This window comes from Rhinopithecus roxellana, chromosome 14 (genome assembly GCF_007565055.1).
Source record: "Rhinopithecus roxellana isolate Shanxi Qingling chromosome 14, ASM756505v1, whole genome shotgun sequence".
In the NCBI taxonomy this organism is placed as follows: domain Eukaryota; kingdom Metazoa; phylum Chordata; class Mammalia; order Primates; family Cercopithecidae; genus Rhinopithecus; species Rhinopithecus roxellana.
The window spans coordinates 33,779,621-33,923,799 of record NC_044562.1 but is presented as its reverse complement, the minus strand read 5'-3'; the positions used below and the strand labels follow the sequence as shown (position 1 = coordinate 33,923,799).

Below are 144,179 nucleotides of genomic sequence, written 5' to 3'. Positions count from 1 at the left end.
CCATCCCCTCTTAAATTCCATCCATCTGCTGCCTGGATGGTGCTGACAAACCCCTATATTTCACTTTTCACTTCATTGATTCGCTCATTCAACAGTTTCCTCGCTGATTCATCCATCTCAAAGTCAACTTGTTAACATTTTGCCTTACCAATTCAGGAACGCCAGTGGGTGGAAAAAGAAGGCAAGTACTGGTTACACCACAGCAGGAGATGACAAGATGATTCATTCCTTACCATTCCTCTGCTTTCAATGACATTTGTAAGAATACCATGTAGCAAAAGCTGAGGCACCCTGCTTGCAGTCAAAAACGTATTTTTCCGCTTTTTTGATTCATGGATCCATAGGATTCTATTAGACAGGTCCTCTCCCATTTAGGATTGTCTGTTCTCAATATCATGTACTAAATACAAACAACTGTGAAAGGCAGCTGTTCACAGTGAAGCAGCCACAAAGCTAAGCACAAAGGTATTTTGCAATGGTTTTTGAGCTTCAACTATCCAACTTGATTCATTCCCTGTAAGTCCAGTTTTCCCTAGCCTGCAAACATAAATAAGGAAGGTCATTTTCCTATTATTTACAACAACTTCAAGACTCCATTTATCAAATTAGCTGGGCCACAGTCCCCTTCCCCAGGAATCCTCAAAGGTGGTGGTATTTCATGTGCTTTCCTGAGTCAGTTAATCTCTGCTTCCACGGGCTCAGGCCATCAATCTCCACTCTGTCCACTGGCCACTTAGGCCAAATGCCAGTTGCCATTTACTCTTCTAGAACTGCAACCTGTCTGTGGCTAATGCTGCTATTTCCATGCCACTCTTGGTTGAGGAGGGAAGGGAAAAGTGGAATGAGTGCACTCTCTCCCTTTTCCTTGCGTGTCCAGTGTATAAGAGATATTTCCTTGACACAGATGAAGCCAGGCTGTAACTTTTGGGACAATGCTTCATTTAAGGTCCTGAGATAACAGGAGGGAACAGTAACCTTCCAGCTCCAAATGTGGTTCATGCAGCAGCAGCCTCAGCATCACCTGGGAGTTGGAGAGCAATTCGAAATCTCAGGTCCCATCCCAGTCTTCCTAAACAGTCTGCATTTTAACAAAACATTCAAGTAATTTTTATGCATGTTAAAGTTCGGGAAACATGAATTTCTTTTTCAAAAATATTTTTATTATACTTTAAGTTCTGGGGTATACGTGCAGAACATGCAGGTTTGTTACATAGGTATACATGTGCCACGGTGGTTTGCTGTACCCATCAACCCTGTCATCTATGAGAAACGTGAATTTTGACACAGACGAACTTTCATCTGCCTGCATCATTGGCCTCTCCACATTCACTCTCCACCCTTGCCCAATTATAATCCATTCTTCAATCAGGAACCAGGGTCCTCTTCCTAAATTGCAAATCAAATGTCACCCTTCTGCATAAAGCTTTATTCGGATTCAGTTTGTACATAAAACATAAACCATGGTGTTGCAGTTCAGTTTTTCCAAGAAACAGATCCTTAGACGAAGGTCAGAATATAGGAGATTAATCAGGGAGTGCTCTCAGGGTCAACTCCTGTGGAGGACATGAAGGAGGCAGGATTGGACAGAGAAGGAAACAGTTGCAGCAAAAGCCACCACCAGTCCCACAGAGCTTGGGAACCTGCATGACTATGCAGCGTCATCCTTAATTGAATCAAAAGGAGCCCAGTCTTTGTATCTTAGCATTGCCAGTCATTCCTGGGCTGCCCTCTGGAAAACAAGTGTGACCTTGGACCACCACCAGGATCTCTTCAGCCAAGGGCAATTCCCAGTAGTACTTCAGCTTCAAACTGGCATTGCCCACACTCTCGGCAGCTGGGAAAAGGAGTGCTCCATTCCAAAAAGTGGTGCGCTGGGAGTTAGACCGGATAGCAAAACACGGTCTACTACTCATGATCTGTAAAATTCTCCAGGATCTGGCCCAGTGTACCTATGTAACATGGTCTTACCCACTCACGACCCACTGGACTGGAGTATCTTTGGCCTCCATCTGGATTCCTCGGGGACTTTGTACTTACTGTCCTCTTACCCAGACCACACCCTCCCTGCATCTTTGTGTGGCTGGTGCCTTCTCCTTCAGGTCTTACGTCAGAGATCACTGGCACAAAGACACCTTCTTTGACCACCTATTTAATGTAACTCTCACACTTCATCTGCTTGTGGCTGTTAATGTCACATTGTTTATTTCTTTCATAGACCTTATCACAAAATGGCATTATGTATTTTCGTCCTTGTTTAACTGCTGCTCAAAATCTTCTTAAGGGCAGAGACTTTTTGTTGCTCTTCTTTATTCCTTTCCCCCAGTGCCTAGGGTAGTGATTAAAATATAGTAATGCTATAAACGAATGAATGAATGAACAGTGCATTCTGAATTGGAGTTGTTTTTATACTTTCATGCTTTTACAGGCATGGCTTCCTCTAAGTGGAGTGCATTGTCTTTCCTCCCAACAAATTCGCACTTGGCTCAAATGTCAGCTTGTCTGTAAAACACTGTCATCTGCTCATATGACCCCCTTCCCTTTCTCATCTTGCCACCCTCAGCTCTCTGTGGCTAGAGCAACGCCTAGCACAGAGGAAGCAGCAATAACAGCACATTTATTGAATGCCCACTGTGTGCCCAGTATTGCTATGTGAACAAAACAGACAAAATCCTTGCCCTTGTGAAATTTATATTCTAGTTGGGGAAGATAGACATAAACAAAATAAATAATTTAACTATAACTTTTGCAGAAAACAGGGATAGAGAATACTAGGTGCTATTGCAAAAATTAAAAAGAGTAGCCAGAGAAGGCTTCACTGGGTCCTGAGCTTCTTCAAGGAGCAGCAAGGGAACCAGTAGGACATGAGCAGTCAGTGAGGGAGAGAATAGCAAAAGAGATCAAAGATGTAACAGGGCCATGAGGAGTCTTGTAAGTCATAGTCAGTGAGAAGGGAACCATTGGAGGCTCTTTCTGAGTAGAGGAGTAACACAACCTGACTTGGATGTTGAGAGTGGGTGTATGTAGCCGGGCGCCTATAATCTCAGCTACTTGGGAGGCTCCTTGCTTGAGCCCAGGAGGCAGAGGTTGCAGTGAGCCAAGATCATGCCACTGCAGTCCAGCCTGGGCAACAGAGCGAGACTCTTATCTCAGAAAAAAAAAAAAAAGAAAGAGAGAGAGAAAGAGAGAGCAGGTGGGATGAAGGCAAGTGTGGAAATCAGGAGACCTCCTGCGGCCACTGCAGTGGCCCAGGTAAATTTGGATTTGGCTGGTGTCACTGGTATGGTAAAAAGTGGACAGGTTCTGGATATATTTCTAAGATAGAACAATCAAGATAGATTGGATGTGAAATAAGCCAGAGGACTCAAGGACTACCCAGCATTTTCATCTAAGCGTGGAGTTGCCATTCACTGGATAGGTAAGATGTCAGGACAAGCAGGTTGCTGAGGGGGAGAGTAGAAATAAGGAATCAGGTATAATAAGTTTGAGATGCCTAAATAGATACCCAAAATGGAGATATTAAGTTACTCACTAAACAGGAAGGAAACCTGCGATTCAAATGCAGAAAAGACTTCTCTGAGAACGAGTAACTGCAGCAAACTATGTGATCGATCAAGAAGAAGCATTAAGAGAAGAATTCAGTTGCAATACCCAAAACATGGATTTCTTAACAATATATTTTTGTACAATACTTTAAAATTCTAAACTATGCCTGGACTTCATTATATTACATGACTGCTGCATTGGAAATATCTTTGTGTGAGGGAAGATAAAAGAAGCCAACACTTAATGATCTTTATTTTCTGTTCCTTTTCTTTGTCTTTCTTTTGCCCCTTTCCCTTCATTCTCCCTCTCCTTCTCCCTCTTCGTCTCCACTTTCATATTTTCATGTCCCCTGCCAATGGCCACCCAAGGCATTCTGGGCATTTGATTCTCTCCCCCAAAACCAAAATTCTTCCTTTAAGAGTTTTGTGAAAATAATTAGAGGAAAATACTTAGCACCACTTTGCATTTCTTCTGGGGAATACCAGTGATATGGTTAGGATATCTGTCCCCTCCAAACCACATGTTGAAATGTGATCTTCAGCACTGGAGGTAGAGCCTAGTTGGAGGTATTTAGGTCATGGGAGTGGATCATAAGTGGCATGGTGACTTCCTATAGTAATAAGTGAGTTCTCATTCAGTTCACATGAGAGCTGGTTGTTTAAAGGAGTCTGGCACCTCCTCCTCTCTCTTGCTCCTTCCCTCACCATGTGACATGCTGGCTCCCCTTCACCTTCTGCCATGATTGAAAGTTCCCTAAGGCCCCCACCAGGAGCAGCTGCCAGCACCATGCTTCCTGTACAGCCTGCAGTACCCTGAGCCAAAATAAACCTCTTTTCTGCATAAATTACCCAGTGTTAGCTATTTCTTTATAACAATGCAAATGAATTAATGCAACCAGGAAGCAGAAGAGAACACTTCACAATATACAATTAAAGTACAAAATTAGATTGGATCTCAGAAATACAAAAGGTCAAGGTTTTCATCATGAAATAAGAAAATGACTATATTTGAAATGACAACTATATTGTTCTTGTATATTCATGAAGAAGGCAAAAAATGCATTAGAACTTTTTAAAAACTCATTGTAGGAAAAATTATTTTCTTATATATTTTAATTAGTAATGGATACACAACAAGGTTTAAAATTATTTGGGCTTAAATTTTTTAAATTACCTCATTGCTTACCAGTATCTGTATTTGGTTTTAATCTTCAGTTGGAGCATTTCCTAATGTCACTGAAAAAAAACCAAATTCAATAAATTTTAAAATGAGTTATTACTTACCTGAGGTTATTTTTATAAAAATAAAGAAACATTGGGTCACACTGTAATTGGTAGGACTGTTTTCTCTTAATGGTAGATAAGATAATAGTGTGTTACATAATTAATGCTATCTTACATTTGATGAGTTACAGTACTAACCTAGGTATATACACAAACACACACAAGCCTAAGTTTGTGCATATGTATAAAAATGTAGACATAATGCCATTTAGATTAGTACCATAAATGGGTTAATAATTTAGTATCAAGAATCATAGATATATTTGTAAATGGAGAATATTTATTTATTTCTTCAACAAGTATTTTTCCAGAACATATTTGTTGAAGGCATACGACATGGTTTGGATATTTTGTTCCTGCCAAATCTCATGTTAAAATTTGACCTCCAGTGTTGGAAGTGGGCCTAGTGAGAGGTGTTTGGATCATGGTAACCAGGTGGTGGATCATTCATGAATGACTTGGTGCTGACTTTGAGGTAATGAGTTAGTTCTCACTCTATGAGTTCACACAAGATTCCGTTGTTTAAAAGAATCTGGGATCTCCCCCATCTCTTTCTCTTGCTCCCTGTCAACATGTGACATGCCTGCTCCCCTTCACCTTCCACCATGAATAAAAGCTCCATGAGGCCTCACCAGAAGCTCTGCAGATGGCGGTGCCATGCTTCTTGTACAGCCTGAAGAACTGTGAGCCAATTAAACATCTTTTCTTTATAAATTACCCAGTCTCAGGTGTTCCTTTATAGCAACGAAAACAGACTAATAAAGCATAGATCAGTTGTGCCAGGTGCTAAGAATACTACAGTAAACAAAACACACATAGTGCCTACTCTTAGAAATTTCAGTTCAGTTAGGAATATAGGCCATAAAAGAAATAATTAAAGTGTCATAAATGTTTTAATAGGAAAAATTAGGTATGCAATATGAAAATAGAGCAAAGAGACTTGAACCTATAAATTCTTGTTGAAGGAAGTGATATTTGGGACTTAATCTAAGAAAAAACTGAAGTGAGGCAGTAAATGTGAGATATGTGCCTATATGTCAGGTGTGATGGTGCTGAGATATTTTTAATATCATATTTACTTGTGATTTACCAAGTCCCCTTTAAAAAACATATACTGCCATTCTTTTTTGGAAGGAGAAGCAGGAGAAATAAATGTAAGCATTAATACTACCAACACCAAGTTCTGTTGTCTGAGATATCTACACATTTTCCTACCAATGAAAAGTCGTAGTCTATTCTGAGAAGCCAACATCTCTCATAGAAAGGTTAACCAAAATGGCAAAACCAACAGGTACTAAGTAGGATAAGTCAAATATTAGGTGCTGTCTCCATCCTTAGTAGGAACAATATTCTGAGATGCAAATTTGTTTTTATTCTGCAGCTTGACAATAACTTTTATGGCCATGGCCAGTTTCATCTGAAATGATTGGTTCCAACTGATCTAAGTGAAAGGAAATACTTTAGAGTTTTACACAATGAACACTACCTCTCAGACAATGAGTTGGCCCATTCATGTGATCTGCTGGCCAAGTCCACCTCCTTTTAGCCACATAATCACACAAAGGATCTCTAGAGGCCCCACTCAAATGAGCCTAGAGAAAACTGAAGAAGAGAGAGCCAGTCCTTAGTGGGCACAGGCTGGGACCATTGGCTCAGACAGGCCTCTCAGGACTTCACATCTCTGCACCATCGCCTGTGCCTTTAGATTTCATCACTCTACACTAATTTTCTCAGCTGTACTGTAAAATCCATAGGAAACTCTCAGAAGCTACTGAAAAGGTAAGAAAAAATGAATCACAGTAGATATGGTTGGTGTAGTTAGAACTAGATTCAATTTTTTAGCATTTATTATGAATTATCTCCTCCAAATCAAAGGAAATTGGTAAACCTAAGCACTAATGTAGACATAGGGACAAAAAGTCCAGCAATAATGAAAGTAAAATCATTTATGAATATTCTAGATGTATATCTCATAAGGCACATAATTTAAAAAAATGAGTTTTAACTAAACAATTTCATGAGAATAAAACTAATAATCCAATCTGTTGCTGACAAGTGAACTTATGGTTTAAAGGCCAAAAAGCTAATTAAAACTACAGTAAAAGAGAACTTGCTAGTGATTATCGGCAGGATACATGTGACTGGATTTTTTTTTAAGTATACATATACAGGTATGGAAAGAAGAGGCAGAGAGAAGGAATGGGACAGAATACCACAATTTCTCTAGAATACAATCCCTTGGGTTTAATTACAGGGAACAAAGAGAAGATAATGGAAGATGTGAGCCCTGTACAAGATTTGGACTGTCATCTAATTTAGAAGAATGTTTACAGAAGATGTTACATTGAGTGATGCCAAAACAGAGGAGAGAAATATGAGCCACAGCACAAGGTAGAATATGAGAAATAGAGAGAAACAAAGCAGAAAGAGATGGGACAATGTTTAATCCTTGTGGACCAGGTGGAAGTGAGGAGGGATGGACAGTCCACAGAGGGAAGTCTGCAGAAAGCATGGAGAATGGCAACTATGGGACATGTTGAAAGAATATTAATCAATAATTATCATCAAGCGACAGGATCCCAAGCTGGAAAATAAAAAGGAAGAGCTCTGCTCAGAGATAAACTTCAAATGTAAACCAGTGTGGTTTTCTCATTGTTTGTACATGTGGATTTGCACTGAGCCACTCCATTTATATGGACAGTTGCAAACAGTGTATGGTTAGCCCGATGTGGCCAGCCAGGAGGTATTATTTGTCCTGCATAGTGATTTGTATTTGTTTATGTTCTTATGCCAACATTTAAATATTGGCATCATTTGCTTTCTAAAAAATAACAAATTTCTAGCTTCTCTTTAAAAATTAGAAAATCTGGCAATACAGGGATCATTTGCCCAGTTTGCTCCAATCGACATCAGCCCATTTCATTTGTTATTGTTACCTGACCCTGCAGACATTTCAGTCTGTGACCTCCTCTTCTGCACTTGTCACCAGCATCTGACATTTTCAAGACACCTAATCAGAGACAGAGGGGGCCTAAGAATGCACAAAATAACTAACTGAACCCATGACTTATTCCTTACTAGCAGTACTTTATTATAGCAATTTTAAAATTCTGTTAAAGTTAGTTATTTTTCTGTCTTCCTACTAAATTCAGAAGTCAACTGGGGTGGCGAAAGGGAGCTATTAAAAAAAAAAAAAAGTTCAGCTAGAATTTTATCCATTATTTCCTTCCTTCCCAGAACCTACTATAACCAGTAAGTGATTAAGCAAATCTTGTCAGCCATGAAGACTCCCACAGTAACCAAGCACTGGACCAGAGGCTCAAAACACAAGCTGGGCCAACACCCATGGAAACCGATGAATCACTGGTATATAGTCCATCTGCTTTGTGGAAACTACCTGAGTCTGTTCCAGCCCACCTGATATATATAATTTGACAACTGGAAAGGAAAATGTGGGTCTGTTGATATGGGCAAGATACTTCTGAAACAAAAAAGAGAACTCCAGGAGAAATGTAAGGGAACATTCAAATAAGCTATATATAGTAGATTCCAATTTTAGTCACTGCAACACAAATGTTTGGGGGGTAGTGTTGGCAGCAGGGGTGGAGAAAAGGCAGCGCTCTTTCATTTCTATAGTAATCTACTATTCTCAAGCTCCCAGTCTTGATGATTCAGAGGTACAAATTTGTTGATTAAAAAATGTTTTTAAGAATTTTTTTAAAACCACAGTCTCCTCTAATTTAAAGCACATAAGTTTGCAGTCCCTTCAAAGTTCAAACACTTTAGTGAAGCTATTTCTGCCTTTACAAGCAGACTTCCTTCCCCCTCTTCCCTCTCAATATGGCATCTGGACGTGAGAGAGGTTAAGAGGGGCCTCGGGTCACAGGGCCTTCCTCTGAATCACCTGGGGATGATATTGATGACTTCTTACAAGGTGGCTGGTCTGATCTGGTCCTAGCTATACTGTATTACGTTGCATCCTACAGTGTGGCTAATCCCACAAGTCCTTTTGGTTGTGGGATGGTTCTGCACTACAATTCATTCTGATGCTAATCACTGCAGTTAGTGCCAGATTTCTCAGATTTTAGGGCACAATCTGAAGCAAAACTGCCCCCACTTCAGATGCCAGTCACAAGTTTGGGGATCCTCAGGCCACTAGCACTTCAACTGGCTACAAATCCAGAAGGTCTCCATGACCTCCCTTAGGTTTGATAATTCACTAGAATGACTTACAGAACAACTTGCAGAACTCAGGGAAAGTGTTCTACTTACAATTACAATTTGATTATAAAGGATACAAATCAGGGCCTGTCAAATGAAGAGACTCATAAGGAGAGGTCGAGGGAAAGGAGGTGGTCCCAAACATAGAACTTCTGTGCACTCTCCCCATAGAATTACATGTCACCCTTCTAGAAAATCAATGTGCTCACCAATCAGGAAGCTCCACTGAGTTTTTGTGTCTAGAGTTCTTATTGGAATTTTTTTTCTTGAGGCAGGGTCTTGCTCTGTTGTTCAGGCTTGAATGCAGTGGTGTGATCATAGCTCACTGCAGCCTCAACCTCTCAAGGTCAAACAATCCTCTTGCTTCAGCCTCCTGAGTAGTTGGGACTACAGGTGTGCACCACCACACCTGGCTAATTTAAAATATATATGTATATATTTTGTAGAGACAGGGTCTTGCTATGTTGCCCAGGCTGGTCTCTAACTCCCGGGCTCAAGTGATCCTCCTGTCTCAGCCTCCCAAAGTGCTGGGATTACAGGCGTGAGCTACCAAGACTGGCCTGGAATTTTATTATGTAGACAAGATTAATTGAATCATGGTCACATGATTGAACTCAACCTCTAGCCTCCTTCCCTGTGCAGAGGTTGGGAAGGTAGGCTGATATCCTGTGGCTCAACCTTCTAACCACATGGTTGGTCTTTCTGGCCTGCCCCTATCCCAAGTCACCTCATTAGCATAAACTATCAGGGGCCATCATGAATGAAAAAAGATACTCTTCTCACTCAGGAAATTCCAAGGGTTTAGAAGTTCTCCCTGGGAACCAGAGAAAAAGACTAGACAAATTCTTTATTATATAATAAATAGACACACACTACTAAAGCTCAGGTCACAGCTATAATCTCCTATTTCAATGTCTCTGCATTCTATGGCTTTCCAATCTAGACTCCAGGCCTCTTCCAGTCCATCTTCTCTCAGCATTTCTGCACCAGCTCCCACCCAAGGATATGAAACTTCTGGTTGCTTTTCTGCAAACATCCCCCTATGCATGCATGAGACCCACCAAGGCTTCAGGCACCTCCCTCAATTTGAAATGGAAACTGGAATCAACAAAAAAGAATGAAGATGGCTGGAAATGGAAAAAAATATAAAACATGTATTAATTTTTTAGTGTCTTCAAATGATTAGCTTTTTAGGTTATTCAAAAGATGGGTATGTAAAGCAAATATATATCGTGGGTTTTTTACAGTGGGTTTTATAATATATGTAGAAGTATATTAAAATAGCAAAACATTTAGAAAGAGAAAATGAAAGTATGTTATTGCAAATTTCTTAGCTAAAGTAGTATAATATTATTTTAAATGGGCTACAATAAGTTAAAGATGCATGCTGTAAACCATAATGGGTTTAGTTAATGTAGGCTTTGAAATAAGAAACAATGATTTTCAAAGCAAAGGGTATCTTTGTCAGTTCAAGCTGCTATAACAAAGTATCATGGTCTAGTCTTGGTGGCTTAGAAAAAACAAAATTTATTTCTCACAGTTCTAAAGGTTGGAGGTCTGAGATCAGCATGCAGGCATGGTTCGGTTCTGGTGAGGTCCTGCTTCCAGTATTCAGGTTGCTGTCTTCTTCTTGTATCCTTCCACAGTGCAAAGACAATGAGAGAGTTCTCTGGGGTCCTTTCTTTTTTTGAGATGGAGTTCTACTCTTGTTGCCCAGGCTGGAGTGCAGTGGTGCGATCTCAGCTCACTGCAACCTCCACCTCCCAGGTTCAAGCAATTCTCCTGCCTTAGCCTCCTGAGTAGCTGGGATTACAGGCATGCACCACCACACCTGGCTAATTTTGTATTTTTAGTAGAGATGGGGTTTCTCCATGTTGGTCAGGCTGGTCTCAAACTCCCAACCTCAGTTGATCCACCCGCCTCAGCCTCCCAAAGTGCTGGGATTACAGGCGTGAGCCACTGTACCCAGTCAAAAGAAAGAGATCCACATGGCTGGGGAGGCCTCACATCATGGCACAAGGTGAAGGAAGAGCAAAGGGACATCTTACATGATGGCAGGCAAGACACCTTGTGCAGGGGAACTCCCATTTATAAAATCATCAGATCTTGTGAGACTTATTCACTACCACAAGAACAGTATGGGGGAAACCACGTTCATGATTCAATTTTCTCCACTTGGTCCTGCCCTTGACATGTGGGGTTAGTACAATTCAACGTGAGATGTGGGTGGGGACACAGCTAAACCATACCAACACCTCACTTAAGGGAATGCGATAGGAGGGAGTGGAGGGGACAGAAAGACTTTCCCATTTACACTTTTTACAAAACATTTTTGTATTTTCTTGTATTCTTATGTTTAAAACCTTTTAAACAAATATTTAAAATACTCTTGATTAAAATACGTACATACTACTCTCTTGTTTTCAAGCAAGAATGAAGTGTCGAGAGGGATATATATCGGGTAAAGAGGGAACCCAAAGGTGATCCCCAGACCAGCTGCCCTTAGACACAAGACCCAGGTCACCCTCATCTCATGAGATAGTATCTGGGGAACCCAAGACAGATTTTGCTGCCATCAAGATGGATTGACAGTATCAGGCTCTCTAACCCTTCCCCAGACTCAGAGCGCTCCTATGGAACTCTCCTTTCTCTGAATGGTCTCAGCCCTTCCAAATCCTACTGCACAACTTAGCAGTCAATTGTGCTCATACAACTCCAATTGATGTTTAGAGAGTTTGTCTGTTGGTTTGAGTGTTTAGTTTCTCAGCACACATTTTCTCACATATGCTGTATTATAAATTATGGTTAAATCCTCAAAACTTCCCACAAAAGGCACTTTAAAGTTAATGTATTTGAAATATATACTACCAATAGTACCATATTAGCTATGCTTAGCCAGCATTTATAACTCTGTTTATATGGGGAAATGCATTCCATTTTGCAACTAGAGCTGGCAGGATTGCCTGGGAAAGAGAAGAGTTGACAGTAAGAGGGAGGGCTTTGGATAGTAGGGATTCCTGGCATTTCTTAACTCCATGGATGTCAGAAGATGCACCTGAGTTGGACATCTGTAGCCCATCATTCATTCACCCTTCATCTGCAAATGACACTTTGATTTTACTTCAGGGAACTGCTCCCACTGTAACCCAATGTATGTGTTAGGCTAGGCTTATCCCACATACACACACCCATGACTCAGGCAGTACTGGCCACAGTGATTGATTCAGAGATGGCCATGCTCTGCCTTCCCAGTTAGATTATACACAACATGAGGACAGGACGCATGTCCTAAGCTCACTTGTATCCTCAAGATAATTCAGCACAGTGCTCAGCAGTAATGACATAGTCATGTCCAGGCAAGGAGGAGGATGGACATGTATTGAGCAACAACCATGTGTTAGACTTTTTACGTAGCTTTAGCGCTAAATACCTTTCTCCTACTCTATGTGATGCCAACTAGGGTAGTGTTTTCCAGAGACCGTTATGTTCTGGGAATAAAATCCTACTGAGTTTATTAATTTTAAAAGGTTTCACCTTGAGTTTTTAATATGGCTATAAGAAGAAAAATATTTATTTCCTTTAACTATGTTATAGTGGTTCTTCGCTCATTTATCAAAGAAATAGCAATAATGATGCTTGTCTTGACTCACAGGTCAAAAACTCCCTCTTAAGAGCTTTAGAGTTTAAAAGAGATAAATTTTGTGAGTGAAGTTTGCAAAGCACTAAACGAATATTATTATTGCTATTATCATTTCCATTATTTTTATTGTTATTATTTTCATCTTTTCTTCTCTTATTCATTCAAATGAATAAGGCATCTGAAAAACAGATGAAGACTGATTGAAACCACATTCCACCTAAGCTATAGACTTTTCCATAACTTGAGATAAATAAATAGATTAAACCACATGACACACGCATGCACCACCTGCAAAATAATCTTAAATATGATTTTTTTAATATAAATAAAACAAATGCTAAGTTTCCCTCTAGGGAAGTCACGGATTTTCTGTAGCTTGGCAATATATGTCTATAATAAAAATTTATATTTGTGTTATTGGTTAATAGTTTTGGGTTAATCAATGAAATCATCTACCTCTATTCTAAACATTGCTTTTTTGCTAAAATAATATTTCCATTTTTTTACATTGTTACCTGAATATAACTTTTAAAAACTCGTTACGATTAGCTCAGCCCTGAGTTTTTTTGGCAGAAGCCTCAGAGGCCAGCTACAAAAAGCTTCATTTCTCATATAGAAGTCTGTTCCTCATTATCTCAAATACATCTCCACTCAGAAACTACAGCCTGCAGTCTTTCAAACATCATTCAGTCTGACATGGGTAATGAACTTTCCCCATCTGAAGGCCCAGTGGGAGCTAGGGGCAGAAGAGGGGGGATAATCCAATGCCCCCCTGTCCTTGTCTAGTGTCCTGGGGCATCCTGCCTCATTATCTGAGAGAGAGGACAAGAGACTGTCCTCCTTCCAACAGAGAACACACCAGCAGGTGAAAAACGGGTGGCCTGAACCTGCTTTGAGTGAAGCTGTGTGCTCAAGAAAACATATGTGTGGCATGTGGGCACCTGCAGAACCAGCATGGTCAAGCCATGAATGCTTTCAAACCAAGCACCTTGCTTCTGTTTTCCCTTAGCTTAAAAAGTAAAGCAAGAAATGAATAGCAAAAAGCTCCAGGTCGAGCACTCTATCACAGGAATTTTCTAAAGGAGCTGAAAAAATCTGGATATGATCTATTATACTGGAAAAGCCTATTATAATGCAGGACTGGGGAAAAGCTCAGCAAAACACAAAAATAAAGAAGGGAAAGTCAGCAAGAAATAAATTTCACTGGTCAACTCAGCAGCAACTCTGTCTGCAACAAGTCCTCAGCTCAGTTCTCACTTTTGGGACAAGTACTCGTTCATCAATCTGGAGCCAACACACTAATTATAATTCCAGATCTGCTCTAATAAAGCAAGAGATCTTGAGCAGATCACTCTAGCAAGTGCTGAGGAGAGTATCTGGCACACAGTGAATATTTGATAAATATTGGCTAAATTTACATCTACCTCTTTGTTTCCAGGATTTCTCATTTGGAAAGTTGTCTAACTAATGGAGTAAATAACATTTCCACATTTGCAATGCATACCATTACATCACACATCATGGTTCAATAATTATTTTCATATGCATTCTCTCATGAACTCTTCACAATAGCTGTTAGTCAGATGTGAAACAAGTGTTATTATTCTCATGTTACACACAAGGTAAGTATGGCTCAGGCACACTAACTAGACAGTCACACAGCTAGTAAGTTATATAGCTCTTTAAATCTCGTAGATTGTTAGATATCTTATAAGAAAATGTATCTAAAATTGCCTGGTACATAGTAAGTAGCCCATAAATAGTAGTTCTATGGGGAGCCAGTAGAGCACAATAATTAAATCATAGGCTTTGAATTTTGTATCCAGACTCCATCACTTATTGTGAGGATTGATTTTGTGTGTTATCTCAATTGGATCAGAGTGCCTCTCTGCCTGTCTTTGAGCTGGGACATAGGTGTTCTCCTGTCTTTGGACTCAGACTCAAGCTGGAACCATACCACTGGCTCTTTTGAGTTACCTGTTTTCCAGCTGCAGATCATGAAGTTCTCTGACCCCTAATCACATGAGCCAATTCTTTATTTTATATACATGCACATAAAAGAACCAATGGAGGAGATATCTATAGATATCTGTTTTTCTGGAAAACTCAGACTAATACAGATTTGGTACCAAAAAGTGGGGTACCACTGTAACAAATACCTAAAAATGTGGAAGTGATTTTGTAATTAAGTAATGGGTAGAGGAGGTTGGAAGAGTTTTGAGATACACACTAGAAGCAAGACTGCTATGAAGGGACTGTTAAAGGCAATTCTGGTGATGGCACAAGAAATAAAAGATAAAAGCTGTAGAGAAAGCTTCCATCTTGGAGAATATATAAGTAATCATGAATAGAATGTTAATAGAAATATGGAAGGTAAAGGCCATTCTGGTGAGGTCTCAGACAGAAATAAGGAGCAAATTATTGGACAATGCATAAAAGAATATCCTTGTTACAAAGTGGCAATGAATTTGGCTGAATTGTTTTTTAGTGTTTTATGGAAAGCAAAACTTGCCAATGATGCAATTGGACATCTAGCTGAGGAGATTGCTAAGCAAAGTGTTGAAAGTGCAACTTTCTTCCGATTGCTTATAGTAAAATGTGAGAAGAGCAAGATAAATTGAAGATGGAATTATAAGCAAAAAGGAAGAAGAACTTCTCAGCCTATCTGTATTGCAAAAAATAAGAAAGCTTGCTCTGAAAAGAACACTAAGGATGTGACCAAGCAACCATTTGTTAAGGAGATTAAGCTGGGTGTGAACCATGAACCTAATCAGCCACCCCAGCAGAAACACTGCCAGTTTGAACTGAAAGGGATCAAGATGAGATGAAATGAAGGAAGGCTGTTGGAATTCTTGGATCCTAAAGGACTGGACCTTTACGAACTACAGAGCAATTTGGCTGTGAACATACACTACTCTTCAAGACAAAGGTAGAATGACCCTGAAGGCAATCCCAGAGCTCATCTCTGGATGTAGCAATTCAGATCCACAGCCCAATGCCTCACTCCTAGAGACCAATATGGCAACCAGTGTCTTTCCACTCTGTGTCCTGAGAGCCAGTCCCCATAGCCTCCTCCTTATCTCCTTGAATGCAGACCCCTCATGGAATCCTGATGTGTGTTTTCACCCCCTGGAAATATGCCCAAGAGTGCTTACCTCTTCCATCTTTTTATCAGCATGCAGACTTTCTATCACATATAAGCACAGAATCTCAGCAACGCCTCCCACCTCACCTCTCTTTCTCTCTCTTTTGCTCTCTCTCTCTCTCTGTTTTTCTCTCTCTTGCTCTCTCTCTCTGCTATATGAGGACACAGCAAGAAGGCAGCTGTCTGCAAGGCAGGAAGGGAGCCCTCACAGAACTTCATCATGCTGCCTTCATGTTCTCAGACTTCCAGCCTCCAGAACTGCAACAAAATAAATGTATGTTGTTTAAGGACCTACTCTCTGGTATTTTGTTATGGCAGCCTAAGCTGACTAAGACACTTCTCGAACTGTGTGCAATTGGAAAAGGTACTAAACCTTCTCGGGCTCAGTTTCCTCATCTGAGGAACTGAGGAACAAGAATACCTACCTCATACAGTTATTGGGAAAACTAAATGAGAGCAAGTATAAAAAGCACATAACTCGAATTCTCTACCACACCTTTCTACTTCCCTAAACGATGTGTGTGAAAATAAAACAAGACAGTTTATACAATAGTAGACTGAGATAACAACTAGAAATACTTTGAAAAAGAAAAATTACAAAACAAAGAGACAGGATGAGGATTAGGAGCAGAACTAATTGAGAGTGTAAGTCATTACTTCATTGTACTAACTTACTAAATTATTTGTGTTACGCTAAACCCACAGTGTCACAAATACAGGCCACTTCAAGTAAAAATAACACAATTTAGGAACAATTGCATTGGATGTGAAGGAGAAAAAAGAACTGAAGACACACACACACACACGAAAAGAATATGTTGATTCCTAATATGCCTTAGTCTTAGAATTATTTCAAAGCAATTAAAACACTTATATTAGGAAATATAGCAGGAGGCAAAGACAATACGAAAGAAATTAAAAATACAAGATAATTAAAGAAGGGAGCAATTTGAGAGGAGCAGCAGGGAGCAGTGGGGAAATGTTGACAAGAAATTAAGATGTTAAAGGAACAAAGTTCACAATAGCTAATACTGAAGGGTCAAAAGCATGGAATTGTGTCTGCCACCTCTCTTATTTTCCTTGTCACTATCGTATATTAAAAGTAACCTCTCCTTAGCCACAAAGTCCCATGGACTATCTTCTACCACAAGATTCTCTTTAGTAAAAGGCTCTTCTCACTCTCTTTTCCCAATAAAAGCTCAGATCTGTTCCATAAATTTCTGTCCGAGAGAGCTTGCACAGTCTCAGCCTCCCTGTCAAGCTTCACCATAGCAGTGGATGATTTTTACGAACTCTCCCTAGTTCGGGGCAAGATGACTTTGAGGGTCTTGATCATTTTTAAGAACTTACAGTTCTCCCAGTAGTATTATGCTCATGTTCCTCCAAGGCCCTTCCAACAACTTCATCTTAGTTTAATAATGATCCCATCATTTGTTGCTACCTTTAGGAGATCTTTGAAGAAGGCAAGACAGGCAGATTTATTCTATTAGAATATCAGTAAAGTCAATCCTTTCATATAATAAATCCTGACAATCATATAGAAATGGCATTGATACATGTTTGCATTGTGTTTGCATATGCATTTCTGACAAAAAGGACTCTAAAAAACAAATATGAAAAGTAAGACAGAATTAATTAGTGAACGCTTCCTGACCCAAATGTGTGCAGTATAAGGTAGATCTTTGGGGTACAACACATCTTCCACAATGGATACTGCCTGAGCAGGGAGCCAGTGCCACAATCTCAGGCACTGTTAAAGGGGTCCCTGCCACAGTCCCCCAAGGAAGGAAGTAGCCTTAAGAGTTGCAGACATCCAAATTTCTTTCTTTCTTTCTTTCTTTCTTTTTTGAGATGGAGTCTTGCTCTGCTCTGTCACCCAAGCTGGAGTGCAGTGGCATGATCTCAGCTCACTGCAAATCCCACCTCCTGGGTTCAAGCGATTCTCCTGCCCCAGCCTCCTGAGTAGCTGGGATTACAGGTGTACACCACCACGCCCGGCTAATTTTTGTATTTTTAGTAGAGATGAGGTTTCACCATGTTGGTCAGGCTGGTCTCAAACTCCTGACCTCGTAATCTGCCCGCCTCGGGCTCCCAAAGTGCTGGGATTACAGGCATGGAGCCACTGCACCACAGACATCCACATTTCTATGCCTTACTCTGTGAATCTGTCCACTTGTCCACAACTGACTAGGCCAGAATGGGCTCCTCACCAAGACCAGCCAATCTCTAAAAAGTGAGCTGCAGATGGAAATGAGCATTCACAACAAGGCTGAGTCACGTTAATGATCGGCCCTAGAAGAATCACCCATGAGCCACTGCTGCTGGCAGACCATAGACAACTGTCCTTTGAGGTTCCTGATTACCATGCGACGTGGCTGTTCCATGGCTTCCAGTCCACGCATGAAGCCTGCTTGTTTTATTTCTCCTGTGCACAAAAAGCCTCACCACAGGACCAAGATTTCTTATCTCCACTTGTATCCTCTAACCACCTAGGCTAATCCTCACAGAGAGAATATAGTTAGCACACGAACCCTCTCTAACCACTTCTGTTCATAGGATGTTTTCATCAGAAAAGCTTCCTTGACTATTTCAACACTCAAGTACCTTTTCAGCAGCTGGTACGTCTGTCACTCCCGTAAGTGTTTACCTTGGATTGCCATGTATTGACAGTCAACTACTTAATCTGTCTATGTCTGGTCTCCCAAATCAATGATGAGTTTTTGGAGGAGAAAGAACTCTGTATCTGACATAAAGTTGACCAGCCATCTTTAATTGAGTTTAGGCTGAAAACTGCAGCTCATTGGCCCTTTTTTCCATGGATGAACAAATAGCCTCTTCCTCCTGAGGCAAAAATGACCCAAGCCTGGTACTGTTTCTTTTTATTTACTTATCTCTTTCAGAAAACCTACATTCATAAACCATTTGTACATGTGTTCAACATATTTAGAAGTCAGAAAGCTTTCTAGGCCACCTGAAAGTGTATTGAACCAGGCCTGTTACTCATGCCTCTTATCTTATTTATCTTATTATCTGCTCTCTCTGCAAATCTACATCATCATGTGGGTCTTAAAAAAAATCATCAGATTTACTATATTTGAGAATATTGGCCCAATCAATTTTCCGCCCTGGTGCTCTGTACAACCCCAAGGGCTCTGTGAAATCTTTCAAGGTTTCCCAGGAAAGTAGAAGAAATGAAAAGAGGCCGGGCGCGGTGGCTCAAGCCTGTAATCCCAGCACTTTGGGAGGCCAAGACAGGCGGATCACGAGGTCAGGAGATCGAGACCCTGGCTAACACGGTGAAACCCCGTCTCTACTAAAAAATACAAAAAAAAAAAAAAAAAAAAAAAAAAGAAATGAAAAGAGCAGAGTGGGTAAGACTCTAAGCCACAGCACTCCCCTTTAACATTTTGTTCTGTTTTCCATATTGGGCACAATAAGATTTATTCTACAGCCCTAATCAAAAATGAAAACTTGCCTGTACAGTGAGACTTGAGGAATCTAACTTAAACCCCTGGCCAAAACCAGTCTTTCTACCTTTAGATTTTTCCTCTTTTGAATTGAGGTTTTGTGCCTAAGGTTTTAAAAAGCCAGTACACTGGTGTCAGTATTGGATGCTCCATTATACCACATTGCCTGTTAGAACTTGCATATCACACTCTGTTTAACTTGCTGCACAAATGAGACATATCCAAAAGGAAAGTTCCAATGGTTGGCCTGGGAGAGGAACTAGATAAAGACCCTGGAAGTTCTATCTTAAGAAATTCTTACCAGCATTTCCCAGGGGGGCAGGCAGGAAACAGCCCAAGGATTAAACCAACATGGGAGGGAGGTGGGTGCAGGGAGAGGGGGTTTATATAATTGTCCCTTGCATGGGAAACAGAGGCCAATAAAGGCAAACCTCACAATGACTCTGCAGGAATCCAGGGCTTCCCAGTGTTCCAAATTCACAAGCTTGCTGAGTATATCTTATCTTGACTTTTACAAGGAAAACGGTTAACTATTAGAAGTTAACTATTTGTTCAGAACGCTCATTCCTCCATTCCACAACCAGTACATGTCAGGTTCTTTCCAACAATAATATTCCTCCTTGAGTAATATTCAGCGGAAATAGGCCAATCAAAACCAGTAAACCCTAGGTTTATTTAAAAATATATATAAGCTGCGGAAAGGTACATACCAGAAATGGGGCTATATCTTCTTTTTAGAAACCGCTCTCACATTAAGCAAGATATCTGTTTACAGGCAATACTAAAACCTGATTGAGGGTTAACAAAAACTAAGCCCACATGAAAGGAAATGTGGATATATGTGGATCGATGCTTTGTTAGGTTGATTTTTGTGTAAGATTGTGTGTGTGTGTGTGTGTATATATATATACATATATATATATATATATATATATATCAGCTATGAATTGGATATAGAGGTACGACAATTTGTCACAAACCTATAAAATATTTTTCTACCCAATGTCACCCAATTTCTTACTTCTGGTAGACCAGGCATTTGATTAGAGTCTTCACTGAACTTGGAGGCGTGCTGTGGAAAGGACACAGCACCTCTAATCATGCTTACCTCCTGCTATAGCCACTAGCATTGCCCAAGAACACACTGACCTTTTGCGGTGCTAAATTCCTTGGCAATTATCCTCACTCTTCTCTTACTTTCATATTTTCACTTTCTTTTCTATCCTCAGACTCCCACCTCCATCTCCATCTTCCACTCAGTGAAAATAATTCTACTTGCATCTTTTCCCATAAGGATCTATGTTTTTCTTGTATTTTCATTCTCCTAATGTTTAGCAGGTCAAATGCAGTTGGTCTCATCAACAAATATAAGCCACATGTCAAAATGGTTTAACACAGTGTTAAATCCTGATCTGAGTTTAGCTCTGACTCTGTAAACTTACCCTCAATGCCAAATGTCACATTTGATGTAGAAGCAATTGCTGTGCTGTTTAGATGTTCCTGACACCGTTTGAATCCATTACTTCATTGAGGTATTTTGCTCAACATCTTTTTCCTTCTATGGATGAATTAATTGTGCCCAACACTGACCATCCTCACTCCAGAGCCCAGGCCAGCTATGACAACCCAGTCAACAACTCCAAGGCTAGCCCTCCTCCCTCCCGATTTATAGTTGGAGAGTCAGGCAATCTGCATCAGCAGGATAATAAAGATTCATTAAAGGGAAAGGAGACTGGGCAGATTTTTCTCTTCACTTCCCCTAGAGTGAACCATATGAAATTGCTATTTTTATAAGTGGAAAGTGGTCAAACATCAGCAATGTGTGCCTCAGCCCAATACATGAAAAAATATATTCACAATTCAATAAAATAAATGACAAACGTCATCATCCACAATGAATATGAAAATGAAAAGTGTCTTGAAAGATTCGTGCACATCTAAGAGCACAAGAATGGCAATGTTCTTTAGGGCTTGATATGCTTGAGGACTTACCCTCTCAATGCCTTCTGTATTTAAATATGGAACAAGAGCTATAGATCCTTTGCCCCACAGCTGAGGAAATAAAAGCATCACATGCAGGCAAGCAGGGCTGATGCAAAAACATGTGAGAGAAGGACACATTTTTTTATTTTGCTCCATAATTCAGAAGCCTAATTCAAGAGGCTGCTTCACTGTGGTTAGTAATTCAGCCAAACATGAACCTCACAAAGGGCACCACCCTCCCACGGGGCATGAGATGAGGTGCTGGCCCACAGACGCATGACTAATGCAAGGTCGTCTCAGGGTCCACAGGCTGAACAAGTCGTGAACCTCAACCCTACCAATGTCAGGCCATTGCTTCATAGGAGCTGCACTTCCTCTTTAAAAGGCAAGACCAAGAATATAAAACCAAAGACCTCCATGGCCCCAACCAACCCATCTTAGGAACACGGAGGCTCCTTTCAACAGATCCAACTTCCTTTAGAAATTCTGGCATTTGGTGGGTAATGTTATGTCTCTTCTTCAAAGGTTATCTTCTGCTTTTTACCCTCTCTGAGTTTTAAATGGAAGAGCCCTCCCTATAACGTGAGATATGCATACAAGCACACATATGGCATTTGGGCTAGATCTCAAGTATAAGAATTAAGCAAAATATAAGGCCTAAATGTGCAGTGAATTAAGAGTATGGTTTTAAAAAATCATTTCAATAAATCAAGCTTTATTTCACATGCCCAGAGGAAACACCACCATAAGGTTGTAACTTCATGGCATTATATTGTTATGGTCCCTTTATTCCTAGACTTTTCCCCCAAAATATAACTTTTAAATCAAAATAATGTTTAAGTTCCTTTTAAAAGCAATACAGCTTAAAAATGTGTGTGGCCTATAAAACTAGACACTATACATGCATATCTGAAAGAGGTATACCCAATCTTACTCTCAGAGCTGTGCTTTTATCCTCACAAACTTTTGAAACCATTCAAAAAGCTTATTCCAAGTCTATTTATAAAGGAAAACAAATGGGAACATACAGGTATAATTTAACAAAATCTCTTGCCTTTAAGCAAATGGAACAAAAGAATGGCGTATTTAATTGAAACCCACAAGCTCCCAAACCTCATTTCAGGCACCAGTTTGCACAACCGTTTTTACCTTACTTTGACTAGAGTCCCTGCTGATAAGAGTTCCATGTTAAAATTCCTCTGACTTTCCACACTACAAACTTTATTTCTCTTAACAAGTATTTGTTGAGCACCTAGAAGATGCATAGCTAAAAGTTCAATGTTGCTGTAAAAATAAAAATATGAGACAGCAACTTCCAGGAAACATCCTATAGAGAGAAAAATCACAAGGCAATAAGTCAGTTTCCCACAGCATGCTCCTAAGAACACACACTACTTGATTTAATAGCTTTTATATGAAAAAACAATTCAACCACTAAATAGTTTTGAGAACTGCAAGCTTGAACAAAGTTAAATAATTTTCTTTTTTGTCAGCTCTCTCAGAACCTTGAGTGGGCTAATGTAAATTGCAAATCTCTAAGACAGGGATACATGATGCAGTCCTTCCTGTACTACTTGATTGTGAACACCTTTTTATGTGCATCATCTTCCACCGATCAGACTTGGAGAAATACTAAGTTAAGTGATATCATCTGTTCTATTCACTTAAGAAGTTTCGAGGACAGAAACAGAGTGGAATGTTTGAGAAAGACTTCCAGAGAAGATGAAATTTAAACTGAATTCTGGGCTGGATTCTCAGATAAAAATAAAATTTGGATAGGCCCGGGGTGGGAGGGAAAGAGAGAGAGAAGTTTCTTATGAGAGAAGACATGAATGCACCAAAATTTAGAGTTAGGAATGAGCATGGCACATTTAGAAGTCAGTCAGCAAAGAGAACAGTCTTATTAGAAAGAAGAGTTCATGTGGGGGAGTGGCAGCATTAAATTATAAAGGCTGAAAGTACTGTGTCAGATATTTTTTCTAATTCTCCTAACAACTCTGAAAGATAGGCATTGCGGCGATCATTTTACAGATAAAGAAACTGAGAATTGCAGAGACGAAGAAATTTGCCAACTTCTTGTAACCAGTAAATAGCCAAGCAGGCATGTGAACCCAATTTATTATCTTCAAAATGGAAACTGAGTGAATTTTGAGACTCAGCACATAATAAGCTTATCCAATTACAAAGCCTATGCTATTCATATCAAGGGATCTCACAAGATCAAATGAAAAAGAAATTCATATAAATATAAATGCACACCAAATAAGAGTAAAATAGTGTGATTCCTACAAAAGGGTAGATATTGATTGTGCAGGACTTTAAAAGCTAATATGGATTTTCTGGGGGGTTTTATATATTAGGGACAGTAGAGTTTTCTGAGTGTTGGAGATTTCTCGGGAGGAGATTGATATGAAACTTGTGGTTTAGGAAGATAAGTTCAACCATGGTGCTCAGGGCAGATTAAAGGAGGAAGGAAACAGAATCTGAGATGCCACTGGAGGTTGTTTCAGTAATTCCGACATGAAGGGATGGCAAGCAGGAAGAGGATGCTGGCAGTAAAAGTGAGATGGGAGGAGCCAATGGTGGAGAATGACGTCCAGTCATTCAAAAGAGGGATTAGAGGCACTTGGTGAGGCTTAATGATGGAAGGTAGGTGACAAAGGAGAGGCAAGAGTCCAAAGTGGCTTTTCTGCCCTTTTCTTGCCTCTCTTTACCCAGGAGTGGAGGTGCAAACAATGAGCAGTTGACATGGCCACTATACAGAGAAGGAAAGGGTAAACTGATACTGGCATTGGACAGGGTTCCATGATGGACGGGGGGCTGAGTTACCAAGAATTCACATAAACAGGTGCATATATGTGTTTCCTCAAGCAGTGACTGTTCAAAACCACAACTGCTATCCTGCAGACATTCCAAAACTTTTCTTCTATGTTAAAGAAGGGGTCCTTATTCTGAGAGAGGGTTGAGCATCATTTGTATAAAGGTCAAGGTGACAGTGTCTAGCGTGGTAGTTCTAAGCTGAATGACCTTGAGCAAATTCCTTCAACTCTTTAAGCTTCAGTTTTTCATCTTCGAAAATGGAAGAGATGATTTAAGAAGTTCATTTGAGGCAGTAAATTCTGTAATTCTCATAACTGGCACCAAATGACAGATCTTTGGCTAAAGTTAAATGACTTTGGAATAAGCTATTTTCTGGCCCATCCCACCTTTCTTTTCAAGCAGAACAGAGTTATGCATATGTGAAAACTCTCATACTCCTCAGGCACAAATCCGATCTTTATTTCAAGTCTCCAGGCTACTAAGCCAAGTCTCCACAGCCAGGCCATGTGGAGTGACTGGTGATAATTAGGTTGTGACCAACAGCAACATTTCCTTCTAAAACAAAGGGAGCTTTGCAAAGTACACCAGACATTTACTAGATGAACCAGTCTTTGCAGAGAAGTCATAGCATTTTGCTTTCACATAGATACGTGAGTGGATTGAGACTCCAACACTTAATAAATGCCTACATCTCAATTATCACTTTTGTTTATTAGTAGAAATCTGTCCATGAGTGTGTAATGATGCACAATAAGAATATAAATTTTCCTGGCAATGGTCAAACAAGCATTGAGAAGCTCTGGTCAGATCACTTTGATTTGTTTGTAGAATTCATCCTTTTTCTCCCCACAGGACCCACATAACCATGCTTACTGGCTGGCACAAACAGAACTCTTTGAGAGCCCCAGGATGGAGTTCATTTATATATCCAAAATCCTGCACACTCACAAAATTTGTGCTTTTGAAAGCCCATCCAAAAAAAGGCAAAACGTGGGTGATCAAGACAGCTATAAACTGACTACAAAAGGGCAGAGACCTTGGCTGGAAAGCCACAAGATGTGCATGGAATGATTATTGCCAGAATACAGAGCTGGACATATCACTCTTGTTGTTTCCTCACACGAGCCCAGCAAGGTGCTGCTTTCTGTCAACTGCATGAGCCAACCCCCACGGGAATCTCCTCAAATGGAAAACATAGATAGTGCATGGGCCACAGTCAGCCCCCCTTCACACTGTGCTCTCCCTGGAAATGAGAATGGGACTGCAGCCAGGGTAGGGGTGGGGTGAGGATGAAGGAGACCCAACTGACTCTGAAACAGTTAGTAAGACTAGGCCACTCCATGTGTTAAAAAGGAATTTGTCACTAACACTAAATGATTCATTACCACCAAATGATGACATTTGCTTTTTTCTCTTTGTTAGAGTGAAGTAAGAATAGGGCAGGAAAGATCCTGGGTCTCAGATTGGTTTCACTCAGAAAAAGATCTTAAGACAGTGATTTGCTTTGGGAGGTTGAGGTGGGCAGATCACAAGGTGAACAGATCGAGACCATTCTGGCCAACATGGTGAAACCCTGTCTCTAATAAAAATACAAAAATTAGCTGGGTGTGGCGGTGCATGCCTATAGTCCCAGCTACTTGGGAGGCTGAGGAAGGAGAATCACTTGAACCCGGGAGACAGAGGTTGCAGTGAGCCAACATCACGCCACTGCACTCCAGCCTAGCGACAGAGTGAGACTCCATAAAAAAAAAAAAAAAAAAAAAATGCAAGTAGTTAACAGAAAGAGGGTCCTAGGAAGTACCAGGAGGACAGGAGGAAAGCGTGAATGCGAGCCAGGGGGAAAAGCCAGTATAGGGTATACTGTTAGTACATAAACCGGATGCTGTGGGTACCTGAGTCTTAATCCCTCTGAGTACATCTAGGATGCAGGGTGGATCACATCCCAGAATTTCCGAGTTGTCCCACTGAAGAGTGAGGAAATAGGAGTATTCATTCTCCAACTCCAGTTTATCATGGATGATGGCTCCTCCAGGTGCACTGACTGCCTGGCAATTTCCACTGCCCACGGGCAGTCCATGAGGAAACCCTCAGGCAGGTTCCCAGTGTTTGCAGTGGGACGCTGCCACCCACTTGCACTGTGATGATGAGTGCCAAGCAGATATGATCAAGGCTCTGACAACATCTGCTAAAATCTGCTGGAGAAGTTGTGGGCAACATTAAAAACCAATGATATTGAGAGGTTTGTCATTCCTTCAAATACCATCCAGCTCCAGCTGATACTATCTAAAGAATGGAGTGGCAGTCTCTTTAAAACCTGATAATAGGAGACAGGGCTCAATCCAGCTTTTACTGTGCGTGGTTATGTTCCACTCCCACCACAACTGCACTTGCATCACCCAAGTTGTTTAAAGGAGCTCCTACTTCCAGGCCTGCCTGCCTCCCACCTGTCTCCTCCACACATACACCTGCCAGGCTAAACTTATGGACATTATAAACACCACAGACACATTCAGTTTAATGCTTAATTAAATGCAATACAATCATTGTACTTTTATAAGTCTTTTTATAAAAATGAATCTACAAATCAGAAAGAATCCTTCGTCACACTCCACATTCCAATTTTGATGGAACAAACTGTGGTCACAATATGAACAATTTCCAGAATATTTGTTTAAGTTAGGGAAAAAAAAAAAAACCTACATACAGACCAGCATGTAATGTCTGCTGCTATTTGTGTAAAATGAAAGGGGTTAGAGATCAAGAGATGGATGGAGAGACAGATGGACAAATAGGCAGGTAGAAATATAGAAATATATAACGATATGTAAATATACAGACCTAAATACAATATCTCTGGAAAGATACACTGGAAACAATGATTACCCTTGGAGAAGAAAAATGGAAAATGAAGGTAGAAGAGAAACTTTTCACCATTTACCAACATATATTATTTGGTTTCTTATCATGTCTATGCATTAATATTTTAATTCATTAATAGTTAAAATGGAAAGCAATGGGCAAATAAATATGGTCCCAGTTTCTAGCCTGTCCCTTCTACTCCAGCCAGACTTTCTCCTACCTACCCTCAAATGAACAATATTTATTCTCAAAATGTTTAGGTTGCTCCTCTGGGAAATGCTTTTCCTCATTGCTGATGCTGCTTCAAATCCTGCTCAACTCAAGTCCCAGTTGCTCCAAGAAATTTCTCGCTAGTAATTCCAGGCCAATTTGACCACTGACCACCATCACCAAAACCTACAACCTTTCTTTACTTCACAGCAAGCACATGGGACCTGAACAATATAATCAAGGCCACTATTTGTGTTCTCTACATCACATGCCTTGGGCAGGGATGCCCATTAGAACCTGAGACTCACTCTCTGTAAGGAGGTCCACCAGGGTCCACTGGGGACAGAGAGCCACCTCTGCGGCACAGAAATTGTCTTACCAAGAGCAGCACAGGCCAATCCCAGCAACCTTCAGCTAAACCAGGGTCTTAACAGAGCAGCAAGCACCCTCTTGGTGTCTTCAAGGTGACAAAAGCTAGCTTTGGAGAGCATATGCTGCAAAGAGAGGATTGGAGAAGGAACAGAGAGAAGTCAAAGAAAGAAAGACCCCTGGGCTCTGTAGGAAAAAATGCCAGTGACTCACCGAAGTGGCCCAGAAGCCCCACCACATTAGATTACAGAAAAGGAAAGTGTTGAGGGAGTGTTTTATGATAGCAGAAGGGTCTTCTGTCTTTTGTGAACAGTAAACGATGTCAAAATGTCCATTTGGAGGGTGAAATGGGATGACACTCAATGGCTCTGGAAGAAATGGAGGAAGGCAATTCAGGGCTTGGGCAGGGGGGAGCTCCAGGTAGAAAGAGAAAGATGCCATCAAAGCAGGGGCCAGGACAAAGTCCCCCTTTAATAGCATGACAGGAAAAAGCTGACTTTGGAAAACAGGTGAGAAAGATAAGGTTTTGGAATCAATTTTCTCAGCAGTATATAAGCTGGTATCATCTTCAGGGAAATCTACGTTACTAATCAGTACCTCCCAATTCCTGCCCTTGGTGATCCTTGCTGTTTAGTCTTTTTCCTCAGCCTTTCCATATTTCAAGTACTGTGAGATCTTATTCTATTAAAATTCAGGTTCTTGAAGATCCTAAGTCCTTTGCCCTTAATTTCTTTATTAGTGAAATTATTTACTTCTTTATATACAAGGAAATTTCTAGGTCAGAATTTCTTCTTGAAGATATATAATTATTTTCCCTCTTCAATTAGAAAATACTGTTTTCCCAGCTGTTTTTAAAGACTAAAACTATAACAGACTTGAAAGGGCTTCTAAGTCACAAATCAAAATTTATTTCCATCCAGCTTAATGCTAAACATGTCTAGTTTTTGTCTCTCTTCATATATAAAGTTTTCATTTTATCCAAATGAAGTAGTTGGTGGTTCTGAAGCAGTTTTGTGCAGTTTACTTTTGTTCACGTCTTTTCTTTTCTGGCCTTGGTACTAGGTTTTCCAGTTCACTTGTAAAGAAAGCTATCCAATGATTTTTGGAAGAACAATGCATTTTGGTAATCTACCAGGATGATTTGATGTTGAAGTTTTTGCAGCTTTTCAGATATCCAAATCCTTGTACATGATCAATTAGAGCTGAAAATGAAGTCAAAATGTTCCTGGCATGCCAAGTACACTATCACTGTTGTAGAAATAAGATGTTTGTTGTTACTTTGTTGAACACATATTGCCAGTCAATTTGGTAGTACTAAATTCTGTATGATTTTTCAGTCATTGTCTATCATTTTAGAGCAATCTATTGTTTTCAGAATTAAAGCTCAAGGCACGTTAGATTAAAGGAAGTGACTTTGGAATCTGAACAAGAAAATTTTCTAGGGCAAAATAAAACATACAAAATCACTTCTTAGTAATTTCTTCAGTCTGTCAGTGACATTCTATATGATGTCTTCTTTTGCTCTGTTAATTGAAGAACTGGCAATCTGGGGCACTTTCCCAAGTAATAAAAATGAGAGAATTACAGCCTAGGGAAGTGAGGAGGAGAAAGAGAGGTAATTGTACTTGAAAGCACAGCATTTGGCCCACAGTAAACCATCAGTAGTGTCTATTGAATCTAGAATAATAACAAGAAGGTTGAAAAGAACAATATGAGAAATTGAGTCAAAAAATAAGAAATAACCACTTCTGAGTAAGAACCTAAATGAACATAAAAAAAATTTCCTTCCTGTCACTATGGCTTTGAAAGTCTCTAAGCAGGAGGAAGGTCTTAATCTTATTCTGATGATATCTGAATCCCTGTCCCTCAGACTAGTACACCATTTCTTCTGGTCAGTATTGGGAGCTGGATGTGAAACAGAGATAAACAGCATGGCCAAGGAGGGACAATAATACAGTTAGTTGCAGAAGCTGGTCCCAAATTGGGCATAGAAAAACAGGGGAAGACAAAGACCTTTTGTTTCCATTTAAAATATACTCCAGAATTCGTAGTCCTGATAGATAGAGATACCTATTCCTCACAGAAGAAAGAAAAGAATGAAATAAACAGAATTGTATTTATTACATACATTTTTATATAAATTCAAATTTTTATTTTTGTAGAAATTCTCCCTTTTCCACCATTGTTTGATCCCAGGTCAATCCTAAAGTGGAACCCAGAGAAGAGTAAGTTCCCCAAATAAAGGCTGCGATGGGCAGACGAGTAGAAGCCAAATCTTTTCTTTGGATTCAGGAAAGTTCTAGATAATTCTAAAATGTCCCTCGAGTCTTTCTTGCCCATCATAATAAAAACAAAGACAACAATAATACAATAGCAACACATACTATATGCCAGGCACTATGACAACTGTTTCCCATGTCAAAGCTTATCGAATCCTCCCAACCACTAAGTATAATAGATACTAGGACCTCACTTTACAGATGAGAGAATTGAAGTTCACAGAGCCTAACCAACTTGCCCAGGATTAAGGTTACACAGCTAGGAAGTGATGAAGGCAAGATTCAAATGCAAGCTGTGGGAATTCAGAATATGCTTTCATTGTAGTGGGTGTGCCCTCTTCCCACTGTCCTAGTTAGAGGTCACTTGGATTATTCCCCTTGGCTCCAAAATATCTGTATAGAAGCTCCTCCCCAGGAGTCTCCAGGGGTCATCGTAGGTTACAGAACATTCTGTACATTGCAGGGAAGTTTCTTCTGAGAGGCCCAGATAATGGGGCTTGAGCCAGGGCTGGTATTGTAACCTTTCAGTCATTAACTGGGTGGCCCAATGTGAGAGAGCTATGGTGCAGGCATGCAAAGTTCTCATGTACATTAAGATCAGGAGGTCTGCTGGGCAGGCCTGAGGTTTAGTATATCTCTTGTGTGCTCAAACAGTTCCCATCACAGCAGATCTTCCCCCAGGACTGGAGCACCAAGCTGGCATCAGACCTATTGTTTAGACAACTCTCTAGAATCAGGTTTTTGGCAACAGGTGCCTCTGATCCAGAGCCTTTCCTACTTGTCCCGGGATCCCTTCTCATATGCTCTTTAACTGAACTTTGATAGGATGTTTCACCTGGAAGAGTTTAGAATCCCACTAGTCTAGATTCAAACCATGGGCAACCCTGCATCTCCACAACCTAAGACATAGGGAGGGCTCAATGTTCAGAAGCACAATGCTCTACCTCCCCTCCCAGGATGGGAAAGGAAAAGCTTTCATTCCCAAGACAGGGTCAGGGAGTTGGGAGAAAAGAGAAAGAAATGAGTATTCATATTAAAAATGTAACCCTTGGCCATGCTACCTCTGGGAGACCCTGATGATAAATTGATTTAGTCAAGATGAGAGCAAAACTCCATCCACCCAAAGCCTGCATACAACTCTGTGCTCCCAGAGCCTACTTGGCTGCTCTACCACAGTGTTTATTAGGCTGCATTATGTAAGCCTGTCTCCCCATTAGACTGCACAGGGACTGGAGCAAAATGGACACTCAATAAACGTGAAGTAAATGAAGAAATGCACAAATTCGGCTGGGCGCGGTGGCTCACGCCTGTAATCCCAGCACTTTGGGAGGCCGAGGCGAGTGGATCACGAGGTCAGGAGATCGAGACCATCCTGGCCAACATGGTGAAACCCATCTCTACTAAAATACAAAAAATAAGCCGGGCATGGCAGTGCACGCCTGTAGTCCCAGCTACTCAGGAGGCTGAGGCAGTGGAATCGCTTGAACCCAGGAGGCAGAGGTTGCAGTGAGCTGAGATCGTGCCACTGCACTCCAGCCTGGCAACGGAGCAAGATTCTGTCTCAAAAAAAAAAAAAAAGAAAGAAAGAAATGTGCAAATTCACAAGATATCACAACAGAAGAGCAGCAACATCACACTTAAACTCCTGACCTGTTGTATGGAGTCATTGATTTAATTGCTGTGCTGCATTTTAGTTTGAGTCCATACTTTCCATATAAACATTTAATCATCCATCCATCCATCCATTCATTTATTCATTCATTCATTCACACTGAATGCATTTTTTGAGTGCCTACCATGTGCAAGCCACTATGCTAGTCTCTAGGAAACTGAGAGCAAGCAAAAACAGGACATGCTGAGGACACCGGAGCAAGCTTTTCCCCTATATTTTTCACAAAGTTGAAATAAAAAAAGAAGAAAAATACGGAAGTAAGTTAAATAATGAATAGTAACGGCCAGAGAAAAGACTGGAGATATGCTCAAGGGAAAAAAAAAAAAATGTCTTTCCAAGGTGACTAGAAAATAAGGGCACTGCCAACACAGGAGAAAAAAGGAAAGACATTCTAGAAGGCAGGGAGTTATAAAAATGGATCCTTAGTAGTGAGAAGAAATAAGTCTGCCAGTGCATTCTTATATTGCTACGGGCAAAGAAAAAGGGTGCCTGACTTGTCTGCATATTCTCTGAGAAAGTCCAGCTGTTCTCTGGAAAGCAGAATGCCTGCCTCTGGAGTAGAGCTGAGCCTTGCAGACTGATTAAAAAAACATGTACGGTTAGAAAATAAACACAAAGCTCAAGGATGTCTTGCTGTGTGCACTTTATGGGTGCAGAGCACTGCTGCTCATTTAATATAGAGCTATTACCCGCAGTTGCTGACTCATGTTCCTAAACTCCACAAATGTCTTCCATTTTGTAGCACGCTCCTAATGGGCTTTCTATCCTTCCTGTGGATATGTGATCTGGGTTTTGAGAGGGAGGATCCCAAAAGGAAGAATCCCAAGGGGAATGTCCAGACAGCAAGTGTTCCAAGAGAACCAGCCAGAGGCTGCATTTCGTTTTATGATCTAGCCTCAGAAATCACACAGTGTCACGTCTACCATACTCTATGGGTTGAAATGGACACAAACCCACTGAGAGTCAAGGGAAAAGGACATAGACCCCACTTAAAGACAAGAGGTATGTGAAAGAATTTGAGGTCATATATTAAAACCAACATACTCATTGACTTTTTTTTTTAAATAGAGGACCTGATGCTTGCAGCTGCAGCAGCCATCTTGTAACCATCAGGGAAAACTCAAGAGAATCCCAGAGACACGAGTGCTGGCAATATGGAGCTAAGGAACCAATCAGAAAACTGCTACCTCCAGACTTTTGAAGATGTGAGAAAAATTAACTCAGTATTTGCTCTAGCCATTTTTAGATGCATTTGTTACTTGCAGGCGAAAGCCCTGCTAACTGATACACTACCTCCAGAGACAAGTAGTATAGACTCAGAATGTCATTAACAGATCTGGACCTGAAGGAGGCATAGAAATATAGAAATAAGATAGTGTTTCAGTCTTTCGTTACTGAGTTTTCATCAGTTCTGGCTAAGTCTCAGAGAATTTCAGAGTGATGCATAATTATAACTGACAAATTTTGCATATAAAACTCATATAAAAATGCATTATTCCTAAAAACTGGCGAAGCCCTTAATGCCTAGAAAGCACTTCCTGGTCTTCAGCCCCACGATTGGCAGAGTTGATTTATACTCTTATTCCCATTCAGTCACGAGCCCCAGTAGTTCAGGAAATAAAGACATGTGTCTCTTCCAAGAAATTATACCCTTAGAAAACAAACCCTGGAAGAAGCACGGAGATTTCAGAAGGATGAAGAAAAGTCAAGAACTCTTCCAAATGTAAAAGTGAGGAAAAGCTCAAAAGCAATGAGTACCTACTTCTTCCTACAGTGGGTGCCATCCCTATTCTCTTGTCTAAAACACAGACACACACACACGCACACACACAAACACAGAGTCTGCTCCAAGAGTTGTTTTCTGAGCTCACCTGCCTGAGTTTGCTGAAGCATCTATTTAACTCAGGGGCTAAGCACATTACCTCTTGCAATATGTGCCCATTGTATGTGTAAATGAAGTTCAGGAAAGATATTAACTCATAATTCAGAGAACAGTTCTCCATAGTCAGTCCCCAACAGTAGATTCTGAGCCTAAGAAGACTTACTTCAGAAGTTGCTCTAGAGTTTAATATAACGCCAATATGTACCATTTGCTTCTGAGACATATGGAGCGCTTTGAGCTTCCTGGTCACAATAGAAAATGCAGGAATTGTTTTCAGAGACGCTTCTGCTCCCCATCAGATAAAGCGATTCATTCTCCCCATAGACATTTCAGCGTGTGCTCAGACCTCACACCACAGGATCCTCCTGTGGGGAGTTTCCAAAATTCACTTAGTGAGGGCCAGCTTTTGGGCTGTGCCAGATCCATGGTGAGACACAGCTCAGAACAACCGAACTTCTCCCTTCCAGCTTGCAGACCCCCCGCACTGCTTTGCTGGGGAAGCCCTACTCCTCAGATCTCCAAAAGAAGGTACTTTATTCTGGCATCCTTTATCAGTCCCAAGGTTACCAGCTAGGACCTTGCATTCCTCCTACTCTTTGCAGGCTTTGAGAGACCCTCAGAAGTACATGGCTCAGGCTTCTAACCCCTATCTTGCATCCAACAATGCTTTGGAGTACTCTGGACTCTGTAAATCCCAAGGCTAGTGCCCTGAGCACTATAAAAAAACAGAATGACTTTAATATAAGGCAGAGTTTTATTTTCAAAAGTAAACAGGGACACACAATTGCGCTCTTTCTAAAGCTTCCAAATTTCTCAAATTTTCCATTTGGATGGTATGCGTTAAGCCCATCCTTAGTGACCCCAGCTAGTCATTATCATTACTAACAACAAAATATAGCAGATGTTTATTTGGATAATGATGCTGACTCAGTAGTCTAGAGGGAACACACTTATGAAGGAAGGAGCTGCAGTCAACATTGTACAAGTGATCTGCTGCTAAGCTTGAATGGGGCAGGACTGGGGTTCTGTAAAGAAATTGTACTAGCTCCATTGTAAGGTGATGGTGTGTGTGTGTGTGTGTGTGCACGCCTGTGTGTGTATGCAGGTGCACATTTGTAATTTATCCCCTTAGAGGAAATGGAGTATTTTATTTTGTGAGGCATTCTGTTTTGTTGTTTTTCTAGCAATACATAAAGCTGTCTTATTCTAAGAAGGTCAAAACATTTTATAGACATTACCTCAGCAGGCCATGCAAGAGTCTAGCAGAGTCCACATGGTCAGGTATTATTGTTTCCTGATTCAATGTCCTGCTGCAACTCCTAAAAGGGCTCTTGAATGCTAACCAAAGTAGTCCCACCACTTCAAAGCTCACAGATGCTTAAATTAGACTTGAAGGTGAAGGTTCAAGGGAGGCGTTTTCTTGGTTTCTAATTCCTGCCATCTGGTCTTAATCTGACTCCAGAGAGAAGCAAGCTGGCAGGTGACAGCTTAGAGCATGGCTGGTCTTTAGAAATGCCACCCAATCCTTTTCTGCATAATTGGTACCAGGATTTGCATATATTTGCATACATTACATATCTATCAGGATTCTTTTAGTGCCCATTTAGAATTAAATTAATTTTGCTATATTTAAGATGTCATTCTAGGTGGCTTTTTCACTTTCTTCTTCTTTTTTATATGGGTGTGCTACCTGCCTTTATTGGCCATTGCTGTATTGGAGTTTCCCAATGAAAACTGCTCTATCAATAGCAAAGTCATGCATTTAATAAATACGTGTTGAGTAAATGAATGAAGCCAAGATCTTGACCTGTCCATCCCAGTTATTAATCCTGAATCAATACCTCAAAGCTTGCTTGGGCTAGAGAACAACTGAATGTCTGGCTAGATGTGGGGAGCAGAATGAAGGCAAGGGTTACCCACAAGCTGGCCACAGAGAAGATGGACGGCATGTCGGATGCCTCAGGCTGTAGAAGTGGGGCTGCCTTGAGGCTATGGTGTTTCCCCTTCTAACACGCCCCAGGTACTTTGGGCACACTCCTCTGTTCCCCTGTCAGTCTCCTCCTTTAGAACTGGGGTGGAAGAGAATGGGAAAGACAATTGGGATAAAGCAAGGTTGGAATCTGCCTGCTCAGTGACAGGCCATCCTGCTGTGCTTAGAGGGCCTTGCTGATAGTAATTCATGTTGAGACACTCTGCTCTTATCTTTGACAACACTGCTTTCTTCTCAGCTATCCGAAGCCTTCTAGAAAAGCATTAAGTTCCCTCAAACCCACTCCCCACACTAAAATGAGAGTCTTTTTTTGCTATAAAGAGACTTTTCTTTCGCCAATTCCAGTGTTGGACCTCTAAAGAATCCTGGGATTGAAGTTTACACAACCCTGGGGCCCTCTACCCAATGTACATAAGCACCCCTTGGCAAAGAGCTCTACCCTCAGAGAGCCACATTGAACAGGTCTGGCCAGCCATGGTGGCTCAGGCCTGTAAGCCCAGCAATTTGGAAGGCTGAGGCAGGAGTATTACTTAAGGCCAGGAGTTTGAGATGAGCCTGGGCAAAAAAATGAGACCCCATCTCTATGAAAAAAAAAAAAAATTAATTAGCTAGGTATGGTGTTGTAGGCCTGTACTCCTAGGTACTTAGGAGGCTGAAGTGGAAGGAATCACTTGAGCCCAGGAGCTTGAGGTTACAGTGAGCTATGATCACACCACTGCACTCCAGGCTTGGTGACAGAGTAAGGCCCTGTTTCTAAAAATTAAGTAAATAAAATAGGTCTGGGGTGAATTCCAGGAATCCACACCCAGATGCTGAAAAAGCAACTATAGATAATACTGATGGGCAGTAGAGTTGAGAACCTCTAACAACTCATTTACCAGTAAAGGGAATTTGGTTCAGAGAGATGTAATTTAGTAGAAAGCCAAGCCCTAGAACCAGATTTCTCCCCTGTTTCCAATACACTCACACCATTTCTTTTTCCCCACAAAAGTTCTTGTCAAATATTTTAAGAAACAGAAGAATAAAAGTGATTTGCTGAGGGTTGAGATTGGGGGAAATAAGGTGTCTGTATTTAAGGCAGTGGCATCTGGAGTAGGGTAGAGAATGGAATCTTATGAGGGCAAGAATATGGTCTTCCCAAGCTTTGCTTTTACAGAATCAGAAACTAGCAGTTCCCAGAAGCCTGTTAAAGAAATAAAAGCCAGGCGTAGTAGCTCATGCCTGTAACCAAAGCACTTTGGGAGGCCAAGGCGGACATATCACCTCAGGCCAGGAGTTCGAGACCAGCCTGCCCAATATGGTGAAACCCCATCTCTACCAAAAAATACAAAATTAGCCAAGTGTGCTGGTGTGCACCTGTAGCCCCAGCTACTGGGAGGCTGAGGCAGGAGAATCACTTGAACCCAGCAGGTGGGGGTTTCAGTGAGCCAAGATGGTGCCACTGGGTGATAGAGTGAGACCTTGTCTCAAAATAATAATAATAAAGTCCATCCAGTTACATAGGGCCCCACTTAACAGCCCTCACCACTGATCCAATTTAACCTTGGCTTCTCAGCTCAGGTTTCCGATAAGGTCAGAGGTGGTTTCCTGGAATAAGAAATGGAAGCTCCTTATTCTTAATCTTCCAAGGAATCCAAAGGGTTCTGCAGACACTTTGCCAAGGGTCAGGGATCCTGAGTTCAAAAGCAAGCTATCAGGGATTGATATTCAGCCAAATCGCTCTTTGGCCCTCCTTAAGGCACCTTCTGGAATTCCTAGGTCATATTTTGCTTTGCAGCAAAAGACCATTAGGGGCGTAATCTAAGACCCAGGAAAGTTCTCAAAACTCAAGAATTGTGAAAATGCAAGACCTCAATGGTTAAGAGAGTCCTCCTGGTTGCCCTTAACACTCTCTGTAGTCCCAAGACTGAACTCTATACCAAAAATAGAGTTTCAAAGTCTGTGCTAAACCGGAAGGTGCATTTGATCTAAAGGTAACCGAGGAGTCCTAACTGCATCAAGCCCAGAACTCTACTGCACACTAAGATAAATGATATATGAACTACACAAATACTGTTTGGCTTCTTTACACAATGCAACACATGGGCTTTTGTGTGCTTCCCAACCTACTTCCCAAAACTTATGTACTGAGAACTTATCTATTTTGCAGACAATGCTATGCATACGTTGTCTCATCTCATCCTCACAGAAATCTCATAAGGTAGGTGTCACCATCCTTTACAGATGAAAGAAACACCCCTAGATCACTTAGAAAGCAGCAGGGCCATGGCTCACTCCTACAATCTCAGCACTTTGGGAGGCCGAGGCAGGTGGATCACTTGAGGTCAGGAGATCGAGACCAACCTGGTCAACATGGTGAAACCCGGTCTCTACTAAAAAAAAATACAAAAGTTACCTGGGCATGGAAGCGTGCACCTATAGTCCCAGCTACTCAGGAGGCTGAGGCAGGAGAATTTCTTGAACCCAGGAGGCGGAGGTTGCAGTGAGCCAAGATCACACCACTACACTCCAGCCTGGGAGACAGAGGGAGACTCTGTCTCAAAATAAAAAAGAAAGAAAGCAAGAAACCAGCAGGGCCAGGAGTTGAGCTCATGTCTGTCCAGCTCCAAAGCATATGCTCTTTTCACTACATACGCAAGCTCCCCTGAAAAAGCGAGAAGAGTTGGGTGACTCACACACGCTTGCTCTCCCCTGCTATGGAATGACTCTGCCCTTCACCTAGTGTTTCAAAGTCCAAGTTGAGCCTTGTATCTGTGAGGATCCCCCTCACCATGAGGAGAAAGCAATGTGCATTTCCCAGACTCCACAGAGCTTTCCTGGGTCCTGAGGCTAGAGACAGTTCTGCTGAAGCAGCTTAAATATGTACATTTCCAGGAAGAATATTCTTTAGTTAAACCCTGCTGTTTTGAATTTCTACAGCTATGGCTTTGCCTAACTTCCTACAGCAGATGGATTTACAAAATTCTCTTGCAGAGCATGGGAACTGGGAGCAGAGTTGCGTCCTGAAGGTGGCTGAGCCTGGTTTTGTTGTTTTGTTTTTTGGTTTGTTGTTTTTCTGATCATGAGATACAAAACCACAGTGAAACATTTAGTTGTCTTCCAAACAGCCATCTTGGCACAGATTTGAAACATTAGCACAATCCTGTGTCTTTAGTGTCAGAGAAGGAGTCATTTAACTTTTCGTAGAGAAATTTGTACTTAATACCAGCTCACACAGCAACAGAAGCCAAAAGGGACTTGTTTTCTACTGATTTTCTTCTAAGCAGTCCAAAATTTGATACACCAGCAGAGGGTTTTGAATGGGAGAAGACACGCTCCACAGTGTGGTGAATGCGTAAGTGGCTACAAGTCATCCCTATAGATGAGGGCAGGTGGTCTGGCCATTCTAAGGGACACAGAGGCTGTGCCTAGGGGAACGACACTGGCCTGTCAAAGCCATTGGCACTACTGCGCTGAGCAATTTCCGTGCACAAGCTCAGTTGGTCTTCATTACAATCCTGTAAGGTAAAATGGTATTTTTGTGACAAATGAGGAAGCTGATGCTGAATGAGGTCGAGCAATTTACCCCCATTCTCAAAGCCAGAAAGAAGTGGACCTATGCAGACATTCCTATTCTGCCCATCACTTCTTTTCACCTCACGGGGTGTGAGTCACTGAACCCATCATGAATGGAATTTTGCTTTCTGGGCTCACTGTCAGATGAACTCCCTTGCAGACCCAGCAGGAGGTTCTCCGAGAAGAGTGAGATAAACCCAGAGGGGCCAAGTCCTGACCTGAATCCTAGTTGACTCCAGAGTCTTTTCTGAGCACAAAAGTCCAAGACATAGCAGCAAAAGCTCTCAGCACTGTGCTGGCTCCTGTTCTCCCCAGCCACTCTAAGGCGACCAGAGAGATGTGCCTGAAGCCCAGTGCTTTTTATTTACCCCAAACTCTCCTGAAAGACAAATACGTGCTCATCAGCTCCCAGCCTCAGGGCTTCCTGTTTTCTTAGGTGCTCTATCACATCTGCTGCTTCACTGCCTTGGGTTAAGTTTACATTCACTGAAGAACAAAGCTGAAGACTTAGGGGTGAGACCCCAGCACTTTTCTTTTTTCTTTCAAGCTAAAGCAATTCATAGATAAGCCTCTTTCTCAGCCTGTTTACAAAGAAGTATCCTAAATCCCACTGTTCTACACAAACTCCGGTGTGGGGCTTATCCTTACTCCTAGGGCACAGAAGTCTCAATGGAATATCATAAATCATTCTTTAGAATAAAAAATTGCGACCAAAATGTAACATTTCCACAGGCATCACCAACCCCTGTAATTTTTACCATATTCCATATTTGATTTATTGCCAAAGAGAAATGTGCCCTGAGATGAATCTAAGGCAAAAGGGGGTGGTTTAGTACTCCTTTTCTGATGCTTAGAAGAGTTATTTTTATCATTAAATTAAAATATTTAGCGGTAAGGTTGTTCTTGATGAAATTCCTTGTGGGGACTTTAATATTAAGTCTCCTAAAATTCATCTTTTGCTGTACTACTTTTCTGGTCATTTTGTACCAAAATAAGCATTTTTCCTAGACTAATCTCTTTTCAGTTATGCTAGTAAAAATCACAGTCATATACAATGTTATACTGAATATTAATATTGGCATCAGAATTTTCAGAGCATTAAAAAAATGCCTGTATGACTGGTACTTTTTATTGAAAACTCATTTAGAATATTTTCCTTGACTTTCTAGTTGTTCATTTGAAAATGAGGGAAGTAGATTAGATTATATATATAGCTCCTTCTAAGTCAAATAATTTCTGAATCTATGAAGGTCTAGAATATTTCTCCAGAATCCCTACGTAGACTCTCTTAGAAATCAGTTTTTTAAAAATAATTTAGGATAAATATTTTCACCTTCCCAATATACTCCAAATAAAATTCATATCATTTCTGCTAAAATATTAAGCCAGGTTTGTTGAAACGTATTTTGAAGGGAAGAAAAGGTATTATCTTTTTCTAACTGATGACAAGGTTCATGGCTGACACCCCTATAACAAAAGACAGATTAACAAGATAAAATCATAACAAAATTGTTTAACTAGAGTTTTACATGACATGGGAGGCTTCAGAAATGAATACCCCCAAACCAGGGGAAATTGTGATTTTTTTTTCTTTCTTTCTTTTTTTTTTTTTTTTTTTTTTGCTTAGGTTCTAAGAATGGGCAGTTATGTAGAACTATGATTGGACAAAAAGGGAGTATGACCCAATGGTAATAAACTGAGAGGGACTTAGCAAGATAGTTCAGAGAATTTCTTTTCCTTTTTTTTTTTTTTTTTTTTATTTCTTTGAGATGGAGTCTTGCTCTGTCGCCCAGGCTGGAGTGCAGTGGTGCAATCTTGACTCACTGCAACCTCCACCCTCCGGGTTCAAGTAATTCTCCTGCCTCAGCCTCCTGAGTAGCTGGGACTACAGGCCCATGCCACCACGCCTGGCTAATTTGTGTGTTTTTAGTAGAGACAGGGTTTCACCATATTGGCCAGGCTGGTCTCAAACTCCTGACCTCATGATCCACACGCCTCAGCCTCCCAAAGTGCTGGGATTACAGGCGTGAAACACTGCTCCTGGCTGAGAATTTTTATTTATGGCCATGTTTTAGGGGAGAAAAATGGGAGAAGCTCAGAGTGACCTTCTTGCTTCTGTGGCTTTCTCAATTGTCAAGATGCTATATTTTGGGGTATCATGCCTTGGGCCCCAATAATTTCCTTTTTCCTTTCTTTCATTTTCTATAAATGCATCTACTTAGCTAAAAATCAAATATTCAAATATAGATTACTTTGTCAATACAAGTGTTGCCATTTAAAAGTTTTTGCTATTTAAATTATTTTCTTTATGTGCATTATGGCTTCAGAAAGGCAACTCAGGGAAAACCAACTGACATCCAACACATACATTCTTATCTTTTCCTACTAAAACCAAGACTCCTCTGATTAGTGAAGACTGTTACTCGGGGAATGATTGAGCAGTACATGAGTTTAGGAGTTCCTCCTTTTTGTGTCAAGCGTGGTTTGGCTTAACTCCAAACCAGGCATGGGAAGTCTTAGTCACACTAGGCCACTGAGTTTGTGTTTGCAAGGAAATCTCTGGTTTGCTTTCTGTGTCACCTAGCACACATCTCCAAAGATTTTACTTGTATCACTTTGAACCTGAGAACAGATATTATGTTGACAGCACACAGTATACACAGCAGAATCCCACAGCTTACAATGCAATAATGCACTTACTTTCAGCAAAGCAAGGAGGAAAAGGAGGGAGATGGAGCTGGTTAAATCTAGAAGTTTCTACAAGTTAGCTTACTTAATCAGTAGGAGATGGGTTTATTTGTTTTGCTCTCTTTTAGTGGTTACTTTCTGTTAATGAAGACTGTGTGTACTTGTGTTTGGGGTAAGCTTAGTCATTGACATAAGGACAGGGATGGAAAACCCAAGTTAAGCTTAGCAACTTAACACCATAGAGGATAACAACAAAGACTGTCTCTGTAAACAAACTTTAGACCAGGTTCTTTGTGCCCTATTCTCAAAGAGGCCTCATCTTTGGGCCTTGTCTTTGACCTGCCTAGTCCAGTTTTAGCAAGAATTCTGCTAAGTCGATCTAGCAAAAATCCCCCACCCTTGATATCTAATCACCCTGGCCTGCCTTCAGCAAGAATTCTGTTAGTCTCTTTAGAAGAATCTCCCTATCCTCATTGTCTCCTCTTAGTAATTTTCCATTCACGGACCACCTCACTCTGTTCATTGGCTATAAATGCCCAACGGCTTTGCTATATTCAGAGTTGAACCCAATGTCTCTCCCTTACTTTAATAGTCTTGATACCTATTGCAATAGTCCTGAATAAAGTCTTCCTTACTGTTTCAACAAGTGTCAGAATTTTTTTAAAACAAGGGTCAGGCTGTTATTTGTATGTTATAAAACAAAGCATTTACAATCTTCTCCAAGTTTTATAGCTCGGTCTTAGTCACAAGTATTAAAATATGATCTGCCTGGGACCTGAAGGCTCCAAAGTCCTTATTGCAATTGTGCTTAATACATCCCTCTACCCCATCCCCATTTCTACCCTTCTGGGACAAGAAAAGCTGTGCCTTACTTAAAACTGCTGTGAGCATGAAAATATTCCATTGAAGTGGGGCTGGAGGCATAGGGTGAGGGGCAGCAGCTCTACTTTGAGCCATAAAGTGCTAAGTGGGAGTTTCATTTGCCAAGAAGGGGCCTTCCTATACAATGTGGAAGGTGGTGTTGGTGAATGAATAATTGCCAGGGAAGTATCACCAGACACCAGGATAAGGTTTTATGGGTCATTGGAGGAGAAAAACAGCCAACAGCATCTTTATTGAGTCTTTAGCGGCACAGAGTAGAAGCCTGAAGAAGAGTAAATAGAAAAATAGTTAAGGAAAAAATAAACTACAAATAGTAAAGAGGAGAAGTGGGAACTTTGAGCATCAGGGAAATTTCTGGCAGAACTCTAGCAAATGCCTGCACAAAATCACACCAACCTGATGATGTTGTCATTCCTGATCAATTCCTCCAGCCAAGGGGTTTCTCTCCAAGCTTATGGAAGAGAGAACCTGAAGGCAGTGACCTACCTATTCACCAGCTTATACATCAGCATGAGTTAGTTATTCCAGCTTATTTTATGAGCTGTTATTCAAGCATTTGAGTATCACCAGAGGTGAGGTATTGGGTGATTTATTGCAGAATATTATTCCTCTGTCACTAAGTGTAATGAGATCATTTGCAAATTTTCTTTTTCTCTGCCTTCTAAATGCATGCAATTGTTAGACCACATATTTGACAGCTGATATGATCCACAAAACAAAGGCAGATTCTCTCTGTTCATCATATAACTTAAAGAGAAAGCTTCTTCCCTATCAGTTTCCTAGAGCACTACCAACCTTGCTAACATCTTTGCATCCACTTCCTTGGCTTAAAACAGCATTGAAAGTTGCTTTTGAGTTCCTTAATGCACTGAAGATGTGATTCCTAAAGAACCTGAGAACTATGGACTCTGATGAAGATGCATGTTGGGAGATGTGAGATAATAAGCAGATCAATGCCATTCCATCAGCCTCTTCTTCCCACTGTTCTCTACAAGGATCTATTGAACAGAGCATTGAAGTTTATAGCACTGTAAGTGCCATGCAGGGAAGCCCACTGGGCTGGGTGTTCTGTATGTAGATACATACATACATCTATGTATCTATACATCTACTCTCCACTTTGCCCCATTCTGTTCCCTGGGAGGCTGCACTCCGTGGACCATATCACCCCAGCTCACTTGTCCTCTGGCTTTTATTAAGTTTAGCCAATGAGAGTCATTGGCAGGAGATCAGAGAGTGAGAGGAGTGAGCACTTCTGAAAGTAAATTTCTTCCCACTCCAGCCTCCTCCCACTCCCTCTCCCTCTCTCCCAGGTTCTATTGTACAGTGACTGTAATCCTGGCACTAGGCCACTGCTCCTATCGGGTGGAATCTCTCTTGCCAGAGAACTCCAGGCTGTACTAATTTCTGGTAACCGCTCTCTGCCTTCCTTCAGACCATGCAGGGAGTGATGCCACTTCCTGCTGTGCTAGTCCCTGTCACCATCCCTGGGTGGTTTGCCTTAACATTACTCACACATTTTTTAAACTATCCTCTTTAGTTGACCTTTCGAGTGTGCCATGTCTTTCCTACTGGGACCTTAACCACAACCTCTTCATTCATTGTCAGGATTTTATATCTACGTCAACTTTCCAAAACACAGCTAAAATCTAAAATGTTGTTTTTCACATTTAAGAGCATTTTTAGATTGCAAAGAAGTAGCTATAGATTCCACTCCCAGCAACACGAGGACCTCTGAGGACTCATTTTCCAGTGAAGCAATTGTAACTGATAAAAATCATTTAAAAAAAATAAAGTTTCTAGAAATTGTTCTAAGGGTATACAGAAAATAAATCTATTAAAGAAAATCTACTAAATCTTGGTAAGAATAGTGAGGTTGTGGCACTTGAGCCATGACACACTAGCGTCCTCCCTCTTCCAGCTCAATTTCAGGAACGTTTCACTCTGAGTGGGACTGGCCAAAAGGTGGGGCTCCCTCTCCCTCTACTCCCTTGTTAAGGGATATGCTATCTCAAACAAAAGGGCAGGGCACTAGTGTTTCTCATCCTCTCCAACTCCAGGTTGGAAACACTAAATTCCTAGTAAGTATGGTCTAGAGGTTGGGAGCTCCTTTCTACCACCCAGAACCCCTACAGCAGATGTGGCAGGCCAGGAACCCTAGGGCCCCAATTATCACCCTCCAGCTCACTCACAGGACAGAGGTTCCACACCAAATAAGCAAAATAAGATCAGAGGCTACTACCCCTTGCCCAGCACCCAAAGCTTAATTTTTATTCAGAGGGAGAAGCAATTCATTAAATAGAGGGCTCTGAATCTCTCCCAAAAAGAAATTACTTTAGGGTGGGCGCGGTGGCTCGCGCCTATAATCCCAGCACTTTGGGAGGCCGAGGCAGGCAGATGACGAAGTCAGGAGATTGAGACCATCCTGGTTAACACAATGAAGCCCCGTCTCTACTAAAAATACAAAAAATTAGCTGAGCATGGTGGCATGCACCTGTAGTCCCAGCTACTCAGGAGGCTGAGGCAGGAGAATCGCTTGAACCCGGGAGGTAGAGGTTGCAGTGAGCCTGAGCCACAGAGTGAAAAAAATTACTTTATTGTAAATAGTGTGTGGGGAAGTTCAAGGCCTAAGGACACTCTCAAAAACAATGGACATTTTGGTGGTAAATAATTAAAAGGAGGACTGGTAGCTCTGTAAGAGTAACAAGCTAAATCATAGGCTAGCTAATTTAAGAGAGAAAATCAGGGAAAGAAATAGCTAAGAAGAGTACTCTTGGCATCAGAACAAATCTCAAAGACTGGCCTCAAAAATTATTCTTGCTTGAATTTAACCGGGTCAGGCTGTGGAACAAATTATGCCCCAGGAATTGTCAAAACAATAGGCTAGAAATTGGTAAAGCCTAACAGCTTAGTGTGATACCAAATAAGGAAGATAGCTTAATGGAGAGCTTAGGGAAAGAGAAAGTCAAAAGTAAAATAGCAGACATAAATTCAATTATAACCATAATAACATTCAATTCAATATGAACTGATTAAATGATCAAATCAAATAGGCAGAGATTGTCAAACTGGATTTTAAAAAAGATCCAACTATATGTTGTCTACAGGAGACACACTTTAGATTAAAATTTACAAATATGTTAAAAGTAAAAAGATATAAATATATATATGTCGTGCAAATGGCAACCATAAGAAAGCTGGAATGTCCATACTAATTTAGACAAAAGGGACGTTAAACCAAAAAAAGTTATTACGCATAATGAAGAACATCGTATGATGATTAAAATATCAACTCATCAGGAAGATATTACAATTATAGACATATATACATCTAAAAAAAGAACCCCAAAATACAAAAGGCAATTGACAGAATTGAAAGGAAAAATAGACAGGTCTACAATGATAGTTGAAGACTTCAATATACTAGTCTCCACTTAACCATGGTGGATACGTTCTGAGATCCCCAGTAGATGACTGAAACCATGAATACAGTATCAAATCCTAAATACACTATGTTTTTTTCCTATATACATAACTATGATGAAGTTTGATTTATAAATTAGGCCTGGCAAGAGATTAACAATGATTAATAATAAAATAGAACAATTATAGCAATCAGAACATGTTTTCTTGTCACGTCTTCCACCCACAATTTAATGCCTTTCCCATCTTAACTAAGTACGTATTATGCACTTTTACAGTTTGAGGAGAAACAGCAGACGAACACAGGTTTCTTTTTCCTTCTTCACAATTTTGTGGATATAAGATGCATGCTTAACATAGATGTTAGCAACCTCAGTATATGATTTTTTTTTTTTTCTTTGAGATGGAGTCTCGCACTGTCACCCAGGCTGGAGTGCAGTGGCGGATCGCGGCTCATTGCAACCTCCGCCTCCTGGGTTCAAGAGATTCTCCTGCCTCAGCCTCCTGAGTAGCTGGGATTACAGGCACCCACCACCACATCTGGCTAATTTTTTGTATTCTTAGTAAAGACAGGGTTTCACTATGTTGGCCAGGCTGGTCTCAAACTCCTGACCTTGTGATCCACCTGCCTTGGCCTCCCAAAGTGCTGGGATTACAGGCTTGAGTCACTGCACCTGGCCAGCATATGATTTCTTTTTCCTTCTTTATTAAGTTGAGAATTTTCACCTTTTCACTTAAATAAAAGCACTTTATGGCTTTTCTTTGGCATATCCAAACTGCCAGCATCACTACTCTTGTACTTTGAAACTATTATTAAGTAAAATAAAATAAGGGTCACTTGAACACAGGCACTGCAGCACAGAAACAGTTGATCTGATGGACAAGACAGCTGCTAAGTGACTAACAGTCAGGTAGTATATAGGCAAGGGAATGATTCACATCCCAGGCAGGACATAGTGAGCACAAGGTTTCACCATCTACTCAGAAGAGTACACAATTTAAAACTTACTGAATTGTTTATTTCTGGAATTTTCCATCTGATATTTTCAGACCATGGCTGACCTCATGTATTAAGATCCTGGAAAGGAAAACCATGGATAGGAGAGGACTACTGTACTAGACAGATAATAAATAAGAAAATAGAGGACTTGAATGCACTCTAAACCAACTAGATCTGACAGACATTTATAGAACGGTCCATCCCAAAACCGCAAAATACACTTATTCTCAAGTGCACGGGGACATTCTCCAGGATAGACCTGCAAACTAAAAATAAAATTATAATCCCCCTACCAACTGAACAGACTCCCTCTTGGCCAAGGGGACCACAGAGAAACCTTAAACACTGAGTTCCCAGACATGAGAGGAAGGGAGGGCAGACACATCTCATAGTACCCCCTCCCTTTTGGAGTTCAGACACAATTGACCAGCATTAGTGTAAAAGAAAGATCGTAAGATTGACAAAACAGACTCGCTGTGGCAATAAAATACCAAATTATAAAGAAGACCGAAGGCCATGAAAGGCAAGGGTTAAATCACACCAAGTTAGAGACTGAGCCTTACTCTTTAACCCACTGGAAATTTAAGATTCTCTGAATCCACCTACAACCTGTAATAAGTCCCCTGCTTTCAGATATCCCACCTTTTCAGCCTGACTCTCTATATACCGTTCATGTATTGATTTATGTCTTTACTTATAACTCCAATGACATGGTTTGACTTTGTGTCCCCACCCAAATCTCATCTCAAATTGTAATCCCCATAAACCTCATGTGTTAAGGGAGAAACCTGGTAGGAGGTGATTGGATCATGGGAGTGGTTTCCTCCATCCTGTTGATGATAGTGAGTGAGTTCTCATGAGATCTGATGGTTTTATAAGGGGCTCTTCCCCCTTCGCTCACTCTTGATCTTTCTCGCCTGCAGGCATGTAAGATGTGCCTGCTTCCCTTTTTGGCATGATTGTAAGTTTCCTGAGGCCTCCCCAGCCATGTGGAACCAAGTCAATTAAACTTCTTTTCTTTATAAATTACCCAGTCTCAGGCATTTCTTTATAGCAGTGTGAAAACAGACTAATACATCCTACCTCCTTGAAATGTATGAAACCAAACTGTAATCTGACTACCTTGGGTGCATTTTCTCAGGACTTTTTAAGACTGTGTTTCCCCAGACTGCAATCATTCATATTGGCTCAGAATAAACTTCTTTAAAATATTTTAGAGAGTTTGGTATTTTCATTAACAGACTATATGCTAAGTCACAAAATAGCCTGAATAAATTTAAAAGAATTGAAATCATGCAAAGTATGTTTGCCAACCAAAATGTAGTAAAATTAGACATTGATAACAAAAAAAATTTGAAAAATTTACAAATTTGTGAAAATTAAACAGCACAATACTAAATAACCAATCAGTCAAAGAAGAAATCAGAAGTGAAATTTGAAAATATTCTCAGATAAATAAAATAAAAACACAACATACCAAAGCTTATGGGATGTAGCTAAAGCAGTGCTTAGATGAAATTTGATAACTGAAAATGCTTATGTTAAAAAATGAGAAATATCTCAAGTCATTAACATACCTCCTAAAGGCACTAGAAAAAGAAGAGCAAACTAAACAAAAAGCAAGCAAAGGAAGAAAACAATAAGGATTAGAGAATAAACTACTGTATAGAGGCTAGGAAAAATAATGAATAAAATCAACAGAATCAAAAACTGGATCTTTGAAAAGAATAAGAAATCTGGCAAATATTTAGTTAGACCGACCAAGCAAAAAAGAGGAAACTCAAATTGCTAAAATTAAAAATGAAGCAGGGACAGTTCTACTGAAATAAATAAGATTATAGGGGAATATCATGAACAACTGCATGCCAACAAATTAAATACTTTAGATGAAATATAAGAACTTCCACAAAGACACAAACTAACAAAACTGACCTAAGAAGGAATATAAATTTGAATAGACCTATAACAAGTAAAGAAATTGCATTACTAGGCCCAGATGACTTTACTGGTGAACTCTACCAAGCATTTAAGTGAGAATTAGGCCAGGTGCGGTGGCTCATACCTGTAATCCCAGCACTTTGGGAGGCCAAGACAGGCAGATCGCCTGAGGTCAGGAGTTTAAGACCAGCCTGGCCAATATGGTGAAACACCCTCTGTACTAAAAATATAAAAATTATCTGGCATGGTGGTGCATGCCTGTAATTCCAGCAGCTTAGGAGGCTGAGACAGGAGAATCACTTGAACCCAGCAGGCAGAGGTTGCAGTGAGCCAAGATCACAACACTGCACTCCACCCTGGATGACAGAGCAAAACTCTGTCTCAAAAAAATAAGTAAAAAAAAAGTGATAAAAGAAGTGATAAATAATTATTTATAAACTCTTCCAAAACACAGAAGCAAGGGGAAACCTTCCCAACTGATTCAATGAGGCCAGTATTATTCTGATACTGAAACCAAATGAAGACATGAGGCCAGTATTATTCTGATACTGAAACCAAATGAAGACATCACAGAAAAGAAAACTAGCACTAGCAGCTCTAGTTAGAGCAGTTATGCAACGTAATAAAATAAAAGGCATCCAGATTGAAAAAGAAAAAGTATAGCTATCTCTATTTGCAGATGACAAGATCACATATACTGAAAATCCTAAGGAATCCACTAAAAACAATATTAGAACTTATGAATGAGTTTGGCAAGTTGCAGAATACAAGACCATTACTAAAGTCAACTGAATTTCTATATGCTTATAATAAGCATTCCAAAAATAAAATTAGGAAAACAATTCCATTTGTAATAGCATTAAAAAATACTTAGGAGTGCAATTAACAAAAGAAATGCAAACCTTATGCTCTGAAAACTAAAAAACCTTATTTAAATAAATTAAAGAATACCCAAGTAAACAGAAAGATATCCCATGTTCATGGACTGGAAGATAACAATATTGTTAAGATGGCAATACTTCTCAAATTGATGTATAGATTTATCACAACCCCTATCAATGTCACAGCTAGCTTCTTCACAGAAATTGACAAGCTGATCCCAAAATTCCAATGAAAATTTAATTAATCCGGAATATTTAAAACAATGTTGAAAAAGACAAAGTAGGAGGGCTCACACTTCCTGATTTCAAAATTTACTACAAAGCTACAGTAACCAAGAAAATATGGTACTGGTATAGGAAAGATATGTAGATTAATAAAACAGAATTGAAAGTCCAAAAATAAACCATTGTGTATATGATCAATTGATTTTCAGCAAGAGTGCCAAGATATTTCAATGGAGAAGGAGTAATTTTTTAAATAAATGGTGTTGGGACAACTGGATATCCATGTGTAAAAGCAAGTTGGACCACTAACTCACACCATATACAAATATTAGCTTAAAATGAATCTAAAACCTAAATGTAAGAGCTAACTGTAAAACTTCTGAAGGAAACATAACTATAAATCTTTATGACTTTGAATTTAGCAATGATTGCTCAGATATGAAACCAAAAGCACAATCAAAAATAAGAAAAATATTGAAAAGTTGAAAACCATTAAAATTAAAAACTTTTGTACTGAAAAGGATATCACATAGAAAGTTCAAGAACAGCCCACAGAATGGGATAAAATATTTGCAAATTGTATATCTGATGAGGCATGTATATCCAGAATAGATAGAGAACTATTTCAACTCAGTAATGAAAAGACAACCCAATTGAAAATGAGCAAAATATCTGAACAGACAGTTCTCCAAACTAGATATACAAATGAACAATAAGCACATTAAATCATGTTCAACATCATTAGTCATCAGGAAAATGCAAATCAAAACCATGATAAAATACAATGTCACACCTACTAGGTGCTAATAATATACATTTTTTAAAAAGACAGATAACAAGTATTCAAAAAGGACGTGGAGAAATTGGGACTCTCATACATTGCTGGCGGCAATTTAAAATGATGCAGCCACTATGGAAAAAGATTTGGTAGTTCCTCTGAGTTACCATACGACTCAGCAATTCTATTCCTAGGTATATACCTAAACAATTTATAAATGAATGTTTATAGTAGTATTAGTCATAATAGCCACACACTAGAATCAACCTAAATATCCAACAATTGATGAGTGGATAAATAAAACGTGATATATCCATACAATGCCACATTATTAGGCCATAAAAATGAATGAAATACTGATACATTCTACAACATGAGTAAGCATTGAAAAAGAAGCCAGTCACAAAAGACCACATACTATATGATTTCACTTACATGAAATATTTAGAATAGGCAAATCTTCAGAGAAAGAAAGTAGATTCATGGATGCCTAGGGCTGGAAGGGGTGGAGAAAATGAGAGTGACTGTTAATGGTTTGTTTTCAGGGGGATGAAAATGTCCTAAAATTGATTGGGTTGTTACAGATTTCCCAACTCTGTAACAACAACAACAACAAAAAGATTAGTCATGGATTCTGTAACTAAAAACCACGAAACTGTATACTTTAAATGGGTGAATTGTATGGTATGTAAAGTATCTCTCAACAAAGCAGCTATTAGTGTTTTTAAACATGATATAATTGTTTTTTTCTGATGTAGGAAGGCAAACCAACCATTACTGGAGAGCAGTATTTCTCACCATTCACCTTAACACTCTTCAATTCAATCAGACCGAGTTCCTGCTGTACAGGATGTCCGGGTGGTAGAGTGTAATGGATAAGGGCTAGTTGCCTTTGTTGGAATTCTGGCTTAATCACTTACCAGATGTGGGACATCAGGAAAGTTCCTTAACCTCCCTGTGCCTCAGTCCCTTTAGCTGTAAAATGAGGACATTAATAATTTCTAGCTCAAAGCGTTTTTAGGGGAATTAAAAATACAACACATTAAACTCATAGAACAATGCCTAGCATATAATAAGTGCTATATATAAAAACTGCTTTATCCCAGCACTTTGGGAGGCCAAGACGGGCGGATCGCAAGGTCAGGAGATCGAGACCATCCTGGCTAACACAGTGAAACCCCATCTCTACTAAAATTACAAAAAATTAGCCAGGCATGGTGGCATGTCCCTGTAGTCCCAGCTAGTCATGAGGTTGAGGCAGGAGAATCGCTTGAACCCGGGAGGTGGAGGTTGCCGTGAGTCTGGACGACAGAGCAAGACTCCGTTTAAAAGAAAAAAAAAAGAACTGCTTTATTATTTTTTCAAGTTTCAGTTATTTATTAATCAGTATAATCTCCAGTAGGTTACATCAACATTATTTCATGCATTTAGAGGAGAAATATATTAAGCGGAAAATTGTGCAGATGGCTTCTGGAAAATCTTCATTCTAAAGCAGCTTTATAGTGAAACATTTCATTTAGAAATCTGGACCTTCTTTCTTCAGTTCACTGTAATCCACATTCACTGAGTAGAACTCATATTGATCATTGGGACCCAGTTTGTTCCAGGGTTCTGGGTTATTCTTTCTGTCCCAACTAACATCTGGATTCATCAATGGCAGATGCAGAAGATACAGTGCCGCTCCTGTATCTCCAGCTCCAATAAATACAAAGAGGGGGATCAAGCTCGGATGCCGTGGCCTGATTGATGATCTGGCAGAGCATGTTTGTGGTAGAGGCCTCCGATTAGGAAGAAGAGAACCAGCCTAGTCACCAGGCCCTGGGCTAAATAGTATCTGCCAACTGCTTTATTATTAACCCATTCCCCTCCCTAACACTATCCTGAATTCACCTCTTATAAGGATAGGCCAGTCTCCATAGTCCATTCCCGGGTCCACAGTGATTGGTTCAGAGATGGGCACATGAGTCCATCAGGCCAATGAGACTCAAATCTAAGTCTTGGGTTGAGCTGTTGGGGTAGCAGACTCCTTTCTCCCACCTGGTCATAAAAATATAAAGCATTTGGCTTCCAGAGGTGCAGGCAGTCATTAGAGAGCCACAGGAGAGAACCTACCTGAAGAGGCAGTCCCATGAGTAACAACATAATTTCCTCCTAAAAATCTTTCTCCCACCATCACCACATACAGACTGGATTAAGTGATCCTTATACACAGTCCTGTAACCATCTCTGGATCTCTTAACCCTAAGGTCAGAAGCATCTCCTTTTGCCCAGGGTGATCTCGGTTTAAACCTCTTGGCCCAGGGTAATTATTAAGAGTTCCCCTTTCATCTTCAGGTCCCAGTTTGAATGATAAACTACATGATTATCTATCACAAAATGTATGTACTCTTACGTTATTTGTTTAATTATCTCACTTCCTTGTTAGATACCAAGCCTTGTAAAAGGCAGGAACTATAACTATATTAGCCATTGTTTCATTTCCAGTAGCTAACACAGCGCCTGGCATAGAACAGGTGTTGAATAGTTGTCTGCATAGTAAGTGAATAAAAGAATTTTTTAAAATCATCACCACACCCAGTCTTAGGGCTTTTTACTTTCAAAATCATCACCCCTTAAAACTGTCCCTCATATTTGTTTTTTAAGCTTATCTTTAAATGAATTAAAATACATCAGAAGGGGAAGCACATAGTGAGATGCTCCTGTAACACATACCCCTTCAAAATAACAATGTTTACTTTTCTGGGAGCCGATAAATGAAAATATCCTATTCTCTTGCTGTCAAAAAGACACAACACCTGAAAAGTCCAGAATACCAAGTTGAGTGAAGATTTTTTCCTAGTTGAGACCTGAAATTCATGGTAAAATTCCCAGATGCAGAAAAAGCCTCACCAGAGCACCTTCCCACAATGGGGTCTTACAAAGCTATTGTAGCAAATTTAAGTTGTACCAGGTACTAAAAATGTTTTCTATTTCCCCACCTGCTTTCTTTGCCTTCACTTGGCCCCTCTGCCATGCACCTCAACTGACATTCAGCACAAACCTTTACTGGGTCCATAAGCCATATAATTCCCTCATATTTTGCCATAAAATTTTTCATAGACAAGAGAAATGTTTGCAAAGATGTTAGAAGAAGTTTTTCATTTTCTGAGGTTGAGATTACAGTTAAAACTGCAGGAAGAACAAGGACAAATCTGAATGATGATACTCTACAAATTCACTTATCCATTTGACATAAGAGGATTAAAAGAATAGGGAAAAAATGTTTTTCACAATAACTTTGGCATCCATTTAGTTATATTAACAGTGGCTCAGAGGCAAGTGTGACCAAATTTAAAAGGTTTACTGTATGTTTTAGAGTTAAACTTCATTCAGGTAACTTTCATGCCCCTAGGGAGGGCAGCCAATGTTGTGAAACTAAGGGCTAGTTCAAGTTAAAAATAATAATAATAATAATAGTAATAATAAATAAAGAGATGGAAAATGTCCAATGGAGAGGTTAAGTATACTTAGTAAGGGTGGTAAAACCACATGAATATTAATTGGGCCAATTCAAACCTTGGCCTCTCAATAAAACAAAAATATTTTCAAGCTTTAAGAGAAAATAAAGTAGGCTGCTCTTCCCAAGCTATTTTTCATCTCACTGCTCTCTACATTTCGTACTGCTGGTTCTCAGAATCGCAAGATTATAAAAAGGGAAGCTACACTTTCAATACGTCTTGATTATAACATCCTAAAGCAAGAAAACCCAGAGAACTACTGCAAAGTTAACACCATAGAAAGAGCCTTTCTGTTCCCCAGGTGCTTAATGAGGACTAGCTGTCATTTCCTTCCACACACTCCAGTCATGGCTGGAAAGGGAATTTTGAGCCCTGAATCTTTAGCCAGATGGAGAAGTTCCTTTCTCAATCTTGTCAATTTTCCTTCTCGCTTAATGCTTTTCCTACCTTTCCCGCCTCTTCTTTAATTTCCCTGTGTACCTCCTAAAGTAATTTATTTACAAAACTATTAATTAACTTACTTTGCAGTGCTGTATGTCGAACTACAAAAGAAAGGCGGAGATGTGTAAAGAGCTCTTCACATATAGCTATGTTGAATTACGTGTACAATCCTTCAAAAGTCAGGGTGATAACTTCAGAGTTCTGGCTCTTACTTCCAAGCTAGATGAGAACACTAATTAGGCGTTTTGTCAAAGATTTCTGGACAATGGTGTCTACGAATTGTCTTCCCAGTGTAATGAAAACCTAGATTAATTATTTTTTATGTCATTAGTTTCATTCTCAAGGGAGAAATGGTCACTGTTCTTGTTACACTCTGTTTTCAAAACACATCAATGTGCCTCACTATTAAAAAATATTACACACAAAATTTGAACCAAGAAAACATCTCATTTAAATTACAATTATTCACAATTGAAAAAAAAAGATTATCTTCACTAAAGGATTCATCATTGGTTTATTTTCAATACAGTAGTAAGAATTTTCAATATAATGAAATTATCTGAGTGTATTTTAAGATTTATACACAAGTTCTCAGAGTTTCACATTTTAACATATGCAACAAAGTTATTCTTTTTCTAAGCAGATAGATTATAAATACCATTATTTTCTCTCTGTTATACTGTTCACTACTGCATTGTCACTAATTGCTATTTCATAGAAACTTTGTCCTGTTCCAAATATATATCTCAAGTGTATTTCTTTGATCATTTACTAATTTACTTTTTTAATTGAGTCACTCATGTAACTATTCATTAAACATCCAAAATGTTTCATGTCTTTTGTCTTGCAGAGACAATGGCTAATACAATTCTATATCACTTCTCCTGTGCTCTGGGCAACACAGACCTGTTAAATGAATAAGGACCTGCTTATTCATTTAACTAGAATTCAAACTTTAGTCATAACCCTTAGTGATACCTTCAGTAGAACAGAAAACCCTGCAATGAATACAACTGCATATGAAACTTTAACATGTAATAAAGTCAGCATCTCAAATTAGTGAGGAAAAGAACATTTAAGTGAGTAGTATTAGGATAACTATTAACAGATAGATAGCTATACTTTAAAAGGGGGAAACGGATCCGTTTCTCAGACCTTAAAACAAGATAAATTCCAAGTGTATCAGGAATGTGATAAAACGAAACCATACAAATACTACATGAAACATGAGTGAATTGCTTTATTACATGACACTTGGAAAAATGTTCCCAATCATGACTCAAAATCCAGAAGTAAAAAGAGAAAGAACTGACAAAATTGATGATGTAAAAAATAAAGTTAGAAACCTTTGTATGTGAGAAGCATCATAAGTAATGTAAAAAGGGGACAAATGACAAACCAGGGAAAATATGTGCCACTTACATTACGCAGAGCGAATATTCTTCACGTAAACAGAGCTTTTAGAATTTGAGAAGAAAAAACTTATGACACTCTATTGCCAGACAAAGCTAAGAAACAATTGATAAGCAAATTCCAGTGACCTACAAAAAGCTCAACAGTGCTAATAATAAGAGAAGTATACTTTTACACTTCTCTGAGATTCTGGTTCTCATTTATCATTGGATGGGAAAAATCCAAAAGTTTGATCACATACACAGTTGACCAGACTCTGGGGAAGCAAGCACTTTTGATCTGCTGGTGGGAATGCAAAATTGCACCTCTCTTCCAGAGGAACATTTGCTGATACCTTGCTAGATATTTACTCAGCAATCCCATGTTGAGTAATCTATTCAAAAGATACACTGGCAAAAATATAAGAAGATGCACAAGGCCATGCATTGCAACACCATTAATAATAATAAACTTGGAAGCAATCCAAATATCTATAATAGATAATGGATTCAACAAAGAATAAATCAGGATACAGCCACACAATGGAGTATAATGCAGCTACAAAAAGAAATGAGAATTATCTCCATATTACCATGGAGTCATCTTCGGATAAGTCCTTAAATTTTTTAAAGGGATGGAAGGCTTAACATATATAGTTCTTTAAATGGTTACCTATGATGAAAGAAGGAATTACATAGAAGGGTCAGGGCCAGGCATGGTGGCTCATGCCTATAATCCCAGCACTTTGGGAGGACGAAGTGGGTGAAACAACTGAGGTTAGGAGTTCGAGACCAGCCTGACCAACATGGGGAAATCCCAACTCTACTAAAAATACAAAAATTTTTAGTAGAGATGGGGTTTCCCATCTGGGCATGGGGTGCATGCCTGTAAGCCCAGCTACTCAGGAGGTTGGGACACAAGAATCACTTGAACCCAGGAGGAGGAGGCTGCAGTGAGCCAAGGTCATACCACTGCACTCCAGCCTGGGCAATAGAATGAGTGAAAAAAAAGAAGAAGGGACAGGGTCAAAGTAATACTTCTATGAATATACCATATATATATATATATATATACCTTGAATATATATATATATACCTCGAATATATATATATATATATACCTTGAATATATACCTTGAATATATATTTGAATTTGGTACAGTGTAAATATTTTGCATAACTGCAAAATAAAATTAAACATAACAAAATGAGATACTTAACAATTGAGAGCAAAATTAATCAAGTAAATGCAACTGTGTATCAGGTGGATGGCAAAACCATATGGAGGAACTATTCCAAATGACTTTGAAACATTGTAAACTGACTATAAATTTCTATTGAGATATACTCTGAGGACAAAAAGAACTGCAAATAAATCTTAAAATTATCAAATCACTGACACTAGTGGTAGGTATTGTTGTTCTGAGACTGTTGTGTGTATTGTGAGGTTAAGCAAATAAGTAATTGTCTTGGTGCCATCAGAAACCAGGATTTTTGACATGAGAGAAAGGAGATACAAATGTAAGATGCAGAAGATTTAGTTAAAAGTCCTATTCTATATTTGAATATGTATCAGTATAAATTCATGATGTATTATATGTACATACATATTATATATATATTTCTTACCTCTATCCTCTGAAAAGATCAACCTAAGAACAATAAGGAGTCTTAATTTTCATATTGCTGTTTCTATTAATGATTTCTAAATCAAAGCAATCATGCGCCTGCAATCCCAGCACTTTGGGAGGCTGAGGCGGGTGGATCACGAGGTCAGGAGTTCCAGACCAGCCTAACCAACAAGGTGAAACCCCATCTCTACTAAAAATGCAAAAATTAGCCAGGCGTGGTGGCAGGTGCCTATAATCCCAGCTACTCAGGAGGCTGAGGCAGGAGAATCACTTGAACCTGGGAGGCAGAGGTTGCAGTGAGCCAAGATCTTGCCACTGCACTCCAGCCTGGGTGACAGAGTGAGACTCCATCTCAGAAAATAAATAAAAAAAAGAAAAAGAAAAAGAAAAAAATGGCTGATTCCAAGTCTGAGAAAGAAAAAGTAGAGGATGAGCCTAGAACATTTTGTCATGCCAGACAACAAGGAGACTCTCAGAGATTACTGAGATTGCTCAAAAGATTCAAAAGACAACTTAAATAGGTTCCCACTGGCCAAAGATAAACTAATTCGACACTTCAGAACACTCACTTCCATTTTTTGGAATCTGTGCTTCCTAGGTGGCTATCTTCACACTTTGCATTTGAACACTTTAAACTACATTCTGACCCTTTTGATTATTTTAGGTTGACATTTTGGTTACCCAGATGGTACCCAAAGCAAGCGTCCTGTGATCCCCACCATTTCACTAACAACAATCAGGGCACTGGTATCAGCACAAATGACTTTTGTCCACACCACCTCACTAGAGCCAGGAAGAGTTTCTGGTGAGGTTCCTCTTCAACCTCAAATCTTCCTGATTTTTGTTGATATTCAGACTTTATTCAAGCCACCTAATTTCACGCCCAACAGAGCTGGAATTAAAGCTCTGCTTTTCAGGTAAGGTTTTGGGTTTTGTTCTCTAGAGATTCTGCTATTTTCAGATTTTGCTTTTTTATTTTGTGTTTTGTTTTGTTTCGTTTTTATAGACAGGATCTTGCTTTTTTTTATAGACAGGGTCTTGCTCTGTTGCGCAGGTTGGAGTGCAATGGTGCACTCATGGCTCACTGCAGCCTCAAACTCCTAGGCTCAAGGAATCCTCCCAACTCAGTCTCACAAGAAGCTGGGACTATAGGTGTGGGGCCACCATGCCTGGCTAATTTATTTTTTGTAGAGACAGGGTCTCACCATGTTGCCCAGGCTGGTCTCAAATTCTTAGCCTCAAGTGATCCTTTCAAAGGGTTGGGATTACAGGCATGAGCTACTGTGCCTGTCCTATAGATTTGTGATTTTCACTTTTTTCTGAGGTTAAGAGTTGTTTGTTGAACTATGCGTTAGAGTTCGTATAGCCTTTTCTCTCATTCGCACTATGGTCAGGGAAGGAAATCATTTCTCTCTCTGGAAAGAGGAAGTGAATTTTTTGTGGTTTAAGCAAAGTTTGTAATTAAAGAAAAACAAACAAACTGGCTAAACTCGGAAGCTGGGTTCATTTGACATATCTAAAGTCCCTTTTTGAGTGACCAAAGCCAATGGAAAGCTTTTAATTAGAACAAAGATAAATCCCAAAGATAAGGGACACTATTCTTCCTGGACAAAATGTACCTTAGGCAACTAGGTTCTTGTAGGAGTGTTTGAGCTCATTGCTCGTGATGTGCAATGGTCCCATAGGCAATCCTCAAAAAAGAACACGGGGGAATCTTGCTTAACCCAGGGGACCCCATGAAAGGCTGCTCTCCCAGTGCCTTAAGCACCCAGGATTCATGGGTTTTGCCAAGACGCTTAACAGGGGAGAAGCAACTCACAGATGACACCTTGAGGAGTAATCCTCGTTAGGCAGCACACCAGATCCAAAACATCTTTCCCTTTCAGCTTAAAAAGAACCTAATTTATGGGCAGTTATCTATGAAAAACCGCATCTTCCTTCTGAAAGGAGAGATCCACCTATGGAAACTCCAGTTGGATTCCTATGTAATACTTATGGGGCCATCTCCTGTCAATATCTAGAGAAATAGTCTTAACCCGTGAAGACACCAAACTACAATGACCAAAATGAAATACCTCTGAAATACCTAAATTAGCTTATTTACACACATAATTAGAAAAACAGCTCTAAAATTAAACAATAACTGGGAGAATTACTTCCAATGGTGGACCTGTTCAAGAGAGGCTCTGACAAACTCTTTCCCTGTAGGAAGAAGATAAAAAGCTCTCCAAAACCACTGTTGAATTAAAGAAAACTGCTTTCATGTGCTTAGACTGTGATGGGCTCAGGTAATTGAGACTCCAGAAGCAAGTAGAACCAATGTATTGGTCAGGGGAACTTCTAGGGAATTAAGGGTATAGATGACAGTCAAAAGTCAGCATCCCCCTAATTCTGCCCTTCACATTACAATCTCTAGGTCCAATCGTCTAAACTCTGCCATTCTTTTGCCTCTGGCTTCAGATGACAGGGCACAAGATTGCAAAATCTTAACCAACCAGCTTCTCTCTCCCGGAACAGACCTCCATGAGACTCCCCTTACTAGCACTGATGTTGTTTGGTTTACAGATGGATCTTACTTAAAGGATGAATCTGGGACTTACTGTGCAGGTTATGCTATAGTATCTTTAATGGGAGAAATAGAAAGTGATTGCCTTCCAGGAGCCACATGTGCTCAACAAGCAGAATTGATAGCATTAATCAGGGCCTGTCAATTGGCAAAAGGAATAACTGCTAATATTCACGCAGGCAGCAGATCTGCTTTTGGAGTTGCTCATGATTTTGGAATGCTATGGAAACAAAGAAGGTTTTTAAACGCTTCTGATCAGTCTGTAAAACTTGGACACCTTATTTCACAATTGCGAGAAGACTTATTATTATACCAAGATCACTGCCCATTATTAAAATCCCAGATCATCCCAAATCAGATACTCCAGATCAGCTAGCTGATACGGCAGCAAAAAGAGTTGCACTAAATGCATCTAAACAAGAAAAGTAATCTATATTAACTTTTAAAGAAGCACCTGAATTTCACATAAAATGAGTTAAGTACAGAGCTCCAGAAGGTGAACAGGAAAATTGGAAGACAAAAAGGAGAACACACTCTCCCAAAGATGAGGTGTAGTGTGGGCCACATAATTTACCTATGCTTCCTGCTGAATTATAGTCATCATTTTTAACCTATATACGTGATTCAACTCATTGGAGCCCTGAGGAAATGGTTGCTTGGGGAAAACAATACTTTTAAAACCCATCTCTGATTATAGCTCACAAGGTATACAATCACTGCCATGTTATCTGCTCAAAATATAATCTAGGGAAACATTTACACAGTTCCCAAGGACATTTGCCTTTAACTGAAGGCCCCTATGAAGTACAACAACTAGGTTCTATTCAGCTGCCACCACTGCAAGGATACCATTATGTTCTAGTGATTAGTTGCATGTTTTCTCATTGGTTCGAAGTGTATCCATGTAGAAGAGTGACTGACTGCCTTAGCAGTAAGTAAAATTCTTTCAGGAAAGATTATTCTGACTTGGGGAGCTCCCTTAAAACTCTACAGTGACCGAGGTACTCATTTTACCAGACAAAAAATTCAGTCAGTATGTAAAAGTTGCCCTCTCCTCCAACACTTTCATTGTGCGTGTCATCCCCAATCATTTGGATTGGTGGAGCATACAAATGGAATAATTAAGATTCAATTGGCAAAAATAACAGTTTTAAAGATTCCACGGCCAAAGTCTCTTCCATTGGTTTTTCTTAACCTAAGATCAGTCTCATTTAGAAAATATCAGTTGTTGTTGTAACTGGCAAACCTATGAATCTGCTCCCAGGGAATGGTAACTCCTTCATTTATAAAGGGAAATATGTTCCCTTATTGTTATAACCTTATGAAACAATTAACTAAGAATTATAATCTAGTGAAAGATTCTTAGAGACCTCTCAGGAAATGAAGAATTAAAGACCCACAGTCTTTAACCAGGAGATTTTGTTTATTGGAAATGGCATATTTTAAAAGACTATCTCTGACCGAAGTGGAAGGGCCCTTACAAAGTGTCCTTTACTAATCCTTGTGCTGTAAAATGATAAAGACTAGACTCCTAGATCCATGTTTCTCATCAAAAAGGCTCTATCTCCTGAGTAGAATGTTTCCCCGGAAGGTGACTCTCAACTCAAGTTAATGCCAGGCCAAAAAAAGATGATACCTGATGTAGACAGCTAAAATCCAAGGCTTCATACCAGGTCTATATGTAAACAAATGCTTAATATTAACTTTTGTTAATAAATAGATGATGAAGATTTTCCTTTACAAGCTCCCACTAAACTTCTTTTTATTCTTAGTTCTCATGTCTTGGTTCTACTATCACCAGCTGTTGCCCTTGAAGCAAACCTCTCTTTGCAATGTGCCCAAGACTATGCTAAAAGATTACAAAAATACGCTTGTTGGGTATGTGGTCTCATGCCCTTTCTAGTAGTTTTGGCCTTCTATGGTGGGTATCTCCCAGGAAAAGATAGGATAGAATATCAGAAATATATCTGTGTTTCTCAGAAATAGTCATCGATGTTTGACGCTAGTAGGACTAAGGATAAAGTACATCACTGGCCTATTAATAATACTTTACAGAATAAAGATCATAGTAAGAGCTTCTCGGTAAAAGAAACTAGTCCATTAGCTTTCATGCTGGTGCTGTCCCTACTGAGGGATGAAACAACCAGGCTGCCCCAATTGAGAGCTGAGACAAGTCAATTTTAGAATGATACAACACAAATTTGGGATGGTTTTATCTGGCTTGCCCCCTTCTTTGGCCAGCTCAGTCAGCTTGTCCCCTTATTTTGGGAACAGAGAAATTATACCAAAAATACCTGGCCCAATAGCACTAGAGGTAGAGTACTGATTGGCATGCCACCAAATGGGCACAACCAGCAGGTGTTCATTGGTTAGCTCCAAATGGAACATCTGGGCTTTATGGCACTAACTTATGGTCACAGTTACCCCCAGGATGATTAGGTGACGTTCCTTGGGATATGCTTGGGCAAAGGGTTGAGTAGTTCATACTCTGCTAAAACCTGCAAATTTTCCTCATTCACAATCTCATTGGGTTTGTTCTATGTTTCATGGGTATGACCATTTATTAGCTTTCATCTTCATACTACAACCGGGTATTGAGGATGTCATTTGGCATGTAGAGGCCCTAACCAAAGATACATAAAGGCCCTAAATGATAGCCATATGGGTATTTCATTATTAAACAATGAAGTTACTCTTATGAGAAAGGCTATATTACAGAACTGTATGGCTTTAGACATACTCGCTGCAGCCCAAGGGGGAGCTTGTGCTAACGTAGAAACAGTGTTATGTTCAAATCCCTGATGAATCAGATAACATCACTAAATTAGTGGCTGATATGAAAACCCAAATAACTGACTTTTCAGATCTAAGGCCCTCTCCAAATGATTGCCTAAGCAACTGCTTTAAATCTTAGAAACTTGATGGCAAAAGCTGTTACCTATTCTAGTAATTATAATTATTTGTGCTGTTTGGTCCTGTTTTTGCCTACACTGCTGTTACAGCATTTGTTTGTAACTGAGCCAATGCACACCTGAAAAGTCTGGAATAATGGTCACTCAAAAAATTACTTTGATTGAAGAGGCAGTCATGTAGCCTGAATCAGGTTTCAGGACCATTTCTCCCATGTTTGCTTTATAATTCAGCTTTGGTCTTTTCCAACTTTCCCCGCCATGGGACATGACTTCCTAGGAATGAGCCTTCCTAGCAATGTGGGATTTTGACCTACATAAACGACCTAAATACATGATTCTTCTGCAATGCTTTCTCCAAAAGATTTTGAAGAAATGGGTGAAACTGAAATTAAAATACATTTTAGAACCCTCTGAATGTATTATGCCAAGGGGAAGTTAAGCCCTGGAGACTGAGGCATGCAACATGTTTGCAACTTCTGTTTCTTTCTTTTCCTTTTTTATTTTCTTTTTGTAGAAATGGAGTTCTCACTATGTTGCTCAGGCTGGTGTGGAACTCCTGGGCTCAAGCAGTTCTCCCACCTCAGCCTCCCAAAGTGCTGGGATTACAGGGTGAGCCACTGTGCCCAGCCTGCAGCTTCTGTTTCTTCTATTATAGATTAACTCTCTTCTTCATTGTTCTTGTTCTGTAAATGACCAGGACAGGCCCGAAGCCAGACCTTCTATCCTTCCAATCACTGATCTTTGTTACAGATTAACTGCCTCCTTTATTGTCCTATACCTAACCCAGACCAGATGGTGCAAAAGACCCCATGACTGTTTGACTGTTATATCTTTATTGTGGAATGTTAAAATATACCTTTCCTAAAAGAAAAATCACCTCAGCTAATCAGATGGTTGTAACTATGCTTTAAGCCTTATGTAGAAGGATATTGAACTTCTGTGAAGCTTCTCTGAACTTTATCTATATAAACAATCCCAAATTTCTATACTTCAGGACGCTGACTTCCATTCTTTGGAAACTGTGCTTCCAAGATGGGCATCCTCAATCTTTGTGCTTGAATAAACTTTCTTTAAACTGACTCTGACCCTTTTGACTATTTTAGGTTGGCAGACAGAATCAGGATTCAAAATAGAAGCCAAGGTCAAGGAGGTTTATCTCAGAATTAAAAAGAGATCCCTGGTGATTCCCCCAAATGGAATTTAAATTCCACCTTGGCCTTACTGGCCACTAGTCTCATGAGGCAAGGAAGAGGGGTGAACTGAGTGGGTTGCTCAAGTGTCCTTGATGTATGCTGTCCTGCCCCAAGTCATGGGGCTGCTGGGCTGGAAAAACAACATACAAGATCAGGGATTAAAGCAGACACATGATCATCTTTAGGCTCTGATGCATGCTAAACCCATTCATCCATTCAGCAAATCGTTACTAAACACCTTCCATGAGCCTCACTCACAGCACACTAGATAGTGAGAAATTCATTACAAAAGAAAGAACTATGGGACTATTAGGCTCCTCAGTTCACCCTCACCCTGCCAATCCCTTACCCACCATAATTACTCCCTCTTAAAACCAGCAAAACATTGATCACATTTCTGTATCCCCAAATCTCCATTTTAGTACCCTATTCCCCAAAGAACAACATCCAAACTACCTAACATAGAACACCAGACCCTGGACCACATGCGACTATCTCCCCACACCCTTCTCTCAACCTGAGGCCTGAACTAGAGCCGATAAATCAGCACTGAGGTTTAAGTGATTGATAAATGATTTTACGGGTTGTCACTGAGATGACATGAATGTCCATTCATCCATTCAGCAAGATGTCATTGAGATTAGAATAATAAATCCCTCCTGCTAGATTTCATGAAGTAGCATGAGTATAGTAAAACCACTATGGGGTAAGCCTTTCCCAAAAAGCCCCCATTATCTCTAGGAAAACGCTTATGCAGGAAGATAAAATATACTTTTTTCCCCAACATCTCTGACAAAAGATACTAACATACTTCAATCAATACTGACTGTAAATTATTTGTTGAGAATAATATAAAAACAGAATTTTTTCTTCAAAGGAAATGACTTTGCAATGTTTTGAGTCTACTATTAATTTGAACTCCTTTATAAAGAAAGCACATGAGCTATGAAGTCACAGCTGGACACAATGGGCAACAAAGGATGGATGGCTGGCAAGATGGTCAAATAGGAACAGCAATGCAGAAGGCAGGTGATTTCTGTGTTTCCAACTGAGGTACCTGGTTCATCTCATTGGGACTGGTTAGACAGTGGGTGCAGCCCACAGAGGGCAAGCCAAAGCAGGATGGGGCATTGCCTCATCCAGGAAGCACAAGGAGTTGGGGAACCCCATCCCCTAGCAGAGGGAAGCCATGAAGGACTGTGCCATGAGGAACGGTGCACTCCAGCCCAGATACTACACTTTTCCCATGGTCTTTACAACCCACAGACCAGGAGATTCCTTTAGGTGCCTACACCACCAGGTCCCTGGGTTTCAAGCACAAAACTGGGAAGCCGTTTGGGCAGACACTGAGCTAGCTACAGGAGTTTTTTTTTTTTTTTTTTTTATACCCCAGTGGCTCCTGGAACACCAGCAAGACAGAACCATTCACTCCCTGGAAACGGGGCTGAAGCCAGGGAGCCAAGTGGTCTAGCTCAGCAGATCCCACCACCATGGAGCCCAGCAAGCTAAGATCCACTGGCTTGAAATTCTCGCTGCCAGCACAGCAGTCTGAAGTCGACCTGGGATACTCGAGCCTGGCAAGCCTGGTGAGGGGAGGGGCATCCACCATTCCTGAGGCTTGGGTCAGCTGCTTTCCCTCACAGTGTAAACAAAGCTGCTGGGAAGTTCGAACTGGGTGGAGCCCACCACAGCACGGCAAAGTCACTGTAACCAGACGGCCTCTCTAGATTCCTCATCTCTGGGCAAGGCATCTTGGAAAGAAAGGCAGCAGCCCCGGTCGGGGCTTACAAATAAAACTCCCATCTCCCTGGGACAGAGCACCTGGCGGAAGGGGCAGCTGTGGTTGCAGCTTCAACAGACTTAAACGTTCCAGCCTGCCAGCCCTAAAGAGAGCAGCAGATCTCTCAACACAGTGCTCGAGCTCTGCTAAAGGACAGACTGTCTCCTCAAGTGGGTCCCTGACACCCGTGCCTCCTGACTGGGAGATATCTCCCAGCAGGGGTCAACCGACACCTCATACAGGAGAGATCTGGCTGGCATCTAGTGGGTACCCCTCTGGGATAAAGCTTCCAGAGGAGGGAACAGACATCAGTCTTTGCTGTTCTACAGCCTCTGATGGTGACACCCTGGCAGAAGGGGTCTGGAGTGGACCTCCAGCAAACTCCAGCAGACCTGCAACAGAGAGGCCTGACTGTTAGAAGGAAAACTAACAAACAGAAAGGAATAGCATCAACATCAACAAAAAGGACGTCCACACAGAAATTCCATCCAAAGGTCACCAACATCAAAGACCAAAGGTAGATAAATCCACAAAGATGAGGAAAAACCAACACAAAAAGACTGAAAATTCCAACAACCAGAATGCCTCTTCTCCTCCAAAGGATCACAACTACTCGCCAGCAAGGGACAAAACTGGATGGAGAATGATTTTGATGAATTGACAGAAGTGGGCTTCAGAAAGTGGGTAGTAACAAACTCCTCCGAGCTAAAGGAGCATGTTCTAACCCAATGCAAGGAAGCTAAGAACCTTGAAAAAAGGTTAGAGGAATTGCTAGCTAGAATGACCAGTGTAGAGAAGAACATAAATGACCTGATAGAGCTGAAAAACACAGCATGAGAATTTTGTGAAGCATAAACAAGTATCAATAGCCTAATTGATCAAGCAAAAGAAAGGATATCAGAGATTGAAGATCAACTTAATGAAATAAAGCATGAAGATAAGATTAGAGAAAAAAGAATGAAATGGAATGAACAAAGCCTCCAAGAAATATGTGACTATGTGAAAAGACCAAACCTACATTTGATTGGTGTACCTGAAAGTGACAGGGGAGAATGGAACCTAGTTGGAAAACACTCTTCAAGATATTATCCAGGAGAACTTGCCCAATCTAGCAAGACAGGCCAACATTCAAGTTCAGGAAATACAGAGAATACCACAAAGATACTCCTCGAGAAGAGCAACTCCAAGACACATAATTGTTAGATTCGCCAAGGTTGAAATGAAGGAAAAAAATATTAAGGGCAGCTAGAGAGAAAGATCGGGTTACCCACAAAGGGAAGACCATCGGACTACCAGCAGATCTCTCTGCAGAAACCCTACAAGCCAGAAGAGAGTGGGGGCCAATATTCAACATTCTTTAAAAAAAGAATTTTCAACCCAGAATTTCATATCCAGCCAAACTAAGCTTCATAAGCAAAGGAAAAATAAAATCCTTTACAGACAAGCAAATGCTGAGAGATTTTGTCACCAGGTCTGCCTTACAAGAGCTCCTGAAGGAAGGACTAAACATGGAAAGGAACAACTGGGACCAGCCACTGCAAAAACACACCAAATTGTAAAGACCATCGACACTATGAAGAAACTGCATCAACTAACGGGCAAAATAACCAGCTAGCATCACAATGACAGGATCAAATTCACACATAACAAAATTTACCTTAAATGTAAATGGGCTAAATGCCCCAATTAAAAGACATGGACTGGCAAATTGGATAAAGAGTCAAGACCCATTGGTGTGCTGTATTCAGGAGACCCATCTCACATGCAAAGATACACATAGGCTCAAAATAAAGGGATGGAGGAATATTTACCAAGCAAATGGAAAGCAAAAAAACAAACAAAAAATCAGGGGTTGCAATCCTAGTCTCTTATAAAACAGACTTTAAAGCAACAAAGATCAAAAAAGACAAAGAAGAGCATTACACAATGGTAAAGGGGTCAATGCAACAAGAAGAGCTAACCATCCTAAATATATATGCACCCAATACAGGAGCACCCAGATTCATTAAGCAAGTTCTTAGAGACCTACAAAGAGACTTAGATTCCCACACAATAATACTGGGAGACTTTAACACCCCCCTGTCAATATTAGACAGATCAACAAGACAGAACATTAACAAGGATATTCAGGACTTGAACTCAGTTCTGGACCAAGCAGACCTAAAAGACATCTACAGAACTCTCCACCTCAAATCCACAGAATATACATTCTTTTCAGCAGCACATTGCATTTGTTCTAAAATTGAACACATAATTGGAAGTAAAACACTCCTTAGCAAATGCAAAAGAATGGAAATCATAACAGTCTCTCAGACCACAGTGCAATCAAACTAGAACTCAGGATAAAGAAACTCACTCAAAACCACGCAACTACATGGCAACTGAACAATCTGCTCCTGAATGACTACTGGGTAAATAATGAAATTAAGGCAGAAATAAATAAGTTATTTGAAACCAAGGAGAACAAAGACACAATGTAGCAGAATCTCTGGGACACAGCTGAAGCAGTGTTTAGAAGGAAATTTTAGCACTAAATTTACAAACAAGAAAGCAGGAAAGATTTAAAATTGACACCCTAACATCACAATTAAAAGAACTAGAGAAGCAAGAGCAAACAAATTCAAAAGCTAGTAGAAGACAAGAAATAACTAAGATCAGAGCAGAACTGAAGGAGACAGAGACACAAAAAACCCTTTTAAAAAAAACCAATGGATCCAGGAGCTAGTTTTTTGAAAAGATTAACAAAATAGATAGACTGCCAGCCAGACTAATAAAGAAGAAAAGAGAGAAGAATCAAATAGACACAATAAAAAATGATAAAGGGGAGATCAACACTGATCCCACAGTAATACAAACTACCATCAGAGAATACTATAAACACTTCTAAGCAAATAAACTGGAAAATCTAGAAGAAATGGATAAATCCCTGGACATGTACACCCTCCCAAGACTAAACCAGGAAGAAGCTGGATCCCTGAACAGCCCAATCACAAGTTCTGAAACTGAGGCAGTACTTCATAGCCTACCAACCAAAAAAAAAAAACCCAGACCAGATGGATTCACAGCCGAATTATCCCAGAGGTACAAAGAGGAGCTGATACCATTCCTTCTGAAACTATTCCAAACAACAGAAAAAGAGGGACTCCTCCCTAACTCATTTTGTGAGGCCAGCATCATCCTGATACCAAAACCTGACAGAAACACAACAAAAAAAGAAAATTTCTGCCCAATATCCCTGATGATCATTGATGCAAAAATCTTCAGTAAAATACTGGCAAACCGAATCCAGCAGCACATCTAAAAGCTTATCCACCACAATCAAGTCAGTTTCATCACTGGGATGCAAGGCTGGTTCAACATACACAAATCAATAAACATAATCCATCATATAAACAGAACCAATGACAAAAACCACATGGTTATCTCAACAGATGCAGAAAAGGCCTTCAACAAAATTCAACAGCCCTACATGCTAAAAACTCTCAATAAACTAGGTATTGATGGAATGTATCTCAAAATAATAAGAGCTATTTATGACAAACCCACAGCCAAAATCACACTGAATGGGCAAAAACTGGAAGCATTCCCTTTTAAAACCGGCACAAGGCAAAGATGTCCTCTCTCATCACTCCTATTCAACATAGTGTTGGAAGTTCTGGCCAGGGCAATCAGGCAAGAGAAAGAAATAAAGGGTATTCAAATAGGAAAAGAAGTCAAATTGTCTCTGTTTGCAGATGACAAGATTGTATATTTAGAAAACCCCATTGTCTCAGCCCAAAATCTCTTTAAGCTGATAAACAACTTCAGCAAAGTCTCAGGATACAAAATCAATGTGCAAAAATCACAAGCATTCCTATACACCAATAATAGACAAACAGAAAGACAAATCATGAGTGAACTCCCATTCACAATTGCTACAAAGAGAATTTAATACCTAGGAATACAACTTACAAAGGATGTGAAGGACCTCTTCAAGGAGAACCACAAACCACTGCTCAAGGAAATAAGAGAGGACACAAACAAATGGAAAAACATTTCATGTTTATGGATAGGAAGAATTAATATGGTAAAAACGGCCATACTGCCCAAAGTAATGTATAGATTCAATGCTATCCCCATCAAGCTACCATTGACTTTCCTCACAGAATTAGAAAAAACTACTTTAAATTTCATATGGAACCAAAAAAGAGCCTGTATAGCCAAGACAATCCTAAGCAAAAAGAACAAAGCTGGAGGCATCACACTGCCTGCCTTCAAACATACTACAAGTCTACAGTAACCAAAACAGCATGATACTGGTACCAAAACAGATATATAGACCAATGGAATAGAACAGAGGCCTCAGAAATAATGCCACACATCTACAACTGTCTGATCTTTGACAAACCTGACAAAAACAAGCAACGGGGAAAGGATTCCCCATTTAAAAATGGTCCTGAGAAAACTGGCCAAACATATGCAGAAAACTGAAACTGGATCCCTTCCTTACACCTTATACAAAAATTAACTCAAGATGGACTAAAGACTTAAACATAAGACCTAAAATCATAAAAACCCTAGAAGAAAACCTAGGCAACACCATTCAGGACGTAGGCATGGCAAAGACTTCATGACTAAAACACCAAAAGCAATGGCAACAAAAGGGATCTAGTTAAACTAAAGAGTTTCTGCACAGCAAAAGAAACTATCATCAGAGTGAACAGGCAACCTATAGAATGGGAGAAAATTTCTGCAATATTCCACCTGACAAAGGGCTAATATCCAGAATCTACAAGGAACTTAAACAAATTTACAAGAAAAAAACAAAAAACCCCATCAAAAAGTGGGTGAAGGATATGAACAGATAATTCTCAAAACAAGATATTTATGTGGTCAACAAACATATTTAAAAAAGCTCATCATCACTGGTCATTAGATAAATGCAAATCAAAACCACAATGAGATACCATCTCACGCCAGTTACGATGGTGATCATTAAAAAGTCAGGAAACAACAGATGTTGGAGAGGATGTGGAGAAATAGAAACACTTTTACACTGTTGGTGCAAGTGCAAATTAGTTCAACCATTGTGGAAGACAGTGTGGCGATTCCTCAAGGATCTAGAGCCAGAAATACCATCTGACCCAGCAATCCCATTACTAGGTATATACACAAAGGATTATAAATCATTCTACTATAAAGATACCACATGCAAATGTATGTTTATTGCAGCACTGTTTACAATAGCAAAGACTTGGAACCAATCCAAATGTTCATCAATGATAAACTGGATAAAGAAAATGTGGGACATATACACCATGGAGTACTACGTAGCCATAAAAAAGGATGAGTTCGTGCCCTTTGCAGGGACATGGATGAAACTGGAAACTGTCATTCTCAGCAAACTAACACAAGAACAGAAAACCAAACACTGCATGCTCTCGCTCATAAGTGGGTGTTGAACAATGAGAACATAGGGACACAGGGAGGAGAACATCACACACCAGGGCCTGTCAGGGGGTGGGGGGATAGGGGAGGGATAGCATTAGAAGAAATACCTAACGTAGATGATGGGTTGATGTATGCGGCAAACCACCACAGCATGTGTATACCTATGTAACAAACCTGCACTTTCTGCGCATGTATCCCAAAACTTGAAGTATTAAAAAATAAAATAAAATAAAATAAAAAAAGATAAAAATTTTTTAAAAGCAACAAAGTGTGAATAATTTGCACTGTTGTCCAATTCTACAATAATTTCTCCATAGAGAATCCTCTGACCAAAAAAACCCATAATTTTTCAATTCCTCATTATAATTCTTCTTTAAAGAATATAATTTATGATACAATAAAACAAATGTGTATGTTTAAAAGCTTAAACCTATCTTCAAAGTTCCCTGAAGATTCATTCTCTTGTTTGACATTGACTTGACTACTGTAAGTAAATATTTCAAAAAATGTAAAATATCCTTCATAAGAAAGCACATAAAGTATCTTATCTTAGCCTGAAATGCAAACTAAAAAGCAGCTCCATGCCATGTTTTTGCTAAATGTCATCACTTAGTTCTCTAACTCACCAACCAAGACTTGAGCAAAAACACAAATAGACCCAAACAAGACTTTGTAAAGAGATTCAAAAAATATTCAGGCCTGAAAAATGTGTTCCTGCCCACATTATTGGCCCAGCAAATACATCCCATCTGGGCAAATGATCAGAGAAGTGCTGAAAAGAAAAAAAAAAAATTAACCTCCTCAAATGTCTATAATTCTGAGCATTGAAAACTTTTTTTGCTTAAACCAAAGAAGTTTGGCTTCTTCAGAATTTTATGCAAGCCTTGCAGGGTATCTAGAGACCTAACCCGGAATAATTCACCAAAAGTAAAAATTTCTTATTTTCTTGTGTTTCATTTTTAAGATATGAGCAATTCTGATGTCTAATGTAATCTGTATCTTTATTTCTTTTAATATGAAAATAATGTGAGTTTTTCCTTTAAAATTCTTAAAGTAAATGAGAAGCTCCAGAAAAATGTGTTGTGCTTATCCCGTGAATTTGTCCCTAAGCACAGGCCAGATTGGAAAACTTGGAATTAAATGTATTAAAGACCCCAGTCAGATTAGAATGGGAATGAGTTCTTAGGGGAGGCATATTTGGGGTTGATTTTGATCAACTGTTAACAGCATTGCCTAGACTAGTTTATCAGAAGAACTGGCAAATCTTTTAACAAGGCCCTGAGGCAGTGAAACCAGAAGAGCAAGTTTATACAGCAGAGGTGCCAGGAAAGCCAGGTGAGGAGGTTGACCCACAAGCTATGGAGTGGTCTAGGTGGGATGGGCAAAGGAGACAGTCAAGCCACTAAGAAGTGGCAAGCCTGGAGTTTGAAGCAGTGGACAAAAAAAAAGAGAGAGAGAGAAAGGTTTCTGAAAGAGGAATAGAGGACCCACAAATAAATATTTCCCACATCTTATGTTTATCAAGAGTATTCCCACCAGTATCACCAGGAATGAAAACATAAACATCTGCTTCAAACATAATCACTGCAGAGAATTGGTAAGTGGCTGATATAGGCTCATTCTAGTGATTCGCTAGAGTCCATAAGAGCGGAACAAGAGATAAAGAAAGACCACTTCTCAGGCACAGTCACATGTTCCCTTTGCCGTTCCCACCAAACACTGATCTGCAGTGGTCATTGCCTAAGCAGCAAATACGCTATTTTTCAGGTAATAAAGGCAAAGTTAAAGATATAAAGATACAAGAAGCATTTTTTAATTTACAAAATAGAATAAAGAAACACAAAATAAGGTCATCGATGTCAAGCAATTAATAATTTCCTAAACAATCATAACCCTGGATTTCAAAAGCACACTCGTCAATTATAGACAGACTAGCCCAAAAGATGACTAAGGGATAATATCTGGAATATAGGTTACAGAGCACCTCTCAAATGTCTGAGATACACACATTCCAGAGTACCATGAGAACTAAACAAACAAGAAAGCAACACTTAAACACCCGAGATTTCCCAGAATTTGTATAAAATAGTATGCTAACTCACTCTGGAAAGCACAGACTGCTTATCCTTTCAGATATAGAAGGGAAGATGAATCTGTTCACTGCTTTCTGTCTTCTACCTCCCCCTGAGTGTTCTCCACATTTAAGAGAAGGCTTTTGCTGAAAAGTAAAATACTCCTTGGCATTAGGAAGAGCAGCATACTTTGCATTCTTTTTTTTTTTTTTTTTCAAAATTGCATCAAAATCTCCTTTGAAAGCAAGGATTGTTTTATTTATTTGCTTTGTATCCTCTATGGTCAGAGCTCTATGAAAGATAATCCAATCAGTTCTGCAACAATAAACAGTATGTCTCAGAAGGTATCACAAAAATCCTTAAAGTGCAGTTAATTTTAAAACTTATTATTATTAATTATTATTAAAGAAAGGGTCTTGCTCCATTCCTCAGATTAAAGTGCAGTGGTGCAGTCATAGCTCACTGTAACCCCACGCTTCTGGGTTCAAGAGATCCTCCTGCTTCAACCTCCTGAGTAGCTGGGACTACAAGTGCATGCCACTATACCCAGCTAATTTTTTGTATTATTTTTTGTAGAGATGGGGTTTCGCCATGTTGCCTAGTCTTGAATTCTTGACCTCAAGTGATCCTCTGGCCTCAACCTCCCAAAGTGCTGGGATTACAGGTGTGAGCCATCACACCTGGCCTTAATTTAAAATTTAATGAAAACAATTACTTCTACTTTGGCATCAAAAATAATTGCCTAGGCCAGGCGCAGTGGCTCACACCTGTAATCTCAGCACTTTGGGAGGTCGAGGCAAGCAGATCACCTGAGGTCAGGAGTTTGAGACCAGCTGGTCAATGTGGTGAAACCCAATCTCTACTAAAAAAAAATTCAAAACTTAGCAAGGCATGGTGGTGCTGTAATTCAGCTACTTGGGAGGCAGAGGCAGAAGAATTGCTTGAACCCAGTGAGCCGAGATCAGGCCATTGCACTCCAGCCTGGGAAAAAAAAGAAAAAAGAAAAGAAAAATTGCCTGCATAACACTATTTTGTAGAAAGATGCAAAATGTCACACACACACACACACACACACACACACACACACACACACAAAACTGATCTGTATTGCCATATTAAAAAAAAAAAAAAAAAAAAAGTTGGGAATTACCATAGCAGCCCTTACCTGCTTCTCTGTGCAGGACCCCCTAACGTAGAATACAAAATGTCGTCCACTGTTCCCTGCCTTGAATATCAGGTCACAGGCTGCTGTCCATCCTTCCCCTAGCGCAGCATACCCTCACCAGCAATTCAACTGTTCTGGCAAGAGCAGCCTGCAGCCTGAGCAGGGCCTTCCCTCTCACCTCCTCTTCCCCTCAGAAAGGTGTTGCAAGAGCTGCTCCCTGCTGTCCTCTGTCTTCCAAAGCTCAATTTGGTTAATTCCTCCACAGCCTTTTTCCCCCTATCTTTACGCACATACATAAACACACTTTTTCTTCTTTTCTCCCATCCTTGCCCAGTTACTGAGAGAAAAAAAAAAAAAAAATGGCGATATAGTGGATACTGTGATTTCAGGACCGGAACCAATTCCACCAACGGCTGTGGTGTTGGTGGCTGTATTAGTCCATTTTCATGCCGCTGATAAAGACATACCCGAGAGTGAGTAATTTATCAAGAAAAAGAGGAGTAATGGACTCACAGTTCCGTGTGGCTGGGGAAGCCTCACAACCATGTCAGAAGGTGAAAGGCAGGTCTTAATATGGCGGCAGACAGGAGAGAAACAGAGAGCCAAGCGAAAGGGTTTCCCCTTATAAAACCATAGGATCTCGTGAGAGTTATTCATTACCACGAGAACAGTAGAGGGGAAACTGCCCCCATGATTCCATTATCTCCCACCAGGTGCCCCCCACCACACATGATAATTACAGGAGCTAAAACTCAAGATGAGATTTGGGTGGGGACACAGCCAAACCATATCAGTGGCCATGGTACTCAGGAGACTTTGTCCCTGGGAATTGCTCTCAGCGGGGGAGTTGCATGCTCCAAGTCACACCTCTCCTGAAGTGGCCCCTATCCACTCACTGATCAATGAGGAGACAGACAACTGAAGGGTTGTGCCTGCTTCAGGGCTGCCCTGCCATCAGCCAAGTCCTTTGCAGTAGCTGCATCTCCTGTTCTCCAGTTCTGCTTCCCTTACTCCACAGGGGTTGATTCAGAGCGGCTCCCCAGGCAACTACGCTCACAGTCTGAATTCCAGGAAACTGACCCAAGATACCCATCCCCTTTTCCCCACATTCTTTCTTTCTTGTTGTTTTTATAGAGACAGGTGTCTCTAGGATGCCCACGCTGGAGTGCAGTAGTGCGATCACAGCTCACGGTAACCTTGAACTCTGGGGGTTCAAGTGATCCTCCAGCCTCAGCCTCTAGAGTCGCTGGGACTACAGTCATGATCCTTCACACTCTCAAGGCCCTGTATTCTTTCTTTGTGTTTAAAAATGAACCTTGGGGTGACTGATCAATGCTAGTAAAACATGGGTGTCAAAGCAAAGTTTTAAGGAAAATTATTCCTTAACTTCTAAAGCCTTCAAATGTGCTGAGAATTTCCCCCTCGATAATCTCCACAAGTCTCCAACGTTCTCCTCTCCTCCTCTAATTAAAAATGCCATTGTCAAAGCCATATTGTAGAAAAAAGAAATTATTTTTATTAATTTGGTTATGTTCAGTTATAACTAATGGATTTGCAAACACAGTCTGCATACCTAAACTATAACATTTGATTTCTCTGCTTCTTTTCATTGCAAATGTCCATTCGTTCATCTAGGTTTGAAATTAAGTTGATTCCATGAGCTGGCCCTTTGTTCCTTCTTTTCTTTTATTATTTTTGGTAGAAAAATTATTTTTAAGTTCAAAACAACTGACAGTGAAATAAACCGTTGGAACTCAAATAGCCTGAAAGTAAGAGTTCACAATGGCTTCAAATAATTAGCTTTGGAAAGAGAGAGAAGCCCCACACTGTAGCAGGGATGTGAAACGAAGCTTCAGACTCCCCAACCCCCGAAGACACAGCTTCCCAGTAGCTTCACTGCGTAATGGCAGAAGGGTCCCAGCTGGACTGCTGCAGTTTAATTTCCCTGACTCCAGATCACTGCTTGGACCACACCTTTATGACTAAACAGTCCAGCCACTCACAGGGCAGTTGGGACAATGAGGTCATACATACCACAGGCAACGACCAGCCATTCTTCCCTGCTTATCAGGGCATGCGAGGACACCTACTGCACAGTCCATAAGCTTCTCCAAGCCCTTTTTTGGGAAGTAAAATAGGACTGAATATTTTATGACATCTCTGAGTGACTTAAAAACTTTTTTTTTCATTTATTCTTTTTTTATTTTTTTTTAAGTTCCAGGGTACATGTGCAGGTTTGTTACATAGGTAAACATGTGCCATGGTGGTTTGCTGCACCTATCAACCCATAACCTAGGTATTAAGCCCAGCATGCATTAGCTCTTTTTCCTGATGCTCTCCCCGCATGACCTCCTCTAATAGGTCCCAGTATGTGTTGTTCCCCTCCCTGTGTCCATGTGTTCTCATTGTTCAGCTCGCACTTATGAGTGAGAACATGCAGTGTTTGGTTTTCTATTTCTCTGTTAGTTTGCTGAGGATAATAGTTTCCAGTTTCATCCATGTCCTGGCAAAAGACATGATCTTGTTCCTTTTTATGGCTGTATAGTATTCCATGGTGTATGTGTACCATATTTTCTTTATCCAGTCTATCATTGATGGGCATTTGGTTTGATTCCATGTCTTTGCTATTGTGAATAGTGCTGCAATGAACATATGCATGCATGTATCTTTATAATAGAATAATTTATATTCCTTTGGGTATATACCCAGTAATGGGATTGTTAGGTCAAATGGCATTTCCAGTTCCAAATCTTTGAGAAATTGCCACACTGTCTTCCACAATGGTTGAACTAATTTAACTTTAAAAAATCTTTATCGGCGGTACTCTCTGAGAGACTAGAGTTATACATTAACAAGGCCAGACCTTACCATTTACATGAGAGCAAAGACTAAAAATAATAACTGCAGACCAGAGACATACCAGCCAAAATGATGTAGATGGGCAAACCTTCTTTTTCACAGCAAGACTTCTAGGAAGGAAGCAGCGTGTTCACATGCATTCTGACACAGGCTTCTTATCTCTTTGTGGCTGAGTAGCAAACCATTCAAATACTGGCTCCTTTGAGGAACACTAGTTCAGAGAAACCAAAAGTCACAGCACTACCAGAGCTGCTGATTTTGAGATGCTGATGCAATGTTTTGCTCTTCTTTAAGTAAGGGAAAATTTCCTCTTCCCCTTTGGCATGGATAACAAAGTAATGCTGCCTCCTACTCCCAATGACCCCTCTCCTTAAGACTCAGGCACAAGCCCATGGGACCTGGGCCAGGGGACAGTCTGGAAAGTAGATACCATGAGTTGTTCCACATCTCTTACACTCCAGCAGCAAGGCATTGTCTTAGTTTAAGCTCCTTTGCTAGATTATTATTGCTCTTAGAAAGTGTTGTTTCCCAACCAAGGGTCCGGCCATGCCTGTGATGCCTGGAGGACCATCAAATGTCACCAGCCTGGAATGCCTGGAGGACCATCACCTCTATCTCCCACTTCAAACCATGGTATTGACTAACATACTTAAGGAAACAAGATGCTGACATATCAGCTGGGTAGGCCTAGTTGATTCCCTGCTAAGTACAACCAATTGATTTCCCTACCTTTGAAGTTGCATTTTATAAGGGCATTAGAAAGATTTGTTGATAACGATAAAGCCTATATTATGGAATTAACTATAGCTTACTAAATAAATAACACAATCATACATTTACACACCAAAAAAATGCAAATGATATAGTACTAGCACCAGGGTATGACACTGATATTCTCTGTCAATCCTTCCTCAGTAGCATATTGGTAAATTCCACATGTAGCTAAAGAAATATCTCTCCATTTTTTTTTTCAAATTATCTTCCACTATTCTGCTGCTGTGGTGGCATTGCTTATTGACTCTCTTTACCTCCATATGAGTTCACATCCCCTTCTGTACCAGACCATTACTTCCTTCTATCAAGGCTTGTATTCATCTATTCATTCATTCAACAAATACGATTTAGGGTCTTCTGTGTGCTGGAGTATTGTTGTAGGTGTTGGAGATACAAACATAAAGCAGATACAGCCCCTTCCAGTTTCTCTAGGATCCGGCAGCAGGGAAGACTGAAAAAGGGAATGAACCTTGTAATGAATTTTTTTAACTACTTTATTTCATTGTTTTTGTGTTTGTCTTCAAGATCACTTTATTGTCAAATAGGTTTTTTTAGACAAACTCTTGCTCTGTCACCCAGGCTGGAGTGCAGTGGCACGATCTCAGCTCACTGCAACCTCCACCTCCCAGCTTCAAGCAATTCTCCTGCCTCAGCCTCCCAAGTAGCTGAGACTACAAGCACGTGCCACCACGTCCAGTTTATTTTTGTATTTTTAGTAGAGAGAGGTGAGGTTTCACCAGGTTGGCCAAGCTGATCTCGAACTCCTGACCTCAGTTGATCCACCTGCCTCGGCCTCCCAAAGTGCTGGGATTACAGGAGTGAGAATTTTAATTGACATAAGCAAATGAGAGAAAAACAAAGGTAGATTTGTGAAATAAAAGATGACTTTATGCCAAATGAAAGCAAAGGAGGTTTAGGTGCCAAGTATCTCTGTAGTTCAAATGGAGAAATGGTGGAGAAATTGAGGCCACTCCAATGCGTCGTGCAACAGCATAAGCATGCCAAATTCCAAAACCTGTACCATGACAGCCAGTAATACATTCACACTGCGAGTAGCCGTTTAATTTTCTCAAAACTTCATCTGTCACACCAAATTTATGTTGTTAATTTGAGTTTTACTGGTTTTAGAGTTTTATTCTTCCGTTTGTAAATTTGTTTCAGTTTTATAATCAGAAGAGCTATAAGCATCAGCTTTATACCTAGTTTTATGTTTGCACTTATGTAAGTAACATTGTCATTAAATCAAGTTAACAATGACACTGAGGAAAACTGTTCCTCATTTTCATATAAGCTTTGGAAACTAATCTTTTACATTAACGGTGGTTGTTCTTAGCCATGGAGTTATCATTCCAGCTCCTATTGATGGAGTCGGCCCTGTTTTCAATTTTTTAGTTGATCTGAGAGATGAAAGAAACAGTCCCTTTTTGTTATCTAGAGGCTTGAGGGGACACTTCTGGCCTTCTATGTGCAGGGACTATAATTTCCTTCAAATTTATCAGTGAAAGAAAATGGTCAGTTGAGAGTTGGCAAACATGTGAAAACAATAAAGCAGAAAGGAAAACCCAATTCAGTCCATTGCCTTAAAGAATAGGGAAAAGCCTGTGTTTTCTGATAACATATCTCGTGGCAGATACCAAGGGACTACTGCAGTCCCCATAGGCATGGGGAGGAGCCATGTTTTACATTACAGGTCTAGAAAGTGAAACTGAACATTGCAATCTATACCTACCTATCTGTCTCCCTATCTCTAAAAAACATACATGAGGAAAACAGTTTTGTTCTACTTGGTATCAAAAGGTTTGTCTTCAGACCTGTGCTGGTCTATAGGAAAATTTTCACTCGTCTTCGACAAAACGAGGAAGATAAGGTCAACACAGTGTTTATATAAGTATGTTGGTGTAAGTTTACCAGCTGTTCCCAGGAAGAACTGTTCTTTGTTCTAAGATGTGATGTAACCCTAGCTACACACATGCTCAAAGCAAGCATTTCCTCCAAGTTAGGAATCAAACACATTCATGGACTTCTGGCCTTCCAAAATCACCAAGTACTGCAAAATAATGTTACATGCTAGCATTTTAAAATATAATAAAATTATTATATTAACATTAAATTTCTTTCATAAAATTATGTTGAGTAGATAATGATAGTTCCTTTTTTTTTATTTGAACATGTAAAAAATTATTTTTCTGTTTTGTTTTTGCTTTTTGAAGTTTTACTGGTTCATGAAAGTTCAAGAACCACAGTAACGACAAGAGCTGTGACTTAGAGGTAAAGAAAATGGGGTTCTAACCTCAGCTTCACTACCTTGAGAAAGCTTCTTAGCCTTTCAAAGCCTCAGGCCACTCATACAAAACAGAGTAAGACAGCATCTTCCTTCACAGAGCCACATGTGAGGATTCATGAAACATACATAAAGCATCTGAGCACTTAACAAATGGAAGTTATCATCACTGGTAGCTATCAGCTCTTGGTTTTCTTTTCTTTTTTTCTTCTTTTTTTTTTTTCTTTTCTTTCTTTCTTTTTTTTTTTTTTTTTTTTTTTTTTTTTGAGACAGTCTCACTGTATCACCCAGGTTGGACTGCAGTGGCACAATCTCAACTCACTACAATCTCCATCTCCCAGGTTCAAGCGATTCTTGTGCCTCAGCCTCCCAAGTACCTGGGATTACAGGTATGTGCCACCACACCCAGCTAATTTTTTGTTTGTTTGTTTGTTTGTTTGTTTAGATGGAGTCTCACACTGTTGCCTGGGCTGCATTGCAGTGGCGCAATCTTGGCTCACTGCAACCTCCGCCTCCCAGGTTCAAGTGATTCTCCTGCCTCAGCCTCCCAAGTACATACCCAGCTAATTTTCATATTTTTAGTAGAGACAGGGTTTCACCCTGTTGGCCAGGCTGGTCTCAAACTCCTGACCTCAGGGGATATGCCCACCTCAGCCTCCCAAAGTGCTGGGATTATAGGCATGAGCCAGTGTGCATGGCCCAGCCCTTGGTTTTACATACATTCGATATAAATTCAGTGGTCAAGATGTTTAACTGAGAAGACTCAACATCCTTTAGAATCAGACAAAGCATAGGACCACACTTCCTAATCTGAATGGTTACTTTATTTTTTCTGAACTAAAACCACACTCTACCTATACATATATCAAAATAGATTAAAGAGAAAGAAATTGATACATTTACCATCTTTTTTGCCTACAAAAAAAAACCCAGCTACAGTATTGAAGCTGATGTTTTTGAACTTAATTTGACATCACTTCAGACAACAGCTCCCAACATCCTTTGATGAAAACCTATTTAACTGGGCATAGACATGCTGAGACAAAACAATACACTATATTTTTTAAAATAAATTTTCAACATTAAAAAAAACTTGAGAGGACCAAAGGAAACAGGAACTAGGATACTTGCCCAGAACAACAAGAAATGATTACTTAAAATCAGATATATTTATGCCATTAAAATTGAATGTATGAAGTTCACTCCTTTATACAAATTATTTCAAAACACTATAAGGACATGCTTAATGGGCAGATAATCTTCACTGGTCTTATTTACCTAAAGATTTTTTTTAATGATAAATAGGTCTAAATATAAACTAAGTTCTTAAGAAAATATAGATGTTAATAGATTTAAGTTGAGGAGACTACGTGTTCTTCCTTGTTTGAATAATGTTCAGTGACTGTTTTTTAGCCACTGGGAAAATAGCTCAGTTTTATTCTAAACAGACTCCAACTGAGAAAATAATACAAGACACTCCTTTGTTTATCTGGGGATTTGAGAGTTCTGGAAGTTCATGTAGGTTTCATGAGTGAAAGAATCAACACTTTCTTTCCATAGACATGTCAAATTAGTTGCTCCGTAAATCAAAACATGGCATAGTACAAATTGGGGTCTTGATGTGGCACATTTCCGGCATGCTTCTCATGAATACATGTTTTTAATTCAGCAAGTTATTCATCTGCACTCAGCAAATAACACCCTTACCTGTTCCTTAAGTCTTTCTACTGAGCTGTGTTTTCTTTTCCCTTTGCAATTTGCAGTGACTTAGCAACTGATAAATGAGCCCTGGCTTGAGCACCATTTGACCATTAAATAATGCCTGGGGAACTATATTAGGCGAAAATTATGGGCTCTGCACAGAGAAGGCCAGAGAGCCTCTAGATAATTTCAAAACAAGGGCATCAGATGGCAGAACTCTCTACCCTCTGCTGCATAGCCCACCCAACTTGGTTTTGTTTACCCCTAACCCAAGCCAAGTGACATCACATCGCTCCCCTAAATCAGCTCCAGCGAACTTTTTGATCCCAAGTATTCCCTCATGGTACATCCTGCAAACATATATTAATCTCAAAGAAAAACAGATCCTTGCCTTAGCAACCTATCTTTTCTTTTCTTTGAAGATAGGCTAATTTCAGATATAATTTCTGAATTGAACAGTTGAGATTGTGATGTTATTTACTTTTTCAATTTGTTGAACAACTTCAGTGACCTAAATCTGGCAGGGTTCTGGCAGAGAAATTGCTTCACTCAGTCCTCTCAATCTGCAGAGGCAGAATTTCCCAGTGTGCATGTTCTCACTCATGTAAACACAGATAGCCATTTGTCATTGCACCCTAAGAAATGAGACCTCTATGTATCCCAAGGATTTAGTTCTTAGAGATAACTCTATCCTCATAGCCCAAATGGACTTAAAATTTGAACTTTTCAGAAGTAAGTTTGTAAAGGTGGAATAATCAAAACCCAAAGCAATGCCTTTCTTCATTCCCATGAGATTGAAAGATGGTAGTCTTTTTAATCTTGTAAAATTCCATGCATTAATCCCTTCATATGCAGAGGGCAATAAATCACAAAGTTATTTCAAGCATTCACTTACTAAATTACTTTCTTTTTTTTCATTTTCTTCCTTAATTTGATAATGCTACCAATTAAAATGCTACCTATCGGTTTAAGAAATCTATAGACTTTTAGATGGTTTCCATTTTGGAAAGAAATCAATACATTACAGAAACAGAGCTCATTAGTGGCAAACAGTCAAAGGTGGATTCTATCGACATCATCCAAATCCTACTCCTTCCCTAAGAATAAACTTCAATCCTCGCTTCTCCTTGGAAATTCTTCCCAATTACCCAGTTTGAAAGAGTCGCTTACTTTCCTGAAATGCCAAGTAACTGAATATTTGTAATTAGTAAAGAACAGTCTAGGAACATGATTATATTGGTCTCTGGAGGCTTTTTACATTTTGAATGTCATTTTACTTCTAATGTCTTTTTACCTTGTCCCCTCATCTAGCTGGTAAACAAACTCCTCTCATACACAGACCACAAATTACAATTCTTTGTATCTCTCTCCCATACAATCTCTTCATTCAAAAGAATATTTGTACTATCACATGCCGGTCACTGTACCGAGAAAAAGGGGCACAAAGACATTATAATTAAGTTTTTTACTTCAAGGGGCTTAAATTCTTAAGTTCTGATAGGAGAAGAAAACATGCAAATGCAAAAACAACTCAATAAGATGACATGTCAACCCCATCTCTACTAAAAATGCATAAATTAGCCGGGTGTGGTGGAGCACGCCTGTAATCCCAGTTACTGCGGAGGCTGAGGCAGGAGAATGGCTCGAGCCCAGGAGGCAGAGGTTGCAGTGAGCCGATATTGCGCCACTGCACTCCAGTCTGGGTGACAGAGTGAGACCCCATCTCAAAAAAAAAAAAAAGACAACATGTCAAAGAATCCCAAAGGGAAAATATACAGGGAATGGCACAGAGGTGGAAAGGGTTGGTTTTGTAGGTTGTCTATAAATATTTGTTGATATAAATTAATATTTTACTTTAATATGTATTTCTATTTATTTTGACTTCTACATTCTATTACTATGTAAGACAGACATTTGTAGCAATTTTCATTCATTTGTTCAACAAATACTTATTGAGTATCCAAAATGTGTCACCCATTGTACTCAATGTTGAGGACGCAAGGAGGAACAAGGAACATGTGGTCCTTGTTCTAATGATGCACAGAACTTTGGGAGTTTAGACAAAATACAAATAAGCAAACAAAACAGCTGTAAATTTTGGTAAGTGCTTTGAAAGACACACAAAGATCGTTGAAATAGAGAATAATAAGGAGCAAACTCCCTTAGCAAGAGTGGCCAAGAAGTGTCTCTCTGAAGAGAAGCCAGTCCAGAAAGGGTAGAGGGGGAATTATTCTGAGATGGAGAGAAGCATGTGCAAAAGTCCCGGGGAAAGAGAAGACCAAAGGAAAATCTCTATGGCTGGGACAGGGTGTGTGAGGAGGCAAGAGGTTCAGATTATGTGGTTTAAATGGAAAAATATGAAGTTTCTAGATGAGGTCCTAAAACAAGTTTACTCCTGGGGCTGTCTCCTGTATGAACAGGAGTTATCTAGGTGAAGAGGTGGGAGGGGACCCATCTTAACATTAACAGTAATACTTTACACCAGCAGTCTTACTTTTAATGCCATATAGGGGCCAGTTTGAATGTTTGCACTTGTATTTCAACCGTGTGGGGGGGGGGGGTGGGAGGAGGTGATGTGATCTACATCTCACATTCTTGTTTGGAAGCAAGTTTTCTTTTTTATCTAAAGTGTTCCAATGAACTATGATCATCACCTGTTAATTATGATCAGCCTTCCATATCTGTGGTTTCTGCATCCATAGGTTCAACGAACTACAAATCCAAAACATTTGAAAAGAATTATGGCTGTCCTGAACATGTACAAGCCTTTTTCTTGTCATTATTCCCTAAACAATATAGCATAACAACTACTTACATAGCATTTATTTATATTGTAGTAGGTATTATAAGTAATCTACAGATGATTTGAAGTGTACAGGAAGATGTGTTTTGCATAGGTTATATTATTTTATATTAGGGACTTGAGTATCTTCAGATTTTAATATCCAAGGAAGGTCTTGAAACCAATTCCCTTCAGATACCAAAGGATGACTGCATATCCTCCTCTGGTTAATTTTCTATTGAGTCCAGTAGTTTCTACCTTTGGTAATAATAAGAGGAATAAACTAAATGGATTATTTGGATAATCCACTGGTATTATCTTTATTCTCTCTATGATATGCTGACTGATGACGGAATTAGCACACCTTCTCTGGACTATTGGCCTCAAGACTGCATTCTGTCTTGAGATTTAAAAATTTTTAACTCAGATTTTTCTAAGGGAAGAGAGGGAATGTGATTTTTCTCTTTTCACTCTCTTTTCTTCTTGTTTTAGCAGCCTGAATCTGGCTGGGCAAATCCTCATTATCTGCAGGGGATGAGGCCAGAGTTGGAGGAGCAGGACCTGCCAGGGTAAAAAGACAGGTGGAGGAGCTGGCAGGAAACTGGGCAGAAGTCAGCCTCAGGAAGACCTGCCAGCAGTTGAGCTCCAGCTGCTACGTGTAGCTCAGGAGCTGGGTGGCTGGATCCAGCATCCACAATTAGGCCTGGGAAGAACAAGGCAAGCCTCAGTCCTAGGGGAATCAAACTATGGGAAAATTATCAAGCAAGAACTGAAGGACAAAAATTAAGGCTTCAGAACTGGGACAGAAGGTTGGGGACAGAATGGTAGTAACGAGAAAGATGTATTCCGAGCCCCAGGGTGCTGGGATGAATTTCTTTAAATTCTGGACTGAGATTCAGCTGGAATATTCTAGTTAGTATATTGGAACAGTACCATCCTGGTGGCAATAAGCTGCTTCTTGTAGCTCCCCCTTCCCTCTCGTCCACCCTCAACAGGTGGCCCCTTCCCCTCGCTCTGTTTCAACCACATGCAAACACCTAGGCCACTCCCCCGACAGCCACTGTCTAATAGCCAACAGCCTCTTCCCAGTACTTCAACTCAGTATACAGGGAGCACTGGCCTCCCTGTCGGCAAATGCTGGTCAGCTGTCTGTCCCCCATCACCACCCCAAGTTGTGACTGCCCATCAGCCTTTCCCTGGAGTTGCCCCGTGTGGCGCTGTGTTGCGACTGCAGCCTCTACCCTACGCTGCCACCACCTACCCGTTGTTTGATATATTTAATATTGCCTGCACTTAAATCTCTACTATTTAGGCCAGGATTAATCCTAGACACATACACACATTCACATAGCCTCCCCACACACATGGAAGGTTAAAACTATGGTTAAAAGTGCTAGGCCAGATGAAGGCAATAAAATAATAACATCAGCTGTGGAGACAGAAAAAATGAAATAGTTGAAAACAAAGCAAGGTCTGATAAAAAAAATTAAAATTAAATCTGAGCTCTGTACTTCTCAGACACAGATATACAGAATAATTACATCAGAGGGTCTTAAAGTACAGATGTCCAGACCTGGAGACCCAGGCTGAATCAGGACCTCTGAGGGTCCCTCATGGAGACCACATGCACAGCAGAGCATGGCTCTGCTCTAAATTATTTCTTTAAAAAAAAAAAAAAATGAAGTCTCACTCTGTCACCCAGGCTAGAGTGCAGTAGTGTGATCTCAGCTCACTGCAACCTCTGCCTCCCGGGTTCAAGCAATTCTCCTGCCTCAGCCTCCCGAGTAGCTGGGATTACAGGCGCCCACCACCATGCCCAGCTAATTTTCGTATTTTTAGTAGACACAGGGTTTTACCACATTGGTCAGGCTGGTCTCGAACTCCTGACCTCAGGTGATCCACCAACCTCAGCCTCCAAAAGTGCTGGGATCACAGACACAGGTGTGAGCCACCATGCCTGCCCAGCGATCCCATCTGCAGATTTTTTTGCTGATTGACCCAGCTGCCAAGAGTTGAGGTGAAACTTAAAAGAGGGAAGGTAAAAATAACCACAAAGACAAAAATTGAAATAGATGACAAATGAATGAATACTGTATTAAGAAAAGTGTAAAGCAATCTCTCTACTGGGTCATATAAACTATTGTTTTCAGATTATTTTTACTAACAAACAAGGTTATAGGTTTAAAACGAGTTTTTTGTTTGTTCTGTGAGTTGTCTTTTTTTTTTAACAAAGCAAAGAAACAATGAAATATTATCTTCAAAATGTACTTTTCTTGAGTCCGTGTGGCTATTTATTATTCAAGATAACATCACACAGAACAAATGAAAAAGAGCTGATTGTGAAAAATTATCTGTGAGAATCCTACTGGGAAGAAAAGTCCACGTGAAGAAAAATTGTAAAGGGTTTAGAGTTCATGAAGAATCAACTGAAATAATGTTCAGTGCAAAATTTATCATGTAATAAAAGTTTATGATCATGTATAATACTCAAAATAAATGGAACAAATCAATGTCAGTATACTTGCTTTCCTTCCTTTTGTAAGAAGTCTGTACTGTCTTCTGGAGATTCCTGCCAGCCTGGCAGGGTCTGTGGCCCTGTGACCTCTGCAGCTGGCCTCTCCTTTCCTCCCTTCTCCTTCCTGTCCTGTCTGTCCACACATCCACACATCTGGATGCCATCTCAGGTCAAGCAGCGGCCTGGCTAAGCAGCCAGAACCAAGGCTTGGATTCCACAGGGCTGCAACTTGGGTACAGCTGGAATAAACTTATCTGCTAAAGGAAGTCAAGATTCAAGTTCAGGGGAAGCCTGGCCTGAACACCAAGTCTAAAGGGCTATAGAGTTACAAGTGTGTTGTCAGGTTTCTGCCTGTCAAAACAACAGAAAGTTCAGGAGTAGGCCGGGCGCAGTGTCTCACGTCTATAATCCCAACACTTTGGGAGGCCAAGGTGGGTGGATAACCTGAAGTCAGGAGTTTGAGACCAGCCTGACCAACATGGAGAAATCCCTTCTCTACTAAAAATACAAAATTAGCTGGGCGTGGAGGTGCATGTCTGTAATCCCAGCTACCCGGGAGGATGAGGCAGGAGAATCACTTGAACCCAGGAGGCGGAGGTTGCAGTGAGCCAGGATAGCACCACTGCACTCCAGCCTGGGCAACAAGAGCAAAACTCCATCTCAAAAATAAAAAATAAAAAAAGAAAAGAAAGTTGGGAAGTAAAAGGAAGGTTCTGAGAGTGCAGCTCTTTGGTGGTGGCAGGTTTCCGAATGGGCTGGAGGCAGGATGGGACACCTACCAGGTAAGTCTTCCCCTGTCTTCCTCTGTCTCAGCACTGACCATGTTACTGTCTTACTGGAAAACCTCAATGTTCCTCATTCCCCATCCAATAAAGGCCCCTCATGTTCTGGCACTGTGTTTCCTTTCCAATCTTATCTCCCATTATTCATTCATGCAAGCCCTGGACAAAATTTGTTAAGTTCCTAATGTATGTCAGTTTCTTAAGTGCCAGAGTCAGAGGTAGTAAAAAGCACTGTTTTTGTCTTCCCAAAATCCACAGATTTTCTGAACTGGCAGGCAGCCCAGAAACCAATCACTTGGGTGTCTAACAGGCGTCTTGAAATTACATATTCAAAATTGATTTGATCTTCCCTCTCAAACTTGTTCTTCCCACAGCCTTTCCCACTTCAGCAAATGACAACCGTCTTCCTTCCATTTCTTCAGGTCATTTCTTGGAGCCACTCTTGACTCCTTTCTCTTTCTCTTACAGCTTGTTTCAGCACATCCAGCTGGCTCTGCCTTCAAAACACAACCAGGATCTAATCACCTGTCACCAACTCACTGCCACCATCATGACCCAAGCCACCATGCTCGTTTGCTGGGTTACTGCTGTAGCCTCCAAACTGTCTCCCAGCTTCCATCCCTGCCCCTCTATAGTAACTTTTCAACATGGCAAACAAACCAATCCTTTATATTTTAATATGCGACAGGTCGCGTCTATAGCCCACCTGCTCAAAATCTTCCACTGGCTTCTCATCTCATTCAAAATGAAAGCCAAAGGCATTCAGGTTGTGTCTAGGATCATGCATCCTCTGGCCCCCAATTCTTTTCCCATTAAAATCACTTATTGTACCACCCACCACTCTTCCTCTTGCTCACTCAGCTCCCATGGGTGTGTTTCTCAAACACCATCATGTCCCACCTCAGGATCTTTCCTCCGGCTGCTCCCTCTTCCTGGAATACTCTTCCCTAGGACAGGCTCATGGTTCACTCTCTCACCTCCTTTGGGTCTCTGCTCAACTATCACCTTCTGGAGAATTTTTCCAACCACCTTGCACAAAATAACACTATCTTTCCCAAGCACTCCCTACTCTCCTTACTTAATCTGATTTATTTTTCAACATTGTGCTTATTGTCATTTGGCATACCTTCTATTTGTGTTATCTGTTTCTTGTTCATCTTCTCCATTTGAATAGAAGACACAGGAGTTCAGAGACTTTGTACGCTTTCTTCACTGCTGCCTCCCCTGCACCTAGAAGAGTGCCTAGCATGTAGTGTATTCAGTAAATACATATTGAATTGATTAGTTAACTAGCTTGAATAGAGAACTGTTTTCTTTTCCTTCCAGTTCCTGGATTCAGTAAAATCCTATTCATTTAGTAAAATCCTACTCATCTTTAGTCTCAGTTTAAAGAGCACCTCTTCAAAAAGCTGTACCTGACTCACGCTAGAGAATTCTGTTCCTCTGGCCTGTGCTCATGATACTTCATTTGCTGGGTGGAACATGAGTGAATGGAGTGGTGGCATTCCTGTCAGGCCTCCATGCGCCAGTGTGTCATATTTCCACCTCTATTACTCATCATGGTTCTTCTGGCAGCCAGTGACTAAACCAAGTCACACAGCCAATTTGCTTTCAGAACATGAAGTTCCACTTCAGTATTAGGCTACTGTAGAGTCTCCCCCTCACTCCATCCCAGCCTGTACTACCCAGCCCTCCTCCTGGCCCCAGACAGGGAGCTCATTCCACGGTCCTTAACTCTTTCCCCTCACTGCCCGACAATTCCTCCCTCCACCTTCCATAGCTCTTTTCCCATGAATTTCTTAAATGAAACAGAGTGAGGTTATTGTTCACTATATTGGCTTGCTTATAGACATTTTAGAAAACCTCATACTGCATACTAAGATAGTCACTTATATATGTACAAATATGGCATTTGAAGTGTTCCTACAGAATTCTGGGCAACAAGCTCATGGTCCCTAAAATGATCCACTGTGAAATCAAGGGTGACTTAACACTTTTTATCTCCAATTCTTTTGCCAGAAGCATAACATATTACACGTTCAAGAAGAGCCACTTGATGGGCATGGCACCTCATGCCTGTAACTTCAGCACTTTGGGAAGCCAAGGCAGGAGAATCGCTTCAGGTCAGGAGTTCAAGACCAGAGAACAGCTAGATCAACATAGCAAGACCCCATCTCTACAAAAACAAAGCAAAACAAAAAACCATTAGCCAGATGTGGTGGCCCAGACTTGTATTCCAGTTACTCAGGAGGCTGAGGCATGAGGATCACTTGAGCTCAGGAGGTCACAGCTACAGTGAACTAAGAAGATTGCACCACTGCACCCCAGCCTGGGTAACAGAACTTTAAGACTCCATATCAAAAAAAAAAAAAAAAAAAAAAAAAAAAAACAAAGAACATTTAATTAACCTCAAAATCCATCTCTCTAAAAGAATAGTCATCAATCATCAACCAACATCCAATATGTACCTAATATTGGGTTATATGTTTCCCTTATTGAGGAAACCAAAGCATGTGAAACAATGGACACTGTAGTGGACATTACACGATTTGTTCTGCACAGAATCTGTTTTCCTTTCTGGTTTTCCTCTGGGAAAACACATGTCTCCTCCACTCTCTGTCCACTTGTTTTGGGTGGAATTGAACCTACGTTCAGTATACAAGTAAACAGTGATCCAAGCCTGGCCAGTCAGAGCATCCCAGCCATGGCCACAGTAATTGGCCCAGGGGTGGGCATATAATCCAAGCCAACCCAATATGAAGTAGATTCAAATATAGTATAGTAGTTAAGCAGAAGACCACCTGGGTTCAATTCCTAGCTTCACTAATTGCCAGGTGTAAGAACTTGGCAAGTTATCTGCTCTCTGATGGCTCCAGCTCCTTGGGTAGGAAATAGGGGAAATAATTTCTAGCCATAGGATGGTGAGACAGTTTAGGTAAGATGATAAGGGCAAAGTGCTTAAAACCATGCCTGGTACATATTAAACTTTCCATGAATACTAATCAGTTCCATGTCTGGAACTTTTTTGAAAAAGGATCTTTCTTCTGGGGCCATCTTGCTAACACATGGCAAGAGCCTGCCTGAGTTAAGTCAAACCATGGAGGAGAAGCAGCTTAGGAGAAATGATGGATCCTGGCCACATCAATTGAGTCCCAAGATCTAGATGTGCCTGATATCAACAACCCCCTGGACTTTTTGTTAAGTGAGCCAATACATTCTTTCTTTTTTTTTTTTTTTTTTTTTTGAAGTAGGTTAAGTTGGGCTCCTAACTCTTGCCTGAAAGAGCTCTGCCTCATACAGGTAGTGGTTCTAGGCAATGTGTAATTAAGTGCTAAATGGGTTTCATAAACATCAGAAGAGGGCAGAGTGAGACAAGTTCAACATGGGCTACTGTAAGTAGCGAGGACAGGAATGGGGAGAGTTCACCCACCTCAAATTCTGCCAGCTCTGGCAGCTGTGTCAGAAAATGTCTGGGGAGTAATTGAGAAATCATTGCCCGAGAAGCAGTATATTTGTTAATCAAAGAAAAGTCACCTTCTAGAAAAAATAATGCCATCGCAGAGGTTTTTTTTGTTTTTTTGGTTTTTTGGGTTTTTTTTTTTTTTTTTTTTTTAGCACAAATCTCTCCCCTCTCCCCATAGCTAGAATCTAGCACTCTATCTTTTGCCCATGTGGAAATGACAGCTTCCAAGCCTGCAAAAAATGACTTCTTCCAGTAGAGTGAAGAAAGGCCTTTGGTTTTATATCTAATAATCATGTTAGCTGGATGTAACTGACATTTTCAGAAAGGACAACTTCAAAGTGATTCCTTCCAGGAAATTAGAAGGCACAGAAACCATTGCCTTATCCTGAAGTTTCCATCCAGGGATCTGTGAGCGCCTTTAGCCCCGAGTTCAGGGAGCTGTCCCTCATCTGGAATTGTGCATGTTTGCTGTAATCCTCCTCTAGAGTTTCCTGGGAGGAAATTCATTTAACATCCCTCCCTCGACTTTTTTTTTTTTTTTTTTTTTTTTTTTTTTTTTTGAGCAATTTGGTGTTTCCACCTCTCACCCTTTCCTTGAAGAAATCCAGCTATCTCTCCTTTTCTCTATGTTGAAAATAAAAGAGAATCTGTCTTTTTCACAATGCAGTGAGCAGGTTATATACAGCATGACAAAAGCATCATTTCATAGGCCTAGGGTTTGAAGTTGATAAGAGGTTTTCAGGAACAAAGGGGTATTTCAAGTGAGTGAGCAAGACAGAGAGAGTGAAAGTGAGAGTTTAACAGCCAGTCTCACTTCTTCCAAATTACTTCAATTTTTCTTATGGAGCAGCCAGCAGAGGCACTCTCATTTAGAAAGTTCATTACAATTTTATTACCTAAAAATTGCTCAACACATACCAACAACCATAAAGGAAATATCAAAAGTGGAAATGCCCACTGTGTTATTCTTAAGGTTAGTATCCATTGCCAAATTCACCCTTGCTTTATTAAGGTTGCAATATTTAGCTTTTGGGTTTACTAAACGAAAGAAAGAAAAAAAGGAAAAGAAAAAATATTAGAAATATTTGGAAAATGCCTTCTAAAAAGAAGATGCAAAGACAATAGATCAGAATATCAGTGGTAACTAGGATTTCAGTGTCTATTTCTCCTATGTACACTTTTTTTTTTCTGGAGAAGAGTCTCGCTCTGTCGCCCAGGCTGGAGTGCAGTGGCGCAGTCTCGGCTCACTGCAACCTCTGCCTCCCGGGTTCAAGCTATTCTCAAGCCTCAGCCACCTGAGTAACTGGGATTACAGGCATGCATACCTTTTAAAAAGCAGACCACAAACAAATTTATATGCACAATTCTCTACCATTAATACAAACAACAAAAATGTTGGAATCTACCCTCAAGGAAGGTTCAAAAGTGATTATTCAGTCGTGAATGGCACTTATTTGTCACCTGCTAATTTTTGGCAGTTGGTGCCAAGACAAAAGCCCCGAGCTCCTCTCCATTCTCCATTAGAATTATCTCCCTTCTTCTCATGGCTATTGCTCTAATAGCTGTAGGTTTGAACACAGACTAAATTATTTTCTCCTTGACTTGCTGAATATGGATAAACTGGAAGGAAGAAAGGTTGAACGAGAGTCTGGTAAGAGGCCTGTGATGCTTGTAGACTGCACAGGCTTGAAGTAAGACAGCTGCACTGTAGCAGCTGATGACATCCTCCTGGAAGGATGTTTTGCCTAACATTCAGTAGCTCTTGCCTGTAACTGTGACGCCTAAAGCTCAAACAGCATAGGGCTAACTGCCTGACTTTTCCTAGGCCTCAGACTTTGAGCACTGAAGTTTAAAATAAATTCAACCAGGACTAGAAATGCTACGAATGTACAGGTGTGATTAGGCACAGTTAAAAGGAAATGAAATGGGCCCTTCCTCACCAGGTGCAGGTAGTTTATTACTGTTAAATTAAGCCAAGAGTGAATCCCCTGTACTTTCTTCTCAGATCCTGGACAGACACTTTCCACATCCTCCTCATTGCAGTTTTGAGACCGTCTGGGGTTGCCAGTATCCTTCAACTGATGTGGGACCAGTAAATCTCAACTCCACTAAATCCAATGCCCCCTTTTAACAATTATATCCCTTTTGTCATCCTGAAATAGAATCCATAGGTAGTATGCCCTATGATATGGCTTGGATGTGTGTTCTCTCCAATCTCATGTTGCAACATGATCACCCTTGTTGGAGGTGGGGCCTAATGGGAGGTGATTGGGTCATGGGGGTGCATCCCTTATGAATAGCTTTGTGCTATCCTCGCAGTAACATATAATTTCTCGTTCTACGAGTTCATGCATTATCTACTTGTTTAAAAGAGACTGACACTTCCTTCCTCTCTCACGCTCCTTCTCTCTTGCTTCCTTTCTCTCCATGTGACTACATGCATCTACTCTCCCTTTGCCTTCTGCCATGAGTGGGAGCTTCCTGAGGCCTCAACAGAAGCAGAGGCTGATGCCAAGCTTCCTACACAGCCTGCAGAACCCTGAGTTAATTAGAACCCTTTTCTCTATAAATTATCCAGCCTCAGATATTTCTTCATGGCAATTCAAATGGACTAATGCACCCTATCTACCAACTAACATTTTAAAATAAACAAACATAATGAGTAAACTGAAATATCAAGGAGACACACAGGGAAGATCATTTAGAATACATGATCTCAGCTGCACTAGAAGACCTCACAGTTGTCAGACACTGCCTCTAGTCATGAAACCACTGTGAATGCTACCGATGCCTCGTCCCATGAGCATCTGGGATGCATCTGAAATGGTGCACTTCTCATAGTCCATGTCCAAAGAGAGCAAAACACAATATTCATGGTTTACCCAATAATTACATTCTTGGAAAATTCAGTGTATATTAAAACTATACAGAAAACATTTTGCTTTCATATGTTAAATAAAGTTCTGTTTTAGACTCAGATAATTGCAAAGACGTTTCTCATCTACATGAAAGTTCAGGGAGTTTAAGTTGTACAGGATAGTGCGAAGCAGGTTCACTGTGCACTGGTTACCATTTCAGCCCACTGAGTCTTGGGCTGCACTTACACTACTTGCCCAAGTCTGCTCAAACAGAACATTCACTCACACAAACTACATGAAGTGGGTTTATTACTCACAGATAGGTGACAAGTGTCACCAGAAGCCTAGGAGTCATTTCAAGCCTGTCACCCATGGCTCAGGAAAGCTGCCTGGGGTGGACAGAGTCTCATCTGCATGTGCTCCCTTCGTTGAAGGACCTCAGCAGGCAGCCCAGCCTGGGTTTTATACCCCAAGTTAACATGACACACTGGACTAAAGTGTTCAAGGATATCCTGTTTTTAGCGGGGACTGGAACAGAGAGTCCAGGCTCTTCTGGCTGGTTCCTCCCTATCACAGAATGTTACATTCCCAACACATTCTACAGTTACTCAGAAGAACTACAAGGAAGAAAGGGAGGAGAACTGGGTCAGTCTAAGGCCACCCAGAGAACCGTCCTACACTCAGAGGACAATACTTTGTTCCATAGGATAAACCTCAGTGTTACAGGACATGTAGCGTCACTGGCCTCTGGTAACCATTATGACACCCAGTCCCTCCCCTCAAACACACAAATCTCCAAAATGACATCCAGAATCCGTACCCTCCATCTCTCATTGGGGACATTTTGGTGATCTCAACACAGTTCTCTAATACACTCATCTCTGCTTAAAAATAATGAAAATATTTATTCCTATAGGAGATGGAAATTTAAATATCTGTTCTAATCCTTTTATTTGAAAGAAGAAAGCTGACAGAAGTGTTAAGTTATGTCATACAGTGACAGAGTGGCACACTCAGAGCCGGAACTCAGGTCTCCGAAGGCTCTCCTGAGTCCTATGGTCATTTCCGAGTTAAATGTTGACTGTGAAAATCATCATTTCTTCAAAGAATCACTTTAAGCGGCTGTATTTTATTTCCCTAAGTTTACAAAGTGCATTACTTGTCATTGCTCTTTCCGCACACACCGCCTCTACCTAGAAAATTGATTCCGCAATGGCCATGAATAACTATCGATCATGTAAAAAAGCAAGTCAGGTACTTGGCACAAAGTCACCCGGGAATAGGGGCCAGTTTCCTTTTGAATCTCTCTGTTGGTGACACAGGATGGTATTATAGTGTTGGAACCATTCAGAAATTGTTTTTGGTAATTTTCAAGACCTTCTCGCACTATGTGAGTTTTGAGAATCTTCAAAACAGTCGAGTGAGGTTAGTGTTATTATCCCCTTCACAAATAGGGAAACAAGTCCCTGAGCAGTGAGGGAATTTCTCCAAGATCACGTAGCTTACAAGCGAAAGGTCAGAATCCTAGCCCAAGTCTCCTTATCTCCAAAACCATAACCCTTCCAGTAATCCGTGCTTCTTATTCTCAACAAATATGCATTCCCTTTGCTTAATTTTCATTTCCTTCCTGAGGTGGTGTTCTATTTATTCTTTTTAATTTATTGGTCAAACCAGACAAAAAGAGAAAAAATATTATCACTCCTGTATATCTAGAAGATAGAAGCATTTTTAATTAGTAAAACAGGATCTCCCTCATTTGAGATCCTTTGTTTGTGTTGTTAAACAATATGGCTATTGTATTGCTTAAGAAACCAACTCTAACTTAAATAAATAAAAAAGAAATCAATGGAAGCATATTGGGATGTCTCGAGGAATCTGAGAAATATTGGGCAAACCAATTCTCAGAGAAGTGGAACAGGGAGAGCCAGGGACCTCACCAGCAATGGTCCCTGCACCTTCTCTTGCAGGCCTGGGGTCTCTGTAGGGGTGATCCTACTTCTGACCACTCCTGGTTTCTGTGTCTCTCCTTTCAAGTTTGAATCTTCGTAAGCATCAACCAGAATTATCCTGCTTGGGACCAGTCATTCAGGACTACTATGTAAGGTCAAATAGAAAACAGCAGCAGCTGGGAGTCCACTCCTGTGAGAAAACAAGACATTTCTCAGAGGAAAGAGACAGGACAGCCAAATCATTAGTTGTTTATACAAGAGAAAAGGGCAAAGATGAGAACATGTTAGCCAGGAAAATCATAGAGACTTGATGAAAGATCAGATACAAATGTACAGAAGTCTAAATATCTAGGTTTCAATTAGATATTGAAAGATAAAACAAAGCAGTCACTCTATGTTTTCCTCTATGTAAAAGACCTTTAAAAATTTAAGTGTGATCTAAACAAAACCATATCTGAGGCCCAAGATGAGCTCTGAGCTCTCAGCCAATCACTTAGTATCTTTAAGTGCCTTATATTCATAGATATGAGCTATCTTGTGCCACCTCCACCTCCCTCTTGCACCCCCATCAAACTGCAGAATTTATCTAAAAGGAAAGAGACATAAGCTAGAATGTGGAGCAACGAGGGAGACACCACAGGCCAAGGGAAAAAAACAAGACAGAATCCTGGAGAGGTGGCCTAAGACACTGAAGTCTGCAGATCATGTTAGAAGGTGCCTACAAATCCCCACTGGGTGGAGAGGAAGCTGAAGGTGTCTAGTCACCTACAGATCAATAGTAGGTGCTCATGAAATACTAACTGACTGATTGATTGACAGCTCAGGACCCGCTGGTGGAAAAACAATATTCAACGTTATTTTTAGCCATTGGATAAACTAGCCAGCATGTTGATCCAGTGCATTTTTCATTTATGATCTAATTGTTTTGGCATTACATAGTCACAGCCATAGAGCATTTCAACCTTGCAAATGTGTTCATTAAATTTTCTTATTTCCAGGGGCAGAGTGTGCCTACAAAGCTCATAAATATTAATGCTTGGATCATACTTTTCCCTCTCAATCCCTCTCCCCCCATAGGTATTACTGAACAGCTAATGGGAATACATAACACTGTTTAATTACTTTTTGTTTTTAAAAGTAAAGGTACAAATTCAGGTGTCTGCGCTAGAAGCAACAATCTAATTTATACTCGAAGGCCTGTATCTCATAGTGCCACACATTTATGCAAAGAACAAGCTTAAGCTCACATTTAATAACTCCAAATGAGTTGTTTGGCACCTTTACATAGCAAATTGGCATATAAAGGACCCCAGGGGTAGAAGGAGTGAAAAACCATCTATAGATTTTTTTCTCCTTCCTGCTGTCCCTTTCAGAATAAATTATGGTCTTTTATTTGACTCACTAACCTACTAGGGCCACTGCTGTAATGGTGCTTGTAATTTGTCCTTGATGTATGTACCTAACACGGTGACAGTCTTCAGACAATAAGGAAGAGTCAGAATATTCCTCAAAGTAATTAGATAATTCCCATTTGCAATTCTGATATCGCCTTCCAAAGCATCAAAGAGCTCAGGCTGCTGTTTATAGGAATACACATCACCTTATGATGTTCCTGCAATTATTATTTGTATTCAGTGGAGACTATATACACACCTCTTTCCCTTTGTCTCCCCTCTCCTCCACCCAACCCCACTGATCTTTCAAACAGTCATCATTCATAGAAAGAGGTTTAATTTGCAAGGAAAATAATACAAATACCACAGTTGCAAATAACTTACAAAAGGTAAGCCTAACAAAAGACTTAATCTCAGCTAGTCAGTTCATTTCTTTAATGGCCAATGGAGAGAGAAAGTGCAGTAAGGGAGACCTCAGCAACTTAAGCCTGATGCTCTCCTGGGCTGGACCATTCTCAGAATGAGATCACTCAAGACAGTTCGCTTATTCTGGAAACATAGTGGATTCCCAGTAATAAGATCCCTATTCACACTGCTATAACAAAATACCATGCATTGGATAGTTTATAAATAACAAACATGTATTGCTTACAGCCCCAGAGTCTAGGAAGCCCAAGATCAAAGGGCTGGAAGATTTGCTGCCCAGTGAGGGCCTGCTTTGCAGTTCATAGCACATTCTCACTGTGTCCTCACATGGCAGAAAGGGCAAGGGAGCTCTCTAAGTCCTCTTTTTTAAGGGCACTAATCCTGCTTATGAGGGCTCATCCTCATGACCTCATCACCTATCAAAGGCCCCACCTTCTAATACTACCACCTTGGGGGCTAGCCCAGTTTTCCATCCACTGACACCCATCCTGCTCCTGGGCTACAAATTCCCACTTTTCCTTCCACAAAACTTCATTGCAATAGGCCCTTTTTGGATAAATTCCCTCTCACAGTTGGCTGTGTCCTCACCCAAATCTCATCTTGAATTGTAGTTACCATAATCCTCCACTTGTCATGGGAGAAACCTGGTGGGAAGTAATTGAATCATGGGGGCAGTTTCCCCCGTGCTATTTTTGTGATAGTAAGTTCTCATGAGATATGATGGTTTTATAAGGGCCTTCTCCCTTCACTCAGTTCTCATTCTTCTCCTTCCTGCTGCCATGTAAAGAAGAAGATGTTTGCTTCCCCTTCCACCATGATACATGTTTCCTGAGGCCTCCACCGTCCTGTGGAACTGTGAGTCGATTAAACCTCTTTCCTTTATAAATTACCCAGTCATGGGCAGTTTTTCATAGCAGCGTGAGAATAGACTAATACAGTAAATTGGGACCACAGAGAGCGGAGTGCTGCTGTAAAGATACCTGAAAATGTGGAAGCAACTTTGGAACTGGGTAACAGGCAGAGGTTAGAAAAGTTTGGAGGGCTCAGAAGAAGATAGAAAAATGTGGGAAAGCTTGGAACCTCCTAGAGACTTGTTGAATGGCTCTGACTAAAATGCTGATAGGAATATGGACGATGAAGTCCAGACTGAGCTGATCTCAGATGGCAATAAGTAACTTGTTGGAAACTGGAGTAAAGGTCACTTTTGCTATGCAAAGAGACTGGTGGCATTTTTCCCCTGCTCTAGAGATCTATGGAACTTCAAACTTGAGAAAGATGATTTAAGGTACCTGGCAGAAGAAATTTCTAAGCAGCAAAGCATTCAAGAAGAAGCAGATCATAAAAGCTTGAAAATTTTTCAGTCTGACGATATGACAGAAAAGAAAACTCCATTTTCTGGGAAGAAATGCAAGCCCTGCAGAAATTTGCATAAGTAACAAGGAACCGAATGTTAATCACCAAGACAATGGGGAAAATGTCTCCAGGGCATGCCAGAGACCTTCATGGCAGTCCCTCCCATTACATGCCCCAAAGCCTAAGAGGAAAAAATAGTTTCACAGGCCCATCCAAAGGCCCCTCTGCTCCATACAGCCTCAGAATACAGTGCGCTGCATCCCAGTTGCTTCAGCTTCAGCTGTGGCTAAATGGGGTAAATGTATAGCTCAGGCCATTGCTTTAGAGGGTGTAAGCCCCAAGCCTTGGCAGCTTACACATGGTGTTGGGTCTGTGAGTGCATAGAAGTTAAGAACTGAGGTCTGGAAACCTCCGCCTAGATTTCAGAGAATATATGGAAATACCTGGGTGTCCAGGCAGAAGAGTGCTCCAGGGGCAGAGCCCTAATGGAGAACCTCTGATAGGTAAGGTTGAAGGGAAATGTGAGGTTGGAGCCCCCACATCGAGTCACCACTGGAGCATTGCCTAGCAAAGTTGTGAGAAGCATGCCAGCATCCTCCAGATGCCAGAATGGTAGATCCACAAATAGCTTATGCTGTGCCCCTGGAAAAGCCACAGACACTCAATTCCAACCCATGAAAGCAACTGGGAGAGGGGCAGAGATGCCCAAGGCAATGGGAGCCCACCTCTTATATCAGCATGACCTGGATGTGAGACATCGAGTCAAAGGAGATCATTTTGGAACCTCAAGGTTTAATGCTTGTCCTATTAGATTTCAGACTTGCATAGGACATGTAGCCCCTTTGTTCAGGTCACCTTCTCCCATTTGGAATGGTGTATTTACTTGATGCCTGTGCCCCCATTGTATCTAGGAAGTAAATAACTTGCTTTTGATTTTACAGGGTCGTAGGCAGAAGGGACTTGCCTTGTCTCAGATGAAACCTTAGACTTGAACTTTCAGTTAATGCTGGAATGAGTTAAGATATCAGGGGACTGTTGCAAGGGTATGATTGTGTTTTGAAATGTGAGGATGTGAGATTTGGGAGGGTCCAGGGCTAGAATGATATGATTTGGCTGTGTCCCCACTGAAATCTTATCTCGAATTGTAGTTCCCATAATCCTCACATGTCATGGGAGAAACCTGGTGGGATATGAATGAATCACGGGGCAGTTCCCTCTATGCTATTCTAGAGATAGTGAATAAGTTCTCATGAGATCTAATGGTTTTGTAAGGGCTTCACACTTCGTCCAGCTCTCATTCTTCTTCCTGATACCACGTGAAAAAGGACGTGTTGCTTCCCTTTCCAACGTGATAGTAAGTTTACTGAGGCCTCCCTAGCCCTGCAGAACTGAGTCAATTAAACCTCTTTCCTTTATAAATCACCCAGTTTCAAGCTGTTCTTTATAGCAGCATGAGAATGGACTAATACAACTGCTAAGAGGAAGCATTGGGGTGAGAAGGATTCTGGCTAAATAGGCTTGACAGGATTCTTGCTGAAGGCAGGACAGGATAGTCAGACATCACCTGGCGGATGGTGATATCTGATGGCTAAATGCACTTACTAGGATTCTCGCTCTTGAAAATAGGCAGGACAGGACCCAGTAGAAAAAGGGCATAGAGCCCATAGTTTAATTAAGAAAAGGGTCTTTGTCAGTAATCGCCCATTCCCACCTAAAGGGTTTTGTTCTGAAACTCTTCTCTGTTCAGAATTTTCAAAGCATTGTTCTTTGTCTTATGATAAAGCCAGGGGTATTGTTTTGTTCTGAAATATAATAAGAATAGAAACAAATTAAAATGTTATGCCAAAGCTCAACTGTGCAGGGGAGCATTTCTGTCATCTGTGAATGCATCTTAGGTGGACACCCTGCCACACACTTTTCCTGTGGCACGGCCATGAAAAGCTAACAATAGGAACTCAGCACTGGCAGCTGAGGGGTTAATATCACCATTCCAGGGTTGCCCTGAAAACAGTACACTTAATTGGTCAACTATTTTTCCTGGTTCTACCACATGAACTGATGGTATTACACACATGTTTCAACTTACTCCACATTGTGCCAGTTATTGCAAATACATCACAATAAAGGGGCTTTGTATGAAAATACTTGAATCTATTTAAAGTAACTGCAAACACATGCATATTTGTTTTGTTACATTTTCTCCGACTGTAACCAAGGGCCATGTCTGTCTCTTTTTTCTCCATTGTTTTCCCCCGTCTGTTACACATTAGAGATGAATTTGTATTGCATTGTGATTCCTTCTTCACCTAAAAACTATCAGAATTGTATTCAGCCTAGTGCATTCTGCATAGAGCAGTGTTTCTCAATATGTGATCCATGGAATGGTCTGTGGCAAGCTTAACATTTTTGCAGGTAGAATATCGTTTTAATGAATACCTTCCAAGACTTGATTTAGAAGTTAGCACAGTTAACCCCCGATGTTAGCACAGGCTGACACAGCTTTGCTCAGATGGCTACTATAAATTGTATTTTAGTGTTAAATATATGTTAAATAGATTCATTTATAGGGCATATTTATTTAAAGATTTATTTGTTTAACAACAACGACAATTGTCTTTTTAATCCAGAATCTGTGCCAAACTTATATTTCAAATATGATAGTTTAGAACTTTTTTAAAAAGTATTGGAACAGCATTTATCTCTGTGTTTTGTTGGTTGTTAGTAAAGGCTGTTTTGCTTTTTATTCTGATTTCTTTATTACCAATATTTCTTCATATCTTAGAAAGTGAACTGATTCCCTTTTCTCACTTTTCCCTTCTATCCTATCTAGCTCAGCATATGGTGTTATCATTGTTTGTTTAGGTAATGAATTTTTCCAACTTTACCATCTCAAATCAGATCTCAAGTTTATTCACATTTGTCCCTTAGGTCCAGGGAAATGTAATGTACCATTTGGATTCTCCAGGAGACAGACGCTGAGGGGAAGGTAGGCAAACAAAGGGTTTATTAGGGGGTAGCATCCATGAAAGAAAAGAAAAGAAGGCAGGATGGGACAGGGGAAGTGGTCAGACAGTGACGTAGATCTGATAAAGTCACTGTCTGCCCAACAGGGAGCAAAGATCGCCTGTTAGAGGAGCCCGTCCCATTTTGGAATGGAAATCCATCAAATCGTCCTTGTACCACTGTCTTTCTCTGTCATTGTCTGCCAACTTTCCCAAGAAGAGCAAGACTGCAGTACAAAAAACTACAGATTCTCAAGGAAATACTCACTAACCACACTCCTCTGGCAGCAACTCCTTTCTTGAAGGGGGATCAGAGTAGTGCATCTCTGTGTCTGCCACAGACAAAATTCTATTTAAATTAATTATTTATTTCTGTAGAAAGACAGTGGTCTATATTGCCCAAGCTAGTCTCAAACTCCTGGGCTCAAACAATCCTCCCACCTCGGCCTCCAATGGTATTACAGGCGTGAGTCACTGAGCCTGGCCTCTATGTTATTTTAAACAAATGACAAATCATCAACACAAAATTTTGAAAAGAAAGATAAATTCTAAGACTAATAGATTAAATATTGCATCAGGATACATAAATACATACATTGCAATGTCATTATTTAGTTTTCCAACACCATACACAAATTTACAAATCCATATATCTGACTTGCTAATATTTGCAATCATATTTTGTTCATATAAACATTTTAAAACGTGCAATGCTAGAAATCCAATGGACAGCCATAAATTGGCACAAAAGAATGAAGAAGAAAAACGCAAGTTCTTTATATACAAATATATATTTTATTTGCAAAGAACAACTCAATTCCACATAGATATATTAACATTTAATAATATATTTATTAATATAAAATGACACACTGGTATTGGAAGAACATGTAAATACTCAACATCTAGTATTTCACATATATAGAATGTTTGGGAAGTGATTGGTGCAGTGGGGTGGGAAAGGGGTTCAGTTTATCTTACATAGTTTTATAGAAAGTATACATTTATTTTGAAGAATTCACATAGCAATTGGACACATAAATCGTCAGGCATTTCAAAATTATTATGAATTTTCAAATATTATGTAATAATTTATACTGTGTTTTATATTTATGGTTTCTTTGTAAGTACTGTGGAAATTGGTGAGCATTAATTGTCCACAGACACCAGCTATTAGGAAACACTTATCACAGTTAATGTTTAACATCTGCATTAACACTACATGTACCTATTAATTAACCCCCTTTGTGTGGAATGTTTATGGTGCATGACATTCTCTAATATTTTCCTCGAGATAATACAAAAGTTAATGAGAACTGCACATGTGCATCAAGAAGAGAATAGAGCCTTTGTCCTAATCTTATTAAGTTGCTCCAGATGTGATAATATTGTCCTGTCTCCAAATGACTTTCTTTATTATCACTTTAAACGAATAAGATTTAAAATTAGAAAACAAAGTAACACAAGCGAAGAACTTCCTGAACTTGCATTTATTTTTTATTTTCCTTAATAATCTTAAATTTCCTTTGGGTAAAAGAATGTGCTTGCAGAGTCCCTACACAGCTGATTTTAGATCTAGGGACATTTTTCTTGTGCATAAAGCTGAGTTATAAAGCTCAGATTATTTTCAAGTCCAGAAGAGAACCAAATACTGATTCTATCAAGCATTATATCACCCACTTTAAAACATTATCTGCTGACTGACAACTATGTGCCTGTAGTACACTAAATGCATCCACATATAGTGTCTCATTTAATCATTTATTGATTCAACACATATTTATCAAATTAAACACCTTCTGTAGCAGTCAATAAGAATACAACAGTGAGCAAAGCAGGCATATTTTCTTCGTGCATCTTTCAATCTGGTGGGAGAGATCCAGAGAACATAACTCCATCAGTCATCTATTGCTGCAGAATAAACTATCCTAAAACTCTGTGGTGGCATCCAACTATAAGCATTAATTATCACATTTGCTTGATCTGTAGGTCAACTGGGGTGGCTCAACACCTTATGTCTCTCATTCTTCCAGGAAGAGGAAATGACCAAGTGCATGTCCTTCTTAAGGCAATGGCAGAGGTGCAAGAGAACCAGTCCTACTACACAAACACACTTCAAGCCTTTGCTCATGTCCTATCCACTAACATCCCATTGACCAAGTGCAGTCCCGTGGCCCCAAGCCCAAAACTAATGGAGTGGAAAGTATACCCTGTCCACAGTGAGACAGTGAGAGGAATTTGCTGAACAATAATCCAAACTATCACAAATAATGATAGAATTGAAAACTCTGGGGGGGCGGAGCAAGATGGCCAAATAGGAACAGCTCCAGTCTCCAACTTCCAGCGCGAGCGACACAGAACACCGGTGATTTCTACATTTTCAACTGAGGTACTGGGGTCATCTCTCTGGGGAGTGCCGGACAATTAGTGCTGGTCAGCTGCTGCAGCCCGACCAGCGAGAGCTGAAGCAGGGCGAGGCATCGCCTCACCTGGGAAGCACAAGGGGGAAGGGAATCCCTTTTCCTAGCCAGGGGAACTGAGACACACAACACCTGGAAAATCAGGTAATTCCCACCCCAATACTGCGCTTTAAGCAAACGGGCACACCAGGAGATTATACCCACACCTGGCCGGGAGGGTCCCACGGCCACGGAGCCTCTCTCATTGCTAGCACAGCAGTCTGCGATCTAACCGAAATGGCAGCAGCCAGGCTGGGGGAGGGGCGCCCACCATTGCTGAGGCTTAAGTAGGTAAACAAAGCCGCTGGGAAGCTCGAACTGGGTGGAGCTCACAGCAGCTCAAGGAAACCTGCCTGTCTCTGTAGACTCCACCTCTGGGGACAGGGCACAGCTAAACAACAAAAGGGGAAGCAGCAGAGGCCTGTGCAGATGTGAAAGACTCTGTCTGACAGCTTTGAAGAGAGCAGTGGATCTCCCAACACGGAGGTTGAAATCTAAGAACGGACAGACTGCCTGCTCAAGTGGGTCCCTCACCCCTGAGTAGCCTAACTGGGAGACATCCCCCACTAGGGGCAGTCTGACACCCCACACCTCACAGGGTGGAGTACACCCCTGAGAGGAAGCTTCCAAAGTAAGAATCAGACAGGTACACTCGCTGTTCAGCAATATTCTATCTTCTGCAACCTCTGCTGCTGATACCCAGGCAAACAGGGTCTGGAGTGGACCTCAAGCAATCTCCAACAGACCTACAGCTGAGGGTCCTGACTATTAGAAGGAAAACTCAAACAAGAAGAACACCTATACCAAAACCCCATCAGTGCGTGACCATCATCAAAGACCAGAGGCAGATAAAACCACGAAGATGGGGAAGAAGCAGGGCAGAAAAGCTGGAAATTCAAGAAATAAGAGCGCATCTCCCCCTGCAAAGGAGCACAGCTCATCGCCAGCAATGGATCAAAGCTGGTCAGAGAATGACTTTGATGAAATGAGAGAAGAAGGCTTCAGTCCATCAAACTTCTCAGAGCTAAAGGAGGAATTACGTACCCAGCGCAAAGAAACTAAAAATCTTGAAAAAAGAGTGGAAGAATTGACAGCTAGAATAATTAATGCAGAGAAGGTCATAAATGAAATGACAGAGATGAAAACCATGACACGAGAAATACGTGACAAATCCACAAGCTTCAGTAACCGACTCGATCAACTGGAAGAAAGAGTATCAGCGATTGAGGATCAATGAATGAAATGAAGCGAGAAGAGAAACCAAAAGAAAAAAGAAGAAAAAGAAATGAACAAAGCCTGCAAGAAGTATGGGATTATGTGAAAAGACCAAATCTACGTCCGATTGGGGTGCCTGAAAGTGAGGGGGAAAATGGAACCAAGTTGGAAAACACTCTTCAGGATATCATCCAGGAGAGCTTCCCCAACCTAGTAGGGCAGGCCAACATTCAAATTCAGGAAATACAAAGAACACCACAAAGGTTGCTCTTCTACTCCTTGAGAAGAGCAACTCCAAGACACATAATTGCCAGATTCACCAAAGTTCAAATGAAGGAAAAAATCTTAAGGGCAGCCAGAGAGAAAGGTCGGGTTACCCACAAAGGGAAGCCCATCAGACTAACAGCAGACCTCTCGGCAGAAACTCTACCAGCCAGAAGAGAGTGGGGGCCAATATTCAACGTTCTGAAAGAAAAGAATTTTCAACACAGAATTTCATATCCAGCCAAACTAAGTTTCATAAGTGAAGGAGAAATAAAATCCTTTACAGATAAGCAAATGCTTAGAGATTTTGTCACCACCAGGCCTGCCTTACAAGAGACCCTGAAGGAAGCCCTAAACATGGAAAGGAACAACCAGTACCAGCCATTGAAAAAACATGCCAAAATGTAAAGACCATCGAGGCTAGGAAGAAACTGCATCAACTAACGAGCAAAATAACCAGTTAATATCATAATGGCAGGATCAAGTTCACACATAACAATATTAACCTTAAATGTAAATGGACTAAATGCTCCAATTAAAAGACACAGACTGGCAAACTGGATAAAGAGTCAAGACCCATCAGTCTGCTATATTCAGGAGACCCATCTCACATGCAGAGACATGCACAGGCTCAAAATAAAGGGATGGAGGAAGATCTACCAAGCAAATGGAGAACAAAAAAAAGCAGGGGTTGCAATCCTAGTCTCTGATAAAATAGACTTTAAACCATCAAAGATCAAAAGAGACAAAGAAGGCCATTACATAATGGTAAAGGGATCAATTCAAAAGGAAGAGCTAACTATCCTAAATATATATGCACCCAATACAGGAGCACCCAGATTCATAAAGCAAGTCCTTAGAGACTTACAAAGAGACTTAGACTCCCATACAATAATAATGGGAGACTTCAACACTCCACTGTCAACATTAGACAGATCAACGAGACAGAAAGTTAACAAGGATATCCAGGAATTGAACTCATCTCTGCACCAAGCGGACCTAATAGACATCTATAGAACTCTCCACCCCAAATCAACAGAATATACATTCTTCTCAGCACCACATCACACTTATTCCAAAATTGACCACATAATTGGAAGTAAAGCACTCCTCAGCAAATGTAAAAGAACAGAAATTATAACAAACTGTCTCTCAGACCACAGTGCAATCAAACTAGAACTCAGGACTAAGAAACTCAATCAAAACCACTCAACTACATGGAAACTGAACAACCTGCTCCTGAATGACTACTGGGTACATAACGAAATGAAGGCAGAAATAAAGATGTTCTTTGAAACCAATGAGAACAAAGATACAACATATCAGAATCTCTGGGACACATTTAAAGCAGTGTGTAGAGGGAAATTTATTATAGCACTAAATGCCCACAAGAGAAAGCTGGAAAGATCTAAAATTGACACTCTAACATCACAATTAAAAGAACTGGAGAAGCAAGAGCAAACACATTCAAAAGCTAGCAGAAGGCAAGAAATAACTAAGATCAGAGCAGAACTGAAGGAGATAGAGACACAAAAAACCCTCCAAAAAATCAATGAATCCAGGAGTTGGTTTTTGGAAAAAATCAACAAAATTGACAGACCGCTAGCAAGACTAATAAAGAAGAAAAGAGAGAAGAATCAAATAGATGCAATAAAAAATGATAAAGGGGATATCACCACGGACCCCACAGAAATACAAACTAATATCAGAGAATACTATAAACACCTCTACGCAAATCAACTAGAAAATCTAGAAGAAATGGATAATTTCCTGGACACTTACACTCTTCCAAGACTAAACCAGGAAGAAGTTGAATCCCTGAATAGACCAATAGCAGGCTCTGAAATTGAGGCAATAATTAATAGCCTACCAACCAAAAAAAGTCCAGGACCAGATGGATTCACAGCTGAATTCTACCAGAGGTACAAGGAGAAGCTGGTACCATTCCTTCTGAAACTATTCCAATCAATTGAAAAAGAGGGAATCCTCCCTAACTCATTTTATGAGGCCAACATCATCCTGATACCAAAGCCTGGCAGAGAAACAACAAAAAGAGAAAATTTTAGACCAATATCCCTGATGAACATCGATGCAAAAATCCTCAATAAAATACTGGCAAACCAGATTCAGCAGCACATCAAAAAGCTTATCCACCATGATCAAGTGGGCTTCATCCCTGGGATGCAAGGCTGGTTCAACATTCACAAATCAATAAACGTAATCCAGCATATAAACAGAACCAAAGACAAAAACCACATGATTATCTCAATAGATGCAGAAAAGGCTTTTGACAAAATTCAACAGCCCTTCATGCTAAAAACGCTCAATAAATTCGGTATTGATGGAACGTACCTCAAAATAATAAAAGCTATTTAGGACAAACCCACAGCCAATATCATACTGAATGGGCAAAAACTGGAAAAATTCCCTTTGAAAACTGGCACAAGACAGGGATGCCCTCTCTCACCACTCCTATTCAACATAGTGTTGGAAGTTCTGGCTAGGGCAATCAGGCAAGAGAAAGAAATCAAGGGTAACCAGTTAGGAAAAGAAGAAGTCAAATTGTCCCTGTTTGCAGATGACATGATTGTATATTTAGAAAACCCCATTGTCTCAGCCCAAAATCTCCTTAAGCTGATAAGCAACTTCAGCAAAATCTCAGGATACAAAATTAATGTGCAAAAATCACAAGCATTCTTATACACCAGCAACAGACAAACAGAGAGCCAAATCATGAATGAACTTCCATTCACAATTGCTTCAAAGAGAATAAAATACCTAGGAATACAACTTACAAGGGATGTAAAGGACCTCTTCAAGGAGAACTAAAACCACTGCTCAGTGAAATCAAAGAGGACACTAACAAATGGAAGAACATACCATGCTCGTGGATAGGAAGAATCAATATCGTGAAAATGGCCATACTGCCCAAGGTTATTTATAGATTCAATGCCATCCCCATCAAGCTACTAATGACTTTCTTCACAGAATTGGAAAAAACTGCTTTAAAGTTCATATGGAACCAAAAAAGAGCCCGCATTGCCAAGACAATCCTAAGTCATAAGAACAAAGCTGGAGGCATCATGCTACCTGACTTCAAACTATACCACAAGGCTACAGTAACCAAAACAGCATGGTACTGGTACCAAAACAGAGATATAGACCAATGGAACAGAACAGAGTCCTCAGAAATAATACCACACATCTACAGCCATCTGATCTTTGACAAACCTGAGAGAAACAAGAAATGGGGAAAGGATTCCCTATTTAATAAATGGTGCTGGGAAAATTGGCTAGCCATAAGTAGAAAGCTGAAACTGGATCCTTTCCTTACTCCTTATACGAAAATTAATTCAAGATGGATTAGAGACTTAAATGTTAGACCTAATACCATAAAAACCCTAGAAGAAAACCTAGGTAGTACCATTCAGGACATAGGCATGGGCAAGGACTTCATGTCTAAAACACCAAAAGCAATGGCAGCAAAAGCCAAAATTGACAAATGGGATCTAATTAAACTAAAGAGCTTCTGCACAGCAAAGGAAACTACCATCAGAGTGAACAGGCAACCTACAGAATGGGAGAAAATTTTTGCAATCTACTCATCTGACAAAGGGCTAATATCCAGAATCTACAAAGAACTCAAACAAATTTACAAGAAAAAAACAAACAACCCCATCAAAAAGTGGGCAAAGGATAAGAACAGACGTTTCTCAAAAGAAGACATTCATACAGCCAACAGACACATGAAAAAATGCTCATCATCACTGGCCATCAGAGAAATGCAAATCAAAACCACAATGAGATACCATCTCACACCAGTTAGAATGGCAATCATTAAAAAGTCAGGAAACAACAGGTGCTGGAGAGGATGTGGAGAAATAGGAACACTGTTACACTGTTGGTGGGATTGTAAACTAGTTCAACCATTATGGAAAACAGTATGGCGATTCCTCAAGGATCTAGAACTAGATGTACCATATGACCCAGCCATCCCACTACTGGGTATATACCCAAAGGATTATAAATCATGCTGCTATAAAGACACATGCACACGTATGTTTATTGCAGCACTATTCACAATAGCAAAGACTTGGAATCAACCCAAATGTCCATCTGTGACAGACTGGATTAAGAAAATGTGGCACATATACGCCATGGAATAGTATGCAGCCATAAAAAAGGATGAGTTTGCGTCCTTTGTAGGGACATGGATGCAGCTGGAAACCATCATTCTTAGCAAACAATCACAAGAACAGAAAACCAAACACCACATGTTCTCACTCATAGGTGGGAACTGAACAATAACATCACTTGGACTCGGGAAGGGGAACATCACACATTGGGGCCTATCATGGGGAGGGGGGAGTGGGGAGGGATTGCATTGGGAGTTATACCTGATGTAAATGATGAATTGATGGGTGCTGACGAGTTGATGGGTGCAGCACACCAACATGGCACAAGTATACATATGTAACACACCTGCACGTTATGCACATGTACCCTAGAACTTAAAGTATAATAAAAAAAAAGAAAAAAAAAGAAAAAATAAATATATATATAGCTTCCATAAAAAAAAAAAATTGCCAATCAAATGAGTGAGAAATATCTCCTTATGTGTTTAAAATTTGCATTTATCAAACTGCTATTGTTTAATGAACATTTGGATTTGTACTTCATATTCTTTGTTTATTTTCCTACCATGTTGTTTGTCTTACGAGTTTGAATGAGCTATTTGAGTATTTTAGATAGAATCTTTTATCTGGCATATGTATTATGTTTTATTTCCCAACATATTATTTGTTTTTCAATTTGTTTATGGTATTTTTCATAGAAATGTTTAAAAAATTATATAACCAATATGTTTAGGCTTTGCTTTATAGTTTCTGGGTGTTCTGTCTCAGTTAAAAGGTTGCCAAACCTACTGCATTACATATATGTTCGCCTAAATGTTCTTGCAATCATTATTTTATTAAACTTATTCTTGTACCATGTCTGAAATTTACTTTTAAAAGTGAAGTATGGTGGATAGTGAAACTTAATTTTAGTTTAGATGATAGTCAATTGTGCCAGATACTTTTTGATTAAATAAACTAACCCTTTCATACTCAAAAAAAAAAGAAAGAAAGAAAACTCTAGCAGCAAAGTGACAGAAGTTTGAGAGTACTTGGTCAGGATCAAACAGGAGGGCTGGATCACATCTGGGGTCAGGAAGACTTCCCTGAAGATAAGAGATGTCAGTTGCAAACTGGATAGGTCAAAAATAACTAGGTAAAGACGAAGGTGGGGAATTACCCAGGTGTTGAAACAGTGGGTAGTGTGGCAATTTCAAGGAACAGGAAGGGAACCCTGAGAGCGCTGCTCAGAGAGTGAGGAAAAAGGTGGACGAGCATGAAGCTGGAGAAGTGGGTCAAGTGAGATCTTGCAGGGCCTTGCAGACCATGTTAAGGATTCTATCTTTACCCTGAGATCAATCAGAGGCAATGGAGAATTTTAAATAAGTGAGAGACGTGATCAATTTCTGTTTTGGAAATTACTCTAGTTGCAATGAAGGAAACAGCTGGGAATGGACTTAAAGAAAGTAATCTGCAGGTAGAGGGTAATCTACGTCATTGGCATAGATTAGGGGTTAGTCCACTGCCTATTTTTGTAAACGAAATTTTATTGTACCACAGCCACACTTAATCACGCATAGATTGTCTATGGCTGCTTTTTTCCTACGATGCAAAGTTGAGTCATTGTGACAAAGACCTTATGGCCACAAAAACTGAAATATTTACTATCTGGGCTTTTACAGAGTTTGCCAATGCCTGCATCGTTGAGATAGCTTTAAGAAGAATCATAGCGGGAGCGGACAGAGGACCTAGGACATAGCCTGATAAAGAAGAGAATGATGAGACACCAAAAGAAACTGAAAATCCTGATCTGCCAACAAGAGATTTTAGCCCCATTTTACGGATTTAGAAAGATAGATTCATAGAGTGTGGTAGATTGAAACATACAGTCACAATTTCCTCCCCTTCCCATCCCGTGTGCATATCCCATTGCAATGCTACATTGCTACTTATCCTATCAAAAGGTGAAGGATTCTTCTCCATGGCTTTGGTTCTGGGTGGTCCTGGTGAATAGCTTTCACCAATAAAATGTGGCAGGAGTGACATTGTAGGAGTTCCAAGTCTCAGCTTTGAGGCCCTAGTTTTCATTTTCACTTTCCTGTCCTGAGACTATCATGTGAGGAGGCCTGGGCTAGGTGCCTTGAAGATGAACATTCACATGGAGAAGAGGACCAGCCAACAGCCAGCAACACCCTCCCAACATGTGCATGAGGCCATCCAGGACTCTCCAGATCCCAGGAAGCAGCTGCCTGGCTGCTGACACTTGAGTGATCCCAGGCGAGCTTAGCAGAAGGACCACCCGGCTAAGTGCTGTCTAAATTGTTGACCCACAAAATCCTGAACTAATGAATTCTTGTTTGAAGCCAGTAAGCTTTGGGATAGTTTGTAATACAGAGAGAAATAATTGAAACAAAGACATTAAGCGACTTTCTAAGATCACATGGCCATATACCATTATGTAGCAAGCTGGGATTGAAACTTTGTCTTAGGACCGCAAGTTCCCAACATGCTCTCTATTCATGTCTATACATGGCAAAAAACAGCAAACCTATGATATTATGTTAGTCTGTCTTCCTGATGGTCTGTCTCAGTGCACTTACTTGACCGATTCTAGAGTTGGATAATTTGTTATTAAGTGAAGGGGATTAAGAATACCCTCTCGTATAAGACAGAAGATACAGAATATAGAAATATTGTGCCAGCTTGCCAAGTTTCTGAAAATTCAAACATACACAACTGTATTAGTTTGGTTTTGCATTTTTTGCCTTGCTTCTTTTCTTTCCTTTCCTTCCTTCCTTCCTTTCTTCTTTTCTTTCCTTTTATTCCCTCTTTTCCTTTCCCTTCCCTCCTTGCTTTCCTTCCTTCCTTCCTTCCTTCTTTCCTTCTTTCCTTCCATTCCTTCCTTCCTTTCCTTCCTTCCTTCTTTCCTTCTTTTCCTTCTAGAGCTCTCCTAACCAGTTTTTCTGTTGTCTAAGAAAATTCTCTCTCAAGAAAGCAGCTCTCAGTTATTTGGACACTAATGAGTTTAAACGAACATGTCTATTTGCTCCGAGAAATTGTATCTGAGGTCTTCTAATTATGGGGGATAAAACACTGTATTAATGGAATTTCCAGGAACAGTAAGCATGTGGGAGAAGCTCCTTCTAGAGCTAGAGAAGGCTATGAGCTAGATCCTTATCATGTTTGGCATGGATACACACTCACTGCATTTAGGAATAAAGGCCTCTGAGAGAAAAGAAACTAGTAAATGAGAGTGGTATGACAGGCTGGGAGTTTGGTAGGATTGTCCTGACTTTGTATCCAGGTGAAGATAAACTTGGAGGAAAGTCACATGGAAAGGGAGCTAAAATCAAGTTATATGCTTGCTAACAAATGCGAGAGATGGTTAGGAACAGACTGGGAGATACTGAAAGGAAGAGTAACTGCCCTACAGATACAGGTATAAACCAAGCACAGAGGAAAAGAGGTGAAGCTGAAAGTGTCAGAAATGCCAAATGGAAGGATGATAATGGGTGGAGAACAGGACTCAAAGAGACACTGAGTTATACTCACCAGAATGGCTAGCATCAAAAGACTAACCACACCAAATGTTGGCAAAGATAAGGAGCAAATATTACTCTCATACATCACTGATAAGGGTATCAAATGGCACAGCCATTTTAGCAGTATTGTTAAGGTTAAACATTCATCTACCCTATGACCCAACAATTCCTCTCCTAGGCATTTACGTGAGAGAAATTAAAACATATGTTCTCAAAAAGACTTACATAGAAATATTTATTGCAGTCATATTTGTAACAGCCAAAAACTGGAAACAGCCCAAATATCCATCAACAGAAGAATGGATAAACAAATTGTGGTATATTCACACTATAAAATGACCCTCAGTAATAAAAAGAATGAACTACTAATATATGCAACAACATTGACAACTATCAAAAATATTGTTAAGCCAAGTGTTGGCAAACTGCAGTCCAAAGGTCAAATCTAACCCACCCTCTATTTTTGTAAATAACATGCTATTGGAACCCAGCCACATGCATTTATTTCCATATTGTCTATGGCTGCTTTGGTGCAACAGCAGAGTTGAGTAGCAGAACAAGACCAAATGAATTGCAAAGCCAAAAGTATTTACTATTGGGTCCTTTACAGAAAATGTTTTCCAATCTCTGTATCAAGGGATAGAAGCCAAGCAAAAAAATAGTACATAGTATATGATTTCATTTATATGAAATACAAGAACAGACCAGAACTAATCTACGGTGATTATGGGGTGTGTTAGTTAGGGCTCTCCTGAGAACCTGAACCAATGGGATATATAGAGATATACAAGAGATTTGTTATGGGAATTGGCTCACATGATTATGAAGGCCAAGAAGTCCCATAATCTACCATCTGCAAACTGGAGAACCAGGAAAGCTGGGGATGTAATTCAGTCCAAGCCCTAAAGCCCAGGAATGAAGTGGGGATGGGGACTGGTGTGAATCCCAGAGTCAAAGGGCCAAGAACCAGGAACAAGAATGTCTGAAGGCAGGGGAAACAATGGGGCCCCAGTTCAAAGAGAAAGAAAGAGAGTTGGCTCTTCCTGTGCCTTTTGTTCTCTCAATGGATTGAGCATTGCTGCCCATGTTGGTAAAGGTGAATCTTCTTGACTCAATCTACTGAGTCAAATGCCAGTCTCTTCCAAAACCAATCTCACAGGCACCCCCAGACATCATGTTTTACCAGCTCTTGGGCATGCCTAAGCCAGTCAAGTTGACACATCCAATTAACCCTCACAGGTGGAGAGGGAGCATTGACTGGAAAGGGACACAAAAAACACTTTGTAGTGATAAAAATGTGTATCTTGTTTAGGGTGATAGTTATGCATCTGTCTACAACTGTCAAAATATCAAACCTAAGATATGGGAATTTTGTGAATAAAGAAGTTTTTCTTTGAGAAAATTCTGAAATAAATCATTAGCCTGATCACAAGTAAACAGAATTATAGAATAATAATTTTTTTAAAAAACCTTTAAAAATCCAGAATAAAAGACTGAGTTACAAAAATAATAACCTCTCCTCCTTGACCCTCCAAAAGAAAACACTAAAATAGTGAGAAAAACATGTGATAGGAAATCAGGAGATCTAGAAGTCCTGGTTTCCAAAGTCAGAGTTTTGCTAGTTTGATGAAGAACTTGTTCTTTGTTAATGCACTGACATTCTCAAGGCTTCACGTGTTCATCTGCAAGCTGCAGGTATTAGACTAGACTGTCACTGAGGTCCCTCCTAGTTCCATTGCCTCATCTTTTATGACTCACACGTCATTAAGATGACATAATCCTCTCCTGTAGCATTGGTCCCAACTCCCCGCCAAGGTGTTTGCTTTAAATATCCAGCTAATTGTGGCAGCTGTCTACAACTGAGAAAATATTCTGTGTTTTGTTTGTGCTGCTAAACAGTCCATGGAAAGCTGTTAACTCCCTTTGGTTTACAGCTTTTTGTAACAGATAGTAAAGAATCTAGGAAGGAGTCTCAAACAGGACTATTTCAAGCAAACTAAGGTTTGATCAACTAGAACTGATGAAGACAAACACTGTCTTTTTAGACCATTACCACGAACATTGTAATTATGATGCATAAAAGGTAAGTGTGGATCAGTCATATGGGGCAACTTGGGCAAAAGTGCTGCAAAGAAGATCTGTGCTGGCAACATGCCATTGTTTTCAGCCCCTCTGAATGCCCCTGCTTCTCTCCACCGCCCCTCTGCCACCCCACCGCCCACCGCCAATACCACATCATGGGACCAAACCAGGGAAGTTGACTTCAATGTATAAAGAGTTCCCTGGTGGCCGGGCGCGGTGGCTCAAGCCTATAATCCCAGCACTTTGGGAGGCCGAGACGGGCGGATCGCGAGGTCAGGAGATCGAGACCATCCTGGCTAACACGGTGAAACCCCGTCTCTACTAAAAAATACAAAAAACTAGCCAGGCGAGGTGGCGGGCGCCTGTGGTCCCAGCTGCTCGGGAGGCTGAGGCAGGAGAATGGCATAAACCCGGGAGGCGGAGCTTGCAGTGAGCTGAGATCCGGCCACTACACTACACTCTGGGCGACAGAGCGGGACTCCGTCTCAAAAAAAAAAAAAAAAAAAAAAAAGAAAAAAAAGTTTCCTGGTATCCTGATTTTATAAATTGAATTAAATCATGCTATATCTTGCTTTTTTTCAAAGATAGTCTCACTCTGTCGCCCAGGCTGAAGTGAATTGCAGTGGCATGATCTCAGCTCACTGCAACCTCTGCCTCCTGGGTTCACGTGATTCTCTTGCCTCAGCTTCCTGAGTAGCTAGGATTACAGGCATATGTCACTCCTCCTGGCTAGTTTTTGTATTTTTAGTAGAGACGGGGTTTCACCATGTTGGTCGGGCTGGTCTTAAGCTCTTGACATGTGATCTGCCCACCTTGGCCTCCCAAAGTGCTGGGATTACAGGCGTGAACCACCATGCCCAACTACACCTTGCTTTTTTAGGCACAGACTACAATACAACCCCTGGAGGTCTGTTTTATGAGAATTCAGAATCAATTTGGCATCACTGGCCCTATTTTTACACCTTTAAATAAATCATATTCCACAACATTCAAGACACCCACACCATATTTTTCCACCATACAATGGCAGAAAGCTACCATATTGAGGCTCTCCATTTATTCGCCCAACAAACATGCCTCTAGTGTCTCCATAAGCCATGCAATGGATTAGACATTATCCCTAGTATCAGGGAAGTCACAATCTGGTATGATGAGCTATTGATAACATCATGTAGCATGGTGACAAACTGAGAAAATATTCTGTGTTTTGTTTGTGTTGCTAAACAGTCCTTGGAAAACAATCCAGCTTCTCCTGTTCCCGTTGCCTACTTCTCACCATGTTGGTAACTAGGTCTTTGTTTATGAGATCTAAGTTCTCTGCATACCCCATAGAGAAAATAGAGCTATTTCTATATTTCTTAGCTAAAGAAAAACACACATACACAAGTTATCAGATACCTGGAAAGTCAAGCCTAGGCTTTACAAATTCTCAGACATGTAAAGGTCAGAAACATAATATGAGTAAAGTAAACCTGGTATAAGATGACAAATAACAACTGATCTCCACTTCACTGATGAGGACACAACAGAAAGAAGTGAAGAATGCATAGACGTGTAGAGCACATGCTAACCATTTGCTCAGTGCCAACTGGCTGCTGCCAGGAGAAATAGAGATCCCGCCATGCTAGATTTGCTGAATTCTCAATAACACCTGGACACATTCAAATAAAATCTTCATTTGTAAATGATAGCAATTCGTTCAGATTTAAAACTCTGTGCAGGATGCCACTGCATACACCAAGGAAAAACAGTAAGAGGGTGTGAGACTGAATACAACCCAAGTGCTAGTTTTCCACCTTTGGTACTAGGTGCATTGAGAGAATTAAGTGCCCATCGAAGAGAGGAAGGGTGGAGATGGGAGTAGCCAAATGTCCTGAGCACAGCCAGGTCCCCTGCAAAAGGGAAGGAGAAGGGACAGATATTATTTATTTATTTATTTGTATTTTGAGATGGAGTCTCACTCTGTTGCCCAGGCTGGAGTGCAGTGGTGCGATCTCAGCTCACTGCAACAGGTTCAAGCAATTCTCTTGCCTCAGCCCCCCGAGTAACTGGGATTACAGGCATGCACCACCATGCCCAGCTAATTTTTGTGTTTTTTTGGTAGAGATGGGGATTCACCATGTTGCCCAAGCTGGTCTAAAACTCCTGACCCCAGGTGATCCGCCCACTTCAGCCTCCAAAGTGCTGGGATTACAGGCGTGAGCAATGGCACTCAGCCTGGGACAGATGTAATTTAGTGAAGTAGTGGTGAGAGCTTGCTCAGGGTAGTGCACCTGAAGGGCCAGGCTCTTGGATGGGGACAGATGTCTTGTGACTGAAGAAGTAGCACCAGGTGCTATGTCTTGGGAACTTCAGCAAAGGTTTCTGTGGTTGAGCATGGCATGGCGCCATGGAATGGCTCCATGGAAGAGATGGAGTTGTTGGCAGAGCCATCTACCTTTGAATAGACCTATGGGCTTGAACCAGGAACCACCTCAGAGGAAGCCACCCCTGAAAAATGACCAAGACTATGCTGCACTTTCCTGGACCACATAAGCCCCAAGTTTCTCATAGAATCTAAGAAGAAAAGAGGGAGCTCCTTTCACCCCATCAGCCAAAATATCAAGTATTGACTTCTCACAAACCCCCATGAGGAAAGAACCAAGTGGATTTAATTTGATATAGAAAACTAAAGAAATTGGTATTTCTTGTACCCAAATAGTCATTAAACAATTCATATAATTCTACATAAACCACTGGATAAAATACAATGGGTTAGATACAATGGGTTAAAGGAGTGATTATTTCTGCCTGAAAGACTGAGGAAGGCTTCTCATTTCAACTTGATCCCAAGCCCCTTCTCTGAGGCACTCCAAACAGGAAGGACTCTCAGTGGGACGACAGAAAGCAGGGCAGAGCCACAAAGCTTCTACCTGGAACATTTCTCTTGTCAGTTTTATTGGGTGCTATATTAGTTTCCTATTTCCACTCCAATAAATTACCACCAACTTACTGGTTTAAAACAACACAAATGTATCATTTTACAGTTCTGAAGGTCAGAAGTCTGCAATAGGACTCACGGGGCTAAAATCAAGTTGTTGCCAGGCTGCGTTCCTTTCCAGAGGCTCTGGGGAAGAATCCGCTTTCTAGCCCCTTTTAGAGACCCTATTTTTCTGGGTTCACAGCCTCCTGCCAGCTTCTAAGCCAGCAATTGCACCCCTCTCACCTCTTCTGCCACAGTCTTACCTTCTCCTTCTCTGACCCCTGCCTCCTACTCGTAAGGAACCTTGTGATTATACTGAACCACTTAGATAACCCAGGATAATCTCCTTGTTTTGAGGTCAGCTGATTAGCAACCTTAATTCCATCAACAGCCTTAATTTCTCTTTGCCATGTAACATAACATATTCACAGTTTCCAGGAATTAGGACATGGGCACCTTTGGAGTCTCATTATTCTGCCTGTCACAGGAGCCCTGTCTACAAAGCTCACATGCCTCTTCTTACCACCACCTTAAATGAAAGTCTACTCATTCTCTGATGCATAAACTCACTCTACTGAACCCCCACCTCATGCACCAGATGACAACAGAGAAGAAACAAAGAGAAGGTCTTTGTTCTAAGCAGTGGAGGCACAGAGCTAATGCTTTCCAAGACACCAAAAGAAAATCCGTCTTTAAAATTTATGTCTGCATTGGCAATCAAAGTAGGCCAAGGGACTCTTAGTGACTCCCTTGTGACAAACAGCAGGCATTGATCAGATGGCTGGCAGATATTAGCAGGGAAACCTATGGCTACAAACAGAACGAAACCTCTGATGTTGTTAGCACTCAGCTCAAACCAACTTAGCCAGCCAAACCCAAGTTTTAGTTATCCACAAAACTGTGAAGACAGTACAACCACTGTTGTACAAGAATTCTAGAATTATGAAACTTTTCTACATACTTAGAGCTTTTACAATATTTTCATCCAAAAATAATAACCTAAGGAAATATACAAATACTTCTGGTAATACCACACACATTTGTCTTTGCTTTTTACTAAAGATAGATCACCTAAATATGTTGGCAGAGGCACCCACCTTTGAATAGACCTATGGGCTTGAAGCAGGAGCCATCTCAGAGGAGGAAGCCTCCCCCCAAAGAATGACCAAGACCATAGCCCTCTTTCCTGGACCAAATAAGCCCCACCTTCTAAGATGAGGCTTTAGAAGACAGCTAAAGTATCAGCCATCTTCTACCTTCCACTCATTCTCATTGGCTTCTAATGTCCTCAGACGAAGGTTGGGATGAGAAGCAAATTAGATATTGATACTAAATCCACATATGATGTAGTCTTAGTAAAGAAAGAGCCATGTGCAGGTCCTAGGACACATCACCTTGGATTTTGGATCTGACATCTCTCTTTTGGATCCTATTCACGCAGTACCATTTTATAAAGTGACCTGTGTCCCAAGGCTCTATCTAGAAGGTGAAAGTAACACTTAGTAACACTGAGTATACAAAATGTAGCAAACAACAGCAGTAGAAAGAACCATGAGATGTTTGTTGGCATCTCAACTAAGGCTTTGATTTGTGTAATTTCATAAGGTTTCTATAAACCATTGATAATTATACACTGTTACTTAAAATATGGATAACTTTAAAATGGAAACACAACGAAAGTGGAGCAAATTAATTACTATGAGGTAAATGCTATAATCTAAATCTCTCAAAACAGGAGGTCTAGAGAGGAAAAATAATAAAGTGGTAACCATTGTTGTAACTCAATCACCCCATTTTGTAGATGCAAACTCAAGCTTCCGTGAGCTAAAGTTCAGTTAGTGGGTAGCAAAGCCAAGACATGAGTCCAAGACGCATCTCTTTATTCTCTGTCATTGTTTTCTCTCTCTCTCTCTCTCTCTAAAAAAAAGTGCAAGCATATGAGTAACTATTTTCTCATGCTCTGTGACATGCTAAGATAACTGAATAGAAGTGTCCCAGAACTCGGCACTATGGGACTGTAGCCCCACATGTGATGAACTGGAAGCAAGAGTGGTCAGGATTAGTAACCAATTCATACAAAAACTAGCCTTGTCAGACTTTCTGGGTCCTGTACCCCTAGCAGATGCATTTCCCAGCATGAAAGATTAGTGCCTGGAATTAGTTGGCCTGGATTCCCTATGGTTTCCAGCGTCACTGGTGAGAGAAGAGTTACAGATTTATTGCTGGACTGTAGTGAAATGAAATCATTGTTTGATCATCATTCCAAACCAACATATATTTTTACACTTTTCTTACATTTTTCTCTCTCTCTCATAAAAGTCCCTTGACACATTTCCTTCCTTCTTCAAGCAACCATTATCCGCACTCTAAAAAATGATATCAAGAATAAATGTTTATGCAGTAAAGGTAGTCTCCCTGACTATTCAGCATTTAATGATAACATTTGCTTTTCAATTCCTTTCCTTTGGAAAAATGCCTTTATTTGTAAATAGTTGCATAGCAACATTCTTTGTAAACGCTCATATCTCATTTGGAACACCTATCATGTGGTTCTGGAAGTCCTTAAATTCCTTGGGGCTTCTGCAGCATTCTCAAAACATGGAGAAAAGAAGAAGAAAACATGCAAGAAAGCTGAATCATTCCAATTCTCTAACTACAAGAAGAATTTAATAAAAATGAAAGGTTACCTTCATTTTGAATGGAACTGATGTGATGCTAAGGGAAAAGATATGAAATTAAGATGCAGGAAGATAAAGAACAGTTTGCATATCTACGAAAGAGTCCATGCCTATCAAGTCAGGAGTGAGAGACTGGGAACATATAAAAAGATACGGAACTTTAGAGTTTTATCATTGGTTTATCGCTGAGACTCTCTGGTGTCAAATGCCGTCCTAACATTTTACACTTGGTAAGAAAGAATCACAATTATGATTCTTCTCTTTAGAAGCCCACACCCTCCCTCAGGGTGTGTGTGTGTGTGTGTGCGTGTGTGTGTGCGCGTGTGTGTGTGTGTGTGTGTGTTTGTGTGTTTTGGGTAGGAAAGGAAATACAGAACCTCAATGAATTTGTGACATCGCTTGGTAGAAGAAGCGGAGGTCCACAACACATGGTACAAGAAGTGTAGGTAAAGGGATTTCTCCTGAAGTTGGTAGACTCAGGCCAATGGTGGGAAAGATATGACTTCCTTCTGCTGGATCTTTCCCATCCACTACCATTTCCTCTCTTTTCTTAGTTCTCTATGTGCCAAGGTTCTGCATGGAAGGTGAAGCCACACTTAGGATACAAGGGTCACCCTGCAGTGGAGACCCAAGACTCCCTTGTTGAAATTTTTTGACACTCCTATGAGCGTTATTCATTGGACAGCTCTCCCTCTGCTGCACCCACTCATAAGTATTGGGGAAAAAAAAGAAAAAAAAACTCAGGAACAAAGGAAGATATGGAAGTATGACACTCTGAAAATCAGGCAGAATATGCCTAGTAGCCAGTCTCCCAAGTGGCTCTGTGATTCCTGTCTCCCGGTGTTCACAGCCTGGTTTAGACCTTTCCACATTGTACCAGGTTGGTCTGTGTAACAGGAGAATACGACAGAAGCAATGGTGTGTCACTTCCAACATTAGATTCTACATGACATTGCAGCTTTTGTCTTAGTTGTCTTCTTGTTCTCTGTCTTCCTTAGAACACTCCTCCTGGAAGAAGCCAGCTGCCATGCCTTGAGGACACTTAACCCCAAGGAAAAGCCATTAGCAAGGAACTGAGACATCCCGTCAACAGCCATGTGAGTGGGCCTTTCTGGAAATTGATCCTGCAGCTTCAGTCAAGGCTTCAGATGATGCAACCCAGATGTTGAACCAGAAACACCCAGTGAAACCACGCCTAGATTCCTGACTCTCAGAAACTGTGAGAGAATAAATGTTTGTTGTTTTAAGCCCTAAATTTGGGGCCAATTTGCTATGTAACAATAGGTAACTAATACAATAAGTTAAAATGCAACATTTGAGAAATTTAGATCATAAACTCCTTGATGATAATGTTATATTTGTCCTTTGGGAGAAAACAAAATCCTAAAAAGATATCTCTTCATTTTATTGTGAGGATGTAAAATGCATCTTCCAGCCACATTATATTCAGTTTTCAAATCACTTTTATCCACCCAGTTATCAAGGACCTTGTTTATACATTCTATTAGGATAAAATGATCGAAAGATAAAGATGTGGTAATATCTTCAAAATGTTTAAACCAAAAGTCCAAAACCAACACCTTGCAGCATGATTTTTGTTTTCATTCTCGGTGTTCATTTGCATTTTATTTAACTCAAGTTAACAGCTATCTAGGTTGTACATTTTCCATTAGACCTTTAAGATCCACTCTTTTCTTTTCTACTTTAGTTTGTACCTTGATGCTGGCCTTTGGAGACTGAATCAATATGCCCCTCTGCCCTCTAGCTTTCTCTTGGTTTCAGCCAATGGATGAGCATGCAGGAGACCAGAGAGTGAAAGGGGAATAAGATGAAGGTACCTCTACCATTGACTCCTTCTCTGCCATGGATTGGCTACTTCTCTTCACCCAAGACCATACTCCAGTCAGGCAGCCCGCCTAGCTCTCTCCCATAGCCACAGCTGCCCCCCTAGGGCTGAGAAGCGGTAATGCTTCCTGCTGTTGCTAATCCTGGGGTGCTTCACCATTCCTCAACAGATGAGGGAAACCCTACTCACACCTTTTTAAATACTTATTTTATTTGTTAATGACTTGGCTTGAATGCGCCAACGTATTCCCTACCAGGGCTGAACAATACACTAACCTTTTTAAAATGTGAGATTTCCCAAAAATGTTAGAATTATCACAGTCATCTTTAAAGATCAGAATATCTGGAATGCTGGGTCCATATTCCCAAGCAGCTGGCATCCGTGCCCTTTTGACAAACAGCGATCTCTCCAGTGACCCACCAGTCCCCACTATTGCCTATTGTGCAACTTGCTTGATCAATTCCAAACATGTGTAGGATCTGCTTGCACCTTTATCCTTATTGGAATCTGTGAACTCAAGCTAAACTGTGGCAGGAAAGACAGTGTTTAACACAAATCACTTTATGTAGTGTGGAATGTTGGTGCCAAGAAGTGATTCAGACAATAAAGACAATGGCAATTAAGTAGACGGAACATTCATTTCTGTGTGTGAGAAATTATATAGTGAACTGGACCTTGACACCTCTCTTTGAAGAACAATACCACACTTGAAACTTTATGGGGTATGGGCTGGTTAGGAAGTGTAGTCATTATTCACACCATTGCTTGTATAGGAAAATAAATTCTGGGATCCAAACAACTGATTTAACAGTAACATTTTTATAATATAATCCATTAATTAAATTGGTGGCCTCTTTATAAGTAACTCTAAGCATCAAAATAAGTAGATTTTAAAGAAGGTACATCCAAAAAAAAAAAAAAAAGTCTAGGATCAGTGACCTTGATTCAAAAGATTTTAATGGTAAAATATTAAAATCTGGAGGAGAAAATGATCTTCATTATCAGCAACACAATTTAACATCATTATGAATTAACTAATCAATGCAATTAGACAATAGAAGCTAATGGGGTATAAGTATTAGAAAAAAGTCAGAATCATCACTCTTTACAGATGACATGAGTTTAAAGACAAGAAACCCCAATTGACATAATAAGTACTCAAAGCAATACCAGAATTAGTAAGGTGATGAATTACAAAATTATTTTTAGAAGCAATGACTGTTTTATATGTTCATACATTCAGAAAATATTTTCCAAATACTCATTATTTGCCATGCAACATTCTAGATATTAAGGATACAGCAAAATAAACAAGCCAGATAAAGCATCCTTGCCCTTAATAAGGAGTTTATCCTCTAGTGAGGAAAGACATACAATATATAACATGCAAAAGTAATACACACAATTAAATAGGAATTGGTGTTAAGGATAAAATAGAATAAGGAAGGAGACTATAGGGTATGAGAGGAATTATAATTACATATAGGTGACTAAGGAAGGTTTTGTTGAGAAGATGACACTGTGCAAAGGCCAGCAAGCTATGGCTGTATCTGCTGGATGATGGCACCAGGCAGAAGGTACAGCAACTGCAAAGGCTCTGAGGTGGGCCCAGTTAGAAATATTACAGAAGGACTATTCCATCCACAACAAACAAGAAGAAAATAAAATACCTATGAGTAAATACTAAAAGAAATGTCTAAGATCTTTATGAAGAAAACAATACTGTGTAGAGAAAAAAAGCTAAGCACATGAAAAGTGTATCCACCAGGGTTAGATAAAGGAAGAAGAGACGTTATACTATGAAATGAAGAATTGATTATAGAGTGAAACTTTACTCACTGGCGGAAGGAGCTGGAGAAGTAAAGACTCAAAACAGGAAATTTTAGGACCAGAAAATGTCACTCCCCAGCTCTCCTGAAGAGTATCCTGGATGTAAAGTCAGAGCATTCAGAGGAATTGAGAGGCAAGATACATACACCTGCTGAAAGTGGTACCATGAAGGGAGACTAGCGTCTCAGCCTCCAGAAGGCCATTGCTTCCACATAGCTGTCCCGTCTGTGAGCTCACAGCCAAATATCTGATGGTGGGACTGGGCTTGCTCTTGGTCAGCAGGGCCAGAGTCAAAAAGAAGAGCAGAACATAGAATGGGGAAGAGTAAGAACTCACTGGAAACAAACTAGACACCGCAGGCACCCCTCGTGACTTTGAACCATGACCACTTTCAGAGACAATGGCTGCTGCAGCAAATGTACCTTCCATGTCCCACATACATTTCCCTTTTGCCAACTTCGACCTGGAATTACACAGGGAGGGGGATTCTGGAAAACAGCCAACTGGACATGAAACCTTCTACCGGAAGACAACTTGGACAACTTGGGCTCTTAAAATAAAAAGATTTCCTGGCCGGGCACAGTGGCTCACGCCTGTAATCCCAGCACTTTGGGAGGCCAAGGTGTGCAGATCACCCGAGGTCAGTAGTTTGAGACCAGCCTGGTCAACATGGTGAAACCCTGTCTCTACCAAAAATACAAAAAAAAATTAGCCAGGCATAGTGGGGTGCACCTGTAATCCCAGCTTCTTGGGAGGCTGAGGTAAGAGAATCGCTTGAACCCGGGAGGCAGAGGTTGCAGTGAGCCAAGATCGCGCTACTGCACTCCAGCCTGGGAAACAGAGACTCTGTTTCAATAAATAAATAAATAAATAAATAAATAAATAAATACATTCCATGTTGTAGAGATGTCGATCACATCTAGTATTTAAGTTTAACGCAACCCCAAGTGCCAACAGAATTTCAGGGAAGTGGAGAGAGTTGTCAATAAATGTACCAATAAAGTTCCACTAGAAAAATTAAAATGTAAGAATAGTCAGGAAAAATTTCAAAAAGAAAAGGGGCATCCGACTAACAAGATGTTAAAACATATAATAAAATTACAAAAATTAAATCTGTTTAGTATTGGAGAAAAACCTCATCAATGCAAGAAAACGCTTGAGAAACAGATCTAAATACATATGGGAATTTTAAGGTAAAACTGGAATTTCAATTCAGTAAAGAAAAGTGAATTTGAAAAATGATGTTGAAACACATTTGAGGAAGACCTTAAAGCACAGGACAGAAAACCTAGAAGCCAAAAAAGAAAAGACTAATAAAAAGTGACTACATTAACATTAACTAATTCATAAGGATTTTTTAATAGAAAAAAATCCATAATAGACAAAGTTGAGAGACCTACAGTAAACATTGGAAAGCATATATACACAAGAGCTAATTTATTTTGTTTAAAAAGAATTCATACCAAAGAAAGAAAAGAAAAAGGACTAAGACAAAATTTTAAAAACAGAAGATCAGCAACGCAATAGGAAACTGGCGATATGTATCTATACGATGTTTACCAAAAATACATAAACAGCCAATAAACTATTTGAAAAGATTCAACCTCATTGGTAATTAAAGAAATGCATGTTAAATGAATCATAAAATGTTATTTTCCACCAGTCCAGTGAGCAAATACTAGAGAGCTTGATCTACCCAGTACTACCAAGAGTGGAGAAAGAGGCACCTCATACTCTCCATTTCTCAGGTCACTTCTATCCCTCACGTAAGTGACTCCCCTGGATTGGTTTATCTTCCTTTTATCTCTTCACTCCAAGTATGAATTCAGTTCCTTTCCTTTTCAACTCAAAAGGCAGCTAAGACCAGAATGTGCTGTTAAACAAAACTTCATGAGCGATTGAGTAGTAGTATAAATAGAGTTTGGAGAGTAATTTTAGCTGCTACAAAACATGGTTACTCACATCTTGACCCTACTCCTAAATTCCCATCTTACTCTTAAATGTCTTCCATGAGACAGAGGCCAGCTTACCCCTCATAATCCAAAATCTCTAGGTTTCTCCCATCCTAAGCTCCATAAAAGCTTCAGCCTCAACCCCAGGAGGGCCTCCCTTACTCCATTCTGAGGACACTCATTTCAAGCTTCAGGATGACTGACAGTGGGAAGATTAACTCTTTTTCAGTAGACAAAATCACAGTAGTCGATGGTTATGGTTTTCAGAATCTGTTGATCAGCATGATGTGAAAGTTATTAATAGCTCATTTTAATCCATATTTAGGAAAAAAATTTCTTTAACTCTTCAAGCATATAACTGTCCATCTCAAAATACATTAAATTCATAGTCCTAAATTGAACACTTAAAATCTTCCATTATAGCCTCTGAAGTCAGATCCATAGTGACTTCAAGTTTTTGTCAAGAACTCTACGTGAGCACTTGCTTTACACTCCTTCTGACGATGAAGCCAAACCAAATTTGCTCCAAGTGTGAACTAGTAACTCCACTGCCTCCAGTAACCAAAAATGAAGGACGCTCCGAAGGGCAGTTGTCTCAATAAAAGACAATTTAAAATTCCACCTTCATCAAACATTCAGCTTTATGCTCATTCTAATTTTCTATACTGTGCATACATTATTTCTGTATTTGGAACAAATTAATGAATGTCCTTTAAAATAATCCTTTAGTCATTTGAGTTTAGAGGACAAAGCATATTTCCATTTCCATGAGTATAACCATTCTGAAAAACTAACCATCCTCTACAGAATCAATTACAGACAAACTTGGGACTTGATTAAGGTTCATCTTGGGGCTCATTTGTTTCTCCTTTGGATCTCCTCAGCCCTTCTTCCTGAAGCATCTCTTCTTTCTGGTTCTTAACTACTCACTGAGCTGTTAAACTAACCCAGATATAACCCAGTGCCTTCTCTATTGTGTTACAACTAGGTTTCTTCTACCAGTAGCTGTGATTTAAATCAGAAAATCAAAAATGACACTAAAATTTAACAAAAGCACCTTTTGTGTAACACAGGGGACTTCAGACATTCGTGATGCTGCAAATCTCACCACTGAGTCTATTTATAAGCTTTCTCCTTCCCCTCACCTTCCATTTGCTTCTTCTACTGCTAGAGATAGAAAAGAGAGTGTTCTGATTTTGTTAAGAATTCAAGAGCAGAGGCTGGTTGTGGTGGCTCACACCTGTAATCCCAGTACTTTGGAGGCCAAGGCAGGAGGATTGCTTGAACCTAGGAATTCCAGACAAGCCTGAGCAACATGGCAAAAGCTCATCTCTACAAAAAAATGCAAAAATTAGCCAGGTGTGGTGGCATATGCCTGTAGTCCCAGCTACTCAGGAAGCTGAGATGGGAGTATTGCTTGAACTTGGGAGGCTGAGGTTGCAGTAAGCCATGATCATGCCACTGTACTCCAGTCTGGACAATAGAGGTAGACCCTGTCTCAAAAAAAAAAAAAAAAAAAAAAAAAAAAGATCTCACTTTTGAAAGAATGCATTAATATTGCAAATCAGGCAATCAAGACAACTGTAAAGAAAATCTCACAACATGGAAATGAAGACCCATTCCCCATTTATCATGGCCCACAGCTGGCAACAAGGAAGCTTAAGATAAGCTTTTGACATATTTTAATAAATCTTCACAAATAAACCATCGCAACTCAACCCATGCTACCTTTTCTTCTCTTTTTTTGTTTCCACATAGTTTTCCTACCTCTGTAGGTTTTCAAAATAAAGAGCTCTTTTCTCAGTCATCATCAACAGATACTACAAGAACGGCAGATGGAATACAATCTGTTTAGTTTAACTGAAGGCAGTCCCTTGTTCATAAGAGTTCTGACACTGTTTTATTTACCTTCATAAACGTTTTCCCTTGCCCACAAAGAAAAGTACACATATTCATAGTGGTCTTTCTGCAGAGCTTTCTCTTTCATGATCCAGAAGGGAAATTTCATGTTGGGGTATAGAAGAGACGAAAATATTTGGCAAAAGTTTGAAAATGTGATAATAGTTTCAAAGATTCAGGAGATAAGATTAGGAAGTTTGCCGAACATGTGAAGAATAAAGCAGTGCATTAATTAAGGAAATTTTATTTGATTTAGGAAAGATTTCTTCATTAAACATGTCTATGCAATTGCACTTCCCAAAGTAGTTATGCTATTAAATGAAATATTTTGTCTTATCCATAGTGTCCTTGCATATACTTTGACCATTTATCATTATTATGGCAGGCAGCCTCTAAAATAACCCCAGGAATCCCTACTTCTTTAGTATTTCCCAGGTGACCTCTTCCTCTTGAGTAACTTGTTCCTAAACAATACAATACACCAGTGTTGCACAGATATCACTTCTGTAATTAGGTTATATAAGACTGAGACTTGCCTCTGGCTTACAGACTGTCTCTGTAGCTGGCTTTGATGAAGTGGCCAGCCATGTTAGAGAAGCCCACATTGCAAGGAATTGAGGGTGGCCACTGGCCCACAGTCACCTAGGAACTGAGGCACTTACGTTCAAGCAACTGAATCTTGCCAACATTCACATAAATGAGCTTGGAAGTAAATCCTTCTCCACTTGAGCTTTCAAGTGAGACCCCAGCACAGAGAGACCCTTTGATTGCAGCCTTGCAAAAGACCATGAAGCAGAGAATCCGGCTAAACCATGTCCAGATTCTTGACCCAAAGAACCTGTAAGGCAATAAATATATGTTGTTTTAAGTCACTCATGATGAGCCTCAGAACGTGCTACCCCAAAATGTGGCATGTTGGCATATTGAGTATTTTAAGCTGGAGGAATTTGAGAAAACAGCAGAAATAAGAAGGTCTCTCTGATCTCTCACTTCTCCCCTGACACAGGCCATTCAAGAATTTTCTGACCTTTTTCTAAAGTAGTTCATAAGACCCGCATTCCAGAGTGGCCCTCCCTATACCTAAAGGAAAGGAATGAAGACACAGAGGTGCCAAGAAGAATCTCAATAAACAGGTCAAGCTGAGTTCTCTGTCCCCAAGTTTATTACCATTCAATTGCACTTTTTTGCCCTCCAGTCATACAACTCCCCGAAAAAATATACAGATTTCCCTGTTTCTTTGGGTCTTCATTTCTAAAGGCTCTTGTATCATATAAAACTTATTTAAGTAAGCCCGTATGCTTTTCTCTTTCTTTTCAGGTTTCTGTAAACCGTTTATTTTATTTTATTTTATTTTTACTATGCAACAACAATGTCAACACTTGTCATATTACTAATCACTTTCACAATGGCTTTCGGAGTGTAATGAGCAATCTGAATTAGGTCTTGTGTTACCAGTTGAAGATGGTGTTCTTGTATTCCATAAATGGATACCTTTTTTTCCTAGGGTCAAAATTATTAATGTCTGGAGAATTCAACTGAAAAATCAGGACATCCATCATACTTTCAGCCTTGATTTCAGCATGCATATGTGACTTGGTCTGTTTTATCTGACTAAAGCCACGTGCTGCTTCACCTGAACTTGCAGGGAAGGTCAGCACTAGGTTGTATGCTTTTCTCTTATTAATCTGTTTTTTGTTATAGGGGTATCAGCCATAAACTTTGCAATGGGAGAGAAAAGAAACCTCTTCTCTCCTACATTATACAACAATAGACAACTAATACAAGCACTCATTTCTCTTTTTGGAAATATCCATATCACCCACTATTTGCTGTAAACATAAGTTACTACATACTTGTGAAATGACTTAACATTTTATTTCTAAGGGGGGGAATTTAGCAAGGCCTGTTTGTTCAGATTCTTCTTGGTGCCTCTGTGTCTTCATTCCTTTCCTTTAGGTATAGGGAGAAACTCTCACCATCTGGGAATTCTGGTTCAGAATGTAGGCAGGGTATTGTATCGATAATTATTAATTTGGTGCAAAAGTAGTTGCGGTTTTTGCCATTGAAAGTAAAGGCAAAAATCGCAATTACTTTTGCACCAAGCTAATACCACTTACTTTGGCTTTGATTATGATGGCCTTGTCCACATTTAAAATGAAACTATCTGAAAGAAGTAACTCAGATACAAGGTTATCAATTTACCTCTTTATCTGAGTATATGAGTCAGTTGTTTCGTTTTAGACTCCTCTGAAAGCAGGTTTTTATAAAAAAGCACTGGGTCTCTCATGGGGTAGAAAAGCTCAAAGTTATAAGCTCAGAAAACAATTTCAAAATCATATCATGTGCTTGCACTACCTATTTCAATACCAAGAGAAATGACACTCAGGAGATACACAAAAACTCACATTCCCCCCCTGCTTTTTTTTTTTTTTTTTTTTTTTTTGAGATGGAGTCTTGCTCTGCTGCCCAGGCTGGAGTGCAGTAGTGTGATCTCAGCTCACTGCAAGCTCCGCCTCCCGCCACCACGCCTGGCTAATTTTTTGTATTTTTAGTAGAGACGGGGTTTCACCATGTTAGCCAGGATGGTCCCGATCTCCTGACCTCATGATCTGCCTGCCTCGGCCTCTCAAAGTGCTGGAATTACAGGAATGAGCCACCGCACCCGGCCATATTCCCCCTTTTTGTATTCTTTGCCATATCTTTTTACTATGCTTGTTATACACAACTAAATTGGATTGATAGACATTATGGAATCAGGCTTATACAGTAATTTTCTTTGGTTCCGTAAATGAAAGATGCAAACAGTTCTACTGATGGATGAAATGTAGTAATGGGGTTCATTTTTCTGCAGAAGTTCTCATCTGGGACTTTTCCACCACCATCACCAGCAGCCCAGGGTGAGTTTGGAAATGCTTGTTTGCTTGTTTGTTTTTGACAATGACTGGGCCATGGTGATCTTTATCTCAGACACCTTATTACTCTTCTGTGCTCTAGGCTTTGTCAGCACACTTCTGTCAACAGATACATATAACCAACGTGGAATCTTGGGAGGAAAATCCAGAGTCTTGATCCCTTTCTTCCCAGAAGGACTCCAGCCTCCTTAAACAAAAGTGTCTACCCCTGCTCCAACAAACTTCAAGCCACATTTATCAACTGTTTCTCAAAAAAAAAAAAAAAAAAAAAAAAACAGAAAGAAGAAGTTTAAGTTCCTCCTCACTGAATACCCTAGAATAACTGTCCTTAACTTTTTGGTACCAGGGACCAGTTTCATGGAAGACAATTTTTCCACAGATGGTAGAGGGGATGTTTTGGGGATGATTCAATTGCATTACATTTATTGTGCACTTTATTTCTATTACTATTGCATTGTAATATATAATGAAATAATTATACAACTCACCATAATGTAGAATCAGTGGGAGCCCTGGGCTAGTTTTCCTGCAACTAGACAGTCCCATCTGGGGGTGATGGGAGACAGTGACAGATCATCAGGGATTAGATTCTCATGAGGAGTTTGTAAGCTAGATCCCTCACATGCACAGTTCACAATAGGGTTCATGCTCCTGTGAGAATCTAATTGCCACCGCTGACCTGACAGGAGGCGGAGCCCAGCCAGGAACATGAGTGATGGGGAGCAGCTGTAAATACAGATGAAGCTTCACTCACTCACCCACTGCTCACTTCCCGCTGCGCAGCCCATTCCTAACAGGCCACCGACCAGTACCCGTCCACAAAAATCATGATGGGTAAGGCTTACTTACTATATTTTAATGTACCTGGCATTCAGCTAAGCACTTTATGTGTTTCATCTATCATAATACACATCCCAACTCTACATGGGGGATATTATTAGGATTCTCATTTTACAAACAGACAAACAAAACCTCAAGCTTAGATAGGATAAACAACGTGTGAAGCAGAGTGTTTTGTTTCCCAAGGTTTTGTTTCCCAAGAAGCAGACTGCAGTGGAGACTAGCATGCAGGAGGTTATCAGGGAGTACAGTACTCTTAGGATCAATCCCTGAGAAAGAAAGATGGAGAAGAAAGAAAAAATGAGCTGTGATGGAGCCTCAGCAAAGGCTTCTGCCAACCCCATGGGCAACTCTGCGGCTGGGATGGCCCCTGCAAAATCACCTGAGTTTGGGCCAGGAAGCGTTTCGACCAGTCATTGGATAGAGGCTACCCCAGGAAGGCTAAATGGCCTTGAGCAAGATCGATCTCTTCAGTTAAGGCAATTACTGATGGGGATTGGCAGTTGAGAGGTTTCTACCACTCCCAGCAGCTGAGAAAATACATCCTTCACTCCTGCAATGGGATCTGGGCGGTGCATCCAGCAACCACCACATGCAGCTAACTGCAGTTTAAGTCTGTTGCTCTAGGATGTTAAAGAATTGCTGTTGGGAAGAAAATTGTTATCTTTTGCTTAGAACAGCCTCTTTGGTTATGAAAGGGGAGGTCCCTCTAAACTTATATAAATGAAAAAGAAGACAAAGAAAGCACCAAATTGCCCCACATAACCCAGAAGCAGGGCTGTGGGACTGGCCCCTGGAAGCTTTGGAGGTTGTAAGGGCCCTGAAGACTCAAAGAAGAGGAGGAGAAAAGCCCCAGCAACAAGCAGCAGGTGACAGCTGGGGGCATGGATTGCCTGGGAAAGGGTCCCATGTGAGGTTGGTCACGAGTCTAAAATATCAAATATTTAGGTGTAGGTTGTTCGCTATTCTAACATTCTGTTTGGTTGGTGATCCCCCTCTGAAAACTTCAGTAAATGTCTGCCATAAAGCACGTCTTTGTTAGTGAAGCTTTGGAGAACTATAGACAAAGCTAGTCCATGCCCACAGAGAAGTAGGGAAGCAAGCTGGATAGTTGAAAAATTCAAAAAGAAGGAAATTATGAGCCTCCCTGAGAACCTTGGAAATACCGGAAAGAGCACTGAATCTTGTACTGCATGTAGGATGGGGATCTATTCAATATGTTTGGCTACTAAAGGAAAGGATTATACTCAGAACACTGGAGAGCTTTGGAATATCCAGTTTATACCTTCACAAAAGAAAAGATGATCATCTTTGTTTAGGAAAGTCAAGAAAGTGCTTCAGAGAGGAATAAGACACATGAGCTGGGAATTGGAGTGGGGGTAGGAGATGTATAGGTGGACAGAGATAGAGCAGGTGGAATAAAAATGCACCCTGGTCCAAGGGAATAGCATGTAAGGCCTAAGGGATAATAGAAACTGTGCCAAAAACTCCAGTGAATCTGGAGTATGGAACTCCAAAAAAAGAAAAGAGAAAAGACTCAGGGCTTTATATGCCATGCTGCAGAGCTTGGCTTTCATTGTAGAAGCTCCTGCTGTCAGCAAGTTCACATCTACCCACTGGAGTAAATGTGGTAGGCCAGGACTTAAAGAAAAAAATGCAAACAAATGAGGCTCATCTTTTTGAAACATAAATTTTACATAAAGATTAGAAGTGAAGGACTTTTTTAAGATTAAAACAGCATGGCAGTATTCTGCAGTAGAATACAAAATTTCCACAGTTTTTTAAATAAAAAATAAGGTTTCAAGTAGATTTCCTGATTGATTTGGTCAGTTCTTGCCATACTCTCTGCCCTCTCATACGAAAGTAACTTTGATGAAACTCTTTTTTGTTTTTTTCCTTCTTTTATTTTTTTTACAGGAGTCAGAAGTGGAGGGGAAATTTCTGATGAAACTCCTATGTAGGGTGCTGAGAAGTTTTAAGCAGGAGAGTAAAATTATCGTTTATTACATTTAGCTTTGTATTGTTTCTGTTTCATGTGTTTTAATTTTATGTCCTCCCTTCCCCAAATTGTGTTGTAGTTTATAGCATGGCAAGAGGATAGAGAGAAAGAGAGTCAATGACGAGAACAAGATGGAAATGGTGCACATGTGCAGCAGGCTGGCTGCGCAGGATGGACCTCGTGGGACATCTATCCCTTGGTGTTATTTTCAATGGGTTTGTCATTGGTTTGCTTAGTCCCTAACTTTGCTACCTGATTATCTGTTTGTTTGTTGTTTGTTTAAATAACAGCTTTATTGAGATGGGGGCTTAATACCTAGGTGATGGGTTATAGGTGCAGCAAACAACCATGGCATACGTTTACCTATGTAACAAACCTGCACTTCCTGCACATGTATCCCACAACTTAAAATTAACTATATTAAATTAAATTTTCATAAAAATGAAGTCCTGATACATGCTGCATCATGGATGGATCTCGAAAAACATGCTCAGTGAAAGAAGCCAGCCACAAAAGCCCATATACTGTATGATGTCATTTGTATGTAGGTCCAGAATAGGTAAATCTGTGATCTGGGTTTTATCAGGCTACCAGTTCATCTATGGTTGAGCAAATCCCAGAGAACTGAGTCACACTTATTAAACCAAAAGATTTTGTTCACAAAACTATTGACATGTATTAATCTGCTTGATGAGTTGTCATAATAAAATAACATAGACTGGGTGGCTTAAACAACAGAAATTTTTATTTTCTCACAGCTTTGGAGGCTGGAAGTCCAAGATCAAGGTTTCAGCAGGGTTGGGTTCTGTGAGGACTGTCTTGCTGACTTGCAAATGGCCACCTTCTCATTGTGTTCCCACATGGCCTTTCTTTGCTGCCTGCACTTGGAGAAGGAGAAATCTCTCTCTTCCTCTTACAAAACCACTCACAAGGGCCCCACCCTCATGACCTAATCTAAACCTAATTATTTCCCAAAGGCCTCGTCTCCAAATACCATCATACTGGGGGTTAAGGCTTCAACAGGGTGGGGGACACAACGTACAGTCTATAACGCAATACATCCAACATCAAAAAGGAATGTATTCTCCTAGCAGAAGAAAGATGAATAACATACATTTTCTACCTGAATCGCCTTTGTTTAAAAATCCTAATCTGTGTAATATTTTGGAGAAGACTTGCCATTGCCATTTGGTTCAAATTCGAATGGACTCTGGATGGGGTCAACTGCAACCTTGCAATGGGGGGGGGGGGGTGACTAATGGAAGTAAGGGATGAGTAGACAGCAACCACTTATTCAGAAAAAGGCTTGGAAAAGAGTCGAGATTCCTCCTCCTTTTTCTATAGTTCTAGCTCAGAAATCCCTACAAAGGCTTAGCTGCTGGCTGTGGACATTGATCTCTGTCTATCTACAAACACAAGTGGACCAGGCTAGTTCAGAGCTTCAGACACCTGGTACACTGGGACGACCTTTAGCCACAGGGTTGAAAGCACTGTGGGCATGATAAATTGGGGCATTGCAGTTGAAAGAGAATAAAAGAGCCTATACAATCCTTTAATCAATTTATGTCTCCTTACATCCTGAAATATTCTCCTAAGAATCAAAGTATGTTCTAAGGAAGGCATGGGAGGGGTCACTAATTTTGGCAGATCCTGACACACTGTGGTTCCCCTGTCCTTAAGAAGAGAAATTTGCATTCACAAGTTTGTGTGGTGAACACAGAATCACAGCCAAGGGAACTGGATGGTCTGTGACAAATGTCTCTCAGGCTGCTGCAGTTGGGGAGATGATATCCACCTCACTAAGAGGCTGACCTCTCTAGGTATACTAAAGGCAAGGAGGCCTCAGCCAGATAAACACTAGCACTACCCACTTTTTTTGGCCTTCTTTCTCTAAACTGCATAGAGACTAATCCCTTCTCTTATAAAACTACTTCAGGGAAATTAAAACAAAGTAGAGCACATATTCTTTCATATTAATTGCATTTTAAAGGCTATAGTGAGATTTAGGGAATTCCATAGCCCAGTGAACCATAAGGGTGCCATTTTCTGCCCTTTCCTTCAAATTCTGGAATCTCTGGCTCCTTATGGAGTGACAACAGTTTGTGAACACAGTGAAAGCCAAGTTTTTGACAAACGCTGTTTTACAAAATAGGTGAAAGTACACAAAACATAATAGTTCATCAATAATTAAATACCTGATGACGAATTGATACTTGACTGGTGATATGACAAATGGAATCTGTCTTTTAGATAAAACAACCTCATAATAAAATCCTTCAATAATTAAAGCCCCTTGGCTAATGCCCAAGACCCTCCTGACACTGAACAGAGCAAACAGCTTTTACTGAGGTCCCAATGCTTACTCTGAGATACCTTTGTCCTTCTAAACAATTAGCAGCTCTGTAGAAGGGCAACAGAATAACTGTCTGGGTGCCCCTTGACATTGAGAGATCTAAAGGATTTTTTTTTCCTCTAAAATCTACTGTGATCAAAGAAGACTTAAGAGTGTCAAGAAGAAAAACAAGCTAACACAATTTGTATTGAATTTTGAAAAATCTTTCCCTGTAGCCATGGGTAACTGGATAAGAAAACACTAAACAAGTCCCTTTGGGGATATTACATGATGGTATTCAATTTTGTATCCTGCCTCCTGCATTGGGGATTTCTTCAAGATACGAACAGGCTCTAAGAGACAGACTTATATAAATAGAAGCATTACTCAGTGATGAGATTACCCTTGGCTATAAGGCAAAATTACTTCTAAATAGATCATGACATTAAAAAAATGATTTCTGGTTTCAGTGCTAGAAGAAAGCAGCCTAAGTATTTTAAAGGCTACTCATAAAGCTCCAAAAACTCACATATGAAATTATTTCAGATGCAGAAGGAAATTGTAATGATGAACATATTCAATCTACCTTTGACAGAACAACCAAATTCCTGCCTACACTCCCCACTCTCAATCCCCTACCCAGATATCAGGGCAACATAAGGAATCATATTAGAAAGGGTAGTTTTGATTTATTGCAACAAGAGATGTGGAAGAGAAACTTTACATGATTAGTTAACAATTTCTCCCACTGGGAGCAAGGCTCCGATGTAACTCTAAAATCAGAACTCCCTCTGTTAGCAGGCTATGTACTTAATTAAGGTCTGAACTGTCAATGTTCAATATGCTAATTATGTGCTTAAGAACACTGATTACAATTTTTAATCTATCACTCTACTGGATATGGTACCTTCTGGATATATAATTACATAACCAAGGAATCTTAAAATACTCTCAGGTTGCCTTTTCCCAGTCAAGTCACATCGTTCCTGTAGTTAACATAATTTTTGGTTGTATAACCACAAAAACATATTGGGATTCTTCCTCCATCTATGCCAGAAGTTTTCAGACACATCCCTAATTCTTCATCTGAAATAGTCATCTTTTTTTCTTTCTTCTAAGGAATTCTTCTCTACCATAGGCAGAATAATGTCCCCAGAGACCTCAGTGCTGTAAAACGAGTTCCTCCCCTAGTGCGGATAGAAGGGTCAGAGACTGGCTCAGAGAGACCAGAGTGTCTTATCTTCAGTCTAGACTATGACTCCTGGAAATTCCAGGATGCCAGCATTCACAGTCTCCGGGATTTAAAAACAAGCATAAATGTACAAATGATACTCAATGGGTTCTACATTTCCTCCCTGGAAATCTATATTTCAGACAAGTCAGGATTCTTCTATTCACATTAACCATTTCATGTCACGTCTTTTATGGGGAACCATCAATATCTCTTTTCTCTGGAACATATCCCAACTCAGATCCGTGGTATTGTGTATCTAGCAAGATGGGCAGAGTGTGGAGTAAACTGAAGTCATCATGACCTCTGTAACACCCTGAGGCTTCTATTCCCCCGTGGACATTCCATGAAGGGAAGGAACATTCTTCTGACTCAAAAAGTCACCAAAGGAGAGCAGGCAGACTCATACCTCAGCTAGTGAGTACAGCAGGAGCTGCACGACTCACCTCCGGCCTCTTCCCTGATGGGCATGACGGTGACCAATCTCCAGGACAGTCCCAGTTGAAGCTCCAGAGGGAAAGGAGATCAATCATTCACCAGCTGCCTCCCTGGCTGCAATAGCAAAAGGGAGCAAGGACTCACCTGGACCTGTAAAAGGAAAATACATCTCACAACCCTAAAATCACCAAGCCAAAGGGAAAAGTTAGGCTGAGAACTGCTAGTCAGACAAACCTGCCTCCCATTTTATTCCTAAAAAAGAAAGCCACAAAGATTCAAAAAGCTACACACCTCCCTCATATTTGTCTACAAGGAAATTCCTTGAGGGCCTCAAGATCTTTAGCCTAAAATGGTTCTGTTGAATTTCACCCTGGCAATGTAAATTGATAGCTTATCTTCACAGGTGCCAGACAAAGGACAGATAGAACTCAAAGTCTTCCCTCTGCTCACCTGAGACAGATGCATATTGGATTCCTTCCTCTGCCCTACTGTTTCTGTAAAAATGCAGATTCACTAAGCCAGACTAAGGCATAAGTGACTATTCCTCTACCTCCCTCTCACATGTAAATTGTGTATTCAGTGAAAGGCTAATCAGAGATTATAACCATTTGTCTCTTATATATCTATGACCTGAATGCCCCCACACCCCCGCCCTTCAAATTGTCCTGTCTTTCCAGACTGAACCAATGTACGTCTTACACATATTGATTGATGTCTCATGTCTCCATAAAATGTATAAAACCAAGCTGTGCCCCAACTACCTTAGGCACATGTTGTCAAGACCTCCTGAGGCTGTGTCATGGGTTTTTCCTTAACTTTGGCAAAATAAACTTCCTAAATGGACTGATACCTCTCTCAGATATTTCTGGGTTCACAGACCCACTGTGATCCTCTTTGAAACTCTGAGAAACTCTTCCCCTTGTACAGGGAAGCTGTGCAAGGAGGCTCCTTGTGAGCAGACGAGGGAAAGGAGCCCTTTGGATTCACCCTGGGCTGAAGGTGGCTGCATAATTTCCTTAGACTGATGAAGCCTGGAACACTTGGGTTTCACAAATGATGGCAAAACAGTATGATGGCAAAACAGATGGCAAAACTGTATGAAGTATGTCATTGGGATAGGGCTCAAACAACCAGAAAACAAAAGAGAAACAGGAGGTGATGAGGACAAGGGGTTGGGGGAGTCAGGGAAAGTTTAAGAGGAGATGAGCCTTAAGTGAGGACAAGAAAGAGAAGTAGGAGTAGCTCATTAGGCTGTCTAGGGGGAAGTTGCAAAGGCCCAGAGCAACACAACCACAGAGTGAGTTTGGAGATTGGAAGGTGGGTCCACGTAGCTGCAGAGGTGGTGACTGAAGAGAGGAGGGGGCATCTAGGGGGAGCTCTGAAACCCATTCCACAGGTCCTGGACTTTAAGTCACAGGAAGGCACCATCAGGTTTAAGTGGCAACTCCGTCTCCTGAGATTTGAGTTTAGGAAAGATTGCAAGAGCAGCATGGTGGAGGAAAGACTGAGGAGAACAAGGCTAGAGGCAGGGTTCTGTTCATCTGTCCAGGGAAGAGAGGAAAAGGGTCTTTGCTAAGGCAGTGACGGGGGATGGAGAGAAGTGGACTACATAAAAAAGAAAAACTTCCTCCAAGCAAGAGGAATCAAAACATCTTACCCTAATAAGAGATTTGATGGTTTCCAAACTCATATCCAGCTCAATTAATCTTCACACAAACCCTACCAAGTCAAGTAAAGCCAATAGTGCTTTACTTCTAGATGAAAGAATGGGTTCCAGGTGATTGATAAGAGGTACGAAGTTCCCCCCCAAGGAAGACTACACACCCAAGCCTGCACTTTCCCACTGTACCACCATGCCTGGCGCTGATGAGCTTCTGTTTTGCAAAGCTGATAACTATACTCAGAAAAAGTACATGTGATTTGAGAGAAATCCCACTGGCAAAGCAACCAAGTCAAGAAAGAGGAATTCTCAAGGAAAGAATAGTTTTTTCTGTTGACCAGAAAAATAGTACTGCTCTGAGAGCCATTTTTAGAACAGTTAAATAACTTTTAAAATTACATGAAAGACCCAATCTTATTTGAGGGTTTTTTATTGTTTTGAAATATTTTATTATTTTGTATTTTCTTTTCTATATTTTAATAGGGCCTATTTTTACCCAGAGATATGATTTAGAGAATCATGTTACTTGGGAGAAGTAAGATATTTTATGTATCTCAGAGATACATAAAAGTGAATTAGCTCCTTGAATTCAGAAATCTGCATACCTGTATCTCTTTGGAACAAGCAATGTTAAGAAGCTAAATACAGCTGGGCGCGGTGGCTCATGCCTGTAATCCCAACACTTTGGGAGGCCGAGGCGGGCGGTTCACCTGAGGTCAGGAGTTTGAAACCAGCCTGACCAACATGGTGAAACCCTGTCTCTGCTAAAAATACAAAATTAGCCAGGTGTGGTGGCAGGTGCCTGTAATCCCCCCAGAAAATGAAAAGAAGCTAAATACATTAATCAGTGTTCTATCGACCTAAAATTCACATACACTGTAATGAAAGAGTTCTGTGTTCAGCTACTTAACTGAGTATGTTTTACGCTGAAAACATCCAGAGACAACATGCCAAGAGGGAGGGAACAGTAAAGATTTTTATAGCAAACACATGATTTTTGAAGAAGAAAATTCCCTACTCCCTTGGCAGTGACCAAAAAGAAAGAGCACAGGGGCATTTTCTTCAAAGGAGACCTCCAGGTGACTGCTCTAATGTGGTTAGCAGCAACTCATGGACTCCTAGAGGGTTATCCGGCCTGAGCTGTGCTAACTAGTGACATGTTTCCTTACCCAGTTTGAGATCCTCAATCATAAGATTGCAAGGGAAGGAAAAGCACAAGGTACCTGGATAACAGTTGAGAGATGGTATCTGTAAGCAGCTGGTTGCTGTCAGACTAGAACCAGGATATAAATCCTTTCCCAAGGACTGGTCAAATTCTTTGATCTTGCCCAAGCACTATGGAATTGACAATCAGAATATGTTAAAGTGAAGTATTCTTTTATTTTTATTTATATATTTATTTATTTTAATTTTACTTTAAGTTCTAGGATACGTATGATACATGTACAGAATGCGTAGGTTTGTTACGTAGGTATACATGTGCCATAGTGGTCTGCTGCACCTATCGACCCATCATCTAGGTTTTAAGCCCCACATGCATTAGGTATTTGTCCTAATGCTCTCCCTCCCCTTGCCCCCCTCCCCACAACAGGCCCCAAGGTATATTGTTCCCCTCCCTGTGTCCATGTATTCTCATTTTTCAACTCCCACTTATGAGTGAGAACATGTGGTGTCTGGTTTTCTGCTCCTGGGTTAGTTTGCTGAGCTTCATCCATGTCCCTGCAAAGGACATGAACACATTATTTTTTATGGCTGCATAGTGTTCCGTGGTGTCTATGTGCCACATTTTCTTTATCCAGTCTATCATTGATGGGCATTTGTGTTGGTTCTAAGTCTTTGCTGTTGTGAATAGTGCTGCAGTAAACATATGTGTGCATGTGTCTTTATAGCAGAATGATTTAGTGTAAATTCATTCAACCATTGTGGAAGACAGTGTGGCGATTCCTCAAGGATCTAGAACTAAAGTGAATTCTTTAATACCCCAGCCAAATTTTGATCTTCCTCTAGTCGTTCTCACCTTTAGAAGTGTCACTTTGACTCACCCTGGTGCTCATTTCTATAAATGTCCCTTCATCTTCACACTCAATCCATTACCAAGTCTCAATCCATCTAGAAATCTCAAAGCACTCCCATCATCCTCAATCACAAGCCATGTCAACATATCAAGTGACTCATTGCTATTTTCTCCCTCTTCCATTCTTACCTTTTCTACCTTTCTCTACATGGGAGCTGGAGTAATCTTTAAATGCAAATTAGAAATTAAAGGTCTCTCACAGGTGTCCTTTTGCTCCTAAAAGAAAATACATATACTGTAGCATGTCCTATGCTAAGTCTTACATGTGATCTGGCCCCAGCCCTTCTCCAAGTAATCTCATGCCTCTCTTCCCTTCATGCATTACTCTGCAGAGACACTACCTTTGATTCTGTAAATATGCCAATCAATTTCCCACCTCAGGGTCTTAGCCCACGCTGTTCTCTTTGCCTGGAACACTCTAGTCCCTAGTCTTTTTTTACTAACTTCTACATCTTACAGAAGATGACTAAATGAGGACTGAGTATAATCTCAACACTTTGGGAGGCTGAGGGTGGAGGATCACTTGAGGTTGACCAGCCTGGTCAACCTGGTGAAACCCCATCTCTACTAAATATACAAAAATTAGCCAGGCATGGTGGCACAAACCTGTAGTCCCAGCTACTAGAGAGGCTGAGGCATAAGAATTGCTTGAACCCAGGAAGCAGAAGTTGCAGTGAGCTAAGATCATGTCACTGCATCCAGCCTGGGCAAGAGAATGAGACTCTGTCTCAAAAAAAAAAAAGAAAAAAAATAACTAGACTAAAATATCCAGCTTTCCCTGGCCCCATTAATCTAAATTATGGCACTCTTTCTCAATACACTTATGTGCATTGAGCTTCTTCTTCTTGGCACTTATCCAATTTGAATGTCCTACATTCATTGTGTGCTTATCTTTTTAA

At 40.3% G+C, this 144,179-nt stretch overlaps 1 pseudogene; it reads right to left on the bottom strand.

Moving 5' to 3' along the window:
* Positions 1-52,249: 52,249 nt before the first annotated feature.
* LOC115893144 lies at positions 52,250-52,496 on the bottom strand (annotated as a pseudogene).
* Positions 52,497-144,179: the final 91,683 nt, after the last annotated feature.